Source organism: Cupressus sempervirens, chromosome 9 (assembly GCF_028749045.1).
Source record: "Cupressus sempervirens isolate cs-2001-9-10 chromosome 9, ASM2874904v1, whole genome shotgun sequence".
Lineage (NCBI taxonomy): Eukaryota > Viridiplantae > Streptophyta > Pinopsida > Cupressales > Cupressaceae > Cupressus > Cupressus sempervirens.
Genome location: NC_143126.1, coordinates 568,443,301 through 568,556,584, shown reverse-complemented (window position 1 = coordinate 568,556,584; position 113,284 = coordinate 568,443,301). Strand labels below are relative to the sequence as shown.

General features: G+C 34.6%; 1 pseudogene; it reads left to right on the top strand.

Moving 5' to 3' along the window:
* The first annotated feature begins 44,604 nt into the window (after nucleotides 1-44,604).
* LOC149539938 (serine/threonine-protein kinase Aurora-1-like) lies at nucleotides 44,605-107,034 on the top strand (annotated as a pseudogene).
* Nucleotides 107,035-113,284: the final 6,250 nt, after the last annotated feature.

Sequence of the window (113,284 nt, the reverse complement as noted above, 5' to 3'; positions counted from 1 at the left end):
ACATTCACTACAATTTATATGCTTATGTTCACTTCATTTATCTCTATTACATAATTAGTTTCTTAGGTTTAAGTTTCTTGCTGATGCATGCATCTAGACTTGATTAGTTAGTTTTTCGCTTCTTTATCACATAATACTTATGTTGTTAATATTCTCAATTGCATAGGATTCCCATTTACCTATAGGCTAATATTGTTTTTGATCAATATGGATATTTTTTCTCTTAACAAAATGTTTTTATTGGTTTACGCTCTTGCAAGGTACGATTGATAGAGTTTGATCAACCAGTTTCTCAAGTAACATCTTCACTAACAAAGGTCAGTGATATTTTATATATATTGCCTTAGATACAAATTTCAGGCTACATATTACCATACAAAATAGTTGAAGTTAGCTGATAACAACTAGTTTCATGATACATCTTGCTCAAGAATTAGGTTCTTTATACTATTCTACTCCTACTTATTTTGGAGAAAAGAACCATACTACTAAAGTTAGAAAATGAATGAATAGGATAGTTATAGTGAATTAGGAAATTTAGAAGGTTCATGACAACAAAACAAGAAACTTTGCAAAATAGTGAACAAATTCTACCAACAATTGACATTGACATATGCATAGGACAAAGTAAAAAAACCGATACAACTCAATCATCATTTATAACATCATCCATTGCTGGCCTGCTATATGGAAAAATATCATGCTTTGCAAACAAGAAAAACAAAAAATTAAATCTAATGTCTATATTTTTTGACAAATAAACTTTTCAATACACATCAACCACTATATTTTTAGTTCAATTTATACTTTAAGTTTTAAGTAAAATATGTGCTGACTTGTGTGTTAAGCCATCGTATTTATGATTGTTCATCCAATGCTTAGTACTGACTCTTGTATACACATTGCAAAGTGCATAAACAAAAACTAAGGTTCAACAAAATATGAATAAAATACTATCTTATACTATGCTCTATCTTATGCTATGTCATAGTCTAGAAAGGTTGGAGGTTAAGCCTGGCCCCCTAGAAGCATTTAGACACCCCAAGTGGGCAGAAGGCCATGGTTGGACAAAAGTGATTTCAACAGGAGTTAGACATAGGCTTAGAACATAGGAACAAAGATGGTGGCAGAAAGGACACATCATCCAAAGATACCAGTGAGATGGATGAAGAGGATGAGGATAGCACACAGATGGAAGATGATGAGGAGGTCAAAGTAATCATCACAACACTGCTACTATTTCCACAACATGCACTCTTCGTGACATCTCATTTGGCTCCTATAAGTGTGCACATTCCTAGTTTTAGACAATTTGGGCAGCCCATAGTTATGACTCTCATTATAGTAGCAGTCCAACCAGTACTCTCAAGGATCCTGAAGCCTACAGTCACTGTAGAGGTAATGGTTAAATCATAGACATAGTCTCATACATCGCCACCTACAGCCTTATCGGAAGAGGTGATAGAGACACAGGAGGGGGGGATGGAGATACTTGTGCAAGAGGAGACACCTAAGAGTCCAAGGAACCATAGGTTTGATTGGACGTAGTTGGTTCAGATGCTATGGTCACTGTAGATGCAACATTATTGGGCAAGCCAACCAGTAAGGATACTAGTAGAGCGAGAACAACACAAAATTTGAGTGTGAATCTGAGATGGAGGTTTAACATCAAGCCAGTAGCATTGGTATCCAATATTCTGTCACCTATGAGGGAAGTGCCCTAGGAGGTGGATCCTATAGCTCTACAAGAGGAGGAGAGTCACCCCACTGGTACAAATGAGCTACCACCTCCACTTCTAATGGATAACACTATTGAGAGGATGTTAGAGGTAGTTGAGACAGTGATGGGCACATGGGATCAACCCATATCCAGATCATTGATAGACATGGGGGAGGACGTAGAAGCATACTTGGCTGATATGGTGACTTGAGGTTGCCAAGTGGCAATTTCTATGCAGGCAAGCGTACTCGAGACAGTTGTGCAGGAGCTAGAGCATGTTCTATCCTTTGTGTGGGTTGGTTGCCTAACTGCCTTTATAGTATACTTTGAAGGACAAGGGTGGCCTAATATAGAGAGTTTGGAGATGCAACAAGAGTGGATTGCTAGAGAGCCAGTCATAGAGAGCCGAGTGGAGAACTTTACCCAAGAGATAGTGCAAGTGTATCGAGATGCCTACTATGCTTTACGGAGGAGTCAAGAAGATCAAGTAGCAGTAGAGAGGGCTTAGGAGGAGATAACTACCCAATTAATGGAAATGGAAGCAAGTTTGGCTACACAACAATTAGCTTGGGAGACATAACAGGCAACACTCATTGCCCAATTGGAGGCAGTTAAGTAAGAAAAGGAATCATTGGGGACGACATTCTTATCTGAACTTGAAGAAGTGAAGCAAGAAAAGAGTCAAAAGCAAAAGAGATGGAGCTCAAGAATATAGTAGAGATGATGAAGACAACTTTCAAGATTAAAATGTAGGTGGAAGCAGATCTAACGACTCGGACCTAGCAGGTGCATGCGTTACGAGCACAGTTACAGGTTACTACACCTGCACCACCAAGGATGCACCCTCCTTCTTAGCCTTGTTTTGATGTACTTAGTTATCTTCATTTTGTCATCTGGAGACAACTTTTCTTTTGAGAGGGATGATATTATCAACAAAAGTATAACAAATCCTATAGGATTAGTTAGTACCCGAAACTTTGCATGATGGTTGCGTTGCCCCTTTAGAATATATATGTATATCGTCCTATTGATTATGATCATCATTATTGTTGTATTCATTACTGCATGTTCTACTTATATGAATACAATACTATCTTATGCTATGTCATGTTCTAGTCTCTAAATGCAATAAATCTTTGTTTAGCCTATGCAGTAAACAACATTAAGGTAACTCTAATCTCACATCACATCACAACTCACACTAAAAAAAATTCAAACAACTTCTCTTCTCTCATACTACATATTTGCAAGTACATTACTATTCACCTCTAATTTTGCTACTTTTATACGATGTGGGAAAAATAGGCACATGCAATAGTAGCAGCACACAAGACTCGAATAGCCACCCTCAGTTCCAGCTCCTACTTAAAGAAGATAGACATTTTTCTGATTTCCTTATGATGAAAAAAGTGCAGCAACTTTCTCTCTAATTTTGCTCAATCTTTAAGTTTTCTCTACTTGAAAAAAAGTTAGCAGTAACCATAAACCTGTATATGACTTTTGATAAATCTTAAAGTACAACTTTGTCTTTGGTTGTATACTACATGTGCAATTTTTTTTTTCAATTACAGATTACATTTTAAGGGATCTTCTCTTGCTTTGGGCTTGATGCAAAGACCATTTAAGAAAGTCTCTTTTACCACTCCCTCAAGAGTTGGGCGAAAGTAGGATTAGGGAAAAATTAAACTTACAGGAGATTTATTGGTAGAGTCTGGGGTTGTCAAGACCTTGGATGAGCATTTTTCCCACTCTACTCAATGATTATTCTCTCATGGAATGTGAGGGGGTTGAATAGCATCCCCAGACAAAAAGCTATTCATGATCTTGTGGTTGAGCATTCTCCGAATATCCTTTATATCCAAGAGACCGAGCTTTCAGTGGACTCCATGTTTAGATGTGCTCCTAACATTTGGTTTCTAGGCCAATATCAGTGTATTGGTGCTTTGGGGAGCTCTAGTGGTCTTTCCATCAGCTGGGATCCTAGGAAAGTTATGCCACTTTACTGGGTCTCTTTCTTCTCGGCTCTTTCAATGGTTGCTTCCTCTCTAGAGACTGGAGAGATTATTCTTGTTACTAATGTGTATGCTCCTATTGATCTCCTTGGAAAGTCTGTGCTCTAGGATCATATTAAGCATGGCAGAAGCTGTCATCCTTTCTTGCCTTGGATTTTGGCTGGAGACTTCAACTCCGTTCTTAGTTTAGAGGAGAAGAGGGGTAGGCTAACTCACTTGGCTCCTTCTTCTGAGATTCTTCGACAAAATATTGATCTTTTGCATCTCTTTAATGTCAAACATCTCAATGGCCTCTTTACTTGGAACAATTGAAGGGTTGGAAATGGTGCTATCTAAGAATGCTTAGACAGGTTCCTTGTTTCCTACTTTTGGAGTTCTAGTTCTCTTTCGCTCTTTTCTAAAATTCTTGATTGGAGAGGTTCTGACCACTGGCCTATTAAGCTCACAACTAGTTATGTTGCTATCCCCAAGAACCCTCCCTTTAAGTTCTAGCTAATGTGGCTTTGAGACTTTTCTCTTCATGACTTAATGGCTCATTGGTGGAGATAGGGAGGCCTTGCCTATGGCACTGCTATGTTCTCCTTCTCTAAAAACCTTCAATTTGTTAAAAGGAAGTTGAAGCATTGGAATAGGAATTTTTTTGGTAATCTCCATATTATGAAGAAGAGGGCTCAAGATCATCTTGATGTTATTATCAGGCAGATTCAGGATCCGGGTTTTTCAGAAGCTCTTGGCATTGCAGAGTCCCGAGCTTCTGCTGATTTAGTTGAGTGGGATCTTAGAGAAGAAATTTATTGGAAATAGAAAGCTCAAGTTGATTGGCTTCAAGAAGGGGACAAGAACACTACATTTTTCCATAAATTTGTGTAGGCTCAATGTAATAGGAGTTACATTTCTTCTCTTGTTACTTTTGATGGGATGCTTCTGACTTCTTCTCAAGCTATTTCTAGGGAAGCTATTCAATTTTACTCTACTCTTTTTTTAGATGATTTACCACCAACAGAGATTGCAGAGAATACTATCTTGTCTTGTATTCCCTCTGTTGTGACCAAGGAGATGAATGATTCTCTTATGAGCCCAATTAGTATGTCTAAATTGGAGGGGGTGGTCTTCAGCTTGCAGAAGGGCAAAGCTCTAGGGTCGAATGGTTTCCCTATTGAATTCTTTCAAGAATTTTGGGATATTATCAATCATGACCTTTTGGATGTGGTTCAGGAGTCATTTTCCAAAAAAGAAATGCTTCGAGCCTTGAATGCTACTTTCTTAGTCCTTATTCTGAAGAAGGAAGAGGCTAACCAGCTGGACTTTTTTAGGCCTATTTCTCTTTGTAATGTGGTCTATAAAATCATCACTAAGCTCCTAGTAGAAAGGCTTAAAGTTTTCCTTCCTATGGTTATCTCTGAGGAACAAGGGGGTTTTGTGGCAAGAAATTTTTTTTTGGATGGGGTGGTTATTGCTTTTGAAGCTATTCACTCTATGTGTACTTCCAGGGAATGTGCTATGTTTATTAAGCTTGATATGACTAAGGCTTATAACAGAGTCAATTGGGATTTCTTGCAAAAAGTTCTTCTTGCTTTTGGCTTTAGTCAAGATTGCATTAGATGGGTTCTTAGCTGTGTTACTACTCCTTCTTTCTCAGTCCTTCTTAATGGTGAAGTTTGAACTGACAGAGCTTTTTGGGGCTTCTAGAGGTCTTCATCAGGGAGATCCCATCTCGCCTTATTTTTTTATCATTATGGCTAAGGGACTTGGTAGACTTCTCAAGTTTCATGTTTCCCAAAATTTGATTCAAGGATCACAATGGGGAAATGGTTTGCCTGCTCTTTCTCACCTTCAGTTTGTTGATGATACTGCCCTTGCTGGGAGAGCTTGGATTCAAGAAGCTGAAGCCTTTCAGCTCACCTTGGATACTTATTTGGCTATCTCTAGGTAGAAAATTAATGACCACAAGTCGTCTATTTTTTTCTTCAACACTCTTGAGCTGATCCAGCAAAGGATTGCTAATATCTTGAGATTTCAGATTGTGTCTCTCCCTCTGACTTACTTGGTGGTCCCTATTGTGGTGGGTAGATAGCCTAGGCTTTTCTGGGAAAGCTTGTTTAACAAACTTCAACAAAGGGTCAATAATTGGACTCACAAGTGGCTCTCTACTGCTGCTAGGGTGACACTCCTTCAATCTGTAATTCAAGCTCTTTTCATATACAGAAGCATGGTTCAGGCTGCCTCGATGTATTTTCTTAAATAATTTGATGCCCTCTCTCATCAATTTCTTTGGAGTGGCAATTTGCAACATACCAAACGGAGCCTCATCAATTGGGATATTGTTTGTAAGCCAAAAAAGGATGGAGGCCTTGGCCTTCGATTTGCTATCTTGTGCAGTCAAGCTCTTGCTACCAAGCTCTATTGGCATTGGTGTACTAGTCAATCTCAGCTTTGGGCCTGTATCCTATCACACAAGTATTTACCTGGTGTTGAACCTTCAGAATTTTTCAGGTTTTCTCTTGCGAGAAGAGGCTTTATGGTGTGGAATACCCTCAAGATTGGTGCTCACCTAGTGAAGAGAAGTTTATTTTGGATCTGCAATAGAGGTACTGAGGCTCTATTTTGGAGTGATTCTTGGAATGGGCATCCTCCTCTTCTTTCCTCTGATCCTCACTTGCAGGTTCTTTGTGATTCTTTCCTTTCTGCTTGATGGAATAAGGTGGCTCATTATAAGGAGGCTTTTAACCTGGGCCTTGCTGTGGGTAATAGATGGAAGAATTCTTCTGATTGGCCTCTGGGTAGCTCATTGGGAGATCAGCTAGAACTATCTCAGATATTGGCTTCTAGGGAGTGTAGCTCGTTGTAGGAACTTGATGTTTTGGCTTGGGAAGGTGCTTCTTTTGGTAAGCATTCTATTTCTTCTGGGTACCTTGCTTTGATGAAGCAAATTTTTGGTGAGGTGGAGATCTCTTGGTGGAAGAAAGTTTGGAATAGTTTTTCATGGCCTAAGTGTAACTTTTTCCTCTGGATTTTGATTTACAATCTTTGTCTCACTTGGGATAATCTTTGCAAGCGAGGCTTCTAGGGGCCTTCCATCTATGTTCTCTACCGCAATAGTGAAGAGACTGTATCTCAACTTTTTTTTCAGTGCCCTTTTGCCAAACAGATTTGGCACGTCTGGTGGAGTGTGTGGGGATGCACGTGCTGGCATGTGTCCTCTTTGTCTGAATTTTGGGACCGTTTGGGCCATTCCCCTTCTAAGACTTCTTTTCTTCAAGTTGTTTGGACTATTGACCCTTCCCTTATTTTATGGCATGTTTGTCTTGAGAGGAATAGGAGGATCTTTCATGATTTGTAGTTTGAGATCAGGTACCTATGGGGGAGAATTTTTAAATCTCTTCAGGAAACAGTCCTTGCTAAATATGACATCGGTGGGGGCTTGGATCCTATTGATGCTGGTATTTACTCTCACCTCTCCTTTCTTCTTCAGGGCTGCACTCCCTCGATCCCCCACACCCACTCTGGGAATAGAGCTAAGAAACACTCTCAACGTGTTAACCATCAGGGACGTTGGTCTCCTCCTGAGGCGGGTACTCTTAAAATCAACATTGATGGTTTTTCTCGGGGAAATCCTAGTCTGGCTAGTATTGGGGGAGTTGGGTGTGATAGTTCTGATGATATCCAGTTTATGTTTTCTATATACAAGGGTTACCATACTAATAACCTCATGGAAGCCTTGGCTATCTTGGTTGCAGTGGAACAATGTTGTCTATGTGGTTGGAAAAGAATTATCTATGAGACTGACTCGCAGGTGGTTGTGACATTATTGCATAATAGGAACCTTGTGCATGTGGATTGGCATTTAGCCCTGGTTATTCAATAGATCATTCAGTTATGCAATTCTCTGGATTATGTGTCCTTTATGCATATCCCTCGTGAGTGGAACGGTGTGGCTGATTGTCTAGCTAAATGGGCCTCTGAGCAGGGGCCAGCTTGGAACATTCTTGATCTTAGGATGCTTCCCCTTGATTTATCTCAGAAACTGGTTCAACTTGTGGACCAGGATAAAGCTATGTAGTTCTCTTTGTTTCTTGTGTTGTTCAGCTCTCTTTGATATTCAATAAAAATTTTACCCCTCTTTTAGTTTAAAAATCATGGAATCTTTATCTGAATTCTATGCAACAACATGACAAACTGATAGCTATTCAGCATCAAATTCATGCCACAGAGTTATGAAAAAATAATATCTACAAAGACATAATTCATATATTTTCAACATCATTTAAAATGCTTACAATCAGCTCGCCACACAAAACCTCACTAATCCCCACTCCTCCCAAAAGGTAGGGACTCCAGCTTGCCATGAGCTCTTGTTCAAATTTGTAACATGTTATATTCGAGTACAAATATTTAACCAAGCATACTGCAAAACCATGTTTGAGGATTGGGAGCAAATCAATGAGACGTTAAATGGAAGAAGAAGATTTGCATTAAAAACCTTAGACATGCTTTTTGACTCAAAAGTATGCCTGAATAAGATGAATTACAAGGGAAAATATGAGGGCATGATAAGATAATTCAGTCTAATAGCATGGAATGGAATATGTAATTTGAGGGATAGATCAATAATTACTTTGATAGAAGAGTTCTTCTGAAGTATCTAATGGTACACTGCCTTCATGTAGATCAGAAACATTCAATAAATTATGAAGATTAGGTTAGTTTAGAGAGTAAAAAAATGCAATTTGATATTTTAGGTACTACTCGTTTTCTTATCAATAAAGGATGGAGGCTTAAATATATTAATAATCATATATATCAAGTATATATAATAAACAATAAGGTTGATATAAAAATATTATCTTCATAGAATCAGTGTAATATATACATTTTAGCTACTGGCTTAATGAAGTCTATTTAGGATTTATTATTGTGGAACAGGGGATCTGGCGAGATATAAGAAATGTTGAGGTCAGAGTAAAATTTTGTTCAGGAAAATAATTATTTTCAAATTTTCAGGTGCTCAAGCACAAATCTATTTTTACCAGTATGAAATATTTTTCTGTCATATGGGTATTCATTTAGCTTTTTTTCTTGATTTAGACTAATTGAAATTTTTTTTTATCCTGATTGTTCATTATAAATCATAAAACCAACTTCTTTAGATTTAAAAGGTTTTAACTCTCTTACTGCTACAAAATTCATATGATTTCTTTTCTGAAAACTTCTAATCCTTTAACCAATAGTGATATGGAACAAATATTCTAAAAACACTTCCTGAGAGTTTATTTAGAATTGAAAACTATCAATAAAAATTTAAAATGAAGGAAAATAAACCTGCTACTCAACTCTATTCTATTGACTGGGTCTTCTGTTTTATTCAACTCTGCTCCTCCTCTGTAGATGGTGAAACCATGTTTTCATCAGACCACCGGAGTTGCATTTCTCATTCACAGACAAGCTCAATGCAATTCTGATCTAAGTAAAAACATGATTTCAAACACTTACAATTTTAGCCTCACTTCTTTTGTAAATGAATTCATAGTCTAATGAAAATACAAACTCTTATACTCAATCCCAAGCGGATGAATAATGAGCTTGGGATTCCTCTTCCTCTATGCATATGAATAATGCTTACAAATATTTGACTTAAGACTTGCCAAAACTTGCCAGATACAGTTTTTAACTTTGAGCTCAGCACATGAGCTCCTCAAAAAAAGCATCAATTTCATGCATAATAAAACCATAAAACATCAAATTGGACTTCAAGTGTTGGTGAAGTATTTTCTTTTAGATACTGGATTTGAATAAAAAAATCAGTATGGTAAACACGAAATGTACTAACGATGAAATTGAAAATCATCTTAAAAATTATATAATCATGTAAGTAATAACGATGTACAATTTGTTCTTCCATGTATACATCTTAGAGATGACTTAAAGTTTTCTTTCCTCTGTGAACACAAAATACTTCTGTAGTAACTAGCAACATGCAACAGCTGCAGGACAACAAAACAACCCCTTCAGCCATAGTTGCAGGATGCACACCACATACTACAGCAGCTATAGGACAATAAATGGTAGTACAAAGAAATATTGATTTCACATACAATTTTTAAATAAAATACCAATCCTTGAATGTTGGTTGGAGTACAGAGTCCAGACAGAACAGTAAAATTGAATTCAACTATCTAGATACTCTCTGTTTTATATGTTTTTAGATTGAATTTTCAATAAAGACATCAAACCTGAGATAAAGTGATTCTAATGCAAACATGTAGTGCATGTTGATGTTCAGTTTATAAAAATCAATAAGGTTTCTTTATAATAGGTGACAGCTTTTTGGGATGAATAAGTCTTACTGAAACTTTTATTGCAGAATTGAAAAAGGGTGGTGATCAAAAGGCACATCCTTAGAGTCAAAACAGTCTGAAACAAAGAAGAAACATGAAACTAGGGTTATGCCCTCAAATTTTAACAGTTATTACAATCCCAACAAAGAGAGGACCCTGATCAATCCCATGCTTTGAAGCATAATTTATGAAATTGATGCTCAGAGTTCATAAAAAAACATGCTAAGTTCCAGAAACATTCTAGATGATTTGGATGGAAATTGAAATTTTAATTGTCCACACAATCCCATTTTCTTTCATTGAATAGATGGACTCCATAGGCAGGGAGTTCTTCAGTGAATAGAGCACAGAGAAAAAGAATTCTAATAATTGTAGCAGAAAAGTGAAGAATAACAGAAAAGAAAAGTAGCGTTCAAATATAATTGTAATAGCATTCAAATACTGTCATCATAACATCCAATTTGGTACATGGTAACAGAAAATTGTGAGTGAAATTCAAATATAATTGCCAAACAATCTCGTATGCCATCAAACCATGCTTGAGAGTACATGCCTACAAGAAAATTGGCAATATAATCCACATGCCATTACCATGATTGAGAGTAGATCAAATCAAATCATGAAGTAATCACACAGCTGACAGAAGTGTTGTCCCATTATTGACCCTTCTTCATAGAAGGTCATGGAAATTGCTGGGAATCCCTGTCTCAAGTTATGCAATTTTCGTAGCACACTTCCACTGCGCCGTTTTGGCAAGAAAACTTTTATAGTGAGTGCTCCCTTATTCTTGGCTAGAAAGAGGATAAAGTTGAGATGTTCTCTTATACTTTTGGTGCCAATGTGCAGCCGAACCTCTCTGAGATTTGGGAATGTGGGCTCCACAATAACAATGTTCGTTGTCATCTCCTGCATCAAATTCAAATGATGTGTTAGTGTTGGAGTAATTAATGCCCACATTTCCAGTTGGTTATAACAGAACTCCTAGTCTAATGCCAGTCCACAATAACAATGTCCGTTATCAAGTACTTTTCCTTTGAAATCTAATCTGTAGGAGCATTATAATATTTAGCATACAATCTATATTATCAGTGATATACAGAGAAGGAGATACTGAACTTAAGCAATTCAAAGATCATCATTATTTGAAGAACAACTCTACACTACTGTGATACAAGTAAGAGTATCTATTGTTTCCATATTTATTGTAATTGTTTTATCTATCAGAGGTCCACAAACATAACATGGTATTAGAGCCATTCTGATAAGAAAAGCTATTACTCTAAATTAAAATAAAAAATCTTAGATTTTTTCAAAAGCTAAATTATATTATCAAAATGGTGAATCATGTGAGACTAGAAGATAGGCTTGAGGATGCATCTAATTCTCATCATAGAAAATTAGGGTAATGATAATATTAAGAGAAATGGAATTAGAGGAATATACTGAGGCAAACATATCCATGCCTAAAAATGAACCAGAGAAAGTAACATGGAAATGACATAATAATAAAGCAATAAAAATCATAAAAGATTTTGTAAAAGATCATATTCTTCCATCCATATCTAGTCTCAAGACTACATTTGAGATGTTCTCCACTATTCGAGATACATTTGAAATTAACAATACTAGTAGATTATTAACTCTAAAACAAGATCTATTTTATATAAAGATGAAAAATGGAGAATCTATTACTTCATATTTTCTAAGGATTTCTGAACTAAAAGATCAACTTGCAACAATGGAAAATTGAGTTGATGACAAAGAACTTAGCATGATAGCTCTAAGAGGTCTTCCTCTATCATGGGAAACATTTATTCGAAGTTTAAGCTCTCAGCCCAAACTCCCTAAATTTGACTTATTAAAGAATAAATGTACACAAGAAGAATCTAGATTACCCTCAAGAGGACTAAACACAAATCAAAAGTGAGAAATTCAAGCACTTCATGTGAAATCAAATAAGAAAAGAAAATTCAAATACAACAAAAGAGAATCTAACAAATCATATAAGCAACATGATTGGTCCAAAGTTAGATATTTTAAATGTGATAAAATTGGTCACTCACATAACTTCTACCCTGAAAAGAAGAAAATTCAAGCAACCTTAGCCGAAATTAAAGGAGAGGGTGGAGAGAAAGAAGAAAGAGAAAACTATGCTTTTTACTTAGCCCTTTCAAGTGAATTAAACTTAAACTGCAACACATGGATCATATACAATGAAGCGTCTAGGCACACCATCGGTTTTAAAGAAAAAATTGAAACTTTCTCTGAGCAAGCTTCAGAAGAAGTTACCGTTGGAGATAACTCTACTCATCCTAGTAAAGGAATTGGTTGCTATTCAGTTTACCTAAATTTGAGAATACTACACCTCAAATTTTTTTTATATGTACCAGAAATAAAGAGAAACCTAGTTTCTATTTCTGGTCTTGCTGATCAACAATTTAGAATCACATTTCAAGAGGAAAAAGTTCTATCTTGGCCTAAGAACTCTAATATCAAAAGAGTCATTTCCATCAGATTTAGAGATGGAAGTCTTTATAAACTTTGTAATAATCAAAACCTAGCTCTTAGTCATGAAACTTCAAATTCCACTGAAATTTATCATAGGAGGCTAGGTCACCTTCACTATCGTGCATTGTCATCCATAGGAAAAATTGTAAAAGGTTTACCTAAGCTCAAAACAAATCACTTAAGTATTTGCAAGGGATGTGCTTTAGGCAAAAATATTAAACAATCATTTCCTCAAAGTGTTCACAAATCTAAATCCATTCTTGAATTGATCCAAACTGATCTTTGTGGTCCTGTGTCTGTACCATCTCTTTATGGGTGCTTCTTCTATGTAATTTTTATTAATGATTAGTGTAGAAGAACTTGGATCTATTTTTTGAAATAGAAAGAATCAACTTAAGTTTTATCAAAATTCAAGAGTTCAAAGCCTTAGTTGAAAATCAGTTAGAATAGAAAATAAAAACTCTAAGGTCAGACAATGAAGGTGAATACATCTCTAATATTTTAAAGAATTTTTGCATTGTTTTTAGGAATAAGAGGGAGTTTTTTGTTCCATATAATCCTCAACAGAATGGAGTTGCTAAATGTAAAAATAGATCAATTGTTGAATCTACCAGAGAAATGATGCACAATCAAAACCTTCATACTTCCTTCTAGGCTAAAGCATCTAACGCTTTAGTCTACATTCAAAATAGATGTCCACACTTAGTATTAGAGAGGACTACTCCAGAAAAAGTATTCACAAGCATTAAACCTGATCCAAGCCATCTAAGAATATTTGGATGGTTTGTTTATATCCACATTCCTAAAGAGAAAAGACCAAAACTAGAACCTCTCGAAAAGAAGGGGATACTTATTGGATATAGTGAAACAACAAAAGGATACAAGGTTTTCATTCCAGGTCAAAGAACATTGAGATTAATAGAGATGTGAAATTTGAAGAAGATATCACCTTTAATATCTCTAGAAACAGTGATGAATCCATTACTGAATCTATTCCTGAAGTAGATGAAATTCAACAAGCAAAAATTGAGAGGGAGAATAATATTGAACCATCCTCTTCTACTATGTCTAATCACGAAGATTCTAAAAATTTCAACAATAAAAAGAGGCCACTTGGGACTAGGAAAATGATAGAAGAAAATCAGGTTGAACCTAATGAAGTGATTCAAGAGAGCAAAAAAACAAGAAATCAATCGTGTTATGTTGTATTATTAACTAAACTTATAAAAATAGAACCTTCTAGTGTTAAAGAAGCACTTTCAAATCAGTCTTGGAAAGAAGCAATGATTGAAGAATATAACTCTATATTAAAAAATGATGTATGGGATGTTGTACCAAGACCTAAGAATAAATTATTTGCTTCTTCCAAATGGCTGTTTAAAATTAAACATGCATCTGATGGCAGCATTGAAAAGTACAAAGCCAGGTTTGTAGCATGAGGTTTCTCACGGAAAGAAGGCATTGATTATGAAGAAACATTTTCTCTAGTTGCTAGATATACTTCAGGGTAAGTGCACCAAGTTGTGGTGCCAAAAGGGGAGTATAAGTGGACACCTTTTTCCTGAAATCAGCAAATTCTGGACTTCAACAAGAATTTGAAGATAGTTACGCTCAAAATATTAAGATATGACAAAAACAAAAGTCATAGTCCTTTGAATCTAGTTTCTAAACTACTAATTTTTTTTCAAAATGGTTTAGTTTTAGGTCCGCAAAAAAGGGGGCCACAGAAAGTGGTACTGTTTATTCCAAAAAAACATAACATAGTACAAAGTGTGGCCCCCCAAAAATTTTAACTTTTTTTTTTTTAATTCTTTAATCGCTCCGGTCAAAAGTTACCTAACACTATCTAGTTTATCCCACATTTTTCGGGTAATTTTATAATGTGTATTTTTTTTTTAATGAATTTTTAAATTAGACCCATCCCAAAAATGTGAAATATCTGTGTGCTCTCCCTAGAAATGATTGAAAACTAATCTAAAATCAAAACTTCTTTTTTTCAAAGTGTGTAGAATGGAGTCTAGTTTCTAAAAACCTAAGTTGTTACAAAATTCGATGAATGAGCTAAAATCTACAGCCCAATTAGTACATAGTGGTTTTTGACAAAAAATGAACATACGTTCAAAAGAAATTATAGATGAAAGACTTAAAATAGTTCAAATTAAAAATAAATTATATGGTTAGATAGCTAACACAGAGACCTATAATGTTATGTAACCTGATCTTATCGATACCCAACCACGAGGAATCTTGAAGGGGAGCACACAAGAAAAATCAATCATTTTTTGTATGTTTGCTAGAAAACACGTCTCAGACCTGTTTATAAACTCCAAACCCTTGGGTTGGATCTCCAAGGCAAAACCAAGCCTTAGGCTTGGTTTTAATGCAAAGCTTTGAATAGCACGTGCGCCCTATAGCGCGCACACCCTATTAAAACGCTATTGAATTCGAGGTAGTGCGCACGCACTATTGAGACCTAAATTGCAAACCAAAACCAAGAGAGAGCTGGGGGGGTGGGGCGAGGGAATGGCTATTTGTGTGTGTGAGAGAGATAGAGAGAAAGTAGGGGATGGGAGAGGGGAGAGAGGAAGTGAGAAAGAGTAGGGATGGCAGAGAGAGTATAGGATAGAAGATAGAGGAAATGTGAGAGAGTAAGGGTGGCAAAGAGAGTACAAGATGCAAGAGAGAGGAAGTGTGAGAGAGAGAGTAGAGGTAGCAAAGAGAGAGTATGGGATGGGGGAGAGAGATTGAAAGTAGGGGATGAGAGAGAGAGGAAGTGTGAGAGAGAGTGCAAGTTGGGAGAGAGAGATTGAGAGTAGGGGATGGGGGAGAGAGAGAGTAGGTGGTGGGAGAGGAAGAGAGAGAGAGAGGAGGATGGGAGTGCATGTGTGTGAAAGAGAGAGAGTAGGGAATGAGAGAGGGGGAAGATAGAGTAGCTTGAGAGAGAGTAGGGGATGGAAGAGAGAGTAGGCGATGGGAGAGGGAGTGGGAGAGGGAGAGAGAGAGGGGGGATGGAAATGTGTGTAAGAGAGAAAGAGAGAGAGTGTGAAAATGTGAGAGAGGGTAGGGGGTAGCAGAGAGAGAGAGTAGAGAGGGAGAGAGTGAGAGAGAGAGAGAGAGTGAGAGAGAGTGAGAGTAGGCAGTGGGAGAGGGAGAGCGAGTGAGAGAAAAAGTAGAGATGGGAGAGGAGAGAGGGGGGATGGGTGTGTGTGAAAGAGAGAGAGTAGGGAATGAGAGAGGGGAGAGAGAGATAGAGAGAGTAGGGGATGGGATAGAAAGAGAGTAGGCAATGGCAGAGGGAGTGGGAGAGGGAGAGAGAGGGTGGATGGAAGAGAAAGAGATTAGGCAATGGTAGAGGGAGTGGGAGAGGGAGAGAGAGGGGGGATGGAAGTGTGTGTAAGAGAGAAAGTAGGGGATGGGAGAGAGTGTGAGAGAGAGTAGGGGTGGCAAAGAGAGAGAGTGAGAGTAGGGGATGGGAGAGAGAGGGAGGGAGAGAGAGAGAGAGAGAGAGAGAGAGAGAGAGATAGTAGGCGATGGGAGAGGGAGTGGGAGGGAGAGAGAGAGGGGGAATGGAAGTGTGTAAGAGAGATAGAGTTGGGGATGGGAGAGAGTAGGCAATGGGAGAGGGAGTGAGAGAGAGAGGGGGGGGGAATGGGAATGTGTATAAGAGAGATAGAGTAGGGGATGGGAGAGAGTGTGAGAGTTTGAGAGAGAGTAGGGGGTGGTAGAGAGAGCTTGTACAGGATGGGGGTGAGAGAGGGAGAGAGAGAGAGAGTAGGGGATGGAAGAGAGAGAGTGAGAGTAGGGGATGGGAGAGAGAAAGTAAAGAGGGAAAGAGAGTACTTGAGAGAGAGAGAGATAGTAGGTGGTGCAAGAGGGAGTGGGAGAGGGAGAGAGAGGGGGGATGGGAGTGTGTGTGACAAATCTAGAGAGTAGGGGATGGGAGAGGAGAGAGAGAGGGGGGGGATGAGAGTGCGTGTCTATGAAAGAGAGAGAGTAGGGGATGGGAGAGGGGAGAGAGAGAGTAGGGGATGGGGGAGAGAAAGTAGGCAGTGGGAGAGGGAGTGGGAGAGGGAGAGAGAGAGAGAGGGGGAATGGGAATGTGTGTAAGAGAGACAGAGTAGGGGATGGGAGAGAGTGTGAGAGTGAGAGAGAGAGTAGGTGGTGGCGGAGAGAGCTCGTACGAGATGGGAGAGAGAGAGTGAGATTAGGGGATGGGAGTGTGAGAGAGAGTAGGGGATGGGAGAGAGAGAGAGTGAGAGTAAGGGATGGGATGGGAGAGAGAGAGAGAGTAGAGAGGGAGAGAGAGAACTTGAGAGAGAGAGATCTAGTAGGTGGTAGGAGAGGGAGAGGGAGAGAGATAGGGGGGATGGGAGTGTGCATGACAGATGTAGAGAGTAGGGGATGTGAGAGAAGAGAGTGGGGGGATAAGAGTGTGTGTGTCTGTGAAATAGAGAGAGTAGGGGATGGGAGAGAGTGTGAGAGAGAGTAGGGGGTGGTAGAGAGAGAGTACGAGATGGGAGAGACAGAGTGAAAGGATGGGAGAGATAGAGTGAAAGGATGGGAGAGAGCGAGAGAGAGAGTAGGGGGCGGTAGAGAGAGAGAGAGAGTACGGGATGGGAGAGACAGAGTGAAAGGATGGGAGAGAGTGTGAGAGAGTAGGGGATGGGAGAGAGTGTGAGAGAGAGTTGGGAATGGGAGAGAGAGAGAGAGAGTAAGAGTAGGGGATGGAAGAGAGAGAGTAGAGAGGGAGAGAGAGAACTTGAGAGAGATAAATAGTAGGTGACCTGGGAGAGGGAGTGGGAGAGGAGGAGAGAGAGGGATGGGAGAGCGTGTGACAAATCTAGAGAGTAGGGGATGGGAGAGAAGAGAGAGGGGGGATGGGAGTGTGAGTGTGTGTGTGTGTGTGTGTGTGTGTGTGTGTGTGTGTGAAAGAGAGAGAGTAGGGGATAGGAGAGAGTGAGAGAGAGAGTAGGGGGTGGCAAAGAGAGAGTACGAGATGGGAGAGACAGAGTGAAAGGATGGGAAAGAGTGTGAGAGAGAGTAGGAGGTGACAGAGAGAGAGAGAGTACGAGATGAGAGAGACAGAGTGAAAGGATGAGAGAGAGTGTTAGAGAGAGTAGGGGATGGGAGAGAGTGTGAGAGAGAGTTGGGGATTGGAGAGAGAGAGAGAGTAAGAGTAGGGAATGGGAGAGAGAGAGAGAGAGTAGAGAGGGAGAGAGAGAACTTGAGAGAGAGAGATAGTAGGTGGTGGGAGAGGGAGTGGGAGAGGAGGAGAGAGAGGGATGGGAGTGCGTGTGAGCGATCTAGAGAGTAAGGGATGGGAGAGGGGAGAGAGAGAGGGGGATAGGAGTGTGTATCTACAAAAGAGAGAGTTTAGGGGATGGGAGAGGGGAGAGAGAGAGTAGTCCAAGAGAGAGAGAAAGAGTAGCAGATGGGAGTGTGTGTAAGAGAGAGTAGGGGATGGGAGAGAGTGTGAGAGAGAGAGTAGGAGGTGGCAGAGAGAGAGAGAGAGTAAGAAGTGGGAGAGGGAGAATGGGAGTGTGTGTGAGAGATCTAAAGAGTAGGGGATGGGAGAGGAGAGAGGGTGAGAGAGATAGAGAGAGTAGGCGGTGGGAGAGGGAGAGCGAGAGAGAGTAAAAGATGGGAGAGGAGAGAGAGAGAGAGTGTAGGGGATAGGAGAGGGGAGAGAGTAGGAAGAGAGAGAGAGTAGGGAGGGTGGAGAGTGATGTGTTCTCATATAGTGCATACGCGCTATAGCGTGTATGCACTATGTGAAATCACCTAAAAATAGTCAAAAAGCAACTTTGGGGCCCATTTCATTCATTCTCTGCTTTTGTTCTGTTCTGCACTCTGTTATCCCGACAGAAATTGCGGGTTTCAACACAGCAAACACTCTTTCAAGGTGACAAACACTATTTCAAGCTAACAAACACTATTTCAAGGTGGCAAACACTTTTGGAAGCTAACAAACACCAAATTCAATCATTGGATACACGATTTGAAGACTTTTTGAATATTCCTTGTATAGAAAAGGTTAGTGCAATCTATTTTAAATATTGTTTGTTGATATATAGATACAAATTTGATTATAATTTGACATGTTGTTTAATATATAGTGAATTCATTGAAATTTGTATGTTTCAAGGAAATGTTATTTCGAAATGGTTAGAAATTTGACAAGTCGTTTTATATATATTGTGTATTCATTCAAATAATTATAATTTTTATATGTATTTGAATAATTTATAATTTACACATTTTAAGTAATTCAAATGTTTGAATAATTTGACATGTAAAAATCATCATCATGCCAAGGAAGAAACCAAAAAATCAAACAAATGAAGATAGGGAGAGAGATTTGGCAATTAAAAGAGATAAAATGAAATTACTACATGAGCAAAGAAAATTGCAAAGCAATAATGAAGAATTGACTTTCGAAGAGGATCAAGAACCACCAGTACCAAGAAACAAAGAGGAAGAATTGGAAAGACAAAGAGAACGAATGAGACTGTTACACTCAAGAAGACAATTGAATTGTGAAGCTACACCATCTTCTAATGTTGGAGTCATATCGTCTGTTACACCATCTTCCAATGTTGAAGTCATATCGTCCTCTCATGTTTAAGAGACACCGATTTGTAGATTCAACGATATACACACTCCATCATGTCATGTTGAGGGCACAACATCAACACATCAAGTAGGTGATATTCCATCTTTTGCATCTTATTGCCAAGGCACATCATCTTTGGTTTAAGGTACGCAATACACTCAACCTTATGTTGATGTTCAAAATGTTGAGAGAATTGAAGAGATTATAACATCTTCTAGAATTTGTTTTAGAAGACCAAAATATTTGATTGATATTGATAGTAACATTTTGAAATCAATGCCTGACAAGATTAGCAAGCATACTTGTCAAAGAAAAGTTAATTGTATGTGGAGATTATTTTTTGATGAATTAAATATTACAGGTCAATGCCAATTATTTGTTGAAATGATGAGGAATTTAAAATTTAGGCCTATCATGAAGATTCTTGGGCTAAGAACGATGGATGATTCAAATGAAAAAAATATTGTAAAGAATCTAATGAATGCTTATGACAAAGTGGGTTCTAAATCATGCACCAAAGATAGTAATATCGCAAGACGAGTACTTACATCGACAATAGTAAGTAGCCAAATGAAGAAAGCTCGACTCATGAGAAAGACAAGCAAAACATAAAAAATTGGTAGAGGTACTCTAAGGAGAGCCATGCTAAGGCGTGAGAGATTGGAAGATCCAACAAAAAATGAGTTATGTACATTTAGCGGTAGACTACCGCGAAAGGATAAAGAAATTAGTGAAGCCTTGAAATCATTGATCTAAGATTTTTGAAAAAATAACACACGTGTTTCCCCTAATCAAAGAGATGTTGTAAGAAGGAGGATTGGTAGAAAAAATCGTGAGCCACATGAAAAACATTTTTTGGACACAACTCAGACACAATTTTTTGCAAAATTTATTGGTATGTATCCTCAAATTCGAATAATTCAAATTTTTTTTGAGATGGGTAAACCTTTTTATGTGAAGATAAATCACACACGCACAAGTTGTTGTTGTAGGATACATATTGAATTTTCTAACCATTTTGATGTTTTTAGGCATATATGCATAATTTTGCATTCTTAGTTTGTTTTGCAAGAGTGTGACATAAATGAGCCACCAAGATCTTCAAGGGAATTCATATCCAACATTTTATGTGAAATAAGGGACGGCCAACAATTTTACAAGACATCATGCTTGGATGGTACATGCTTATTTTGTGATTTTTTGCAACTTTTATCAACTTGTCAACATATGGATAGTACACATGCAATTGGAAATGAAATAGTAGATTATGAAAAATTTAAGACAGTGACATATGCTCTAAAAGATGAGAAACATGGTAAAAGATGTGATTTAGTCATTGAAAAGATTCCAGTGTATGAGTTCATGAAGATTTTTCGTGAAAACATTATTTACAAGTATGCAAGGCATACCCATAGAGCTCGATGGCTGAATTTGCAATTCAAGTTGTGCAAGGATACGTTTCCACTGGATACCATTGTTTCGGTTGTAGATTTCACAGAGAACTACACACTACAACCACAAAATGAGGTGCAAGCAAATTATTGTACTTCTCAATAGGTTTCCATATTTGTTCACATAACATTCATGTATTCACCTACAAGTACAGAGGATGACAGGAAGATTTTGAGGGAGTACCATTTTTACATCAGTGATGATCGATCACATTTTACGGAGTTCGTACATGGTTGTTTTCAACTATTTTATGGAGATTTGGCTAATAGGGGCATCACATATCATCAACACATTATTTGGTCAGACAATTGTGCATCTCAATTCAAGAATGCACAGATGTTCTATTGGTTGAGCATGACGCACAAGTTGTGTAGAATTCAATACATGTGGAATTTCACAGAGGCTGGTCATCGAAAGGGAGAGCACGATGGTGTAGGTGCATGCATCAAAAGAGCCTTAGCTCATGAAGAACTAAAGTACAAAGATGGAGCAATATTGACAGATGCAAAATCCATCGTCCAGTGGTGTAACGCTACAATGGGTCCAGGTAAAAAAAGGTGAGTCTATGGTTCGTAGATTTTTTTGGTTGATAGATAATACTAACATTGCACCATATCAGGATTGTTGCACACTAACAGGATCCAGTGAGTTGCACTCTTTTAGAAGCTCTAATGCAAGTTCATGGAGCATCCACGCACGGAAAATGGCATGCTATTGTCCATCATGTGCAAAGAAAAATTGGGATGACTGTGAGTCGACTGAATGGGTGGACAAATGGGATATACGGGTTTTGGACCCAATTGACACCTATTGTCCCCCACAAGCACTGGAAATGGTACAGATGGAATCGTCTATTGACTTTGACCGCTTGTCTGATCTAGTGCAACCTGGTAATATATATATTTATATAACTTTGTAATTTCAATATGTAACTTTATAACTTTTATGCAAGTATTTTCTGAATTAATGACCGCATTTTGTACATTTGTCACTGCAGGCCATGTTTTTGCTATTATTGCACCTGAAGACAATGAAGAAGGGACATATTATTATTTGTGTTGTTGTGCTCAAGCCAAACAAAATTGGATCACTCGGTTATAGATGGTGAAGGTTTAGAGTACCATGTCGGTGCGGTGGTTGTAACCGGCACATGGCTTAGACGATATTCTATGAAGAACCCTAACTTGTGGTTATTCGAGGATTGGCAAACAGAGAGGAAGATTCTTCATTATTCAAATCTTGTTGTCGCATCAAATGTCCACTTGATAAAATATGGTGGAAAACCACATAATAAGAATCTTTGGAGAGTTCGCGAGTTAGACCACGAGGCAATACTTGAGATATTAAAATGTCGACCAGATCAAGTTGGCTCATTAGATTGAATACAGAGAGAGGGAGAGAGAGAAAGAGTGATCAACTGGATCCAAATACATTGTTGCAACCTCTTCCCCAAGACTATCCACATGACTAAGGTGGACCATATTGTTATGATGCGTAAGTGACGAGATTTAGTTTAAATCATAGATTTTATGTTTTGATTTGTTTAGAATCTAGATTTTATGTTTTGATGTCTCCAATTTTTTTAAAGCTAGAACAATATTTTTCATATTTTCTTATTGTGACGATATTTTTCTTTCATTGCATGTTCTCTTGGATGACAGGAGGGAGAGAAGAAAAATAAGTAGATTTCCAAACAGCCAGCCACCCTTCTTCATGTAATTTATTCATTTAAGGTAAAAGTCCCATTTCCTTTGTTTGGCTTTGGTATTTGGTTATTTAAAGTCATTATTCTAGTTGGACCTTCGTATGTTTGAATTTGGGATTGTTTAGTGTCTATTTGTTATGATTATACTGAATTATTAATTCTACGATGTTTCTATTATTTAATTATTTAAAATAAATTAAAACTTTTTTGTATAAAATTATTATTTTTTATTTCTATCTATTTGTTATAATTATTTCTATTATTTAAAATAAATTAATTCTATAATATCTCTATGATGAACTATTTATATTTCTGAACTTTACATATTTTACACCATGACCAACAATCAAACTATTATAACAATACAAATACATTTAAATAGTAATGTAAGAATGGTTTAGTTCACATAAAAAATAAGTCTATCTTAGATATTCTAAATACATCACAAAACTTTATCGCTTCAAAAAAATTGGAATTTCTTCCATCTACTTGAGTTCCCATCAATTGTCCATAAAACTGGGAAAGGGAATAGGTGCTATGCTCCCAATCCCAACATCCTCCTTTCCACTACTAGGAGATGTTTGTAATGTAGGATTCAGCTCCATCAACTTAGTCATTTTTTTCACTAGTTGATTGGGACTCTCACCATTTGTTGCCAACTATGGTGACAATGCTTGGGGTTACACTTATTAAGTAAGAATATTTCCTAATCTAGGGATTAGAGCATTGAACATATCAGAATGTGATTTATGCTATGGGAGAAGAAGTATGTTGGGCATACTAATTGATTCTAGGGCTAGTGCAATTACATCTCCTTCCACTAGTGTTGTAAATATAATTTCTATAGTTGTTGAAGGTGCACCTCCAATATTTGGTCTATATCTCTTTCAAACATTTAGATTATCCTCTCTTTCTTTCCTCTTCTATTCCTTTAGTGCAACCTTCTCCGCAACTCATTTTCCCCTCTCTATAGCATCTAAGATCTCATTTCTTGCAATCTTTTCCTCTCTCCCATCTTTCCTATCCCTGATCTTCTCCTTCATGTAAAGTGCATTAGCCTCAAATAACTTCTTAGTCTCTCTTGTTCCTTAGAATTTTGTATCCTTTTCTTTGGTAGCTATAGGAATCTACTGGGTAAACCACTATGTTGTTTTCTGTCTAGTGGCATGTAACGTATAAAATCAACATCTCCATCATAGTCATTTTGGGCCTGGGTATCAAAAAATTGTTAACTATTTATTTCATCATGGTTGCCACCATTTGCAAAGCATTAGATGACGTCCTTGGGGTCAATATGTGGTGGGGATGGAATTAAAAGGGAAACATTTTCATCCCCACAAGTATTTGGTTACCCAAGGTTTGTGACAACCTCTTACAACCAATCTGGTTGTGAATCTTGCATTAGCAAGCTTAATCTAATATCATTGTTTGTTGTATGCTCAAGGTTTTATATCCTATAATAGTCCACTGGCTGGTTCAGGTTTTCTGTTTGGGTATTTTTAGGTGCAATTGTACCTAGTCCCTTCATATTTTGTCCATAACTCCTCAACAAAGTGTTAATTGGTTCATCTAATAAGCCATTGATTTTTAGGAAGGATTCAATAGTGATTTCCTCCCCCTCGCTTTACAACTCATCAATATTTGCATCATCTATAGTAGTTGTTTCTTTTGATCCACTACTTGTGGGTTGTGGTTTAGATCCCTATTTTCCATCCTCATCAACAATGAAGCACTTTCTTGGGCCTATATCATTCACTAAAACCTCCCTATTCAAAGACCATATCCCTATCCTATCCCTATCATTATGGAAACCTTGGATCATCTCAAAACATCTCATCTAACATGTTCCAACTCCTTGCACACTCTCAGCAACTCATCTCTTACACTTTCTCAATTTTGCCTCTTCTAGGCTTGTTCCAACTAGCCCTTGCCAGTCACTAATTTGTTGTTTTCTCCAAAATTTTCCATAGAACTTCCTAAACTATTGGGTGATTAAAATACCCTTTTCCTCACTCTAAAATATACTCCAAAAACAACTACACTTGTTTTGTAAAATATCACTCAAAACTGGCTATTTCAGTCTACCAACTAGGCCTAGTTTGAGGCCATTTACAAAGCAACTCACAATCCCTTGACTTTTGGAACTCCCATGACCCAAAAAAGTCTTAAGACATGACTCAAATGCAAGGATTATTTTATTTTTTTGGTCTCATGATCAATTTTATAGTGGTTTTTACAAAACCCTCCTTTCTAGCCCCTTTACCCTAGGGCTTTCTAGAACTCTTACTTTGCAACGTCTCTAGAACCCCAAAATGGTTCAAACACCTTCACTTTGGTTATATTAGATGACTTCGAACATAAAATGCAACTCTTGTTTGGAGAAAACACTAAATCCACCTTGGGAGCAATCACATACCCCTTTTTATGCACTCAAATTTTAGGGAAAACTATGCAAATACTTCTTAAATGGTTTCAACACTCGACTTTTCAGATGGAAATGGTTATTATAGACTCAAACCAACAAGAAAAATCCCAAACTTGAGGTTTCTCAACACTCAACAATCAAATTTCAAAACTATTACCAGCACTTACTACTAGGACAATTTCTAGTTTTAATGGTCAAAATCCCAAACCATACAAAGGACCCCCCGCTGTTTTTGCATTTTTAAACATTCTTTTTGGAGACCTACAATAACCTCTCTCACTTTTTAGAGATCACACTCCGTTTTCATTTTACGACGCCATCTCGGGTGATGTTGAAACTTGCAATGTCGGCTAGTACAAAGTTGCCAACTGCCAAATCTCTCTCACCTTTCGTCGTGGGATCGAACTATCTACTCCGTTAGCTTCAAGTGGCCGGGTAAACCCTATCCCCAACCTCGTCCTATCCCCTCTAGTGCTCGAACGTTCTCAGGCACGCCAATCCAGAATGTCCCCAAGGGTCACTAAATGCCATAGGGCTGCGATCTTTGATGGGGTATATCTCGGAGCTCGTGCGAGGTATGGATGTGATTCTAGTTCCTACAGGACCGTGTTGCGGAGACCTACAATAACCTCTCTCACTTTTTGGAGATCACATTCTATTTTCATTTTACAATGCCATCTCGGGTGATGCTGAAACTTGTAGTGTTGGCCAGTACAAAGTTGCCAACTGCCAAATGTCTCTCATCTTTCATCGTGGGATCAAACTGTCTACTCCATTAGCTCCAGGTGGTTGGGTAAACCCTATCCCCAACCTTGTCTTGTCCCCTTCAATGCTTGAACGTTCTCAGGCACGCCGAACCAGAATGTCCCTAAGGGTCACTAAATGCCATAGGGCTGCGATCTTTGACGGGGCATATCTCGAAGCTCGTGCGAGATATGGACGAGATTTCAATTCCTACAGGACTGTGTTGCAGAGACCTACAATAACCTCTCTCACTTTTTGGAGATCACATTCCATTTTCATTCTAAAATGCCATCTCGGGTGATGCTGAAACTTGTAGTGTTGGCCAGTACAAAGTTGCCAACTGCCAAATCGCTCTCATCTTTCGTCGTGGGATCAAACTGTCTGCTCCATTAGCTCCGGGTGGCCAGGTAAACCTTATCCCCAACCTCTTCCTGTCCCCTTCAGTGCTCGAACGCTCTCAGGCATGCTGAACCAGAATGTCCCTAAGGGTCACTAAATGCCACAGGGCTGCGATCTTTGACGGGGCATATCTCGGAGCTCGTGCGAGGTATGGATGCGATTCTAGTTCCTACAGGACCATGTTGTGGAGACCTACAATAACCTCTCTCACGCCATCTCGGGTGATGCTGAAACTTGCAGTGTGGGCCAGTACAAAGTTGCGAACTGCCAAATCTCTCTCACCTTTCGTCGTGGGACCGAACTGTCTGCTCCGTTAGCTCCGAGTGGCCGGGTAAATCCTATCCCCAACCTCGTCCTATCCCCTTTAGTGCTCGAACGTTCTCAAGCACACCAATCTGGAATGTCCCCAAGGGTCACTAAATGCCATAGGGCTGCGATCTTTGACGGGGCATATCTCAGAGCTCATGCGAGGTATGGATGCGATTCCAGTTCCTACAGGACCATGTTGCGGAGACCTACAATAACCTCTCTCGCTTTTTGGAGATCACATTCTATTTTCATTTTACAACACCATCTCGGGTGATGTTGAAACTTGTAGTGTTGGCCAGTACAAAGTTGCCAACTGCCAAATCTCTCTCATCTTTCGTCGTGGGATCAAACTGTCTGCTCTATTAGCTCCAGGTGGCCGGGTAAACCCTATCCCCAACCTTGTTTTGTCCCCTTCAATGCTTAAACATTCTCAGGCACGTCGAACCAGAATGTCCCTAAGGGTCACTAAATGCCATAGGGCTGCGATCTTTGATGGGGCATATCTCGGAGCTCGTGCGAGATATGGATGAGATTCCAATTCCTACAGGACTGTGTTGTAGAGACCTACAATAACCTCTCTCTCTTTTTGGAGATCACATTCCGTTTTCATTCTACAATGCCATCTCGGGTGATGCTGAAACTTGTAGTGTTGACCAGTACAAAGTTGCCAACTGCCAAATCTCTCTCATGTTTCGTCGTGGGATCAAACTGTCTGCTCCATTAGCTTTGAGTGGCCGGGTAAACCTTATCCCCAACCTCTTCCTGTCCCCTTCAGTGCTCGAATGTTCTGAGGCACGCTGAACCAGAATGTCCTTAAGGGTCACTAAATGCCACAAGGTTGCGATCTTTGACGGGGCATATCTCGGAGCTCGTGTGAGTTATGGATGCAATTCTAGTTCCTACAGGACCGTGTTGCGGAGACCTACAATAACCTCTCTCACTTTTTGGAGATCACACTTCATTTTTGTTTTACAACGCCATCTCGGGTGATGCTGAAACTTGCAATGTGGGCTAGTACAAAGTTGCCAACTGCCAAATCTCTCTCACCTTTCGTCGTGGGATCGATCTGTCTGCTCCGTTAGCTCCGAGTGGTCGGGTAAACCCTATCCCCAACCTCATCCTATCCCCTTTAGTGCTTGAACGTTCTCAGGCACGCCAATCCGAAATGTCCCCAAGGGTCACTAAATGCCATAGGGCTGCGATCATTAACGGGGCATATCTCGGAGCTCGTGCGAGGTATGGATGCGATTCTAGTTCCTACAGGACCGTGTTGTGGAGACCTACAATAACCTCTCTCACTTTTTGGAGATCACATTTTGTTTTCATTTTACAACACCATCTCGGGTGATGCTGAAACTTGTAGTGTTGGCCAGTACAAAGTTGCCAACTACCAAATCTCTCTCATCTTTCGTCATGGGATCAAACTGTCTGCTCCATTAGCTCTGGGTGGCCGGGTATACCCTATCCCCAACCTTTTCTTGTCCCCTTCAATGCTTGAACATTCTCAGGCACGCCGAACCAGAATGTCCCTAAGGGTCACTAAATGCCATAGGGCTGCGATTTTTGACGGGGCATATCTCGGAGCTCATGCAAGATATGGATGAGATTCCAATTCCTACAGGACTGTGTTGTAGAGACCTACAATAACCTCTCTCACTTTTTGGAGATCACATTCCGTTTTCATTCTACAATGCCATCTCGGGTGATGCTGAAACTTGTAGTGTTGACCAGTACAAAGTTGCCAACTGCCAAATCTCTCTCATCTTTCGTCGTGCGATCAAACTGTCTGCTCCATTAGCTCCGGGTGGCCAGGTAAACCTTATCCCCGACCTCTTCCTGTCCCCTTCAGTGCTCGAACGTTCTCAGGCACGCTGAACCAGAATGTCCTTAAGGGTCACTAAATGCACAGGGCTGCGATCTTTGACGGGACATATCTCAGAGCTCGTGCAAGGTATGGATGCGATTCTAGTTCTTACAGGATCGTGTTGCGGAGACCTACAATAACCTCTCTCACTTTTTGGAGATCACACTTCATTTTTGTTTTACAACGCCATCTCGGGTGATGCTGAAACTTGTAGTGTGGGTCAGTACAAAGTTGCCAACTGCCAAATCTCTCTCACCTTTCGTCGTGGGATCGAACTGTCTACTCTGTTAGCTCCGAGTGGCCGGGTAAACCCTATCCCCAACCTTGTCCTATCCCCTTTAGTGCTCAAACGTTCTCAGACACGCCAATCCGGAATGTCCCCAAGGGTCACTAAATGCCATAGGGCTGCGATCTTTGACGGGGCATATCTTGGAGCTCGTGCGAGGTATGTATGTGATTCTAGTTCCTATAGGACCGTGTTGCGGAGACCTACAATAACCTCTCTCACTTTTTGGAGATCACATTCTGTTTTCATTTTACAACACCATCTCGGGTGATGCTGAAACTTGTAGTGTTGGCCAGTACAAAGTTACCAATTGCCAAATCTCTCTCATCTTTCGTCGTGGGATCAAACTGTCTGCTCCATTAGCTCTGCGTGGCCGGGTAAACCCTATCCCCAACCTTGTCTTGTCCCCTTCAATGCTTGAATGTTCTTAGGCACGCCGAACCAGAATGTCCCTAAGGGTCACTAAATGCCATAGGGCTGCGATCTTTGACGGGGCATATCTCGGAGCTCGTGCAAGATATGGATGAGATTCCATTTCCTACAAGACTATGTTGCAGAGACCTACAATAACCTCTCTTTCTTTTTGGAGATCACATTCTGTTTTCATTCTACAATGCCATCTCGGGTGATGCTGAAACTTGTAGTGTTGGCCAGTACAAAGTTGCCAACTGCCAAATCTCTCTCATCTTTCGTCGTGGAATCAAACTGTCTGCTCCATTAGCTCCGGGTGGCCGGGTAAACCCTATCCCCAACCTCTTCTTGTCCCCTTCAGTGCTCAAACATTCTCAGGCACGCTGAACCAGAATGTCCCTAAGGGTCACTAAATGCCACAGGGCTGCGATCTTTGATGGGGCATATCTATGGGCTATCAATACTTCGACTATACTTTAAGTCAACGATTATCAATATGTGTAAAAATGGAACTCGTTGTATTTTGAAGTACTAAGAAGATGGCCTTGCCCTTCCCCAGGAGCTTCAGAAATGGGAGACATTAGGTAAGAGAGTGAAAATGTTACTATCGCTTCAACGCACATGACGCAATTGGAAATGCAAATTTTGATGGTAATCATTTTGTGATAAGGGAGAGACTAGGGATGATCATTGTTACTATCTCTTTAGTAGTGGAATTTTGTTTTCTCTTGAATTTGGTGGTGGGGGATCAGTGGTAAGACTCCTTGGATATTCCTTCTTATGATGTTAGTGACAAGTGTTGCTCGTTGAAAACACTTGTACAATCTTTTTTAAATTATTAGATAAAAATAGAGAATTGTAAGTATTAAACATGATTAGCCTTTAGTTCCTAGAAGATCTTTATTTCCCCATCAATGCATTTAGAAAGTTAAGTTTTAAGAAGATCATAAATAGAAAAATTTAGAGAAGCGATTTAAACATTTATATTGATTGGAAACATGTGAGTCTTGAGTTTCCTCTACCTTTTAAAGAGCATTCCTTAGCGAGCAGACCTAATTCCACATTCCATAAGACTTTCATTGCACTAAAGATTTAGGAAACCAGCTGCTCTAAGATAAAGCTTCCCAGTCAATAATAATCTAGCCTATTGAGGTACATAATACTTCTCAATTAAACTTGTGTTAATTCAGTATTAATTTTGTAATTAACTACAATTTCAGTATTTGTGTACAGGGGGTGACCGAGAAAACTATTTGAGGTCCAATTTGAAAATATATTTGTAAGGATCTCGACCAAGGTTCACAACTTTGATGATTAATACATTCATTCAGGCCAGAACCTCATTACAAAAAAAAAAATATAAAAAAGGTAGTGAATAACGTCATGTCTAGACCCAAATCAACCAATGAAAGTCAAATTAGCATAATGTGGAACAACAATATATGCATTGAGTGGGTTGTCATAAAAAAGCTTCATAATAAAATTCATGTCTAGAATTAAAAGACCTTAAAGAACATTTATGCTTGTAACACAAATGGCCATTCAAAACTGAATATGATTACAATATGTGAAATAGCATTACAAGAACTTGTAATGCTCTTGTGAACATCGTGTTAATTCTTGTAAGAATCCCTAAGATGCTTGTTATACTCAAAATTTTGTTGAAATTGAATTAATTTTTATCCTGTCGGTTAATTGGCTTAGGGTGATATATGCTTCTTGGATGGAATAATGAGTTCGTGATTAACTCTGTATTAAGATTCATAGCATCTTCTAGTTATTTGCAAAGGACATTTATAAATTACTTGCTAATGTCATATGGCTTGCTTGAGAAAGATGTTCGTGTTCTTATTGATGGGTACTAATGACTATCCACATTTAGTTCTTCAATATCCTATTTGACAAGCTTTTCATAGACATTTCTTTGCCATACTAAGTATTTTTGAAAACATATTTGAGTAGAAGGACTATAGTAGATACTACAAGAAAAAGCTTCTTTGCAATTTTTGAGAAATACTAATAAAGCAAAAAAGAACATCTACTAGTTGGTAGACATAATGGCAACTCTCTAGCAATTGAATTTAATTTCATACATGCACATATCTAATTTAATGTCATACACGAACATATCTAATTTAATGTCATACATGAACAAACATATAATATAAAATGATAACCAATAATGTCATATACATTAACAAACACATAATATATTATGATAACCAATAATGTCGTATATGAACAAACATATCATATATTAACCAATAATGTCATACGTCAAATATGTCATACATCAAATATAGAATGTCATATGTACATCAAATGTGTATCGACTATGTCTCTCAGATGCCTATATATATACATGGGGAAGGAAACAAGTCTCTATATATATGTATCAAATATCTCAACTACATCTTTTCCTTCCCACAAGGGGAAGGAAACAAGTCTCTCGACGTCCTCTGCCGTCATGTGGAGGGAGACAGTGGAGATGACGGGGCCCTCCTGACACGCTCACTTGACCTCTTGTTGAGGGTCTTCTCTAGGTCCAACTAATACAAAGAAATTAGATATGAATCAATATTTATTATACGTTGAAATCAAATATATATACTCACAAAATCAATTATTTTCTTACCGCCAACAAATAGTCACTCTGTAAGTCCACGTCAAATGCTCGTGGACGATCAGGCGTGACAAGACCCTACAACAATTCAATAAATATAATCACTTATAAATAACATTAGAAAATTTGAGATTAACTATTATAAACAACAACTAAAATGAAGAAAATTCTTTCATTCCTCCGTCAGTGGCTGTGAGTTAGCCACAGCTGCGGCCACTCCACTATCAACAGACTGTCGTAGATGAGGAGGTGTGTCCGACATCATGAGCTGCATGTCATACAATACACGTTATATCTAACATGAAACATGGAATAAATATAATCAAATGAATTAAATTAACATGAAACAACTGTTACCGTGTGAATCTCGTATGATGTCTCTGCTCTGCGTCTGTGGTAAAGGTTGAGGGTCCTGTGGAGAACTGATGCACATGCATATTTTTTTTGGTCAATCCTTAATATGATTACATAATAAATATATGTATTAATTAAAATGATTAAATTGATACATACCTCAGGACTCGTCGAAGGGACAAAAAATGGGCCTGGAGGATCACTGCTAGGCCCAGGAACACTTTGACCCTAAATTTTGAACAATGTCAATAAATCCTAATTAATTAATCATTCACTATACGTATGAAATGTGATCAAATTAGTAATTTACCTGTGTGTCAATGCCAAATGTCTCATTCAGGAACTGATCGGTGACAAGCCCATCATCTGCACCATCTCCAACATGAGTGCCAAATGTGCATAGGGATCTGCATGAAATGCACATGTGACCACGATGTATAGAAGACTCCCCCTTAACTAATGGGCTTGTGGAATGGATGAGGGTCTGCGTCAAAGCATTAATGGTCCCTAGAGTGCTGGCCTCTACATGTTCCTTCACAACTGAAGGAATAATCACATGCTCACGTTGTGGATGGACCACGGGTGCCCTAACTACATTAGGGTCACAACGTGCTCTGGGCCTCTCAAATGATGACCCCCCACCTCTACCCTGGGAGTCTAACATATCAAAATAATTGGGGATCTCCCCAAGGACAAACTCACAATATAATTTCTTCAAAAAATACATGGGGACCTCGTGATTGTTGCAAGGAGGGGCATCAAAAACCATCCACCATCTATCCCAAAAATTATTTCTAATAGCATCACGTATGCATGCACCAATGGATGGGGAATCGTTTAGTACCCTCTCTAACAGTATTTTGCTCATCGGATTTTCTAAATAATGCACATATACTACCTTTTGGTATTTCCTTTTTTTTAACATCTTCATATAACAATTTATTTGCATAAAATCTTTTTTGTTGATCCCTCTTAGCCCGCCAAATATCTAACTGACCACTAACTAAGGCTATTTGAGTGTTAATGGATTCGAGGGATGATGCCAATTGAGACCTCATTGGATTGGTTTGTCCGGATTCTTTCAACCGAGCAATGATTCCTTCTAATTCAGTTTTGCCTCTCTCTATTTCATTTCTTAGATTTTCTTGTGTGCCTGGTGGAGGTCTTGCAATTGGTTCAGGTTGTGGAATTTGTTCTTCTTGAGGAGGGTTTTGGTTTTGGGGTTCTTGAGGGTTTTGATGTTCTTGTGAATTTTTTGGTTGATTATGAACATTTCTTGATAAAAAATCAATTGAAATTCAAATAAATAAACAAATCTAAATGAAATTTGTAAAAACCCTACAAAAGAATATAAAAAAATTACAAAACAATATGAAAAATATATCAAACAATGCAAAGTTAGGTTTATATCACTTACGACGTCGTCGTGGGTGCACTTGTGGCCTTGGATTTCATCGACGAGGAGGCATTTTGGCAAATGGTGGTGCAAATGTTGAGTCTTCAACTCGTGTATGCGCTGCTCACTGTAGGAGTAGAAGAAAATGGTAATGAAAATGATGGGTTGCGGGTTTGCAGCCCATCATATATACTTTTTATTTTTTTAAAAGCGCGCATGGGCTATAGCGCGTACGCATTGTTTAAAATAGGAAAAAAAATTTTCCTTGTCACCTTTTTGGCACCATAACTCGGTGCATATGCCCTTCAGTCAAAACCATCTTTTTGATGTCAAAACAATGTTCCTTAATAGCAAGATTGAAGAAGAAGTCTATATCGAGCAACCAGAAGGATTCAACACTCATGACAATAAAACTCATATTTGTAAATTAAAGAAAGCACTTTATGGTCTCAAATAGGCTCCCAGAGTGTGGTATGAAAAGATAGACAATTATCTAATGAAGTTAGGATATTCCAAAATGAAGCTGATACCAACTTATACTTCAAAATAGATGGTGATTATATGATTATACTTGTGTTATATGTTGATGATTTGTTGATAACAAGTGAGAAACATCTCATAAAGAAATACAAACAAGAACTCACAATAGAGTTTGAAATGAAAGACTTAGGTCTACTTCACTACTTTCTTGGATTAGAAGTCTGGAAACATGATAACTACATTCTTTTGAATCAAGAAAAATATACAGTCGACATTTTAACAAAATTTAGAATGATGGAATGTAAGCTAGCTACTACTCCTATGGAAGTAAATCTACACAAGTTGAAGGATGATATGATCAAATCAGAATCTACAAATTCTACTTGCTACAAGAAGATTATTGGATCTTTAATGTATTTGGTGAATACTCGTCTTGACATATGTTATGCTACTAACACCTTGAGTTAGTTTATGTGTGCACCAAAGAAGATACATCTATATGCAGCTAAATACATTTTGAGATATTTAAGGGGTACTATTGGAATGGGAATCAAATATGATAAAGTCAACATCAAACTTCATGGATATTTAGATTTTGATTTGGTAGGCAGTCCTACTGAACGTAAGAGTACTTCTAGATATTGCTGCAATCTAGGATCTGGTATAGTTTCTTGGTCTAGTAGAAAATAGACTTCAGCTGCATTAAGTTCCACCAAAGTAGAATACATTGCATCTTCTTTGGGTGCTAGAGAAGCGGTATGACTACATAAGTTAGCAGATTTGTTCAAAAGACCTTTGAAGCCCATTGTGATTCATTGTGATAATCAAAGTTGCATCAAGCTTTCAAACAATCTAGTTTTCCACAATCGCTCCAAACATATTGAAATTTGTTACCACTACATTCAAAATATGGTGAATCGAGGAATTATTCAACTAGAGTACATCTGTACTAATGAGCAAACAATTGATACCTGTACCAAGCCTCTTGCTAAAGTGAAGTTGAAATACTTTCGAGAATAACTTGGTATGATTAATTTGTAATATTGCATATTGAATTTAATTTTTTTAAAATTCATGTGAGTTTATGCTTCTATTGTTTTTTAGTCGCATCATATATGTAATGAAAGGTGACGATCTTTCATGGACATATTTATTCACAAGGTAATTTTTTGTAAGGTGATGATCTTGCAAATGATAGGCCTGTTATCATGGACATCTCTAGATATTGCTTCAGGCAATTAGAGATCATAGATAACAAACCTAGTGTGTTATCATGGAAATCTCTAGATATTACTTCAGGCAATTAGAGATCGTAGATAATGAACTCATTTGTGTAACCATGGACATCTCTAGATATTGTTTCGGACAATTAGAGATCAGAATGTACGTTATGATAGTATTCATGGCTTGGTGATTTTTATCTAACTAGTCACTGTTTCAAAGTGTTAAGATCAGACAATGTGATCAGATATTCTATCCATTGGTGTATTACTTCTCTCGCGCTAAGAGGGAGTGTTAATGTATAGCATCAGTAGAAGTAATTATGACACTCATTTGATACATATACAGATCTGCATTTTCGGTTCTTAGATAAATGGTTATTATTGTTTCATATATATATATATATACAGAGAGAGAGAGAGAGAGAGAGAGAGAGAGAGAGAGAGAGAGAGAGAGAGAGAGAGAGAGAGAGATTTATTTGTGTTTGGATTAACATACATATGATACCATTATCGGTAGATAGACTATGTTCCAGTCTTTATTTGTATTGGCATGATATTGTTGTGTGATTTATCAGGAGCACTGATTATGTGTTAGCCATGGCAATTACTTTAACTAATGGTTGTTAGTCATGCCACCATAGAGGCATGACTCTTCGTGGCCAAAGGCCACGTAGAGTGTCATGACTCATTATTTCAACATGTTTTTATTAGGACTTAGTATGTTATTTGACTTTTTGACTAAGACTATGATTGACTATTTATGCATATGATTGAGATGCATTGGTTATTTATATTTTACCTCTTCCACATCTTTGTGTATGTTTCTACTAGACATATGTGTAAGTAAATTAGGCACAAAGGCTGCACTAGATTTTTTCGACCCAATTGTGCCAAGTTGCTAGCCTTCTCGTGCTAGGGTCGAGTAGTTCTTAATCAGAGAACCTCGGGGAACTAACTACTCCATGGTTGGGTGGTAAAAGCACCTAGACCACTCTTCTGTCTCATGCTAGCAGATGGACATTGTTCCAACGGCTTGGAGACAAGACTACATGCAAATGGACACTAAGGTTCGATGATATGTTATTTTATATGTTTTATGTTATATATGCTTTATATCATATGATGTGTTGATTTTATATTCATGTTCGACGTGCAAGTCGACATAGTTTTGACAAAAGATGTGATGTTCATATGATTCATTTTCAGCATTTATGATTTGACTTGTTTATGGTATTGACATGTGGTCGACATTGTATTAACAAATGTATTTAGAAATTTTGGTGTTATGTAGTAATGATTGTGATTTCATTTTTCTTCTCGACTAGAAGTCAATATGTATAGTTTTCAAGTGAAATTGGACAATGAATGAAATCGACATTTGACTTTTCAAATTTTATGTTCTACATCTTAAGGTGGTTTGCTTATGTGGCATTGTTTCTAAGTTTTGGTTCTTACATGTGGTATCAGAGATGTGTTAAACAATAGGACATAAGGTCTTACTAATGCTAATGTTGCATAGTTTGCTCTTGGAACAGGAGTAATCTATTATCATGTATTCTTGAAGAGGCAATAGGGCTAGAGGCATCAATGGTCCTTAGGATGAGCTTAAAAACCAAAGGCTTGACCAAATTTTGGCGCTCCTCACTCAGTAGGGACAATGCATGGATGACATGGAAAATGCCAATAGAGGATTATAGGCTGAGGAGGATGAACGCAAGGAAACTTTGCGTCACCAGGAAGAAGCATGAAAGGAAAAAGAGGACCAATTTCTTGAGGCTCAGAGGAAGCAAGAGGAAGATCGAAGGGTTGAAGAGCAACATAAGGAAGAAACTGACCGAAGGATGGTTGGATTAGTTCATGATAGGGTCCAAATCGTAGAAGATCTTAGCAAGGACCTCAAAAAGGTCACACCTCCTACCTTTAATGGTAAGACTATAGGTGAAGAGGAAGAAGCTTGGATAGCCACCATGGAAAAGTATTTTCATGTTTGTAATTACACCGAGAAGTATAGAGCAGTATGGGCTACCTTTCAGTTGGTTGGTGAAGTAGCAATATGGTGGGAAAATGTCATGGTTGAGAAAAAGTTAGAGCATAGAGAGGTATCATGGGAAGACTTCCTGCAACAATTTCGTAAGCGATGGTTGCCTCATTTGTTTTATGACAAGAAGGCATTAGAGTTCTATAAGTTGATTCAGGGAGTCATGTCAGTCACACAACATCATGAAGAATTTTGCCATTTGGTTAAATACATTCCTTAGTACCAGAATGATGACTTGTTTAGGACACGCAAGTTCGTCATGGGGCTACACTTGAAAATCTATAATGAGGTGGAAATGCATGAGCCAAAGTCTATGGACTATGCATTGAGAAAGTCACTGAAACAGGAACAATGATTGAAAGATACAATTCTAGTAAAAGCCTACAATAACCAATCTTTAAAGAGAAAATTTTAGGATAATAACAAGCAATAGTTTGGTTGACAACAGATGAATAATATGAAAGGAAAGGGACAAGAAGAATCACAAAAGGGCAATAATAGGAATTTCCAAGGTCAGAACAGGGGTAGAGCAGGTAACAACAACAAGAATAACAATGGTAACAATAATAGGAATTGGAACAACAATGATATATCAACAACTCAATCAGGACCTTGTGATGGTTGTTTTGTATGTGGAGGTAATCACTATGCGGCTAGATGCCCTCAGAGGAGTGCACCTAGAAATGGACCAAATGTTCAACACCAAATTCATGTAGCTATGGATCATAGGTAAGCAGAGTTTCAAGCAGCACCTTTGTAGTTGATGGGTAAGCTTTACGACCTTTTGAAGTCTCTATTTTGATTGATACTAGTGCTACAAAGTCTTTTGTAGATCCTAGGGTAGTAGAAAAACTTCCAATTAAAGCTGGTTATATGGAGAAACCTTGGATAGTTGAATATGGAAATTGGATAGAGCATCGAGTAGAGCAATGTTTATCCAGCAGTGAGTTAGAACTTCCAACTTTTCACATGCAAGTAAATTTATCTGTAGGTCCACTTGGGTCATACGATGTCATACTTGGTATAAATTGGCTTACTAAGCATAAGGCAATAGTAAATTGCAAAGATAAGCTAGTTGAATGTTTGGATGACTTTGGAAATCTAGTAATAGTGAATAGGATTAAGAGGCCAATAGTGCTTAGGCATATTTCAGCTATGCAGATGAAGAAAGCTAAGAGGAAGGGTTGTTAGCTTTTTTTTGCACATGTGAAAGATCTTGAAGATCCTATACCTTTCATAGATGATTACCCAATATTGCAAGAGTTTCAAGATGTTTTTCCTGAAGATTTACCTGAGTAACCTCCTAAGAGAGAGTTTGATTCTCCATTGATATTAAGCCAGGAGCTGAGCCACAATCCAAGACGCCTTATAGAATGACCACCACCGAAATGTACGAACTCAAGGTTCAGTTGCAAGAGTTACTAAACAAAGGGTTTATTCGTCCAAGTGTGTCACCATGGGGAGCACCGATGATTTTTGTAAAGAAAAAGGATGGAACCTTGCGCCCATGCATTGATTACAGGATGTTAAACAAGGATACCATAAATAATAGATATCCACTTCCATGGATAGATGAGCTTTTCGATTAGATGAAGGGAGCTAAGGTATTTTCAAAGATAGATCTACGATTTGGGTATCATCAACTACGGATTAAGGATGAAGACATAGCTAAGACAACTTTCAGAACATGGTATGGGCACTATGAATTTATAGTTTTTCTTTTTGGTCTTACGAATGCACCTGCAACATTCATGAATCTAATGAACAATGTGTTCCAAGATTGTTTGGATAAGTTTATTGAAATCTTCATTGATGACATTCTAATTTATTCAAAAACTATGAAAGAGCATGAGGAACACTTGCGTATTGTCTTGCAGTGGCTTTGTGATAGGAAGTTGTATGCGAAGCTTACCAAATGCACTTTTTATCATAAACAAATTCACTACCTTGAACACATAATCACTGCTGATGGAGTTTTAGTAGATCCTTCCAAGATTAGGGCTATTCTTGAAAGGACATTTCCTCAAAATGTGAGTGAAATTCGGAGCTTCGTGGGTTTGGCAGGCTATTATTGGAAATTCATAGAAGGATTTTCGAAAATTGCAGCACCTATTACCTCACTACAATGGAAAGGGGAGAGATATGTGTGGACTAATGAGTGTGAGAGAGCTTTTTAGTTGTTGAAATAGAAGCTCACCTTTGTTCCTATTCTTGTGATTCCTGATCCCAATGGGCATTTCACCATGATAACCAATGCTTCAGGTGATGGTTTAGGTGGAGTTTTGATGCAAGAAGGTAGAGTTGTAGCTTATGAGTCTCGTAAGCTAAAGCAACATGAGGTTAATTATGCACCTCATGATCTTAAGTTGGTTGTCATTATTCATGCATTGCAAATGTGAAGGCATTATCTTATTGGTAAACCATTTGAGCTAAAAATGGATCACATCGGTTTGAGATACATCTTTACTCAACTAAATTTGAATGCTAGATAGAGGCATTGGCTTGAATTCCTTAGTGAATATGATTTCGATATTGAGTACATTAAGGATAAAGAGAATAGGGTGGTTGATGCTCTCAGTAGAAGAAGGCATATATCTGCTATATCTACTACTAGGAAATGACTGAAGGAGCATGTTATTGAAACCTCGTAGGTGATGACCATTATGAGATTGTTAAAATCGCATTGCACATTGATCCATCTGATCACCATTTTGACAGATACAATTTTGATACAGAGGGTCTTCTGAGATATCAAGGTCATATGTATATTCCCACCTATGCAGGGTTGAGGAAAATTGTGATGGAGGAAATGCATAGTACTCCTTATTCGAGTCACCCTAGAGTGACTAAGATGGTTGCAGATATAAGACCACTTTATTTTTTGCTAGGCTTAAAACATGATGTGACCACTTTTGTTGCCCAGTGTTTAGAATGTCAACAAGTTAAGGATGAGCATATTCATTTGGCAGGATTGTTGTATCCTTATGACATACCAGATTACAAATGGCAAGTGATTTTTATGGATTTTATACAGGGTTTACCTATGACTAAGCAAATGCATGATGTTATATTAGTTGTAGTCGATAAGTTGACCAAGGTTGCACATTTTATACCAGGGAGTTTGAAGGATGGATCATTGGCATTGGATAAGAAGTTTGTGCAAGAGGTATTGAGGCTACATGGTGTACCTGAGACTATCATTTCTGATAGGGACACAAGAATGATGTCAAGGTTCTGGACGACCTTGAATGCTTCATTGGGGACTCAGTTAAATTTTAACACTGCTTATCTTCCACAAACTGATGGTCAGACAGAGAGGGTGAATTAGGTTGTAGAAGATTTACTTCGTATGTATTGCATGGATCATTAGTATAAGTGGGAAGAATACCTACCTTTGGTTGAGTTTGCATATAATAATTCTTATCATTCATCTCTGGGAATGGCTTCTTTTGAGGCACTTTATGGGCATAAATATTGCCCACCTATTAGTTGGGATAGAGTGGAGGATTGAATTGTGATTGGTCTTAAGATGCTTAAGGAGATGGAAGAAAAAATGGTTATGATTCGTACTTTCTTGAAGGAAGTTGTAGACAGGTAAAAGAGCTATGCAGTTAGGAAGCATACTTTTAGACAATTTCAGGTTGGGAACAAGGTTTTCCTGTGTGTGCATCCACATAAAAGTTCAATCTCTTTTGGCAAGTCTTCTAAGCTTGTGCTGAGATTTTTTGGACCTTTTGATGTTTTAGAGGTCATAGATCATGTGGCTTATCGACTTGCTCTACCACCAGCTTTGGCTCGTATCTGTAATTTTTTTCATGTTTCGTTGTTGAAGCCATATCATCCTAATGCATCTCATATTCTTGATTGACATGCCTTGCAAGTTCAAGATTTGGGGGTGGTGCAGGTGTTACCTACCCGCCTCATGGGTGAGCACACTGTCCGAGTGCATGACAGAGACATCTTGCAGTATAAGGTCCAATGGAACTAGTTCTATATTGAGAGTGCTACATGGGAGGATGTTGATGTTATACATCAATCCTTTCCACATCTTTTTATTTAGATTAGTACTTGTTATTGCTATTGTAGTTTTGTTATGTTACTGCTCTTTAGATATTGATGGACATCAGGTCGATGTCCCTTCCTAGTGGGGAGGGATGTCACAACTCATTATTTCAACATGTTTTTATTAGGACTTAGTATGTTATTTGACTTTTTGACTAAGACTATATGATTGACTATGTATGACTCAACTTGAGTCGAATACCTTAGGAAAAAACTTTTATTGTTGATAAAATTGGATGGGTAAATTTAATTTAATAGTCATTACAATGGTTGCAATATGTTGATCTTATGAGATTTCGACATGATGGTTAAAAATTGTGATGTCATTTATATGTTTATATCTGATAATATATGTTGTATGTTTTAAAATTCGTATTTAAGATATTATTTATTTCTTATGATGGTGACATTACTTTTCTCCATCAGTTTGTAGATAGTTTTTTGTGAAATTGTTTGCTTTTCTAGTGAAATTGATTGGCTATAATTTTAGGAAAAAAAAAAAAACCAAAAGATGTTTTTCATTTCTTCATTTTGGCTATTGATAAGAAAAGTGTTATTTAGTGCTTGTGTAACAAAAGTGAATTTTATCATTTAAAGAGTTCACTAGTTCGGAACTCTAAAATAGTAAATTCTTAAACTTTCTTTCTCAACCAGTTGTATACTTATTTACTTATTGTTTTATATTTTGTATTCGAAAGTAATATTTTTAAAATTTTTTTTTTGGGAAGGGTGCTGAATGTAGGATCAAAGAGGAGGGTAATTTATGGGAAATCTAATGTTTTTCCTTAAAAATTTACTTACCAGTCTTTCACACTAAACTGGTTCATGATGCTTGGCCAAGCTCAGTAAATACATTTATGCATATGATTGAAATGCATTGGTTATTTATATTTTTCCTCTTCCACATCCTTGTGTATGTTTCTACTAGACATATGTGGAAGTAGATTAGGCACAAAGGGTGCACCAGATCTTTCTGACCCAATTGTGCCGAGTTGCTAGCCTTCTCGTGCCAGGGTCAAGTAGTTCTTCTTAATTGGAGAACCTTGGGGAGCTAACCACTCCATGGTTGGGTGGGAAAAGCACTGGACCACTCTTCTGTCTTATGATAGCGGATGGACATTGTTCCAACAGCTTGGAGACAAGACTACATGCAAATGGACACTAAAGTTTGACGGCATGTTATTTTATATGTTTTATATTATATATGCTTTATATCATATGATGTACTGATGTTATATTCATGTTCAACATGCAGGTTGACATAGTTTTGACAAAAGATGTGATGTTCATATGATTCATTTTCAGCATTTATACTTCGACTTGTTTATGGTATCGACATGTGGACATTGTATTAACAAATGTATCTAAAAAAATTGGTGTTATGTAGTAACAATTGTGATTTCAGTTTTCTTGACTAGAAGTCAATATGCATAGTTTTCAAGTGAAATTGGACAATGAATGAAATCGACATTTGACTTTTCAAATTTTATGTTCCGCATCTTAAGGTGGTTTGCTTATGTGGCATTGTTTCAAATTTTCGGTTCTTGCATAGACTCATGACTCTATGGGGGTCATGACCCTTCGCCTTTGTACATATAGGAAGGCAGATCGCTGAGGAAAGACATCAATACACGGCATCTCAGATCCAGTGATCTGCATACCAAACATTGCTAATATTTTGCAATACTTTTCCTCTGAAATCTAATCTGCAGGAGCATTATAATATTCAACATACAATCTATATTATCAGCGATATACATAGAAGGAGATACTGAACTTAAGCAATTCAGAGATCAACATTATTTGAAGAACAACTCTGCATTACTGTGATACAAGTAAGAGTATCTATTGTTGCCATATTTATTGTAATTGTTTTATCTATCAGAGGTCCACAAACTTAACAAAAACATAGTACATTCCAGAGATTATAGAGACCAGAAGATACATACCTGGAAGCACGGGCCGTGAATGGCCAAGATTTCGAGGTCTGGAAAACTGTTAAGTACAGCAAAACGAGGAAGAAGTGCATCACAAGATACATAGTTCTGAATGCTGAGGGTTTTAATATGCTCCTTAATAATGCTGCCGTCTAGCAATGTACCATGTGTACAAGGCCAAGGGTTCACTAAAGTTACCCCTGCTAAGTTAGGTGCAACAAGTCTGAAAGATGAAATTGATTCTCGAAAGCCCAAATAGAGATTTTTGAGGTTGGCAGCCTCTAGACTAAATGTACTGAATCTCTTGCAGTTGCGGATGGCCAAATTCTGGAGATTTGGACAAAACTCTAAGAATTGGTTGATCCTGCTTGCACCTATACTGGGATTATCAGCATAGAAATTTGTTTCCAGATTTTCGAAGCCGGCGAAACATCTTGGAATTGTGGGTAAGTCGAAGAAGATTATCTTTAGATATTTCAGATTTTCGCACAAATAGAGGGATGGTGTAAGATCAACAGTTAACCCACGCCTATATGGCGAGGCCGAAAGATCTTTTTCTGACGCAAAAAAACCGTCAACAATGCTGTGAGATCGAGCTCTGTAACAGATACTGATGGACAAGCATTCCACCTGATTTGTTGCCGCAAACGTTACCCAGTGATTGATATTTATAGTATTTGGATTTTTGTATGCCACCTTGATGTTTAAACTCTTTAGTGGCGTTTTTATTTCGAACAGAATTCTGCTAATTATGTCATTTATTTCTATATCCTGTTGCCTCTGAAAATCCTTCCAGTGAAAATTCAGAATTGGTGTTTCAGTACTTAAATGCTCCCATTGTTTCGACACCCCTGATAAGCGCACTACATCACCGTAGGATATCCTTGGCAGGATACTAGTTTCGAAAATATCATTTGGCAATGAAGAAAGGCCGTCTGCCATTGATGATGTATCTTGTTTTTCTGCCTCCAAGAAGCTCTACAAGAATATATAGAAAAGAGTTGACAAGAATGGAAAAGGACGAAATTCTTGCAACAATGGAAAACATCATCTATCCACTGGCTCCATCAATCCATAAACATCACCCGGACACAGAGGAAGATCTCATAAACTAAATAGAAAACAACAAATGTCAACTAGTGACTCCGATTGGAAGCCTAAAGAATCTAGTGGTACAATTCCTCAATCTTAGTGGAAAAATTAATTTCAAGTCAAATATAAGAAAGGAAGAAAAAATAATCATACGACGATGTAAAGAAGCGAAAAACTAATAAAAATGTTAAACGTCTTTGCTCTCTTTACGGTTCCTAGAACAAATGCACCTCTTAATGTCAATTGCAATAGGTCCCCATCTATTGCTGTCATTATAAAAAGATCAGAAATCCATGGTTAGTGGATGGTTTTGAAAACTATCTTTGTAATAATCATGAGGTTCTCTCATACTTTCTAAGAAAACACCTATTGTAAGTTTGTTGTTCCAAACTATGTTGGTTTTTTTGGAACTTCAAAATAGAGGTGAGGTTTTTTTATATAATAGATGAAAGGCACATCGTGATTCTATCATACTTAGGAGAATCATTATTAGACCTCATCGAGAGCATGTTACCATTCCTTCCATTATGAAGGATACTATTGAGATTAACATACTAGGAGTCATTAGTGTGCTCACTCAACACCTGCATAGAGTGTGTGAGTCCTCTAGTATAGAATGAGGCGGGTGAGTCTTCGAGGGCTCATATTTCAACTCACTTTGACAATCATTTGGAGCTCTATTCACATATGGTGGTGACATTGGTGAGCATGCATTGATAGATGATAGATTAATGATTGATGAATTTCTCAATGCAACATTTGACATTGATACAGAGAACTATTTGTAAGTTCATTTAATTTAACTGACTATCTAGATTAGTAACATCATTGCATGATTGAAATCCAAGATCAAAGTGTTCATTGTAGTTGCAATGTTCCTCTAACCCACTTTTCTCACAACATCGTCGACTCCATGGGAAAATATCAAATAAAAGATTTAAAAAAATTACATGTGGATAATACGTAATTATGTAAATGGTTGTTTCGTAACTCACTGTGCATGTGCATTAGTTTGTTGGTGGACCTTCAAGATTGACACCACACATTGAAGGACATTGTGTAGTTACATAGAGGTGTCATTTATTTATCAATGTTGTTGTAAATGAAAATTAGATATTCTTGACAACTAAGTAATACTCTTGTTGTTTGATTTTCAGTTGTTGACATCAAAGACTCCTCCTAGTGCTTTTGACTCATTGTATTCTATGAAGCATTGACAAAGGTATTAGTAAATTTTATTTGATGTTTTAATGGTTTGTCTTTAAAAAATTAATGATAGCCATGCATAGAGTTAAATCATCATCTTGATTATTTTGCAGTGGGTTGTAACAAGATTTTTGGTGTGCTCCAAGAAATTCCTCATTGAAGTTCAACATAGTTCACATTTTATGCACTTTAGAGGATACATAGGTATAGAGTAGTCTCGAATATTTGAGAATCCAAAAAAGGCATTCCTATAGCCTACTCACACAAATTTAGGTATTGGCACAAATGATTGTATTCTTAATGGGCATTTGGAAGATATACCGCATCACAAAATTCAATTGAACAACATTGTAAGTTTTTGCAAGAACTGAAAAGTAGTCACCAATTTTGAATGGGATTCAATTTCACAAAAATGAGAGATGTTTTTGTGGATAGTGGTAACATGAACCCGCATAGCTTGAGATATTCATTTATGTACATTATTCATTTACGTACATCATACAAATTTTAAAAAAATCCCCATCAAACTTGAAAGTGGTTGAAAATGTTTGAACATGTCAAGAGGCCCAAAAAGGTCGTTTCTAGTGTTTATTTTCCCAACTTGAAAATTTGTCATAAATGGTTGGAAGCCGCAATGAGGGATCTTAAATATGTCCAATATTGGAACTTTGAACTGGTTGGAACCTACAATAAGAGGTCTTAAATATACACACATTAACCAATTATGTGTCCTCCAAACCGTATAAACATTAACACCATTGTTTTAAACAAGAACAAAACAATAAATGTTACACTATAAAACCATTCAAGTTCATAAATAAAATCATACATAAATAGCACAGTGATTTTGTATGTGAAAACCCTCAATGAGAGGATGAAAACCATAGTGGGAGTAATATACCAATAACCTTGTTAATGCTTCTAAGAGTTTGCCATGTTAAAGGCTATAGTTGTTCTTTCTTAGAACATATTCTATAGGAATATTCATAACCTTTAAGGATTACAAAATATTTCTAAAGCTACCTAATTAAAGGATTTACAAACACTCCTTCTAGGGGGTACCTTGTGAGAGAATTTATAAAGCTTACTACTAAATTTTTTCAATTAAGAGCTTACAAATAGATGAAATGGTAAGAAAGAAATCTTATTGAATGATCTAAATAACAACATTATCTTTACTTTTAGATCATTGTGATAAATCCTTAAAGTTCACTGATCTTCATCCTTTCACAATATTCTTTGGTGAACCACACTAGTTCACCTCTTTATCACTATCTTTAACAGCTAGTCTTCTATTGTAGTGCCTACCTCTAGGTCACATTTTTGTTATCATTGCCGAACTCTTTTAGGGCTAGTTTTATGTTCATGGTTAGCAGCATTGTTTTGAGACTATAAGATATTGTGCTATGGATTTAGTTTATTATGTGATGAGATCACTTAGACTTTATATTTCATGTATGCATGATGATCATTATATTACTTTCAGTTATTGATGATGATTAGTAAGATGATTTATTATCATATGTGTTTCTTATGGATACTTACCCCATACTTGCATGTGTATGGTGTGCGTGTTTGCTCTTATGTATGACGTGTCTGATGTGGTTAAGGAAGGGAGTCGTAGTCACCTGCTAGTCGGGATCTACATGATGCACCACTTCCTACCATTGCCTGTTTAGTTTAGTATATATTGTGCTTGTACATGCATGGTTTTTATGTAGGTTGCAGGTACCGGGTATCGACTTCCCTAAATTGCTAGGATGAGCGTACCCTATCACATTATCTCAATGGTAAGAGAGGGGAGATAAATTCGCAAGTCCAAATCTCAATCCTTTAAGCCATTTGTCCTAATTGAAATTAGGACAAGTATTTGAGTTGAGTACCCTCTGAATACGTTGGATGACGTAATTCGTGATATTAACCCTTGGTTTGATTTTGTATGTATTTTGGCTATGATGGATTTTTCGTATTTTATTTTATGAGTCTTTGATGTATTTTCTATTAATTAAGCCTAATTAAAAGATTTAATTAATGGTTTAATTTAATGGAAAATTAATATGATATTTTAATATTTATTTTATTTAATTAATTGAAAAATTAATTAAATAAAATAATAAAATTTGAAGATAAAAGTTATAAGTTTAAATTTGGAATGTGACAATATTTATTTTAATAATAATATATTTGGAGTTCATTTTTTAATAAATGACTAAATAATAATATTATTAAAGATAATAAATATTTTAGCAATTAAGTTTTGAAAATAAAATTTAAAAGTGAAAAATATATTAAAATTATTAAAAGATTAAAGGTTGCATGATGTGCGCACATGATTAAAATATAAATATATTAAGATAAAATAAGTGGAGTTATTAAAGTTAGTGCATGAAATTTAATAAATAAATAAATTAAATTGAAATGAGTAAAGTAAATATTATATTAATGATTATGCATTATTTTAATATTTGCTCACATAGGAGTTTGCAAATTCTCGAGAGTTGTCATGTAGACAACACAAGAGTTTGCACTCTAAGTATGCACTAGTTGTCTACACTTAGGAGTTAGCATTTTATTTGAGCACATGGTGTCTACAACCTTATGACTCATCTAAAAGGTTGGAGAAGACTCATGCTTAGTTGTCATGCTTATCTTCTAGTTGTTTCTAGACACATTCTAGATGCATCTTAGAGGCCTCTAAATAGAGGCTCTCCTAGTGTGTTTGGACATGCTTAAATGGAAGCTTCAAGCTTCAAAGCTTACATGCATTTGAGAAGTTCATATACTTCTACATTCTCATATGTTCCTACATGCTCCTATGCTTCTTCTAGCACTTCTAGTCACTTGGAGATTTTTGGTTAGCTTGGATCTTGGAGAAATTGCGAATGCTGGAGAAGGAAGGGATTTTCTAAGGACTTTTGAGGCATGGAAAATTAGCATCAGTGTCTAGGTGCATCCATGATATTCCCATATTTCCTTTGCACTCTTTCTCTTCCTGTCTTCATTGTGTCTATTGTATGTGTTTGAATCTCCTCTATGATTGAACCTGTAATTTGAAATTGGAATCTAAATATGTATTTATTTGGTTGAGAAGAAAACAATAGAGGAACCCTAGATCCAATTGAGAAAGAAATTAGATTTGAATCGAGTTTGAGTTTGAATTTATATTGTGAAATTAGATAGACAAGATTTGAAATTAAAATAGAAATTCTAAGTTGAAAATTTGAATGGTTAGATGTAATCTTTCTATCAAATTATATTTTCAGATGTGTACGGACAAACCTATTAGATGGATGAATGGGTAAATTTAGAGAACAATTACCTTTTAGGAGAAATTCTTAATTCATCACAAACTGCCCTGTCGCTGCCCCTTGGATAGACCCGAACTCAGTCATTCATAAATTTTTATCGTGATCAAATTTATTTGATCGCTTAGTCAAAATTGGCGCAACTTAGTCAAAATTGGCGCAACTTGGCCCTCTCCAACATAGTTCAATTTCAGCCCGATCCAACGGTTCATTAGGGAGATATGGCCCTCGTACTAGGACTATTTTATTCAAAGACAGATATTTCTCCATTTCCCATAACCAAGAGTTCTTTATGTTTAAACTTCACAAAAATAATATATCAAAGCATGGAATGAATTAAATATATTATTGCAATCTTCCCTTAGTAGAATCTTATTTTTATGCATTAGTTTTATATGATTTATTAACTAATCTAATTTAATTAAGATTAGTTAATAGTAGAAGAAGTATAATTAATCTATTTATCAACCAACATAGGAGGTATTTAATTGAGAAATTAATATTGGGGATTTATTATAATTTTTTATTAGTAAAATAATAATTTGAACATTGATGGAATGATACATAGTTGACTCTTAATGAACGAAACTATTATTAGCTAATAATCATGTAGTTATTGACATATCTACTAGTTAATTTAATCGTAGAATTAATTAGATTTAACTGATAATAGAGTTTTTAATTGTTTTATCAAGGGAATATTAGTATTCATTGAAAGAATGACGAATGTGGTCATTATAGAATTATTAATAGATTCCCAATATAGCTTGTTATTAAATATTAACAAGTTATTATTATTGAATTATGAATATGAATATTTGTGTATTAGATTATGACTGACTTTTAACTTACAAAATTATAGTTATATATTAGTCAACTGATATTAATTGGAACGTTGCCATGGATATGTAATTATTAATTAAATTTAATTAGATTTAATTAATAATTAAGTTATGTAATAAAATTTTATTTGATATGCTAATATCGATTCCTCTAGCAAAGTTGTGAAGTATGTATATTGAAGTTGACAAGTCGTACTCTCATGACTTGAATAATGACCTTAGATATTTTAATAGTGAGACTTAGTAATATTTATTTGAGAACTATTAGAATGATAAAAAGATCATAGATTGTGTACTTAGGCTAATTGATCGATTTAGTTGATCATTTTAATAAAGTTATAATCTTCTCATTCGAAGATTGATAAATGGTTCTCTTATAATTTAACGAATGAATGATCCTTGATTTATGTTGAAAAGTTGAAGTCGCATTAAAGAAGAGTTAATCAATTAGTAATATGGATCTTAGTTAAATTAAGCGAATGATTTAATGAGTAAGTATTTTACCCTTAAGTTATTCTTAGTATATTATTTTTAATTAATGGAAGGATAATGTTATCGGGGAACAAACAGGTTGACTTGTAGGTCAAATGATTAAACTCAGACACTTGAAGTATACTTGAGATGAAAATTGAAGCTTTACACTTAATTCAACTATGTGATTTTAGTAAACCAAAACATGTGTTTGCATTGTGTATTCTTTATGCTTCTTGTTTTGGGTTTTGGGTTGACTAGATTGTTGACCAGTCTTAGGTTGTTACTAGAGGCTCTAAGGTTATGTGAATGTGATGGCATGTTGATCTTATTTGGTCTCGATCTTTCTAAACCCAACCATGGTATATAATGGAATGCTCTATGAAATGTTTGTAATTACTGATTGTTATAGTTGAGATTCTTATGAATGAGACACTCGAGCTAATCATTTTTGAGTCATCGATCAATTATCCTTGGGTTACTTTCTAGTCGCCATGATGGGACTGAAATGTTGATTCATTTCTTGATGATGTCATGTTGTAACATGTTTTGACTCAACCATTTTGGAGTCTTCGATCAGTATGATTTTGAGATATTCTTGGTTGCTTGTTGAGAACCAATGGATATTGTGATTTATTTTGAGATATATTTTGGTTATTGAGAACCAATGATTATTAGTGATGCCTTCAGTTGCCAATAGAGAACTGTTATGGTCATGATTTTTTATGGATGCTTTGTAGATGCTCATGGAGATTTGATGATTCTTATTATGGATATTTGATGCGTATATTGTGGGTATTTGATGATTCTTTTTGTGAATTATCTTTTGGTATTTCTTTCTAGTTGCTTGCATAGGACTGTGGTGATTTTACGATTCCATGAGCTTAGGGTAGGTTATCTACTTGTAGTGTCAAGAAGTGGCTTGGAAGGGGGGCCGGGGCCCTAAGTGGCTACTAGAGTAACTCATTGTAAGTTTGGTTAATAAGTGATAACATTTACACTAAATGGAGATTACATGAACCTAAAAAGATAATTTTTTTGGTTCTCGCCCATGCCTTGAGTGCTTGTACAGACTAGGATGGGAGTAGAGAGAACACATGGTTGCGAACTTGCATTCCATAGTATGCCTCGTCAGTATGAGAGGATACTAGTGGCCGCAGGAGGATTAGTATGGACCCATGGAGTTTAGCTAACTACCAGGGTAACTTGTACATGATATATGCGATGACACTTTCCCACTTGCAGAGTAGGTTTCCTACATATCATTGTGTGCCTCTAGGAATTAGATGTCAGTTTTGTGTGATGGAACCTTTGAGTTAGTATACTTTTAGGATTCCTGGACTTAGAGAGTATCTTTGCTATGTGATTTTTGATAGCCTGTTTAGGACTTGAGATTATCTCCTCAGCACGGTGGGAGTGGACCACTTAGGTTCCATGTAGTTGAGTGGTAGTGCTTTATCACTCTTATCATTTGAGATCCATCTGAGACACCGTGGCTGAAGCATTCTTGGTTGGTATTTATCTTCATCATTATGATAGATGATATACCCTATGATGGATGTATTTACTGGTATGTTTCTTACATTGATGATTTGCATATGTTAGTTGATGATATATTATGCTTTACTTTGCATGTTAGTATGATGTTTTAGGAGTGACATTCCTATTATGATAATACCAATGATCTCTTTGGTGCTTTAGAATGTTATGCACGGAGGGATGGCTAGGATCCACAATGGTCTAATGATGCTATTAACGGTTGGGAGGAACTGTGCACTTAGTTAGTTATGTTTGTAATATATGGTTATCTTTTATGATGAATGTTTATATTTTTTGTGATGATGTATCATGTATGATATGTGGTTTCATTTATGTTATTGCATCATGGATTCGAGTTAGTATGATGATGTACTTGTTTTCACACATGTTTATTCTTTTAAGCTTTTTCATACCCTGTGACGTGTACAGTAGATGATTGAGCTAAACTAAAATGTAATTACTAAAAGGATACTTGTCTATGGTTTAAGAATGTTGGATGTATCATTGTTATTTCATGTGGATGTAGTATTAGATGAATACATAATTAATGATGTTAGATGAATAAGTTATGATTAGATGTGATTCAGCGTTAAGGGATCCTTAAAGAATGTAATCTATTATGTTATGTTATGTTCACTTTCAGTTGGATGTTACTATTGCTTCCACGAATGTTATGAATGGTTTTACTTTCATGTTTCAATTTTTTTTTGGCAAACTTAGTGAAATTTTAGATTAATTGTTTGGATCCCTTGGCGGGGCATTACATCTATTTAGCTTTCTTCTCTACAACTATGATCTCCTTCGCCAACTTTCACTACCAATTTGAAGAACTTAAAAAATGAATTTTAAGTGTTTTTGTACACTGCGATTTCTGTGTTCTATATCTCAAAAATAAAATCTTGCTCAAAGTCAATGCATTCAAAATTTGAATCACATACTTGAGCTAGTCATAGAAGACCCATGATACCCGCTCGTAGGGTTCTAGATTGGTAGGCTTGTGAGTATCTTTGTGAGCCTATTCATAGCTTCTATTCATGCATCCTTCAGCCACTTCAACCTAGATGCTTTTCATGCCACTCCCTCTGACTGTCATTTTATCATGTCACATCATCGGTGAACCTTCATGCTTGTTCCTCAATTCATTTCTCATTTTTCCTATTCACCTTCTATGAATTTGACTAAATCACCATACACATGTTAATTGGTACATTCTTCTATCGGTGGTTTTACTTCCTTGCAACTTCTCTATGCTCACAAACCAGTTGCCAATCAATGACAACACTCACAACACCATTCATTAATCAGTATCACAAGTGAGCTTACTAAGTGCAATAATCTCTCCCTTCGGTACTAGACCTTCGACTTCAACCCATTTTTCCTTTACTTGTTCAACTATACAGGTAGAAGACTCTTACACTAGTGTGGACTTAGTTGGAAATATGTTGAAACTTCCCCTCAATGCAATCTTTTATGCCTTGTTTCTTTACTTTTCTATTGCTTCTTTGTGCCTTGTTGTTCTCTTATGCTCCCCATTGTGTTTATATTCCTTCTTTCATCCTTTGTTGGTCATTATCTTGTCTCTTTTATACATTTTTACCTCTAGTTTCTTTGTTTCTCTCTCTCCCCTTTAGTTATGTTATTCTCCTTTATATACTCCTCCTTTCCAAATTCTTCCCCATTTTTCATCTTCTCTTTATTAATTCTTCCCTTTTTTATCATCAATGACAAAGGGTTATATCCTATCAAATATATTTTTGTATTCATCTCATATACTTGCAAGGTGGGCAACCCACGATTGAGTGAAATAGTCTCACTTCGAATATTAACCAACTGTTCTTCAATCCCATCTAGTGTGCTAACTGATGGCTTGGCAATGAGTGCCTCTTCATGTTTAATATGCCCTTGGATGATTCCTATCAGGGGTGATGGAATGATTTGAATTTGAAAGAGATTTAGAGTCCTCTTTCCTTGTTCAGCCTTTACTCTTTGAATTAGTTGAAGATTTACCTTATTCTTGGTTATATATTTTGTTATTGAGTATGTTATCACATTGAATGAATTTTTCATCTATTGAATTTCTTGATGATGTTTTTGTATTGTTTTCTCCAAATCATTTATAGATAAACTTGGATTAGACACCTTTTGTAGCATATGTGTTATGGCCTTAAGTGCCTCAATCATTTCATCATTTATCTCCTGCAGTGTCACTTTTCTAAGATCAATAAAGTTTAAGATCTTGTGATTTCTCTTTGCCTCTATTTTCTTTTCTTCTGTTGAATTAGTTTCTCTAACGTGCTCTTTGATGTTATCAACCAAATGAGTAAGTTGGCTAATTACATTAGTATTGGTATCATAGGTAGCCTCTGAAGCTGTATTTGCAGTTATATCTTTGTCAAATAGTGTTATAGGCATTTATTTCCTTTTACTCATTACCTTAAGCTTTTCATTCTTCTCAATTAGTCTTAAGTCTCCTTAAGGTCTAAGAGGATCATTTCTTTTACTCTCATCTTCATTTATGCAATTGTCTCATCAAGTGAATTCTTGTATGCATCAGTCTATAGACCCTGCTCAAAGAGTTGTCCTTTATCCTCTAAGTTGGATGATAAGGATGACTAGTGTGACATTCATTAACCTTACATTTACTTTAAATTCCATATCACTTCCTTCTTTCTCAACTTACTTCTTATATTTCTTAGTCCAAGTGTTTTTCTTTCTAACACCTTGGATCTTGATGGAGTCACTTCTTTCATAGGTCACTTTATCTCTTCATGTTTCACTTTCTCTTCAAATTGTTCTTTTGTCAATGACACCTTCTATTTGAGTATTTTATTCTACATAGTGATAGGTATTTGGCCAGCAAAGGAGTTCATGTACACGTTAGTACATCAGTAATGTCATCAACTATCATTCAAAAATTCCAAAGTATAAGGGAAGGAAAGGAACATTTGAACTCAATTGAGAGAAAGATCACCAAGATGGAGGACAGAGAAAAGTTAATGATAAGTCTTGGTTTATGTAATCCTTTCCCTAGTAATTCATCAACGACATTTATTGGAAGCAAGTGTTACCAAAAAGAGTTAGAGGCCAAAATGATGTCTGAAGTAGTCAAGTTTCCTCGAGATTAAACTCCTAAAGGCATTTTCAATTGCATCAATTCATTGGAAATTTTGAATGCACTATTGGATGTAGCATTGCTTTCAAGTAAATCTTCCAAATATGGAATTCTTATAAAGTTAAAGGTCGTCTACTATAACATAAAAAATATTCAAACTTCAAAGAAAGAAGAATTCAACATCCTAAAAAGGATGACCGAATCTTTAATCATCTCATAAGACACCCATTATAGTATGCGAAACTTGGAAAGTGATTTTAATCATCTTTGTAGGTTTTACTTTATTTCTATTTGTAATTGTTTGATATAAGTTTAAAGTTTGAACATTATTTTTTGAATAGGGTAAACGTAGTAGAATCCAAATGCTATTTTTCTTAGTAGGCCTATCAAATGCAAAGGAAAAAAATGTTTTTGATATTGAATTTGATGCGACTCTAAGACTCTTCCCATGAGGGAAAATGACATGAAGCTTTTGTTGCTTCCTTATTTCTATATTTCTATAGAAGGGAATTTAGGGTCATTTGCTAAATGTAATGGTTGTAAATTTAGTACTTATAACTCATGATTATGAAATTGGGTATTCAAATTTAACTTTTGCAAGATGAATGCATTGAATTGTATCAATTTTCATGTGTAAAAAAGGTAATGAGAATGAATATGAATTTTATCATTTGAATTGCTAAATTTTCATAAAAATCATCAAGGATTGTACCTTAACAACATATCATATGAACATAATAATGCAAATAAAAAATAATAGTACAATGGTAAAATTTAAATGAATGTTGATTCATGGCATCATCTAACATAAAATTTACATGTTTGTTTGACATTAGACATTTAGAAAATGATATAGCTTATTATGCATGATAGATGAATCATGATTAGATTCAGAGAATACTGTCCAAAATCCAGAATGTAGAGTGTTGTAATTAGTAATAAGTAATAAATTCAAAGTTGACACATCATACTATAACTGTTAAACTTGTCATAAAATCTCATCATCTAAATCTTCGGATTCCTTTCCATCAAGTTCAAATAGTCCTTGATAATGCTCCATGTTTTCTCCAGTCTATAAACATTGTCTTTCTTGATCCTTAGTTTCAACATCAATACTACCAATATCAATACCACTACTTGAGTTAGTGATCTCATTATTTGAAAAGTTGTCCAACCCTCTTCTTCGACATTTCTTCCTCAACAATTTTTGTGCCCTTTCGTAAGGTAAATTATTAACTTCATTTTTGGATGTATACCACCTTAGACAATTTTCCAAATTATTGTCTAGTTTATTTCTTATCTTTGACTTTAGGAACCCTAAAGCACTAAAAACTCTCTCATCCTTGATAGACCCCAATATCTATGAGCTAGATTTCTCCAAAATTTGATTACCAAACCTTCTTCTGTGGGGCTTCACATAAGATCATATTGTTCCTTCATTATAATGGAAAAACAATAGGACTACTCTCTCAAATGAGATTCATCTAAAAATCCATTTATAGCTACCCCATTAATTTGTTTTCTTTTGCAAAATTGATCTATCAAAACCAATAACTTATCTCTAAAATATTTAGGACTTCTTAAACTCCAATAATGGGGAAACACAATAAACATTGATTCAAGTACTTCGTGCAAAGGAAATGTTTCTTTGATAGCTAAGGAAAGATTATAAGAAATATCCTTCATAGAATCCATTACAAACTCAACAATCTGTTTAAACACTTCCTTTGTAACAGTTAATTTTGGTTGCATGGGTTTCTTTCCTTTTCTCATGGACATGTGCCTTCCATAGTAGTGCTTTAGTATCTCAACATCTCATATATTGGCATATAACTCCCCCTTTTGGTGCAGGAGCACCTAGGACTTGGCTCATGGTCCTCTCCAAGTTTTGGTTTTTTCTAACCCTAGCTAGGTCAAGGGTAGTTATAGGAATCTAAATGGATCTAGAGTGTGTGTCTAGAGAATCTATGTTATACTTAATCTAGTCTAGGAATGTTTTAGGTCTAAATGTTGTATTTATGTCTTTTAGCCTCTTTTAAGGCTTGACACGAGCAAATGGGCCAAAAGAACCAACTAGGTTAGGAAAGGGTGTAAATAAGACTAAAATGCATTCTAACATGCTAAAACCATCATTTCATGAATATTGGAGGTCATAAATCATAGTTACAAGTAAAACTGCAAAAGTTGTCAAAATGTTGTCATGACAACTTTTGCAACTTTACAAACTTGCTTGACATTATTGACAAGATGTGGCAAAAAGAAATATTGGAGGCATGGTTAGTATCACAACCACTTGCAACTATGAAGGGGGATTGTATAAGCCCTAGGAATACCAAATACTGTGGTTAGTTGCATAGTTGGAGTCTTGGAGTTAGTGAAATCACTTTGTTTTGATCGTGCACATGAACAATTGAAAGTTTTTGCATTAAAGATCACTTGAATGGATTTAGTCCACTTTTTTGGGGTTGTTTAATTGAAATTTAGCTATTTTTATTTCACTTTTAATTGTTTTTAGGGTTCTTGTAAATAGTTTTGTTAGTTTGGTAAAATTACTTTGTGAAATAGCCAGTCATTGGCTTGTGCTAGACTGTGTTGTGAAGACATGGTTCCCACATGAAACCCACCTATGGAATCATCATGGACCTTTGGGACATGTTAGGGGATCCTTTATAAAATGTCTATTATCAAGTTGGAGTTTTGAAATTTTGTATTTTCTATTTTTACCAGCAAGCCCTAGGGAAGTCTAGTGTAACTTGACTAGGAACTTGCAGTTGAAAATGTGTGTTTGAATGCAAGAGTTCAAGTATTGTGGTGAATCTAGGAGGTTTTGAGCAGTCTTTTAAGTTTTTAAGAGACCTTGGAAGAATATTGGCTCCTAAATGATCCATTTGATGGCCTTTTCAAGCTTGAGAAGATAGATTGGTTCTTGGAGTTCAATTTAACCTAGAAACCCTAGGGTATGGGAAATCACCTATAAAAAGAAGTTGAAGGTGGACCTAGAGAATCATGAGTAGCTTCAAAAATAGTATCAATATTATATATTAATTATAGAGGTTATTTGGATAAATCTTCCACGAAAGAGCAAAAAGCACCTAATTAGGCCTAGTAGACCAAATGAACTAAAATATTCAAATCAGTAACCAAGATCCTGATTTCTCTATAAAATTGATAGAGATAGAGTAGAAAAGATTGAAGTGAGACACTTGAACCCTTTTAAACACTGAACTAGCCAATTTGACAAGGAATAGCTATTGAATGGAACATAAGAGGCTTGAGAAGTTGAACACTTAGACTAAGGTAGATACCCTAGTGAAGCACTACAGATTGTCACCCTGAGACGAGACATTGAAGAAGTCTTGAACTTAGTTAAGGAAGGCTTGGGAGATCCTAGAAATAAGTATTAGGGTTTAGTGAGAGTTTTTGAAGTTGATGAAAGATCAACCCCACAACTCCTAAAAAATCACTTGTATACAAACACCTGCCACAGAAGAGAGAGGCAAAAAAAGCTATGGAGATAGGAATTTCCAAATCCATTGACATTCTTGATGAGGAAAAAAGAATATTTCTATAAAAAAATGAATTGATGTACAAGCACACTAGGAGAGCCTATATATAAAGGCCTCTAGAATGCTTCTAGAAAGAGCAATAAAGAGCTAGGAGATAAGCATGACAACTAAGCACACATCCATGAAAAGTAGATTATCCTCCACGTAGATGAGAGGGTAAGTATGACAAGGTGTATCTCATGTAGAGATGATATAGACACCATGTGCTAAAATAAAGTACTAACTCATGTGTTGTCAACAGGACAACACGTGAGAGTACAAAAACTCCTACGTGAAAAACTAATAAATAATGCATTTATCCTAAGTAAACTTAAGTAAAGTGTAAACAATAATAATTTACACTAACAAGAGTTAGGAATTCAGGGGATCCTAATTAAGCAAGTGCAAGCAAGCTAGTGATTATCTATCACCTTTGCATCAATCTTTAAAAAGCTATCAAGATTATCCAAATCTATGATTCTCATCCACCTTGAAAGTTTTTCATTTGCAAAAAATGAATATGTATTTCTATAGAGATTATCGAGGGTCATGCATGTCATTTTACACAATGTATTATATTATTCAATATACATAAATTTTTGTTGGATCTTCTTCATTATATTTCTCATTTCCTCTAGCAAGGGGGTAATGGCTGCTAATGTTAAGAGTGTCTCTACATTACTCTTGAACTTTCAAGAAGCTCATCATATTTTTGTTGACCACCTTAATCGTCGCAAGTTGACTCCATTGTGCCAAGCAATGATGGATATTGAAAAAAAAACTTGATGAGTTGGTCCCTCCAAAGAGATCCATCTGGTAGAATTATCATTAAGAATATTTCTACCATTAGTTAGTCCCTTAGAAAACTATTGAAATTATATTAATCATTTAGGGCTTCAACAAAAGTGCCTATAGATCTCTTTTATTAAAAATTCAACTCTATATATTTCTAAAGGGGTTGCTTATAATTTGAAAAGATAGATTCATTCTGTGGGTCGTGTAGTGAGTGCCAACGATGTAAGATGCAAGAAAATCTTGTAACTTTGTGGCAAGACTATTCTTGTGGCCTTGTATTACTGAAGCTCCATCTACTCCAACACACACCAACTTTTGGACAATTGTCATTTCATCTATACCTCCATATTCAATTAAAGAACACTTTACTAGTTCAAATATATTTTTTTGTTTGGTTAATTATCCTTCATTTTAACAGTGGTTAGTAGATTGGATTGGCCTAAAAAATTGTGTACAATATAGACATGTGTGCATACTCTAGAAGTATTGTATATTGTTGTCATCTCATCTAAAGATATTGCAATGAAATCTGACTCTTTAATTTTTTCTTTGATATTTTCCTTTTCAACCTCAACAAAACAACTTGCACATTCCCATTCATTATTTACTGACTAGTGACTCCTTGAATAATAATGAACTTTCACAAAGTGTAATAAATCACTCAATAATGAGTAGTTTTTCATGGCACACCCTTTTCTCAAAGTATAGACTTGACAATACTTAATTGACGGACTTTACCCATTTCTTCAACTTCCATTACTTTTCCAAGAAGAGATTCAATGGAGCCTTTTACTTTAGTAGGATTCATCTATATTTTCTCCTAAAATTCTAAGATTTATGTATTCTTAACATGTTGACATTCCTCCTAGGTTTTCTATCTTGTCATTGATTTCTCCACTCCATCTATGATTTTATTCTCATAAACTTTACCCATATTCATTTCTGTGGTGTCAATTTTTAGCTACAACCTCTTTACCTTTTTATTTATCCTTTTACATATCATACATCTTCATTCTACCAAAGGCTCATGTTCTTTTGGATTGAATATAGGTTCAATAAGTGGATACCTTGAGGCCCATTCTATTTGAAAATTCTTGATCAATAGATCCCAATTTTGATCTTTTTTTTGTTTTGCATCAGTTTTTGCATTGTATTTCCTTTTTCCCTTTCTTGATTGTGCACCATCGCCATCTTTGGAATTCTCATACAAGTCTATTATATTATTTTTGCTATTCTAGATATTGACGTCAAGATCTTGGCTACTTTGGGTATTGACTTGAAGATCTTGGCTAATCCAGGTATTTAACTAAATATCTTCTTCAAGTTCATCATGATCAAAGATATTGGGTTTGCCAACTTCTTCAGTATGTGTGGGTGGAACTAGTACTGGCAATGGTTGTGAATCTTGTAAATTTACTTGTGAGTTTGTAGAATCCTGATTTTGACCACTAAAATATGATGACAAAGTTCTATGAGTGCATTTGGCTGGGCTTTCTTGACTTCCATCACATGTAGGTCTCTACCCTTATTCATGTTCAACATCTACCATGAAATATAGGCTGCCTTAAAATTCAAGTTGTTTAAAAATTGGCGGTCAACTATAGTCTATTATATATATAGTATTTATTGGTTGTACGACCTACACTATAAAATATAGATGTCCTAGGTCTCCCTAGTTACTACATGACTTAGTGGTACTAGTCACTGATCCCAATTGATAGCTGGGCACTAACAATCTAACTTGTATCTACTAAATAATAATGAACTAAAATTATAGAGAGTAGACATATAGGGGTCTATGTTACTCAGCTTTGCCTAAATTACAATTGTTGCAATTGCGAGTCACCCAAAAATGATATCAACAATTTGAGAATTTGAGAAATTTCTATTGATTGGGATTGAGACAACCTACAAATATATGAATGTACATATAACACTTTTTTTTTGCAAAATTCTCAAGAATATTATAGTGCATACAAAATATTTCATGAACTCCACATAATAAAAACTCTTCTAGAATTTCCAAGGCGAATATGGTTCGTCCATTATATGACCATGCATAATATAGTTGGAAATTTTGAATTAGTGTGTGACACATGTTTCCATATTTGTGGGGTGAATATTGTCCCTCTCCTAAAATATTTTTAAAACCAAGGGTAAATTGAGCTCGTCCAAAAAGTTTTACTTTGAAAATCATAGGTGAATGTGTTTAATTTGTTGTGTGCAAAAAAAATTCTAATTGGCTATTTCATTTTGAAAGGAGAACCGATGGCATAAATCCTTTGGCAATGGGCCTAAGGGTGTGACCCATTTTTGGTAACTTGGGCAACACACCATACCTCATATATAGGAATTTTTTTTGCTAAACTGACTTTGATCGATGACCAAAATTTTCTAGTTGGCGAATATTTGCCACTGAAGTTAACCCTGATCTATAGAGAAATGAAATAAATAGGTAAACGGATACCACAGTATTTTTCCTTAGTTATCACAAGAGGAACAACAAAGGGATAATGGATTCTTGAGAGAAGAGAGAGAGAAAATCTAATATGTGCCCTAAATGAGAGATTCTTTATAATAAAGATACACTTACAAGCATAAGATTGCATGCAGGATTCTAATCCCCATGTAACACAATAAATGAATGCAAAAGACAACGTAAAATTATAAGGGAATACAAATTCATAAAGGATATTGGATGCATTGAAAAAGGTAAGAAGGACACATTATATCTCCTGAAGTAGTTTCAAATTATACTAGACATATAATTGCAAGAAAACATAAGATGAAATCTAGCTCTTTAATTTTTTCTTTGATATTTTCCTTTTCAACCTCAACAAAAAAACTTACCCATTCCCATTTGTTCTTTACTAACTAGTGACTCCTTGAATAATAATGAACTTTCACAAAGTGTAATAAATTACTCAATGATGAGTAGTTTTTCATGGCACACCCTTTTCTCAAAGTATAGAGTTGACAATACTTAATTGAAGTACTTTACCCATTTCTTCAACTTCCATTACTTTTCCAAGAAGATATTCAATGGAGCCTTTTACTTTAGTAGGATTCATCTATATTTTCTCCTAAAATTCTAAGATTTATGTATTCTTAACATGTTGACATTCCTCCTAGGTTTTCTATCTTGTCACGAATTTCTCCACTCCATCTATGATTTTATTCTCATAAACTTTACCCATATGCTTTTCTATGGTGTCAATTTTTAGCTGTAACCTCTTTTCCTTTTTATTTATCCTTCTACATATCATACATCTTCATTCTACCAAAGGCTTATCTTCTTTTGGGTTGCATATAGGTTCAATGAGTGGATACTTTGAGGCCCATTCTATTTGAAAATTCTTGATCAATAGATCCCAATTTTGATCTTTTTTTATTCTGCATTAGTTTTTGCATTGTATATCCTTTTTCCCTTTCTTGATTGTGCACCATCACCATCTTTGGAATTCTCATTGAAGTCTATTATATTATTTTGGCTACTTTGGGTATTGACTTCAAGATGTTGGCTACTTTGGGTATTGACTTGAAGATCTTGGCTAATCTAGGTATTTAACTAAATATCTTCTTCAAGTTCATCATGATTAAAGATATCGGGTTTGCCAAAATCTTCAATATGTGCAAGTGGAACTAGTATTGGCAGTGGTTGTGAATCTTGTAAATGTACTTGTGAGTTTGTAGCATCCTGATTTTGACTACTAAAATATGATGACAATGTTTTATGAGTGCATTTGGCTGGCCTTTCTTGACTTCCACCACATGTAGGTCTCTACCCTTATTCATGTTCAACATCTACCATGAAATATAGGCTGCCTTAAATTCAAGTTTTTTAAAAATTGGCAGTCAACTATAATATATATATATATATATATGTTCAACATCTACCATGAAGTATAGGCTGCCTTAAATTCAAGTTTTTAAAAAATTGGCATTTAAAAAACTTGAATTTAAGGCAACCTATATTTCATTGTAGATGTTGATCATGAATAAGGGTAGAGACCTACAAGTGGTGGAAGTCAAGAAAGGCCAGCCAAATGCACTCACAGAACCTTGTCATCATATTTTAGTGGCCACAATATATATATATATATATATATATATATATATATATATATATATATATATATATATATATATATATATATATATATATATATATATATATATATATATATATATATATTGGTTGTACGATTGTCTCCTTGGTTACTACATGACTTAGTGGTACTAGTCACTAGTCCCAATTGATAGCTGACCACTAACAATCTAACTTGTATCTACTAAATAATAATGAACTAAAATTATAGAGAACATACATGTAGGGGTCTTAGTTACTCAACTTTGCCTAAATTACAATTGTTGCACTTGCGAGTCACCCAAAAATGATCTCAACAATTTGAGAAATTGAGAATTTTCTATTGATTGTGATTGAGACAACCTACATACATATGAATGTATGTATAACACTTTTTTTTGGAAAATTTTTCAAGAATATTATAGTGCATACAAAATATTTCATGAACTTCACATAATAGAAACTCTTCTAGAATTTTCAAGGCGAATATGGTTCGTCCATTATATGACCATGCATAATATAGTTGGAAAATTTGAATTAGTGTGTGACATGTGTCTGCATATTCGTGGGGTGAATATCATCCCTCTCCTAAAATATTTTGAAAACCAATGGCAAATTGAGGTGTCCAAAAAGTTTTACTTTGCAAATCATAAGCAAATGTGTTTGATTTGTCATGTGCAAAAAATATTTCTAATTGGCTATTTCGTTTTGAAAGGAGAACCAATGGCATAAATCCTTTGGCAATGGGTCTAAGGGTGTGAGCCATTTTTGGTAACTTGGGAAACACACCATACCTCATATATTAAAAAAAAATTGCTAAACTGACTTTGATCAATGACCAAAATTTGTCAATTGGTGAATATTTGCCACTAAAGTTAACCCTAATCTATAGACAAATGAAATAAATAGATAAAAGGATACCACACTATTTTTCCTTAGTTATCACAAGAGGGACAACAAAGTGATAATGGATTGTTGAGAGAAGAGAGAGAAAAATATAATATGTGCCCTAAATGAGAGATTCTTTATAATAAAAATACACTTGCAAGCATAAGATTACACTCAAGATGCTAATCCCCGTGTAACACAATAAATGAATGCAAAAGACAACATAAAATTATAAGAGAATACAAATTCATAAAGGATATTAGATGCATTAAAAAAGGTAAGAAGGACACATTATATCTCCCTAAGTAGTTTCAAATTATACTAGACATATAATTGCAAGAAAACATAAGATTTCCCTTGAGATGTTAATCCATACAAATCACAATAAATTAATGCAAGAAAATAAGTGATCATAGAAAAAGAAAACAAGTCAAAAAAGGGAGATAATGGATCCTATGAAATAGATAGAAAGAGAAAATAGGGTCCTTTCCTCTCAAGTGAGGAAACAAGTGAAATGACTACTATGTTATTTGCATAATAGGACAATAAGCCACCAAAATATAGTCTAATAAAATCAAAAACTAAGGAGCAACACAATAGGGATATATATACATCAAGTAAAATGATCATGAAAAAAGATACCATTAGTCATTACAAGTCATATCAAACATAATTTAAGCCATGGATTGAAATTTCGTATACAAAGAAGATCTCTTAGGTGTAATTAGATTAAAATGCAAAGATAAATCTAAAGTTTTCCAATCTTGAAGAGTTGAGAAGCCATTTATAGGGTTTATATGGCTAGGATACTTATGATCTAATTTTTAATGGGTAAAAGGATGGTCATAATGAAGACATAAATAAATTGATATGTGTCTTGAAAGGAAAAATATGAAGGGTCAAGTTTATGGTCTTCTATGAGTAAGGCACTCTTAGGAGAAGGAAAAACAAAACTTATTCAAGCCTCATCTATAGAATGAATGAAATCCATAGAAAGTGGTTGATTGTTAGGAGAAATATCACTATCATTAAAGTGTTTAAAAGACATTTGACAAGGAAGGGAGTAATCCATGTTTTTATCCAAGGGTTCATTCCAAATAATAGCCCTATCATGTTAGGAACATCATGAATAAATAAAGGTTGATCAAAATAATCTTTGAAAAGATTATTCTTTGAAGAAGCATCAGAATCAATCAAAGGAAAATTTATGTTCTCACCATATGCATGAAATAGAACATCTTGAAGACCATGCACAAAACTTGCAAACAAAGATAAAAATCTCATTGAAATGAAAGGAAATGACTACACAATCTAAACATATACTAGATGCAATTTATTTTATATTTTCACAAAGAAAATATATGAAATCCAATCTAAATTTAAGTGCAAAAGGATATCTAAATGCCACAAATGAAAAATAATGATATACAAGCTAAATCTAGATACATCAATAAGAAATCTAACTCCAAGATCAAACAAGGGAGGGAAAGTGTGTCAAGTTCAACAAAAATATGTAGGGAGGGAATGAAATCAACTGCCCTCACCATTAATTAAGGGGGGAAACCAATATTGACTACCTAATGTAGGCTCGATCAATACAAAAGGACGTGTCAATTTGTAACCTAATACAAAAGGGTAAATTACTTGGACTTACTTCTCCCTCACCACCACCTTAAGAGTGATTGACAAAGGTAAAATATGTAACTAGATACAATTTATTTTATATTTTCACAAAGAAAATATATGAAATCCAATCTAAATTTAAGTGGAAAAGGATATCTAAATGCCACAAATGAAAATAATAATATACAAGCTAAATCTAGATACACCAATAAGAAATCTAACTCTAAGATTAAAAAAGGGAGGGAAAGTGTGTCGGGTTCAAAAAAAATATGTAAGGATGGAATGAAATCAACCACCCTCACCATTAGTTAAGGGGGGAAACCAATATTCACTACCTAATGTAGGTTCTATCAATACAAAGGGGCGTATCAATTTGTAACCTAATACATAAGGGTGAATTACTTAGACTTACTTCTCCCTCACCACCACCTTAGAGGGATTGATGAAGGTAAAATATGTAATGTAAGGAAAAAATTTAAATTAATGAAACTGTGTATTGAAATAGAGAAAGAAGGATGATATACCTTTCTAAATAAAAACTTGAAAAATGGGTGCAAATGATCTTTGAAACTATTTATTCCTTATTTCTTGATTAGAAACAACAAGATCTACAAAACTCTAAAATCATTTGGTTGTCGGGTAGGATCAAATTTCTCAAGAAGGGTTGACTTTAGCTAGTAGGGTCAACTTTTGGAAGTAGGGATGAAATGTGACCCTTATCAACAACCTCTAAGTGTGAAGCAAATTTCAAATATATGTAGTTTGACAAAAAGGGTATTTAAATATGTAACCTATTATTCCTTTTGAAATCCACAACTTGCAAGAAAAAAAGATTTTGTTTATTGATGGTGAGGGTGGTGGGTTTAGCTTGGTCAAACCCTAGTTTAATAATTTATCTTGAGTTGAGATATAAAATAGAGAATGCTAGAAAGCAGTAGAAGTAGATTTAACATGTGTAATGAAAATATATGAATGTGTTCTTGAATTTAGAATATAATCAAGTATGTATATGTAATAGCCTTAACTCAACTTCAAATATCATAATAAAGAAAATAAAAGTAAATCAAAACCTTCATTAATGAATATGCTTGATATTTGCCTCAGGAATGGAGGAAAGAATGATGTATGAAGGGAGATCTTGAATGTTGAAAATGTTAAATCTTGTGTAAACTCCTTCAATTGTTTGAATACTTGAATCCTTGATCTTTAATGGAGGAATTTATTGAATGCTTGAAGAATGTATGAGCTCTTGAGAGAATGTGCACACGATTCTTTCTTATGTGTATGTGATGGATGAAAAATGAGGTAAATAGATGGGTTTATAAAGGGCTTAGAATAACTTTCTCTCGTAAGCCAATTGTACTTTGAATTTTGCACCTTAGATAATTTTAGACTCATGACCTGATAAGGGGACTAGAAAAGGGTCTCATGAAGGGATGCATTACATCCTAGATTGGAAAATAGGGACACATTACATCCCTGATTAAGTGGGACACACTACATGCTCACTAACCAAGTCCTGAAACCTAAAGGAATCCCTTAGGGTCTTGGAAAAGGTCTCACTCTTCAAAAATTAGGTATAGTTTTTGAGAAAATTACATTTTGGTACATTAATAAAGTCCAATTTATTTGAGGAAGGTAAGGGAGGAACCAATTGGTTAGATTCTACATCAATTTTTGTGCCATGAACTAGGAATATCAATGAGGATGATTAAATCCTACCTTGATTCCATCTAGGAGGGATGAGAAGAGATAAGAAGAAAGGGGATAAATTAAAATGAAAGATGAATTCACATTAAAATAAAGTACTTCTAATTTAAGATGGTATATTTAGCCCAAACTTTAGCGAGAGAATGGCTCAACCCATACTCATGATAAAGTAGAGAAAAAAGAGAAGAGAAGAATTTGGTGAATCACAACTAGATAGAACATAAATAAATCAAATGGACATGAGCCCCTAAGACAAAGGTATCTAACTCCACATTCATGCACAAGGGTGCAAAAGAAAAGAAAAAAGGAAAAATAGACAAAAAAGGGGTTAGTACTCATCAAACCAAAATCAACTAGTGAAAGAGACACAAATAAAGAAATGTCTCACCCACTAATATCATCTTTGAAATGCTATCATAAGACCATATGTGATGGCATAAGAAATGAAAAAGAAATATCATTAATAAAATAGCTTCAAGATATCTTTATACTAGCATGAGAGAGAGACAAAGAGAGTAGCGATTACCTTGCTAAATAGGATTGCCACCCTATTATGAACTATAGGAAGAGATGCCTGTAAAAAATGGCATTTGATGGTCTAACTGGTTGGTAACCTACTAATAAAAAATGTTAAAGTTCCACCCATAGATCAATTCCATTTTTATCACCATGGCATGGTCTTGTAAAAATGAATTACATATGCATAGGAATTAGACTTTTGTGCTTGAATGTGTTAAATGAGACTTAGAAAATTCTTATTCATTACCCATATATAAGATTTAACATATGTGTTAGATAGTGTAGACCATATATTAGATTTACCAAGTTTGTGTGTGTTACCTATATATGATATTTAGCATACATGTGTATGTGTGGAATAAGATGAAGCAATAATTCATAGATTTGAGGATAAACAAGAAAGCATACCAAGCTCCCAAGGCTAAAGTACTCTAAGCCATACCTATAATCTATATTTTTGACTCCATGATTACATGTAAAAACTATGTACAAGGAGAGCATATGTATGTCCCACTCCTTATCATGCCTATATAATACACCTAAGGAAGAGGAAGAGGATACCTACTTCATACAACAAGGACACATTCTCAAAGAAATAATGTAGACTATTTTCCTAGAGAATAGCCTTAACCCTTATAGTCTAAGAGCATAGTCAATTTTGAAAATGATATATCGGTTATGGAAAGAGGCTCCTCAAAAAGGAGAAATCTTCATGAAAATACATCTAGCTAAGAGAAGTGCTATATGAAGATAAAATCTCCAAGAGAAAAAAAAGAGAGGCGAAAAAGAAGAAGAATGTCCCTATTCATCTCCTTGTGTATAGGTGGAATATGGATCATTGGATGAAGGATATAAAACTTTGACCCAAATTAAGGGAAAGTGTTTATAACCGACATAGTTTTTATTGGTAAAGAAGAGGTGATGACATGCTACATACACCTCTTATAAAATAGATAATCCATAGACAAGACACAATTCTTTGTAAGAAAAGAACAATATCACATAAAAAACAAAATCCACTTAAGCATGAGAAAAGAGGATCCTTAGAAAAAAAAGATAAATAATGTACAAATAATATTTTCCCTCAACCATGAGGAAAGAAAGGCAAGATATGGTGGACTATATAAAACAATCTTGTAGGATACAAAAATGAATTGTAGGTAGAAACCTATAGCCATACAGAATACAAACACCCTATATTCAAGAAGAATTATTATAAAATAATGCAACCTCAGAGAGAAAACTGAAGTAAGAAACATCATAGGATGTGCAATGCCAAACAACATAATATTTTGGAAAAATATCACAAATAAAGTGAACTATAAATGAACATAAAGTCCAAGGTATAAAATGATATTTGATAGGTAGAGGCACATGATCTTGCATATAATAGATAAATACATACCCATATATAAGAATGCATAATGAAATAATATAAGTCTATAGAGAAAATGAGAAATAGAGATGAAAGGATACTACATTATTCCTACTTAGCTTTCATGAGAGGAACAACAATGAGATAATGGATCCTTGAGAGAGGAGAGAAATAAAATCCAATATGCACCCTAAATGAGATATTATTTATAAGAAAGATGAACATATAAGCATAAGATTGATTTCAAGATGTTAATCCCTACATAACACAATAAATTCTTGAAAGAGAGAACATCAAATCATAAGAGCGTTAAAATTCATAAAGGATACAAGATGCATTAAGAAAGAGAAGGACACATAACTTATCCCTAATTGGTTTCTATTTATACTAGACATACAAATTCAAGAAACCATAATATTTCCCTTAGGATATTAATCCATAAGAATCCCAATAGATGAAATAAAAGGTGCCATCATATAAAAGGATAACAAGTTAGCAAAGGGAGATAATGGATCCTATGATATAGATAGAAAGAGGAAATAGGGCCCTTTCTCCCAAGTGAGGAGACAAAATAAATGACTATTATGTTACTTGTAAAGTACGACAACAAGTCCCCAAAATATAGACTAACAAACTAAAAAACCAAGGAGAAACATAATAGGGATATATGTGCATCGAGTAAAAAGATACCATTCACCATTACCAGACATATGAAGCATAATGTAAGAAATGAATTGAAAAATCACATGAAAAGAATATCTCATTGGTGTAATTAGATGAAAATGTAAAGAGAAGAAATCAATATGCATACACTCATCAAAGAAAGGTGTTTGGTTCAAAAAGTAAAAAATGTAGGATTTTTTTTGTAATGGCTAATAAGTCACTTATAGGGTTAATATGAGTATAATCCTTATGATCTAATGTTGATTGGGTTAAAGGAGGTCATTATGAAGACCTAAATAAATTTGAGATGTGCCTTGAAAGGAAAAATAAGAAGGATGAAATGTGCAATCTTCTATGAGTGAGTAACTCTTAGGAGGACAAACAAAAATCATCAAGACCTCATACATAAGACACATGAAATGAAATGAAAGTGGTTTATCATTAGGACAAATATTACTATCATAAAAGTGTGTAAAATCTATCTCATGAGAAAGGGAGTAATCCATGTCATTATCTAAGGGTTCATTCCAAATAGGAAAGCTATCAAGGTTAGTTGGGTCATGAATAACCAAAGGTTGATCAACATTATCTTTGAAAAGATTAATCTTTAAAGAGGAATGCGAATCAATGAAAGGAAAAAATGAGTTCTCATCATATGCATAAAATTGGACATCTTAAGGACCATGAATGAAACTTAAAATCAAAGATAGCAATCCCATTGAGATGAAAGTAATGACTATGCAATCTAAAAATGAACTAGATGCAATTATTTTTGTATTTCACAAGAAAAATATATGAAATGAAACCTAAATGTAAGTTTAAGAGGGTATAAATGCTACAAAACAAGAACATACAAAGTGAATCTCAATACAACAAAAAGAAATCTAACTCCAAGATCGAACAAAGGAGAGAACATGTGTTGGGTTCACTAGAAATGTGTAGGGGGGAATGAAATCAACCACCCTAACCATAAATGAAGGGGAAAACCAAGATTCACCATCTAATGTAGACTCAATCAATACAAAGAGATGTATTAATTCATAATCTAATGCAATAGGGTGAATTAATTGGAATTACTTCTCCCTCACCTCCACCTTAAGAGGGTTTTATGAAAGGAAATATTATCTAATGTAAGGATGAAATGTAGAAGAATGGAAATGAGTATTAAAATAAAGGAGGAAGGATGGTATTCCTTTTGAAATAAAAATCTAAAAATGAGTTGTCAAATAATCTTTGAAACTATTGATTCTCATTACTAGTTTACTAGAAATGACAAGAACTATTAAAATTTGAAATTATCTAGCTATCTAGCAAGATTGAATTTCTCAAGAAGGGTTGACTTTAGGCAATAGGGTCAACTTTTAGAAGTGAGAATGAAATGTGACCCCACTCAAAAACCTTCAAATGGGAAACAAATTTTAAATCTCTAAAGCTTGGTGAAAAGGGTATCTAAATCTATAGTATGTTATTCCTTTCGACATCTACAACCTACAAGAAAAAATAAATTGTTTGTTGATTGGGGGGGAGGTTTTCCTTGTCAAACCCCTACATAGGAATCAACCTTGAATTGGGATACAAAATAGAGAATGCTAGCTAATAGTAAAAGTAGATCTAGCATGAAGCAATGTGAATCCTTGAGCACATAGTTAAATTCAGAATGTAATAACGTATGTAGATGTAATATCATCGACTCAACTTCAAAAACCCTAATAAAGGAAATCAAAGTAAATCAAATACTTCATGAATAAATGCTCTTGATATTCACCTTAGGAATGGATGGAAGGATGATATATGAGGGGATATCTTGAATGTTGAAAATGCTAAATCTTGGATAAACTCCTTCAATTGTTTGAATGCTTGAATCCTTGATCTTTAGTGGAGGAATTTCTTGAATATATTTAATGCATCAAGAATGCTTTAGTGCTTGAGATCTTGTGGATGAAGTGCTTTCTTGTATGTGTGGTGAATATAAAATGAAGTAAATGGATGTGTTCATAAAGGGATCTGAATAACTTTCTTTCACAAGATGATTGTACTAAATATTTTTCACCTCAGATAATCTCGAACTTGGGACCCAAAATGGGTTTCAATCCAAGATACACCACAACCTCGATTGGACTAGTAGGGACATATTGTGTCCCTTAGGGCCCGTTTGGTAGCTGGAATTAGAATGGAATTGGCATTCGGAATTCTAAATTTTTTTTAATCCATTGTTTGGGTCCGCACAATCGGAATTGGAATTGGAAAAAAATGGAATCCAGTATCCCCATTTGACCCCCAAAACAAGAATTCCAAATTCCTTCAAAAGACTTGTTATTTGGAATTCCCGTTTTAATTCCCATTTTTTGAAAATGAGGATTTCAACTAAAGTAAAATTTAATTGGGTTTGACTTCCGAATGCCCATTTGGGGGCACTTTTTTTTGCACTAATTTTTTAAATTTATTTTTTTTAAATGGGGGGAAAATTTTTCACTATTACTTGCTCATATATTTGCCACTGTTGAGTAATTTATCAAGCTTTTTCTACCTGATCTGCCTCAATAGTTACTGCAAAAAAGTTTGGTGAAATAACTTTTTCACATACATTGTTTCTCAGTTAAATGAATCATATGTAGGACAAAAACAATATACTCTGTTGATTTTTTTCCGGCGTAAAAGTGTTTCCAGGTAAGATTTCGTAAAATTTTAATATAAACATTTAGACTTTGCACCTGTGAGTTTGAATGTTGTGATGATCAAATTTTTTATTGGATCTCTACAAATATATATTTTTTAATGGGATGTTTCTAACTCTTATTTCATCAATTCTTGTGATTCAGATTTATTCAATGAGACTTGAACAATATACATATTTCATATCAGTAATTATGTGAATTATAATCAATGGTATTTTTTTTATAGAGCAAGAGTCATAAAAGTTTTAGTATCCATAAGTACAATATCGTCCTCATCCGTTATGATAATGTTTACTTTCAACATGACTTAATCTTTTTATACTTGTTAAAAATGTTTGGACTTCAACAAACCAAATAAGTATTGAATTTTTTTACATGATGATAATGCTACAATTGGATGATAATATTTTTCATGTTATTTTGGCTAGTATTCCAATTCCACAATGTACAACCAAATAGAGGAAATCTGTATTCTCACAATGAATTCTTGGTCAACCAAACAGTCCCAAATTGGATTCTCTAATCATAATCTGGATTCCAAGTTCCAGAATCCCAAAGCCAGCATTCCGAATGCCAATGCTTAATTTATATTCCAGCAACCAAACGGGCCCTTATTGAGCAAGGATGCATTGCATTCCTAATAACCAATTCCCGAAACCTCTGAGAATCCCTTAGGGTCCTAAAATAGGTCTCGATCTTTGAAAATTAGGTACACATTTATGAAAAAGTTAATTTTAGTGTGGAAATAGATTTTTAGTGTTTGGAGGAAGGAAAGAAAGGACCAAGTGGTGAGATCCTACCTCTAGTTTTGTGCCATGAAATAGGAATACCAAGGAGGATATTAAATCTTACATTGATTCCATCTAGGAGGGATGAGAAGAGATAATAAGAAAGGGGAGAAATGAAAATGAATGATGAACTCACATTAAATGGGTGCTAAATCATCATTAAATTTAAGTGCTTCCAATTTCATATGGTACAAAAGCTTCTTTGGTGGTGAAACTAACTTTTTTTAATTCCCAACAATATAACTATGTGGAAAAACTACAAGATCCCTCATTTGTACATATTTTTGAGGAATGAAGAACATGCCTTGTGATATTTTCTTTTTGAGGGAAAGTAACTCATTTTCTAACCTCTGGATGATAGGAATCCATATTTTTCATGGAAGAAAATGAATTAGAAGAAGGACAAATTTCTTCAAACCTTCTTGCTATCTTCACAAAAAGCATAAGATCATATTCAATCTCAATCACCAATGTATGTACAACTGCAAGAGTAGTTGGTGATAGTCTCCTTAAAAAAAAAAAGACTTTTAAAATTTCAGCATTGACAAAGAAACTCTTCAAATTTATAGTTATAGGCTGAGAAACAACTAGAATGCTTTGTGTTAATTGTTTTAAGTGAGAAAAAAATTCACACCTAGGCACATGAGATGGCTTCTTTGAGAATATTTAGGGGGCTTGGATCTTTCTTCAAACTTCACTATGAGAGTAGTCCAATCTATGATTGTAGGTGGTGGTAAATGGTAAAACTAATCAACAACCATGCCTTAGAGAGTTTCCACGAACAATTTTAATGAAATGTCCCCATATCTTACACCATAAACACCACATGCAATGTAGGAAGCAACAATATGTTCCTTAAGATATTGTTGTTCATCACCAAAGAACTTGGGAAAACTCTTTCACAAGTCATTAGGAAGAGCATGTAGAGGTAGAGATATATGTAATGGTCCAAAAGAATTTCCTCAAGGATTTGGGTCATTTACATTTCCTTAGTAAATGCTTGAAATAAATACAAGAGATAAAATAACAAAGAATATTTACAATGAAAAAGGACATGAGTATACTTTGAAAGTATGAGTCTATCAAATGTGTGTCGTATGCCCAACCATGTTGCCAAAAACTATTGAGTGGATATTTTATAACTAATAGTTTGTACAACTTATGCCACAAAATAGGAATTCTAGACACATTGTGTAAGAGAAAGTCCCTCCTACTTCAAAGGGAACACTCCCCCTTCTCACTACTACTTGGATCAACAAGGTAAGAAAGAAGTTTAGAGACACTAAAAATGGTTTTATTAATATTCTGCCCTCCTTTTTGAGGAAAGAATCCACTTATTCCGAGAGCGAGTAATGGTTAAGGTGGATCTCTAATTAATTTTCTATATTTAAATTGGAATAGTGATAGGATAAACCCAAATCAACTCACTGACTAATTGTAAGTGTGTTGGTTTAGATATATGTCTATTTTTCTACACTATAAGAATGGCTGTGGAGCTCACATACTCCTACACAATCCTTCAAAGATAAGCTTCTACTATTGGGGCACACAAACTTCTAGAAGTACATAATTTTTAATTCTAAACCCAACACCACAAATGAAGAAACAAAATTTCCACAAATGATGACTTCTAAGTTATAAACCTACAAGTTATTTCATCTTACATACATGAAATTAATTTATTTTAATAAGATATGTGAACTAATAAAGTACTATATATTGTAATAATAACTTCCAACTCTTATCACCACAATGGTTTTGAGACACAACTTCAAAATAGATTATTTCTTCTACTCACTTTGCTCCAAATACAAACAAGATTAACATGAAATAAATATAGTAACACAAATTGTAGTCACAACTCCCAATTTATACCACCAAAATTGCTTCCAAAAAAAACTTTGAAACAAATTTATTCTTTTAATCACTTTCTCTTTAAAACTTGCACGAAAAAATCATAGTTATATTTGCACAACTTCTACCAAGATTTCTTGCATATAAAAAATGATATTTATAGTAGAAAGAACTCCCTTATATAGACAAAGGAGTGAGAGAAAAGAGGAGAACAAGGTGGGAGAAATACAATCACCTTAAAGTGACTAAGTCAGATAGGAAAGAAGAATTATTCAATTATATGACTAAAGGAATGTGTAATTTGATTGCATAGAAATTAGTTGCACATAACATGTATTTTGAGAAAAATAATGAAAATATTGAAGTTGCCAAGAGTTCCTATATTTTGATACATTGCATCCTTTGATATTCGCCTAATTCTCTTTGATAGACTAACAATTGTCATTTGAAAAATCTATTTCATCAAGCATTTTCTCATTCCATAGTTGTTGTGAATTCTCCTTTGTTAGATTTTGCACATTCTAAAATTTTTGGCATTTTAAAAACATTCTCAATGATGTCCAAATGTAAACTCAGTTAACTTTTCCATCAACATCTTTTAATTGATTTTTTTAATCAAAGTTTTTGGCGCATTTCCACACAAACTTAGGTTCTAGGGAATTGATTAGGAAAATGAAGACCAAATGAATAATACTTATTGTATTTAATGCATATCTTCTTGACAAGATGTCTCTATTCTTTGAAGAAATTATGACATATCTTAACTTGAAGATTTTTTTGCAACATGAGAATTCCAAAGAGTGAAAATATTTTTCAATGAGATTGAATCCATGAAGATTTCAAGATTTGGATGGAAAAGACATGGACAAATTTTTGGGCAAAACATGGTGAAATTTGAGTTCTTCTAGGGGGATTTCATATGGGTAAAATGTTATTTTTTGCTTGAATCGCTATGAATACAAGTAGATGTAGCTTGGAAGCATGTGGAAAGGAAACTTCATCTTTAGAAATGAGAGTAGTTGCCAAATTAAAGATTTAAAAATGCATTTATATATTGGTAAAAACTCATCATTTTAAACTTGTGTAAATGTGTAATTGTGGTTTTAAAGTTCGATTACATATTTAGAAAATAAGGAGCTAGGAAAATTTGGAGATGGAATGAGAATAATGGCTGAAAGTGTGGATGGAAATGTACATTTCTTGAGACAACTTTCATCATTTTCCTCACAAACTAACTCTTAAAAAGAAAAAAATAATAATAATAAAGGAAACAAAGAGAGAAGAAAAACATACCTCTTTCTTTAACATAAATTGATAACTTTCAACACTCCAATCTTGCAAGCAATTTCGTGTTTCAGAGGAAGAACTCTTTTGTGTTACTAAAAATGAGAGTTTTAAACTTATCAACTTAGAACCAAAAAATAGGGTTGGAACTAAATAAATGGAAAGAAGAGAATAAAATAATGCACCAAATAAGAAACAAGAATAAAAAATGCAAATAGAACCCAAATCTTACACTTATTTGGAGAGCAAAGAGAAAAATTTGGAGCAATAAAAAGTTGTAATGAAACTCCCTTCTCCAAAATCTAGTTTTTTAAAGGTGTTTGTACATGATGATTAATGCTTTTAAAAATCTCTACCTCCCAGCCCTAAATCACACTTTTCATGTGCTATTAGATATTTGAAATGATGCAAACAATCCCTCTATGTGCTAATTCTACTTTCCAAGCTTGTTTACACATTGGAAATTGGCTTCCAATTGCAGATCGTGGTTTTTGTGAGAATTTGCATATTTTAAATAGGTTGTAAATGCAAGGACCAAAGGCATACAAGCAAAAACATCCAAACAAATCACACCATTTGGAATGCTTTGCATGGTTATAGTGTAAATCAGATTTTTTGAACCTCATTACATATTGCATTTACCTTAGTTTAGTAAAAATCATAGATTTCATGTTGAAATGCATATTTCCTTTTTAATGCAAAGTGTGGATCAACTTTTTGTAGTTATTTGCATATTTAATTTTGGCCATTTAAGTACAAATTGTACATTTTCGTTGCATCTACACATTGGAAATTATAGGATCAAATATGAAAATCGAGGTTTTCCAATGACATAAATATTTTAAAATGTGATGTGAAAGGCAAAAGAAAGAAAATAGGGCTTTTCCAACCATATTGTACATTGCATGTTTCACTTTAGTGCCCAAACATATTGTTTCAATGCATTTACATTTTTCCTCTTTGCAAAAAACACCCAAGTATGGAGGCGGCCACACCTTTTGTGAGGGATTACATATTGAATTTACATGTAAATAAGAAAATTGTAGGTTTCATGATAAAATTCATATTTAAAGTGCCATGTGAAATCTCCTAGCCAAATAGTTTTGGTATAAAACAAGTTGTTTTTATAAGCCAATAGTGGGTTTGAGAAAGAAATGCATGTTGCATATTGAATAAGTGTCATGTATGCAATATATAGTTGGCTTAAAAATGTGTGACTTACTTATTGGAATGAGGAAAAATAAGAAAATTAGAACTTTTGGATGCAACTACATATTTTACACAAGGTACATCACACCTTTTGAGTGCATTTGCGTATTTCCTCAACTACATGTATAAATGACTTAAAAGAACTTATTATTTCTAATTGTACATCTTTAGTTGATTCACTTCAAGTGAATCTAGTACTTTTGGGGGTCCATTACTAGAAAAAAAACTTTGTCATGATTTCATTATTACAATAAAAGAATAAGAGTACTCCCCCTTTGACATTACTAGAAAAAATATTTTGTCATGATTTCATCATTACAATAAAAGAATAAGAGTACCCTCCCTAAGCTTATGACTCAATTCTTATATAGAACTTCAAAACATTTTCTGACTAACCAATCAAAGAATAAAATATATAGTATGTATAATAGATGACTCTAAATAGTTTATTCCCCCTTTTTTTAACTTATGGTTTTTGTTGGGGTTGAATGGGTGGAATCAAACTATATTTCTCAATCAAGGGTTTGTGAACTTGATTAATCATGACAATTGCATGATCACATGTGGTTCTCATTGAATTCAAAATGTGATTCTGCAACTCTAGTCTAGCTGCTAAATCAATCAAACTATCAGCAACCTAAATATTATGATCTTCTTGAATAAGATCTTTTGCCAATTTTAATTCTCACTACATAACCTCCAAATGAGGTATCAACATAGATTGGATAGAGATCAAATTTGACCTTATGTTGCTAGTAGCTATCTATATCTCGACCAATTTTCCTTGAGAAAATAATATCTTATTATAATATCTAGAGCTAGATTCAATTGACTATGAAATGGTTCTTCTTGTTTGTTGCATTTCAGCTTGAATCCATTGGATGTTTTCCTAAAGATCACTTGTGAGTCTTGGCACATCACACAAAATGTTATACAAATGTTTTGCCCTTTTGTATAAGCTCCTTAATATTTTGTACACATCCTTGTAACTCAACTTTTTTCTTGGCAATATTTTTTGAGACTTTTTGCACAACCTTAATCTCAAATTTCTTGGCTGACCATGCCATCAAATTTTCATTTTCTTCTATATCTCTAGCATTTTTTTTTCAACAATATTTACAAGCTGGGTAATAATTGGGGTTTTCCCATCAAAATTATGTATATCAAACACATCAACAAAAATGTCTTTTATGTCATGCAACACTTTCTTTTGTTGTTGCTCCCTTCTCATTTCTTCTTGTTTCTTCTTCACCAAAATTTCTTGCAAATTAATTGTTTGTTCAAGAGTGAGATTTGCCAAATCTCATTTTGGCATCTCAATTACTTCATCTAGACTAACTTTAATAAATGGAGAGCTGCCCTTTGTTTCTCTTCCTTTGTTGGAGTGTTTTTGCTCAACACTACTTTAGGATTTGGTGAAGGGGCATCACCACTCGATCTTGCTTGGATATTAGTGCTTGAGACAATAATAGTAGCACTCAATCCTTCTTTATATATCTCCTTATTTTCCTAAATTTATGATTCTGACAAATTTGGTCCTTCTTGAGCTTTGGTAGAAATGTCTACACTTTTTTCTTTATTTGATTCCCCTGCCTCTTGCTTCTCATGTCTTACATCTAAGGGCTTATATTTCTCAACAACTAGAGTGTTGGGTGTGATGGCATGAATAGGTGAAATGTTTACTTGTGGACTTGGCACACCTAAACTTGCTTCATCACTCTAATCATCTTGGATGGTCACTCTCTCAACTTCTTTCTCTTGTGTCACTTCTGTAATGACGAGACCAAAAATGCTCTTCCATAGTAACTCATTCTACTGAACTACAGCTTCAATTTTATTCTAAAGAATTATAAAAATTATAAATTTAGGAACAAGTCAAATCCTGTACTTCTCAAAAAATGTTTCCTTCTATTCTTGTGAAAAATCAAGCATAATATTGGATAATGTTCCTTCTCTTGTATCTTTCTCTACTATAGATGCCTATTTCATGTATCTTTTATCTAGTCTATTGTACAAATCAAGTGGAATATTTTTATCCAATTTAGTAGTAGCCAATTTATTATTTTGAATAATATCTACCATGACTTCTTCTAATTTAGATTTGTCCTAATTATTCAGTGTATCATATTTTACAAATCTAAAACTTGATAGGCCTATAGATCTTCAAAGGTCAACACATACCTCATCAATAGTCTTTATTCTTTTAGAAACTATGACTTGGTAATGTTTGGGTTCATTTGGCTCTTTTCTCTCTATGTCTTCCTCTTCACTTGCTTTCTTCTTAATTAATCTTCTTAATTTTGGCTCTTTGGGAGACTTGTTCACTTGAGAAACTCAGTTTAGTAGTCCTTACTACTTCTTTCTTTGATGTTGGCTCGACAGTTGCTACTGCTATCTTGGTCCTTGATCTAGTCAGTGGTGGAGGAGAGAGTGGTGCCACTATTGTCTCCTTTGCAAATTTTTTTTCTTTAGGATTTACTGATTTAGCCTTCTTAGTATGTGGAGTAATCAAAACTAAGGTTTTACCTTGATCTCCTTCTCCTTCTTCCTCTGCCTCATCACCATTATCTTTCTCTTCATCTTCTCCAAGACCTTGCGTGAGTTGGAAAGGTTCTTTGTCTTTTCCTTGTGTGCCTAGTTTCTCATCTAGGTCTTCAATCATTTCTTTTTTTTTTTCTTCTCCTTAGAATATATTTGATATCGATAGTAATTCTTGCCTTAGCTTCTTCATACTTACCAAAAGGTTCTTCTTTTGTATCAATTTCCTCTTTAAGTAATGCAACTATGTTTTTTCTTATTGTGTCACTATCAATTTTATAGTCAAATGTTTTCAACCATACTTTCTTAGGCTTTATTGCCTATAAAAATGTGTTATCTATATCCACTAGAAAGCATACATCATTATGGTATTTCATTACTAATTATTTTTGTATCCTCATCATCATTTTCATTCTCTTTTTGAACTCTTTAAAATACATGTCCATACCATTGTCAAAATTTTCTCCTAACTGAGTTATATATTTGTCAATTTATCTCATTACTAGTCTTCCTTGCTCCCAAACAATGTTACCCATTGAAATATTCAAAATGGGAAGACTACTTCTAGGAGGGTGGCAGGGGGGGGGGGGAATGAATCCGAAGAAACTAATTTTTATCCTTTTAAATCCTTTTCAACACATAACTAAAAGTAAACTACATGCATATAAACATTTAAGAAAACATGAAATAAAAGTATGCATCAACACATGACACCAGGAATTTGGTAACGCAGAAACCCTCTAGGAATAAGAAAGTAAAACTAGGGTGGGGATGATACCCACAAAAATTACTACATCAATAATTGTTTGACCACTTCTAATAGTCTTCCCTATTAAAGGCTTTACACTGTGTCAATAATGACCTAGTTAAAGGATTTACAAACACTTTACAAGAAGTGTCACCCCATTAAAGGATTTACAATAGGCTGTTAAACCTAGCTAATTCAATAGGATTTTCAATCACCTTCTCCAAAGGTTATCCCACCTAGTTGTTAAGCTAACCTATCAATATAGGATTTCCAACATCTAATACAATGGCAAGAAAGTATTAGAACAATGAATCTAATAGTATGCAATCTTTAATTGTTGGATTGAGGCACTTGATCTACTCTCTCTTATGTGACCCTTGCTTGATCTGATCTCTATTCTTATCCCTTGTCCTGTTCTAATCAACTGAATGTGTAACTGCTGCTCAATTCTCTAAGTCTTTCACACTTCACTTTGAATTTTTCTATAGTTTTCCCATACATTGTTCTCATCCACACTTAAAATGGTGTTTTCATCATTCTTTTAAATATTGTGAAGACTTAGGGTTAGATATGGATCTACAATCCATATTGAATCTTAAGTTCCCACTTATTCCTTGCATTTTTCTCATTGGTTGCATGTCTTCTCCATTTTTTTGACTGGTTGCATGCTGATTACATAGGAAATGAAAAAGATTCGATCTTGTCCTTGTTCACCTTCAAAATCCTTCTATGTTAGCTCCAAAAATGGTTTACATCTAAGTTTGTGAGGGCAAAAACTCATATGTTGATTCTGTGTTACTTGGCACATACTAAATTACTGGTGCTCGACACATATACTCTCCTGGTTTGCTTGGCACCTATTGCATTCAATCTTTCTTGGCACATGTATGACTCTAGCTCACTCTGCATATGAAGTATTCTAACTTGCTCAGCATCAACTATGACTCGACATCTATATAACACTCGACACTTATATAATGCTCAACACCTGAAGTCACTCAACACCTATTGGAGTTCTGGCTCAGCACACACTATGACTCAGTGTACATAGTGTACTTGGCATGTATTGTGAAATTGATTAAGTGTGTTGACACTCAAATGTCAAAACTATTCTGAGACCAACAATCTCCCCCTTTGACATGAGTGTCAAAAACACTTAACTATGCATTATTGAACTGACCTTATGAGTACATTTTTCATTTTTCTTGGCATATATGCGAAATTTGTTCGAGATTTTGTAAGGAACAATATACCTTATAACTCCCCCTTAGCTGATTGTGCCTTATTCATTCTTGAAAAAAAAATTATGTGCTGATGTGCCTGATACTCTTTGTCTTTTGCCCTATTCCTATATTCTATACTTGTGTTCTATATATGATCTATTAGAGCTATGGAATTCCTACATTTTGTATCAAATATTATATGGAATAGAGCTATCTTCCATATGATTGTCAAAACTTTGTATCTCCCCCTTTTGGCTATCTACAAACTTTCCTTTTCATTCTCAAAATGAATAAAAGAACATAATCAAATTTATAGTATTCTCCCCCTTAGTTATATCTTCGTCAAAACATTATATCTCCCTTATATCTCCCCTAAAACATATATCTCCCCTCTTTTGACACTAATGTCAAAGGGTTCTAAGGAGTAATACCATACTTAGCCAAAAAGTTACTATTTACCTCCATTATTATTTTTAGAGCTACATCCCAATTCTACAAAGTAATGTCAAGTGACTTGTGCTGGATGGCAGTCTTTGCAACAAGGCGTATGAGTCCATCAAATGTAGAAAGATTAGGATCTTTCTTTAGAACTATTTCTACATATACTTTCTCTTTGTGGAGGACTTCCAAATGTGGGGTGATAGGGGATTGAATTTGCATCAGTTTAGCCTTTATATTGGCTTTCTTTGCTATGAGTACAGCTAACTCCCTTTGAGCGTAAAGTGATTGTGCAAAATGCCTCACTTTGAGCTAGATTTAAGGGTAACTACATGCTAGAAATCTTAACATTTTTCTCCAAGCACAATATATGCTAGCTAGTCTCTTGTGTGAAATTTGAAAAGTCACACAGTGTATTGTACAATGAGAAAGTGTTTTTAAGTACATTTTTGAATTTTTCAAGTTTCTTACCCAACTCTACCTATTCAAGTGATATACCATTTTATATCTTCTCATTTACCTTCTCCTAAAATTTTCTCTCAAACCATTCCATAAGTTTAACATTAGTGCCCTGGTCTTCACTAGTCACCTAGTCAACTATATCAGATAGTTGTTCTATTATGGGCTTTTTTTCATCTAGTGACTGCAAGTTGAATGCATCCATAAAGATGTACTTAATGTCATTCAATGCTTGATTCTGTTATACTCTTTTTTGAGTATCTCCTACCTCTTCCTTCTATCTAAATCATCTTGCATTTTTATGATCTGAGCCATGGTGATGGTCTTGGAGTTATAGGTAGGTATTACTATCTCTTCATCTAATTCAGGGTCTCCATAGTGAAGTACTATGACTACTCTGGTTGAGCTTGAGCCTAGAGTTGAGATTTGTAATGGTATGGCTTCAATGCTCAACTTTTGAAGGGTCTTTGTAGGAGTGCCTATCTTTGGTAGTTCTACCAATGTTTGTATGGCAACCTATTCCTTTTCCTTTGATGTATCCTCCTTCTCATCAAATTTTCCTTCCTCTACACTTGGTTGCTATAATGTATCACCTGCTGCTATAGGTGGTGGAAGCATCAAAATTTTAGTGCTAGTAGTTGTATAGGTGAAAGGTGGTTCCTTTGGTTTCACCTTTTCTCTTTGTGGTTCTACCACTACCTTTTGTAGTTCATCTACACTCACCACTATAGGGCTTGTGCATAACTATGCCTATAAAGTAGATTGGTGAAGGATCTTGGAGAGATCATCTGTAGTTAGGGGATTGATGTTCTAAGTTGAATTGTTAGGAACATCATTAATAGTTATTGTATCTGTAGGTGTGATGGTTATATGAGGAGGTCTGGGAGGTGGCATTTGTGTGACTTGCACACTCTATTCCTCTTCTTGCTACTATTCAGTTGTTGCCATAGTTTCTTCCTTTTGTGTTTCTTCCTCCTCACCTTTTTCTTTATCCTTCTCATCTTTCTTATCTTCCTCGTCTTTCTTCTTTTCTTCATTTTCTTCATTTTCTCTTGTTGTTGCTTCTTTCTCTTCCTCTTGCTTCTCTTCTTCTCCTTTCTTTCCTTCTATTTCCTTTCCCTTGGTACTAGCCTCTACCTTATTTGTTTCCTCTTCCTTGTCATCAGTTATTTTGTAAATTTTTTTTGACAATTGTGTGGATTTATTCACTACATCCTCAATCTTGTTTTGAAGGATGCTAAAGGCTCTATACTTAGGTGCAAATTTGCCACCATGTTTCTTATTATCCTTTTCTATTTGATGATTTTCCATGTCAAGCTTTACTTGAGCTAAGGTAGATTCTCTGATCTCCCTTTCCATTTTTAGACAATGATGCCATTTATTCTCAATTATCTCATATAGCTCTCTAGGCATGGTAGTGTCTAGCTCTAGAGGTGTATTTTTGAATTCAGCCATCATGGCATATACTGATTCTTCTACTTTATTTTTCTCTTCTCTACTGAGCTTATTAAAATAAGAGTCTTTAAATCATTTAAATCTACATTCCTAATCTTTTCACAAAGTTTTACAATTGCAAACTTTGGAGGATAGCTTACCACTCTAAATTGGTTGTGGTCCTCTGACTCTATTATCTCCTCATCATCTATGTCAGGCTATACCACATATTTTCTTCTCTTCTTTGGTTCTTCATTAGTGTGTTCACTACCCTTATTCTCTTTTTTTGCCTCTTTGGCCTTTTGTGTGGATGCCCTTGTAGTAGCCCTTGTTGTAGGTTTCTTTGGTTTTGCTTGAGTGGGCTTTGCTGCCTTTTTGGCCTTTGGCTGAGCTGTAGGCTGAGTTTTAGCCTTTCTTTTCTTTTGCTTAGCTTGATTAGGTGCTTCCTTAGCTTCTTCTTCCTCGACACCTTCCTCCTTTTCTTCTCCTAAGCCTTTTGTCAGTTACACTGGGTCTTGCCCTTGCTCTTCTTCTTCTTCACTTTCTCCATCTACTTCTTCTTCTTCTTCATCGCCTACTTCTCCTACAATATTTGCCCCAAGTTTCTTCTTCATATTCTTTACTCATTTGTCTTTCTTCTTGATAAAAAAAGTTTTCTTTAATTCAGTTTCAACTTTTGATTTGACAACATCATATGTGCCAAAGTGAGGACCTACCTTATATATTTCTTCTACAAGCAATGTGTGATTGCTGTTGAGGCTTCATCTATATCAAGCTCATATGCCAATGGCCTTAGCCATCTTACTCTTGGTATTATTGCATGTATGTAGGTATAATCAATGTCAACCAAAAAGCATATGCCTTTGATGTGTTTTTCAACTAGGGAAACTGGTATTCTCACCCTTTGATTCATGGATTTCTTAAAATCCTCAAAATAGCTTGTCATTTGGACCTCAAAATTGTCACCCATCTAATCAATGAACTCATTGATTTATGTAATTGCAGTTTTGTTAGGATTCCAATTCACCTTTCCAATAGAAGGAAACTCTTCCATAACATAAAATAATATGGAACCAAAATTGCATTGAGCACCTTTTGATCTCCTTATTGCTCCTAGGTTTTCATTTATTTGCTGTAACATTAATTCTAATAGATCATTTGTGTGATCTTTCTTTACCAATTTATAGGCTACATCAATGACTATACATGGCACGCTATTCAATTTGCTAGATTAGTAGAATTTGTGGGATATTACTCTTACATCAAAATCTAGAAGAGGATCAGTTACAGTGTCAATAGGCATACCCCTCTTATTCCATTTGGCTCCTACGTTTCTTTCAATGATTTCTTTGGAATCACTACATAGGGTCTTAGGCCAATCTAGGGTTGGAAAACCTGTAACCCTGTGTACTATCCTTTTTGTAATCTTTATTAGTCTAGTTTCCAACCAAAAACATCCATTTTGAATTTTTCTCAAGACAATTTGTATCCATTATGTTTTGAAACCAGTAGGGTAAACTAGGGCATTGGTCAAACCCTTTTTCTCAACAATTTGGAATTCGTCCTTCAGAATTTTATTTTCACATAGTTTATCATAGGCTTGGAATATCTCTAGATCACTTACTACACCTAACTTGTAGTTATAACACTTTCTCACGTCTTGCACCATAACAACTTTAGGTGAAATTATAGACAATGCGCCAGCTGGGTCATTTCTGTAGGCAACTTCTAGGATTGGCCTAAACTCAAGTTGTTTAACCTCATTACTAACTAACTAAACCTCATGGCCTTCCTTGCCTTTGGATTTTCTTGAACTAGAATTCATTATACTGAACTAGGCTTTAAATGTATTAAAAACTTTAATTCTATGTAGCTCAGCACTTGATAAATAACTTAGATTGTTGATATGTATGTTGAATCATTGTTGAGATTGATGCAAGTAGCTTCAAGGTTGTTGTATGATCACTTCTACTCTTTTCTCATCTTTTCTCTACATTCGAATGGCATGAAAATGATCAAAATTCGGCCTTATACCTGTCAAAACCTAGCATTAAATGCTTTGTGCATACAATTGTAAACTCGGCACTTGAAAGTTTCAACATGACTCAGCTGCCATTGTATTTTGTTTACTTGGCCTCCACTAGATTTCAACTTCACTTGGTTTCAACTATCAACTTGATCGTTATTAGAAAGTTGACATCCATTGGAGCTTTACTTGACATCTAAGGACAATTCAGCAGTATTGGCAAAAACATCAAATTTTGACTTGGGATCCTTGCTCATGTAGATTTCTTCCTTGCAATACTTCTTTTTTTTGGAACTAATGTATGATATAACTTTTTATATCCATCCCATACACCTATTCTTTCTTAGTTGGATGAAATGTGATCACTTGACCTCTTGGGTGACGTGATCTCTCCATTTGATGTGCTGCACTCATCTTTCTTCTTCCAAGGCTTGTTCATTTGCCCTCTTATTTGTTCAACATCAACCTTCTCTTTTCCTTTGTTTACTTCTATCTTGGGTGCTTTTGACTTTGTTGGGCAATTCCTACTGATATGACTAGTTTTCAAGCAACTAAAACATGTGGTTTGACTTAATCATCTATTTTAATTCACTCTAAAATGTGTCCTTATGCAATTTTTAGGAATGTGTCCATACTCCTGACAATAGTAACAGTTATACTTGGTGTTGTAGCCCCAATTGTGGTGATGACCATGGTTGTTTCCCCTTGCAAGTTGATAAGGTGTCCACATTGGCTTTGATCTGCATTCAAATGCTCTATGTCCATATTTTTTGTAGTTGTAGCAGTGACCTTGAAATCTTGGTGTTCTCATGGTCTTGGTTCTACATTCATATGCTTGATGTCCTTACTTTTTGCACTTTTAGGCTTATCATACTAATGACTCTTCTTGCTCTTGCATACATTAGAAATATGTCCCTTTTTACCATAGAAATGACAAGTACGTTTAGTATTCTTACCTTTATCACTCCTTTCTTTTGCAGTCTTAGATGATTCTCCTTGCTCAATGCTAGTGTAACCAATTCTTGAAGTATCATTAATAGCCCTTGGTGATTTCAGTAGTTGCTCAAAGTACTTGATAGCCTCATTGGGTTTTTTGAAGCTTTCTTCTATCTCCTTATCTCTTTTCAATTCATTTTGTAGTTGATCACTTTGTATCTTCAATGTACTGATCTCAATGTCTTTCGTATTTAGCTCATGATGAGCATTCATCATCTAGCTTAAGGTGTCCAACTGCATCTTTGAGATTCTTTCAAAATCAATTGTCTTTTTCTCCAATATATTGGTAAGATTTCTCTTATCATCTTCTATCATGACCTTTTCTTTAATGGATCTCTTCTTTTGTTCTGTCACTTCACAAAGCATTATGGCTTGTGACTCTTGTTCAAGCTTGAGTAATCTAATTTCTTCAGCTTGTGCTCTATTTTTCTCCATCATCAAATTCCTTGGAATATCCATTGAAAAATACTTGTGTGGTATCAATCTCCTTGTAGTATATGTCATTTTCAGCTATGGCTATATCCTTCCTTCTTTTCAAGAAATTTCTCAATTCTTCTCTGGCTTCCTCCAATTTATGTAGAGGAAGATGCACATCAATCACTTGATTGTTTATGATCTTCCCAAGTATGAAGAATTCCATCTTCAAACCTTTTCTCTAAGTTTTTAGGCTTCTCCTTATGAGAACCTAGTGCTTTGATACCAATTGTTGAAATATTCAAAATGAGAAGAGTACTTCTGAGAGGGGAGGGTGAATTAGAAGTAACTAATTTTTATTCTTTTCAACACATAACTAAAAGTAAACTACATGCATATGAATATTTAAGCAAACATGAAATAAAAGTATGCATCAACACATGACACCAAGAATTTGGTAATCTAGAGACCCTCTAGGAATAAGAAGGTAAAACTGAGGTGGGGATGATACCCACAAAAATTACTGCAGCAATAATTATTTGACCACTTCTAATGGTCTGCCCTATTAAATGACTACCTTGTTAAAGGCTTTACATTGTGTCAATAGTGACCTAGTTAAAGGATTTACAAACACATTACAAGAAGTGTCACCTTGTTAAAAGATTTACAATAGGTAGTTAAACCCACCTAATTCAATAGGATTTTCAATCACCTTCTCCAAAGGTTCTCCCACCTAGTTGTTAAGGTAAGCTATCAATATAGGATTTCCAACATCTAATACAATGGTGAGAAAGTATTAGAACAATGAACTTGATACTATGCAATCTTTAATTATTGGATTCAGGCACTTGATCTGCTCTCTCTTATGTGGCCCTTGCTTGATCTGATCTCTATTCTTATCCCTTGTCCTATTCTGATCAACTAAATGTGTAACTGCTACTCAATTCTCTAAATCTTTCAGACTTCACTCTGAATTTCACTATAGTTTACCCATACATTGTTCTCATCCACACTTACAATGGGGTTTTCATCCTCCTTTTAAAGATTATGAAGACTTAGGGTTAGGTATGGATCTACGATCCATAATGAATCTTAAGTTCCTAATCATTCCTTGCATTTTTCTCATTGGTTGCATGTCTTCTCCATTTTTCTAATTGGTTGTATGCTGATTACATAGGAAATGAAAAATATTTGATCTTATCCTTGTTCACCTTCAAAATCCTTCTATGTTAGCTCCAAAAATAGTTTACATCTAAGTTTGTGAGGGCAAAAACTCATATTTTTATTCTGTGTTACTCGAGACATACTGAACTACTAGTGCTCGGTACATATACTCTCCTAGTTTGCTTGGCACCAATTGTATTCAATATTTCTCGGTACATGTATGACTCTGGCTCACTTGGCATATAAAGCATTTTGACTTTCTCGACATCAACCGTGACTTGACACCTATATATCACTCAACACTTATATAATGATCAACACCTGAAGTCACTCGGCACCTGTTGGAGTTCTGGCTTGGCACACATTGTGACTCAGTGTACATAGTGTACTCAACATGTATAATAAAATTGGTTAAGTGTGTTGACACTCGATTGTCAAAACTATTCTAAAACCAACAATTACCAATACTAGGAAAATAATTCTAAACATAAAATAAAATGTACATGACAAGTGATCCAAACTTACACATAGAATTATTTGCGTTCTAGTTGGATATCAAGTTTTCTATCAATTGTAATTTTTACAACTTGGCAAGATCATATTCATGATCCTTCATAACAATTTTCCACTCACGATTAACTACCATACACAGTACATTGTTCAATCTTCTTGATTGGTAGAATTTGTGAGAAATTACTCTTAATGTGAACTCGATCATTAGATCTGTTGTGATAGAGATGGACATCCCTCATCTATTCCATTTGGCTTTTGTGTTTGCCTCAATTTCTTGACTTAGACATCACATGGTCTTCTTCTTGTCTAAAATGGGATACCTTGTAACCTTGTAAATCATCTTCTTTGTTATCTCCATGGGTCCATTTTCTAGCCATAACTTCATATCGTGGATCCTACTCAATACAACCTTGATCCATTCAATCTTAAAATTACTTGGAAAATCTAGGGCACAAGTTAACCCTTTCCTGTAAACAATTTTGAATTCATCCTTCAAATTAAAATAGCTTCATCACATTATTTATCATATGCTCCACGGATCTCATAATCACTAACCTCTCTAATTTTGCACATGTAGCAACTCCACACATCATAAATCATAATGACTTTTGGTGGTACCAATGATAACACACCCATTAAGTCACCTTTCATTTCAATCTCAGGAATAGCACAAAATTTAGGTGGAGGACAAGCATCACTCTTCACCAATTGAATGTTACTTACCTCTACTCCTTGGCTCTTTCCTATAGATGATAAAACTATCATTTTTCATTTTTAGGGTTTGAAAATTATTTTCTCTAGATAACTCAACACAACTCAAATCTTCACTCAATCAAATTTTCCCTAAATCGCATTGAAATCTCTTTTGCAAATCACTCAAATTGCTCTATTCCCTCAAAATCTATATGCAAGGTGGGAAAAAATGTCTTTAAATTTCCAATATAAATCTCTTTTCTTGAATTAGGGTCTCCATTAATGTTTTGTTCATGGGTAGGTGGAATCTAGTTGTCTCAGTTGGTATTGTGCCTCTAAACTATGTCTTCACTATACAACTCAGTCTATTCCATCTAACACAACATGTAAACCAATTTGGCATCTAAATTAGTGAGTCCATATTGTAGTGCTTGGTCAATATAAATTTTTTTACTTATAGTTTACAACTATTACATAGAGTTACTTCTGTACTTATACCTTTCATAGATCTGCTCCTTATGAAGACATGAACTTTAGCACATTTTTTATGTTAGTAATTGGTGTGACATATATCATTAAATATACAATTCCTTACATACCTTTCTTGATTAGTTTGAAATGATATGCTTACCTCCTCCATTGGATTGGGTGATCTTAGGTCTATTTAGTTTTTTGTTTACATCTTCTACCTTTTTCCTCCAAGTTTGGTTCATCTCCTTCCTTTTTTGTTCAAATTCCACTTTGCTTTTGATCTTGATGTGATCATGATTTGATGATGTTACTTGAGTCCTATAGTTTTTTCTTAAATGTCCAAACTTGTGACATTTGGAACATATATTCTTGCACTAGTACATTTGACCCCATTTTTAGACCAAAATTTTTGACCATCTATTAAAATGTTTTAGATTGGTTGAATTTTGCAAGGAATTTTTTTTTTTTTTAAAACCATGCCTGTGTTGGTCAAAATTTTGACCAACATGGGCTTCATCATGTTAAAATGTAAAAAGGTCGATTTACCCTAATTCATTGTTATTCGGCCATTGTGAGCAGTGTTTGGTATGTGAATTTTCTTACTATTTTCTTTATCTTCTTTGTGCGCACGATTTTGATGAATTTTGCTAATTTATGGCATATTATTTTATGATGAATAGATAACCTTGGTCACTTGTATAACCTTGTCAGTCATCACAATTTAGCTTTCTTCCATGTTGTATGATTTAAGTGTAAGAAGCAACACTCTTGTATATTCAAGTTAGTCTTAAGATAGGATTTCTAGTTTCTATTTCTTGTTCTCTTTTGTTCTTTTAGTCCCATTGCACATATGTTATAATTGACGATTTTAGGTGAAAATTGCAAAAAGAGGGTTAATTGTAAAAAAAGGGTAACATTCAACATTCAGGAAAAACATTGAGGGATTCATGTATAATTTATGAGGTAATTCACTAGATTTTATGGATTTCATAGCAGTACCCTATATAATTTAATGTGTATTCAACTCAAGGGTTTGTAGGTCTAGAATTAAGTTTAGATTTGTGGGTTGATGTTTCATCTATGAATTTGATTGATGGTCTTGTGTGTGTAGATGCCTCTGGGGTTTAAGCTTCAATTAAAATATGTTTGAGTCACCCCTACATTTGAAGGAGCAACTAGAAGATTCAATGGGCTGCTTGAAAGGGGAAAATATTTGAAGATGAAAAAATGAGTCAAGTGCATTCAACTCTGAGTTGTGCTCTTCATTCTTCAATGCAACATTTTTGATCCATGCCTCAACATGCTTTCAATCTTTGATCGTTGAGGCTAAGAAGGTTAGGCTCCTTTCATTGACATTGATATCCCATTTGGAGATGGAAAAAAATATTTTTTAATTCTTAACAAGACAATAGCAAAATCTCCAACTTCTCCAATTTGCAGATGAATGGGTGCAACCATAGATTGGGCAAGCACCATTAGCTGGAATGATAAAAAACCCTGAAATGATTTGTCACTTTCTTCCCATTTGTGTTCCACTATTAATATTTTTACTTTAATGGATATAGTGATGTCTTTCTTAAGTCCTTGTTCTTTATGAAATAATCATATCAACTACAAATTCACATTCATCGTGATTTCTTAACACAAAAAACTCCATCTTAAAAAACATGTGTGATAGTTTATTCTTTGTAATGTGCTAAAATATAACTTTCTCCTAGCTTTTACATCAATGACTTAGCTGTATTCTCAAGTTGGGAGTGATATCTTTGGTAGTTTTGGTTTTTTCTTTGATGAGGTGGCCTGGAATCTATTGCAGGCACCCATGCCAAGTCCCATATGGACTCCCCATTTGCATTTTGCACAATTTTTAGACCTGAAAGCTCTATTCCAATTTTGTTTAAACTCACACATGGGCCTTGGTTCTCCTACTACATTGTTCTAGGCCCACTCACATGCCCTAATTTGGTGGAGTGATTTGGAGCCATCTAAGTCCTATCCACATAGATTTTATACTTGAGACTCTATGCCTTGTGTTATCTCTCATACATGCAATTTTTTTTAAGCTCTCTTAGTGATTATTGGAGGTTACCAATTGTTTGGAGGTTAGTATTCCTTATGATCTAGAGTGTTTTATTTTGCACTCCCATGTGCACATGTCCTTAGAGACCATCATCTTTGTTCCTTTCTTGGACTAGGATTTGGGCAAAGCCTTGGGATTAGAGAGCCATATTAGTAATAATATGTTCTTATTGGAGGTTGGTGATGATTTCCATGTTTATAGTGATGACTATGCCATGCTCATTAATGAAGGAATTATTTTGGGGTTGACTATGTCTTTGTTAGCGCACAAATTTTATGGGCTTGTTGCATCATGCCACCCCCATTTTTGGATTGATATCCACATATTTTATGGGGAGACACCACTCATGGCCTTGGGAAGGCCATGTGGGAGCACTTTTTTGTGGTCCATGCTCTCCTTTTATTGTCATTTTTTAAATTGGTGGTGGGCTTTTTTAATAAATTAAATTTATTTCCCATTTAAATTCCCTTGAGCAGCTAAAAATTTGGAATTCTTGATTCCAAAGAGAAGCAACTTGGAGATTCATTTCCTTCCACTATTTAGACAACTATCCGCTCTGCTTCAGTCCACATGGCCATCATTTCCAAGGGATATGCAAACTCACCTTAGTGTTTGAATGAGTTGCTTCTCATGCAAGAAAGTGAGGCCAAAATTATCCCATTGTTCTACCAAGTCAAACATTCTAATCTTCGCAACATAGAAATAGGAGTTTACACTGAAGCTTTCATTAAATATAAACAGAAGGGTAGATACTTGGAGAAGCTTAACCAGTGGAAGGAAACCCTTCGATCTCTTTCACTTACAGCAAGGGAAGAGATGAATAGGTAATATTTTTACAATTGATATAGTCTCCTAAATTTCAACAAAAAAATCTCCAGACAACATTTTTGCATCCATTTTTAAATCTTCTATGGAATCATATTTAGACACAAAGCCGAACATCATAATTGTCTTTATCACGTTGAAAAGTCAAAAAAATGACTATAGAAATCAAGGAAAGCCTTACAAATCTCATCGGGATCATAAGAAACTCCACCACTAATCTTAATTTCCTCAATCTTCTCTCATTTCTACTTATGTCTGATTAGATTGAAAAAATAGTTGGTTCCTCTATCTCTCTCTTTTAACCAATTCATCCCAACCCTTATTCTTTGCCCTTTATGTTTGAAGTTTGGAACCTTTCTGAGTTCCCCTCTAGTCTTTCAAAGCTAATCCTTTATCATAGTATCATGTCTATCATCTTACCAAAATCCCTCTAATTTGTATAATTTCTCTTGAAATGCCTCCTCTACTTTGTTCCTATGACCCACAAATTGAGTAGACATTTTATTGCATATGTTAGTCATGAAAGTGGCCATCTTGATAATATCTACATCATACTCATCTTTAATCAAGGAAGAATTCAATTAATTTCTTCCCCCAGCCTTTGGAGCAAATAGAGACACAATTTATACTGATATGAGCATAATAGGGAGTGTTTGGATATGGCAATATTAGCACTTATTTATCACTGGGTGTTTTTTTTTTTCCAGCTTGCAATATGGCAATATTAGCACTCATTTATCAATGGGTGTTTGTTTTTTCCTAGTTTTCATAAAGTTTTGTTAAAGCATTATGGAATCCCCCCTCCTTTTCTATGAATGGTTTTAGTCTCCATTCAATTGTGTGAGAGGTTTCCTATCATCAATTTTTATTTTTTCCTTAACACTTCCAGCTAGAAAAGAATCCTTTGTTAATTTGGTCTCTGTCATACTTAGTTCATTGTTAACTGTGACTATCATCTTACAATATCTTCATTTTTTTTTACTTAAAACACATTTTACAAAGTTTTGGTTAAGTTTCTTATGTACTTTTGTTGTTTTAGTAATAGTGGCCAAGGCCAATTTTTGAGCTTTAAGCCTTTTCTGAGCATTGCCATCATTAGGTATTTCTTGGTGATTAAACTATCTATTTCAACTTTGCATCTCATTATCAATTTCAAAAATTTTGTACATAATTCTCCCAAAATGTTATCAAGACAATGCTTAAGTTATAAGTTATTATAAATAATACATTAACATAAAAATTTGGTAGTGTTAGTATTCTGATATATTATAATAATAACATGTTAGTGTTCTTAAGATAGTTTTAAGTTTTAGCCTCTCAATGAACAAATCAAGAAAAAAATAAACCTTGTGCTAAATAGGCTCAACAGTTAAACACATAAGATTTTAATATAATCATGTATCCATTGTAATGATTTATTCATTGAGAGGCTATTTTTCTTGAGTTTTATATTGATTTATTTGCTTTTGGGTGTTCTAGACTCAATTGTGAGGTCCATTTTGCATCAAAATGCACCCAACAAAAACTCTTGCAAAAATGTGTCCAAATTGAGAAGGCACGTTTAGATATGAAGTTTTGATACCATATAAGAGTCAAAATAGACTTAAGTCTATGCCTTAATGTAGAGAGAAAAGATGATATAGGAGGAAGAAATAAAGGTGAGATGATGTGTAGTGGCTAAATGACATTTTAAAGACCATTGAACATGCACAACTTGTTTCGAGAGTGCAAGGAGTCAATAGAAATTCCATAATAGAAAAAATGATTAATTGGAGCTAAAATTTTGCAACCTCACTTTTTAACATTGAAAATTAAATAGGAAAGTTAGTACATTAAGATGAAGATATCCAACTATTGCATCTGATGTTTTAATCCTTTACTTCTAGATGTGATAAAATTATGATAACAGTTGGTGGAAAGAATATATGTCAGAACGGATGGTTCTCGTTCTTTATGCATTTGAATTTTTCTACATATCTTTAAAAATTAACCCTTCTTATTGGTATAAATTTATAAAATAGTGAGAGTAGCTCAATGATTTCCCTTTTATTTTCTTAATATAAACCCAAATATTGATTCGTGCAAGGTTAATTGATCATTACATGCTATGAGGCACTTTGGCCTTTCAAAGGCATTAAGCAACCCACTATCTAATAATACATAAAATTAAGATGACAAGCTTGAGTATTAGACTACACTAAGTATAAAATATTGTACTTAAGATGGACAATAAAAACACAACGAGTAAAAATACCCAAATTTTAAGTATTAATTAAACTAATTGTGGTAAATATGGAAATTGGGGATAAATGTAACTGCATATGACTAAGTAGAAAGACATAGGAGGCTAAACCAAAACATTAGATTTTTGAATAGTTATTCTCATATTCTCCACATTTGGTTCTTTACAAAGAACTCATTGATTGTACTTTATAAATAGTTCAGCCTACAAAACTAAGGAGAATAAGCATTGCGAAACTACCTGTAGTTAGACTTATGAACATCATTACAATGGATACACGGTTATATTAAAATCTTGTTTGTTTAACTGTTGAGCCTGTTTAGCACTAGGTTTATTTTTTTCTTAATTTGTTCATTGAGAGGCTAAAACATAAAACTATCTTAAGAACACTAACACCTTATTATTATAATATATCAGAACACTAACACTACCAAATTTTTATGTTAATGCATTATTTATAATAACTTATAACTTAAACATTGTGTTGATGACATTTTGGGAAAATTGTGTACAAAAGTTTTGAAATTGATAATGAGATGCAAAGTTGAAATATCAATTCCTTTCAAGTATCTATGCTAAAGACCACCTATACAAATCAAGAGTCAACTTCAACATCCACATATTTAGAAGCCACCTCCTCACTAGAAGTCAACTATGTAGAACATGGAGTCGCAACTTAATATTCAATATTATATGACCTTTTGGAAGTTAAATGATGCTGGAATAAATATCTCTTCCAATTTGGAGCTTCAATCTCAAACACAAACACAAAAAATTGGAAAAACTTCTCAGCTTCCACCCAATACTTAGAAAACATAATTACACATCTAAAATCTATCAAAATATGCTAGACAATTTGGGCCTTTTCATCAGCCTTGCCTCTACACAGTAATACTATACCAAAAATCTACAATCGCAATCTTTTACAACTACCAACACACCAAAGGTTGAGATAATGATGTTGATATCAATGACAACCATCAACCTCACATTCTACCAAAGCTAAACCACCACACTAGTTAAACAATACACTCCAATAATTTGTTTTCTAATTCTCAGGTTGAAATGGGTAGATGAGGGACTACATTGGATGATTTATGAACCAGTTGTTAGGAAAATATCCATTAATTCTGCATTAGCTTGTATATTTTTCCTCTAGGCTATTTAGATGTTGTGCATTATTGCTCAACCACCTATCTGTTTGTTGGGGTTATTTCACCTCATCCACTAACCCTTGTTAAATTGGTGTCAATGATTCTTTTCTTATCATTTTTGGTAATTAACCTTTTTGCGTTGCTGCAAATCTTTGAGGAGTTCCATATTTGCATGGAACATTTTCCAATCGGGACCCTAGTCACATTTATATGGGGCCCTATACTGCCAAGGACTTAATTTTGGAAGAAGGTAGTTGTAAGGGCCAATTTTTCTTCCTCAAAACCATGCTTTAGTTGGATACGTCCAAATCTTTTTGTTGATGCTTGGCATTGCAAATGTCCTTTGGACTTGTATTTCAACTCGATGGGCACATTTAAAAATAACATGGTTAAACTTTCAGGAGAACACATTTGACTTTGCCTTGCATTTTATTTGAAGAAAACAAACCAAGTATTCTACTAGATTTGGCAATTGAGATCAATGGTTACTATTATTTTCTCCATCTGTATTGAATTTGTGGACATCTTCTAGATAGGCATACATGGTTTATCTCACACAAACAATGTAGTAGTCTTGCATATGTGACTAGGTCAGATTTTTTACCTTCATCCTCATGTCATGTTCATGGTTTATATTTCACTAGCTATAGCATGAGTGTTTTAACTTGATTCTTATTATTGGCATGTAGTTAGATTCTTTAAATGAATTTACTAATGTCCACTCCTCTTTTGAAGCATTTTTTTTTAGGAGGGCTGTAGATATTGTGTTTCAAAGAGACCTCAATCTTGTAGCTATGAGGAGCACATATGTTACCACTTACATATGAATAATAGTTAAAAGTATTTTTCCTCACAAGGCCTCTCAAAGGATAGCTACGCAAAATTTCTCAAGGTTTTATCATATTGACACAAGGGCTAGGTAGATTTCTCAACCAAAATTTAATTTTCTTCAAATGAAAGAAATCCAATTGGGATTATTTAAGACTTTTTCTACATATTGAGATGTTGGACCCTTTATTCCTATGGGATGATCAAAACCACCAGCTATTTTGTAGAGGGCGTCTAGGTTCTCATCAACACAAATGACATTAATAGTTGGCTAAGGAGGCTATAGAGTGAGAAACACAAAAGATTAAGGGCATCCTCAGCATCCTATACATATTCTCTAGGTATTTTAATATTATGGTTTGTAATCTGACTACCTCTCTTTGTCTCTAGGGTTTATGGTTTCCTCGATTTATGGATTCTTTTGTACTTATCACATTTTTTTTCCATTGCTTCGAGTTTAGGGTGTCATATGAGTTCTATAAGTGATACACAAAATCAATAAAATAGAGAGTAGGAGGCTTTTCCAATTTAAGAGGAAGTTCATTAGCATTGGGATAGCATCAAAAAACATCATTAGTTTGAAGTCAATTAATAAATTATTAGGAACCTAGTTTTGGGATTGACACTGACTTGGTCACTTTAGGCTTTTACATGACAAGTTAAAAACTACATTTAAAGATAAATTATTTTTTCATAATTTTCAATTCAAAATTATATCGGTAATATGAATAAAAAATCCAATTCTTCTCGATAATCTAGAGCAAGTTGCAAATTTTTATTTTTCAATGGACTAGTCCTTGTGTTGCACTTAGGAGATAATTAAAGAACTACTTGTGATACAATGAATTTGACATCATTCATAGATCAGGGATTGACACTGACTTGGTCACCTCAGGCTTCGACATGACAAGTTTAAAACTACATTTCAAGATAAGTTGGATTTTTATTATTTTCCAATTCAAAATAATATCAGTAATATGAATAAAGAATGCAAATCTTCTCAAAAATCTACAGCATGTTGCAAATTTTTAAATTTCAATGGACCAGTTGTTGTGTTGCATCTAGGAGATAATTGGAGAACTACTTGTGATACAATATGTTTGGCATCATTCATAGTTCAAACAATCTACAGAGAATTTAAAGAAGTTTCTACTAAATAAATAACTACTGATGATGAGGATGAGTGTTGTAATTTTTTTGTGATTGGGACTTTTATTTTTAATAACATTTTGAGCTACTAAAGAAAAGTGATTCCAAGATTAATAGAGTCTCAAACAACGTCGACCAGAAGAGGCAAATATTTAGAAGCCTTTGTAGGTTTTTGAATTAAGACAAAAAAACTTTGGCTATTGGAAATTAATTATGCAATTATGAGTACAATTAAAAATTTTCAATTACAATTTGACTTGTATCCTTTTTTTTTTTGAATATTTCAAAGCATGTTGAATGTCATGCTGAAGGAGTGGACCATGTTCCAAGTGTTCAACATGTTGACATGGTGGCAGATCAAAATGTTAATGTACATGATGTGGCATTGTCACGTAAGAAAAATGCATGTTGTGTTGTACTAGTACTTAATTACAGACTTGTAATAGTTAAAAAAAGAAAAAGAGTATGTCAATTTATCCAGTTTACTTATTCTTACAATAGAGCCCACTTTAGTGTAGCAGCCTCCTGCTCCTCCAAAGAGAAGGAGCCATCGTAATTTGACATTACACATTCTAGAAGAGGAAGATAATGACACAGATATGGATGCTCCTATGAGCACTTTTCTTAAGAGAGCTAAGAAAAAAATAAATAAAAAATGATGTTTTAAAAATGTTCTTTGATAAACCTTGTTGGATAATGAAAGAACTTTGTTTTAAGTAATTATCTATGAATGATGTGTATTAATAGTGATTTTTATTTTATGTTAATCAATATTGTTATGTGTTAATGAAGTCTTGATTAGTATTGTGTATTAATGAATTTTATATCATATTAATGAATGTTATGTGATTGTATTGATTGAATGTTATAGTTCATCAATAGATGAATGAATGAATGAAGTATGTAGTTAGATGAGACGGGTAATTTAAATTGATGTTATGGGGATGGGGTTGAGGCCAGATGAGCTTCCACCTTCATGTGGTTGGCCTTGTTAAGTAGATAATATTATAGTATTCTTGAAAACAAGTGAAGCTCAAACTAACATACCCTTTGTGAGATATCCATTCTAAGGATATTATCACAGAATCTTAACATTGTAAGGTAAGGAACACATTGTATCTCAAATCCAAAAATTCATTTGCATTTATTTAGATTGAATGCATTGTTTGTCAATGCCAATAATTCCTCTATGTTTATTTACATTGCATGCATTGTTTCTCAACGACAATAATTCTTATGTATTTGTTTACATTGCATTTATCGGTCTTCTCATTGGGGCTAATTAACGAAATTATGTAGGTTGCTTGATGTCCATCACATGAAATGCAATGATGGTAGACTCTTCATCCATTTGGTATTTGAATACATGGATTGTGATCTTAGGAATTACATTAACAAACTCTCCAAGGAAAAAATACCTCATAATCTTATTAAGGTATTTTTCTATGCTAAGAAATAATGTTTCAACTTTTACATATTATAAATTAAAATTTCTCATGAGTTAAGGTAGATAGCAAGTGTTGTGTTTGATTCAAATTCTTTATACTTTATTTTTTAATAAATCAATGTTGGTGTATAATGTTATGTTCTAGGGTACCTTAAGAAATAAGGAAACTCTTTAGGTGAATTATAGTAGTTTTATTTAGATTATCTATATAAATCACTGGCTCTTTGGTCTTGTTGTTGGTATTTAATTCTATCTTGCTTTAGTCCCCAACCCCCTTCTTATTAAGAAGTTATTATGTTGCAGACCTTCATGTACCAATTGTTGAAGGGAGTTTCTTACTGCCATGGTCATGGTGTAATGCACAGGTGCTTCTATTTGTTTCACATGCATTACATGTTATGGGTCAATTTTGATTTTCTTTTTTGACAAATTAGTGATGAAGAAACTTCATGATGCACTTTGGGCTGATAGGATCACTTACAAAAGTACTATTGGTATGTCTTCCGTCCAATTGGTATATGATGTAGATTCAACCATTCATTTCCTTTAGAACTCATTCCCTGGATTTGTAAAAGGCAATAAAAGATAAAAAATTCTAGTTTGGTATTAAGAAGAGAATCATGTACTTGAATCATCTAGAATAGAAAAGAGAAACAGTTCTAGATATCATTGAAAAGCATGATAAAAATGTAAAGAAGATATTCAATAAGATATCTTGAAAAAGATACTTTTAAATTCAAGATATGGGTTTTTTTGGGATAATTAAAGAAATATAAAGGATTGCATAAAAATTTTGACTCTTTCTGGAGGAGTCCTTTCAAAATAAAAAAAGGTGCTAGGTAACAATTCCTTCCTTTTGGAAGACCCATACGGTACCAATCTTCCTCTTTCCTACAATGGGCAAGATTTATAAACTATCTAATCTAGTGCCCCCCTCTTTCCCTTGTACACAATATCCTTCTTTCTTCTATTTTATGCGTCTATTCATTTGTGTCTACTCTTTTGACCTTGGTCATTTGGATTCTCTCCGTCTCGATATTCCTTCTCTCCCTTCAGAGCTATTTTTAGTTACACTCCATTTTTCTTTGTTTCTAAAGGTTTTCTTTTTTTGAGAACACAAGTCTAACTGACTTGTTGTGGTCTTAATAAGCTTAAAATCCCCAATTGCTAGTTAGAAGTCTAGGATAATAGGTGACTAATTGACTAGTGAGTTTTAGTTTACAGGGCTTGAAATCCAATTTAGTTGAATGTAAGGTACTTAAAAATTTGATGGAGTAGCAATTTCTAGGGTCTTTTGAATGAGAGAGAGATTCTCTAGCAGCACAACACAAGAGCTAGATGGAGGCTTCCACAATATTTCTTACTTGTGTATATGGCTTGGATGAATTAGCTCCTAATGCTAGACTTGCAGATCTACCCCTCTCCTATATTGTGTCAAATACTAATTCTATTCTGAGATGGCAACAAAGCTCATGCATAGCAATCAAGTGCACTTGGCCAATTTGGATCCCTCGTTTGATTTGAATGGCCCTAAAATGAGATGTGTGTCATCACAAAGAAATTTGAATGATCACTTGGGAGGACTGGTACATGCATAATTATATACATACATATATAACTACGTACATCTTGTGAAATCCCTTAGATTGGCTAGGCTTGGATGATTTTGGATGAAACTAGAATTTACTATCAATGCTAAACCTCCTATTCTGAAATGCTTTTAACACAAGAACTATTATGAGATGGAAAAGAGCTCATAAATGGAAGCCAACCATCCTGAATGAAGTTGGATCTTGTGCCCAACTCGCATACCTCCCAAACATGATTTTTGTTGTATAGGAACCTAAGTGATCCCTTGCTAGGTTTGGCACATGCACAGTTTTGGTTTGTCATACTATCCAAGCCCCTCTTTGGGACTCTCAGTCAAGTTCTCCTTTTCATTGCAAGTTTTCTAGCACTCTACTTAGATTACTACCTAGCTCCAAACTATTGCAACCCACTATTGTTTCTTATAAAAAAAAACTACCATCATCTTCACTACACACTAAGTTGTATTTTTCTACACTTTGCTATAGCTCACTAAATGCTAATTTGAAAGTCCTTGATTGCCCCAACATAACCCTTCTCCTTGGAAAAGTTATTACTTTGTATGATGCTAACACTATAGCTGTAGGAATTCCCCTATAAGAGTTATTTGTTTAATTCCCAAGCAATTGAAGGCTTGGACTATTTTCAAGTTCAAATAATTGCCTTGTGCTAGAAACTTTCTATTACAACATTCACAGAGTGGATGCTATAGATTAATGATTGAATGCACGTGGTGATTGACCTAGACTTATTAAAGTGTTGTTATGAATCTTATCAGGTAGCCCAGGTGATTTGTGAATTCGTTGGGATTCAAAAAACAAAAGAATGATCAAACCCATTTTCTTGGATTCATATAAAGTTGAGGTACTACTGTGTATACAATTTTGTGAAAAATTGTTTTCTTGAGCTAAGGTTAAAATGTTGTGAAATAGCTGGTTTGAGTTCAAACAATACAATAGCTAAATTTTGGCAAGAAAAATTAAGACTCATCCTTTAGTAACGTCTCCTTCAGAAACTCATCTCTAGAATGAAATTTTCAACCATTAAATGCTTAATTTACAGGAATAAATAGTGATTTGTTCAAGATCAATCCATGGTGAATGTGGAAATATTTGAGGACTTGGTTTGAGCTCTCAATTGAATAAATGCTTTCCTCTTATTGCTTGAATGAAGGATATCTGCAGTTGGGTGTTCTAATTGCAAAGTTCTTGAACTGTACATCAGAAAAAATGAAGAAAATAGAAAATCAGAAAATCATTTTTTTCTCAAAAGAATTTAACAACATATTTAATGGTGAGCAGCTAAGGGACTTGCAGAAGGAGGACTCTATGTAATTGAATTACACTTGGAGTTCATGAAAATTTTGGTTGGTCTTTGCAAGTTGATTCATATAGATTTTCAATTTCTTGGACTCGCATTTTCCCTATAATGTCATAGAATATTCTCTCTACTCTGGTTAATATAATTCAGAGAACACATAACAGATTGAACAAATTAAAATAATATTTGATAATTCTTAGGATGATTGTTGTTATTCTATGGATTGTCATTGCAAGTAATGATCAAATGGTATGTCTACTTTTTTTGTAACAACATGATTTTTTGCGGAACAATGGTATTTTGCATTTTGTTGACAATTGTTGGCATTATGGGAAGATATCATTTGTTTATTCAATATGTATTTGATCTTTATTTTAGCTTAAAAGTTGAGTAATTACAATGGTTGGGTTTTTATTACTCTATTTATTAGCAACTTCTTTTCATGAACAATTAAGAGGAAGGACAACCTAGTTAGCTACTTAATGTGATAATTGCCCCTATTGATTTTTAGCCAATACAAGTTGAGGAAATTGATTTTTCAATGTATATCATTAAAAACTTAGCATCTATACTATAAACTAAGTCAAAAAACTTTGAAATGGGACAAATATCTTATAATTGATTTTTTAGAAATGTAATTTTTAATAACAAGTTAAATAGTAATAGTCTCTTGCATATAGTTCTATGACAAGAACTTAAAGAGCACATTAGAAAAGGTGATATGAATATAAAAATGTATTTAACACCAAATTTTGGCACATTCATTTCAAAATATAACAGTTGAATACCACCATGCATTGTAAAGAATATGCTTGTGCACTCAGTCTACAAATAAACTCTTAGCTGAAACATAAGATATTCATGTAATAGTGCTTTCAACTATCTGTGATGTTAGACACTTCACAAATGATCTATGTTGTAGCAAGTATCACAATGCAAATAGGGTTGTGCAGTGATCCACTAATGTTAACAATTATATTATGTAAATATAATTGCTCACATCTATTTATGATCTCTATTGTAATAAGTACACAGTGCAAATAGATCCATGTATTGGTCTGCACATCTATCTATTTTTTATGCCAATATTATCTTGCCTAGACAAAGAGGAAAGTTAAAATTCTATCTACAAAGAGCTTGTAGTAGTTGAGATATGAAGGAATTTTAACATTTGGGTGTTTTGTTTCTTGCTTTTTATTTCTTGTCTCTATTTCTTTATGGTTTAGGAGGGTTTACAATTTAAACATGCCTTGACACTATAATTTTATGTTGGAAATGGTATGCCTTAACTAGCAGTATTGTGATCTCTCATGATTTTGTAGTCAGATGGTTGATCAGTGAAATAATGCTTAGTTTGTTCCTTATGTGGGTTGAAACCGATTTTATTTCTGACCTATAGACTAGTTCTAGATTTTTGGTGTATTTTACAAAATCAATTTTTTGTCAGGTGTCCATATCTATGTGTGGTACTGGTACTTATGCTCATTGACGATATGCAGAATTTTCTATGATAGTTAGATGTGCACTTCTTAGGTCTATAAGGTAAAGCATGTTGTTTCATCTAGAATTTTTTGATCATGGCCATCTTATCAATATGAGGGGCCTAGGCTACCACATAACTCAATCTTGACCCATGTAGACATTGACAGAAGAAGAGGCAAATCACATGGAGTTTTAAACATGGCATCATTGGTTTTAGATTTTATCTAACAAGTTATTTCTGTGGGTGAAATTTCAGTGTTAGTGAAAGTTTGAATCTCTTCAAAGAATTCATTGATTCAACCATAGTCAAATTTTTAGCTTACTTTTAGTTTTTAGTTATTGTCAATGCACTTTTGTCTTGACATCTGATCAATTGGAATACATTATGCAAATCCAAAATCTAATGGTAAAATTGGCTAGTGTCTTTTGGTGTTTTTGTGATTTTGTGGGGAATGCTACTTTGAAATCAAGCATGCTCATTGGTTTAAGATTCTACCTAACAAGTTGATCATGGTCATCTTAATCAGTATAGGCTATCACATAACTGAAACTTAATTCCATACCCATGTTGAAATCAATAGAAACTAGTTTCAAACTTGGCCTCAGCCTCAATGGCTTTAGATTTTTCTAATGAGCTAATCATGGCCATCTTATCAGAATGAGGCCTGGTGGCATCCCTATAGCTTGGATCCCAGTTTTTTTGCTAAAAAAAATGCTTCTAGAAATATGCCTAAGGGGTGCTCCACAACGTCACACTGACATCCCTATAGCTTAGATCCCTGCCCTGGGGTTATATTTTCTCTCTTATATCCATAAAAAATGTTTCTTATATTTTCTTTTATCATAAATAGTGAGATTCCCATTTACAACCAAAGGACATGATAAGTTTAATGCATGATTCCCATTTATCATATGGTAAGAGAAGTAAGATTTTGAATGGCATAATTTTTTTTAGTGAAGGACTATCACTTAATGATTCACCAACTATTTTCACTTGTGTAAACAAAGAAAATTTTTTGTGGCTTTAAAAGTTCTATTCAAGAACTAGCTCCAACAGTCACAGGTAGAGCACCAATTGCATAGGGAGATTGAAATTCAAAGTCATGTCCGCCATCCAAATATACTTCAATTGTTTGGATACTTTTATGATCAGGTGCATATCCTATAATGTTCTAATCTTTTGATTGACATTTACTTTTCATCAAAGCCTTCCCTAGTATTTCTTTAATTGATTCTTTCATTCATCAATTTATTCAGAGTAGGGTCTATCTTATTCTTGAATATGCTGCAAAAGGTGAGCTCTACAAAGAGCTCCAATGTTGTAAATGCTTCAGTGAAAGGTGGTCAGTTACTGTAAGTACAATTGGAAATGGATTATAATCTACTCTCCTTTTTTTAGTTTGAAAACTATTGACTCTTTTTTTCTACAATACATTGTGTCTCTTGCAAAAGCTTTCATATATTGCCATGAAAAGAATGTCATGCAATGGGATATCAAGCCAAAGAACTTGTTAATTGGCATATAGGTAAGTGCCAAGGATGAATATATTTCTAATGATACTCTATTTAAACTTGCAAGGATGTCTTTCTGATCATTACATTATTAACAAATTCACTTGTCAGGGTGAGCTGAAAATTGCTGATTTTTGTTGGTCTATGTACACTTTTGATAGAAGGCGAACAATGTGTGGAACCTTGGATTACTTACCTCTTGAAATGGGTATGTTAATGTGTAATATTTACTTTTCTCTTCATTGCCACCTTCTAGATTATTTACATATTTTCAAATGTCTATTCCAATGGAAAACAGGGAGCATGATTTTGGGGTAGACATATGGAGTTTGGGGATCTTGTGTTGTGAGTTTCTTTATGGGGTTCCTCCTCTTGAAGCAAAGGAGCATTCAAACACTTACAGAAGGTCTGAGAAACCATACTATGTTTCAGTTCTTAGTATATATATATTTTTAATTCAGGCCTTATATTTGAAGGGTTCTTATATTTGCTTATTTCAAGCATGGATTTGACCATGGCTAGCTTTTTTTATGCAGGATTGTGAAAGTGGACTTGAAATTTCCTTTAAAGCCACTTTTTTATATTGCAGCTAAAGATCTAATATCTCAAGTTAGTATATGTTGCCTTGATATTTTGAAGACAATTTTGTTAGATATGTTTGTCTCACTACTTATATAATTTTTTTTAGTTATCATGGTTATGCAACTACTGCAAAAAGATTCCTCAAAGAGGCTACCTTTACACAAGCTTTTACAACATCCATGGATTGTTCAAAATGTTGATCCTGATCATATCTATAGACCATTCAATTGAACTATGTATTTTTTGTAGCCTTCCTCTAGGAGGAGGATTCACTTGAATTGTTCCTCTAGGAATTCAATTGAACTATGTACTTGTAGCCTTCCTCTTGGAGGATTCTTGTAAGTTAGTATTGATTTGCAATAATCATTTTTTTACCATCCCTAGATATGTATAAAGTGTTTCTTGCCAATCTGAAAACATGTAACATGTATATAGATCTAGGCTTTTTCTTTGATTTATGGTATCTCCTTCCTATATTGTTGCCATTCATGCAATTTATTAATTTGCCAAACTCTCTCTTTTTCTCCTCCTCTCTAAAATCTACTAATTGGGTAGAAAAAAACCCAAGATCTAAATCTATTTCAACATGTATTTTCCTTTTAATCAAAACATCCAGAAGTTTTTAAACATGTGCACTAAATATGAGTTGAGATTTGTTGTGAACACAAATTCCAGAGATATAGGGTATGTAGGAAGTCTATAGTTATAAAGGATGTTCCCAGTAGTACCTGAGTATCTTGAATATAGCTAAGAGTGATAATATTATATTGTTAATGAAAAAATTTATAACCAACAATGTCCAACATGCCTTGATACTTAGGAAGGTACTTGTGCCTACGCAAAAGTGTGAAAGGCAAGGAGGGGCCCATGACTTAAATGTGACAATTGTCAAGATCTTAGATGAACACTCATGTCTTATCATGGAAGAAGCATACAAACATAAATATCCTTATGATTGGAAGAAAAAAAAGCCTATAATATTTAGAGCAATAGAATAGTCCGTTGTAAGTATTTCAATATTCTTAGCTTCTTTGAGGCATTCTATAAAATAGTTCACATCCCTTGCCTATGATTTGACATTTTGCATGTATCGTGCACTCTCTCATCCTAATGATGGATTATAGAGAGTGATCTAAAAAGATGATGCTAAAAGACACACACAATCAAATCCAAAATGAACTTGCATTACAAATGGATTATGGAAATCTGATATTGTTAATTTTGCATGCATGTCTACTAGGAAAATCACAACTTAAACATATATAATTGTGATTGTCCCTATAGACATGCATGCAAAAATAAAAATATTAGATTTCCACAATCCATTTGTAATGCAAGTTCATTTTGGATTTGATTGTGTGTGTTTTTTAACATCATCATTTTAGATCACTCTCTGTAATCCATAATCAGGATGAGAAAGTGTAGGATGCATGCAAAATGTCAAATCATAGGCAGGGCATGTGAACTATTTTATAGAATGCCTCAAAAAAAATTGACAAATGCCTGGTAGAAAAGCACCAGGTATTGATCAAAATTTTGACTAATACCTAAAAGTTTTCTACTAGGAATTGGTTAAAATTTTGGTCAAAACCTAAAAGTTTTCTACCACGCATTGGTTGAAATTTTGACCAATGGCTACTAGTTTTCAACTGGGCATTGGTCAAAATTTTGAACAATACTTGAAAGTTTTCTACCAAACATTAGTCAAAATTTCAACCAATACCTAAAATTTTTCTACCAGGCATTGGTCAAAATTTTGACCAATACCTAGAAGTTTTCTACTAGGAATTGGTTGAAATTTCAACCAATACCTAAAAGTTTTCTACCAAGTATTGGTCAAAAGTTTTGACCATCGTTTGTAGTTTTTGACCAAGCATTGGTTGAAAATTTGACCAATGCTTGGTGTAGATTGCACTAGGACTCAGGGATATTTTTGATCAATGTATTGGTAAATATTTTGACCAACCAGTAAGATGGTCAAATTTTGAATAGGAAAAACTTCAACCAATTGGTTGGTCCAAATTTTGACCAACCTGGGTCAAAATTTTGACCAATATTGGTCGAAAAATGGGGTCCAATGTACTAGTGTTGGTTGATAATTTTTCCTTTTGTTAGTCCAATAAGGCATTATCTATGATCTACATTCATATGCTTTATTTCCATACTTTTGACAATTGTAACAATAACCTTCAAAGCTAGGCTTAGAAAATATTTTGTTCATTCTTGATCTACATTCATGTATTTGATGTCCTTGCTTCTTGCAGTAAAAGCAATAACCAATAAACTTAGTTTTAGGGTTTTGCATATCATTTTTGCTTCTCTAGATGTTTGTAGTATAACTAATTTTTCCACAATGATAACATATAGGCTTGCCTTTTGTCTTTGCATTTATCAATTCTCTACTCTTGAATGATTCTCCTTTCTCAATAGATTAATTTTTCTTTGCATGTTCTGATCCAAAAGTGTTGCCAAATGACATAGGTGATCTCATTAGTTCTTCAAAGTATTTCATTGCTTCATTAGGCTTGTTCAAATTTCCAACAAGTTTTTTCTCAATCTTTAGTTCACTCCTCAGTAAGTCATTTTGTGATCTCAAATTTTCTATGTCCATGTCCTTTCTATTCAACTCCTGATTTGTAAGCATCAATTATGTCTAGTTGAGTGTTTGTAATCTTTTGCACATGAGATGACCTTTCTTCAAGTCTAATTTCCATTTATCTTTTTTATTCCTCAGCCATGACCTTTTCTTCTTTAGCTTTCATCTTTTGTTCAATCACTTCACATAGCCTTATTGACTTGATCTCATGTTCTTTCTTTAGTCTTCTAACTTTTTCATTCATGATATTGTTCTTCTCTAGTAGATCTATAATGGTTGCATCCCTCTCACTTGAATTTCCATTTTCAAATAATTTTTGAGTATCAACTTCTTCATAATTTAACCCTTTTAGTTGCATGGCCATTTCCTTTCTCCTTTTAAGGGATTTCCTCAATTCTTGTCTAGCTACTTCAAGTTGCTATAGTATGATTTGGATGTCAACCTCTTGATTTTCAATAACTTTTCCCAATTTACAACCCTCTATCTCCAAGATCTGGACTCCCAAGTTGTTAGACTTTTTCAGCAAAAAATTTCCTTTGATACCAGTTGTTGGAAGTCTTAGTTGGGAAAATAAGATACTGGGTGGCGGGGTGAGGGGTGAAGTAGGATCTGGAAAATTTTTATCATTTAACTTAATTGTAATGAATTCACCACATTTTCCATCTCATATCTAATGCATGCATAACATAACTTGTAAAATCAAACTTTATAATATATAGATCTAATCTATCAATCATATGCATGAAATGAAACACATAACACAAGATTTGGTTACCCAGAAACCCTCTAAGGTGAAGGTAAAACTAGGGTGGGGATAACACCCACAAATCTTCAATACTCTAGTAATAAAGTTAACCTATTAAGGTTATAATTTGATCACTTCTAATGATCTACCTTGTGAGGGGTCTTCCATGTTAAATGTTGTTAAGACTGTTAGGTCCTACCTTGTGAGAGGATTTTACACTTACAATAAAGTAAGTATTGAGTTAGGAGAATTACAAAGGTCTATTAAGATATTATCATTGACTCCATCTATTAAAACTAATTCAGTACCCGATCCTTGATTTTCTCTATAAAGTTTTTTTGGATCTCCTCTCTTCAATCTAATACGATCCCTAATATGATATAGCTTTACTGTCCTTCACTACATCATAAGGTTGCTTCATCTATTCTATAATATCTCATTTTCCTTCTCTACAATATTCACAATATCACCTTGATATTTTCTACGATTGCATGAATAGCTTGTTTTCCTTATGTCTCTTTCCTTCTGAATGATAATCATCGTGCACCCAAAATAGGGTTTTGGATCCATCTATTTAAAAAATTCTAAATATTTTTCTAGACTCTTCCCCTTTTCCTTTGATAGGTTGTTCCCTTCTCATAGGAATTTGTGATCCATGTCATAAAATGTGTAATAGGCTCTATAACAACCTCTACAAATATTAAATTTCATGTTTGTGTCAGCTTGAAATAGTTTACCTCAAAGTTTGTATCATTCTTGGCTTGAATGTCAATTCTACGTTGCTCGACACAAATTTTTTTTTTGATACTTGGCATTCGTTGTTCTTGTTGTTGTCACTAGGTATCTATTGTGCTTGGCACATTCTGTGTAACTCAGCATCAATATGTTCTGACTACTCGGTAATCATTGTACTCAGCTTATATTGAAATTACTTGGCAACCAAAGACTTGCTTGACTCTTATAGAGCTTGACATATATATGTTTATTTACAAATCTTTATATATAGGAATCAGCCTATATAGAGTAGCTAGATCATAGTGATGATCAACTAACTTTGCCTTGCATATGAGTAAGTGTTTGACACTAATAGACAACAATAGTTAGAGATACCAACATAAAAATAAGTTTTTTTTTTAATAATCCAATTGTGGTTTTGAGGAAGAAATATACATTTCATATTTAACAAGTGTCATATGCAATGCACAATTGGCTAAAATGGTGTGATTTACTTCTTGAAATGAGGAAAAAAAGAAAATTAGAACTTTTGGGGTGCAACTACATATTTTACACAAGGAAAATCACACCTTTTGAGTAACTACATGTGTAAATGACTTAAAATAAATTATTATTTCTAATTTGCACATGTTTAGTTGATTTAATTCAAGTGAATCTCATACTCTTGGGGGTCCATTACATATTACACATGACAGTTTTATGTGTCATGTGTAAATGGGTTGAAAAAGTTAATTTTTCACTTAAGTGATTTAAGTTATATCAATAAAGTACAACATAACATCAAATTACATTAAAAAGTGCACTTTATAACTTAAGTGACTTAAATTATAACTTAAAAGATCAAAAATTCTATATAACTTTCAAATGCATTTTAAAGTTACTTCAAGTTATAAATTTCAAAACGTGAAACATAACATCAAAATTTAAGGTCTAATATTTAAAATATGCAATTTGGGTTCTAAAATTTGATTACACGTGTGCTTAAACCTTATTAACTTTTGATTAACAACTCTGATGAAATCATAAGATAACTAGAAATGAGGGCATGAATGAAAGAAAGAGATAATAGATTAAAAAGTACAAAACAATCCAAATTAACATGTTAAAACACACCCCAAAAAAGACTTTGAAAGCCTCAAAGATCAAGTATATATTGTTACTAGATTCAAAAATTCCAATCAAGTTTTCAAAATCAAAAGCATCTTGATGATAACCTTTAATAAAAAGATTCATAAATGAATTGGGAAAGATTAATTGACCAATTTTTTCCAACCATATAATGAATTAATTTAGAGAAATTTGAAACTTAATTGGTAAAGTTTTATAGTTTTGCCCCCTTCTTGCGATGACAAAATGAAGCATAATGTACTATAGATAGTTTATCTGTGTATGTCAAAAAATTTCATAACATAGACTCCTCTTGCCAGCTTAATATTTTTTTATATCAGCTATAATTATACATTGTAATTCATTGGTAGAAATTTTCATTGAGGCATAACCCATAGGCTTATGTTGCTAACCCAAAGTGTTTTTAAGATCAGAGGAAGGAAAAAGAAAGATGAAAATAAAAAAGTGTTAAACAAGTGTAGATTAATGTTTTTGACTAATAATTCATTTCTATTGTCTACAATTTTGGGTGATGAGTATGAGTCCTTTCATGTTTTACATTTATTTCAACCTACAAAAGCAATGATTTTATACCAATAGTAAAGACGCACAAGAAATAATTACCATTGTCATTGGTTTGTGTATGTATAAATATTTTTTTATATCTAGATTTGGCTCAATCATCCCCTGTTGTAACAAATTTTTCTAATGTGAAGACTCCATTGTGTACTTACCTTTATTGTATTGAACCAAATAGAGTGAGAGAAGAGAAGTTTAGATAGAAATTAGAAACTAAATTCCATTCAAAAATTAATAAACAAGTTAAAAATTAACGTAGAAGGCCCATCATATAGATCAACCAAAACCTCTCCATTTTATTTATTACAAGGAAAAATGCAAAATAAATATATTATTTTCTTCCAACTAGCAAATTGTTGAGCTAGTATGCATTTATGCAAAATATTATGTAAGAGGATAGGTATGTGAATTAATTTGGAGATTGTCACATACCCACATGTAAAGACACATACACAAAATGTGAAGAAATCGAAAAGATTATCTCACATCCTTTTCTATTTTTTGTCAACATAGTTTTAAAAAGTCAAAACCATAGGGAAAATATGATGAGGTAATCCAAAAGTAGAAAATCTCATACAAATATATGTTTGTATGATAACAATATTAAAGATCATACAATAAAAGGGTTGCACATAATAAAACATACTAAATATCTCTGATGTATTACACATCTTCACATTTGTTAAGTAGTGCCTCTTTTCAAATCCTTAATAGTTGAA